Source organism: Pongo abelii, chromosome 10 (genome assembly GCF_028885655.2).
Source record: "Pongo abelii isolate AG06213 chromosome 10, NHGRI_mPonAbe1-v2.0_pri, whole genome shotgun sequence".
In the NCBI taxonomy this organism is placed as follows: domain Eukaryota; kingdom Metazoa; phylum Chordata; class Mammalia; order Primates; family Hominidae; genus Pongo; species Pongo abelii.
Window position 1 is genome coordinate 10,328,280 of NC_071995.2, and position 135,545 is coordinate 10,463,824.

The 135,545-nt window shown below is 37.2% G+C and overlaps 4 protein-coding genes and 1 non-coding gene across 8 annotated transcripts in view; 3 read left to right on the forward strand and 2 right to left on the reverse strand.

Moving 5' to 3' along the window:
- CLEC2B (C-type lectin domain family 2 member B) overlaps window positions 1-5,942 on the reverse strand; it is a 16,377-nt gene extending 10,435 nt beyond the window's left edge. The window contains exon 1 of the mRNA XM_002822891.6: window positions 5,585-5,942. The gene's annotated coding sequence lies outside the window, so the exon portion shown is untranslated. The remainder of the gene's footprint in view (window positions 1-5,584) is intronic.
- A 13,103-nt stretch (window positions 5,943-19,045) lies between these two features.
- Window positions 19,046-33,539, forward strand: KLRF2 (killer cell lectin like receptor F2). The gene is made up of 6 exons (XM_024257451.1): window positions 19,046-19,222; window positions 22,526-22,624; window positions 26,322-26,369; window positions 30,577-30,725; window positions 30,980-31,092; window positions 33,395-33,539. The coding sequence occupies exons 1-6, from the start codon at window positions 19,153-19,155 to the stop codon at window positions 33,537-33,539; spliced, it is 624 nt and encodes a 207-aa protein (XP_024113219.1). The 5' UTR covers window positions 19,046-19,152.
- Window positions 33,540-36,381: 2,842 nt separating this feature from the next.
- On the reverse strand, window positions 36,382-65,834 carry CLEC2A (C-type lectin domain family 2 member A). Of its 2 annotated transcripts, none has more exons than XM_002822892.4 (5): window positions 65,258-65,432; window positions 59,257-59,340; window positions 54,934-55,100; window positions 49,580-49,683; window positions 36,382-36,683 (listed from the first exon to the last, which is right to left on the reverse strand). In XM_002822892.4, the coding sequence occupies exons 1-5, from the start codon at window positions 65,310-65,312 to the stop codon at window positions 36,611-36,613; spliced, it is 483 nt and encodes a 160-aa protein (XP_002822938.1). In that variant the 5' UTR covers window positions 65,313-65,432; the 3' UTR covers window positions 36,382-36,610. The 2 variants fall into 2 exon arrangements, with proteins under 2 accessions (XP_002822938.1, XP_009245713.1); XM_009247438.4 differs by lacking the exon at window positions 36,382-36,683 and adding an exon at window positions 45,844-46,587 and having other exon boundaries at window positions 65,258-65,834.
- Window positions 63,202-116,009, forward strand: CLEC12A (C-type lectin domain family 12 member A). Of its 3 annotated transcripts, XM_063712013.1 has the most exons (8): window positions 63,202-65,170; window positions 68,008-68,097; window positions 102,018-102,128; window positions 109,384-109,482; window positions 109,756-109,944; window positions 111,001-111,152; window positions 112,442-112,551; window positions 115,289-116,009. In XM_063712013.1, exons 3-8 carry the CDS (start codon window positions 102,038-102,040, stop codon window positions 115,443-115,445), a joined length of 798 nt encoding a protein of 265 aa, XP_063568083.1. In that variant the 5' UTR covers window positions 63,202-65,170; window positions 68,008-68,097; window positions 102,018-102,037; the 3' UTR covers window positions 115,446-116,009. The 3 variants fall into 3 exon arrangements, with proteins under 3 accessions (XP_063568083.1, XP_003778015.1, XP_054382781.1); XM_003777967.5 differs by lacking the exons at window positions 63,202-65,170; window positions 68,008-68,097 and having other exon boundaries at window positions 101,848-102,128; XM_054526806.1 differs by lacking the exons at window positions 63,202-65,170; window positions 68,008-68,097; window positions 115,289-116,009 and adding an exon at window positions 113,953-114,678 and having other exon boundaries at window positions 101,848-102,128.
- Window positions 116,010-121,869: 5,860 nt separating this feature from the next.
- On the forward strand, window positions 121,870-121,974 carry LOC112136008 (small nucleolar RNA U13). The gene has a single exon (XR_002917220.1). It is a non-coding gene; the product is annotated as a small nucleolar RNA U13 (small nucleolar RNA).
- Window positions 121,975-135,545: the final 13,571 nt, after the last annotated feature.

A 135,545-nucleotide genomic window follows, 5' to 3' on the forward strand; every position in this document is an offset into this window, starting at 1 on the left:
GAACTGAAAAATACATTTGCTGAACTGAAAATTTTATTAGCGTCTCTCAAAACAGAATGGATCAAGAAGAAGAAATAATCGGTGAGCATGAAGATGGGCTTTTGAAAATACACAAAGAAAGGAGAAAAAAAGAATAAAAAGGAAGGAAGAATGCCAACATGTTATAGAAAATTACTGCAAAAGACCGTATCTAAGAATTATTGGTGTTTAAGAGAGAGTCAAACCAGAGCAAGAGGTAGAAAGCCTATTCAAAGAAATAATAACAGAAAGCATTACAAAGCTTGAGAAAGAGATAAAGTTTCAGGCAGATAAAGGTCAGAGAACACCAAACAGATTCCAACCCTAACAAGACTACCCCTAGGCATAGAATAATCAAACTCTCAAAGGTCAAGGAAAAAGAGAGGATCCTAAAATCAGCAAGAGAAGGGAAGCAAATAATATTTAAAGGAGCTCCAATTTATCTGATGATAGACGTCTCAGTGGAAACCATACAGGCCAGGAGGAAAAGTGATGACATTTTTTAAATGCTGAAAAAAGAAAAAAACCCTGCCATCTAAGAATACTGTATCCTGCAAAGCTAACCTTCAAATATGAAGAAGAGACAATGTTTCCCAGACAAACAAAAACTGAGAGAATTCACCACCACCAGACATATCTTATAAGAAATGCTAAAGGGAGTTCTTCAACCAAAAAGAAAAAAAACACACAAACAGAAAACAGCTGAATATATAAAATACACTGATAAAATTAAGTGTATGCACAAACCCAGAATACTCTAATATTGTAATTGTGGTGCACAATCTTCTCATATCTCTAGTAATGAAGACTGGAAGATAAATCTATCAAAAACAATGATAGCTACAGAAACCAGTTAAGAGGTAAGCAATAAAAATATGTGAATTGGGAAAACTAAATTAAAAATGTGTGAGGGTGGAGTAAAAGTGTTTTTTTCCTTTGTTGCTATTCTTTGTGATATAAGTTGTTTTCTCTTTAAAATAACTTTTTATATCTATAAGATTTTTTACAAGCCTCATAGTAATCACAATGCAAAACCTATAGTAGAGTCACTAAAAATAAAAAGCAACTAATTAATATATACCACCAGAGAAAATTATATAACCCCAAAGAATGACAGTAAGAAAAGAAAAAAGAGAGAAATTTAAAAACAACCATAAAACAAGCAACAAAACAGCCACAGAAAATCCTTACTTAACAATAATAACACGGAATTTAAATGAACTCAACTCTCCAATTAAAAGACATAAAGTGCAGGCCAGGTGCAGTGGCTCACTCCTCTAATCCCAGAATTTTGGGAGGCCAAGGCAGGCGGATCATTTGAGGTCAGGAGCTCAAGACTAGCCTGTCCAACATAACGAAACCACGTTTCTACTAAAAATACAAAACTTAGCTTGGTGTGGTGGTGTACACCTGTGATCCTGGCTACTCAGGAGGCTGAGGCAGGAGAGTCGCTTGAATCCAGGAGTCGGAGGCTGCAGTGATTCGAGATCACGCCACTCCACTCCAGCCTGGGCAATAAAGCAAGACTGTCTCAAAAAAAAAAAAAAAAAAAAGCATAAAGTTAAAGTGGCTGACTTGGTAAAGAAAAAACCCTAACTGTATGCAGCCTACAGGAAATCTGCTTCACCTATAAAGACACACAGAGAATGAAAGTGAAGGGGATGAACATGAACAAAGATATTCCATGCAACTAGAAACCAAAAAAGCCAGAGCAGCTATACTTATATCAGATAAAATAGATTACAAAACGAAGACTACTTTAAAAAGAGACAAACGTTACTATATAATGCTAAAAAGGTCAATTCAGCAAGAGGATATGACAGTTCTAAAAATCTATGGACCCAACACCAGATCTCCTAAGTATATAAAGCAAACATTCATTGATCTAAAGGGAGAGATAGACTGCAATGCAATAATATTAGGGGACTTTAACTCCTCACCCTGAGTAATGGACAGATAATCTAAACAGGAAATCAACATGGAATATTGGAGTTACACTGCACACTTTACCAAATATATCCAACTGACACGTACAGAAGCACTGCTGCAGAATACTCATTATTTTTATCAGTACATGGAGCATTCTCCAGAATAGGCCACACTGTAGGCCAAAAAACAAGTCTCAATAAATTCAAAAAAGTAGAAATCTAATCAAGTATCTTTTCTGACCACAATGGGATGAAACTAGAAGTCAATAACTTGAGAAACCTCAGAAACTGCACAAACATGAAAATTAAATAATGTGCAACGACCAAAGAGTCAATGATGAAATTAAGAAAATTTTAAAAATTTCTTGAAACAAATGAAAATGGAAGCACAATAAACTAAAATCTGTGGAATGCAGAAAAGTAGTACAAAGAAGGAAGTTTATAGTAATAAATGCCTTTTAAAAAAGGTAAAAAGACTTCAAATAAATAACCTAATCATGAACTTAAAGGATTTGTAAGAGCAAGAACAAACCAAACTCCAAATTAGTAGAAAAAAGAAGTGTTAAAAATCAAGCTCTTTCTGATGAGGTTTCTTATCTTTCATATATAACCTTATTAATATCATGAATTGTTTATTAATTTTCTTTAAACCTCCGATATCAAAAAGACAGGAAGTTTTTTCTCCTTTTTCAATGCCACGAATCAAGTAAATATGTCAGTATGTCATTCCGTTTTTCTCCCCATGAATTGGCATAATATAAAAAGATAGATGTTAGAGATATCATGATTTCAAAATCTTGATCAAACCTTTGTGGCATGTAATTGTATTTTCTTACCCCCATTTGGTCCTATACTCTTCATCCATTAACTAGTACCACTTCTATTTTTTTTTAAATTAAAGAGCACATGTGTGTTGTGTTTTTAGAAAGTATAGTTACAACAGGAAGTAAATAAAAGGTAACTTGCTATTTTTTTTCTTGTGTTATAGTTGTCCTGTTTTTAAATATTTTAATTATTTTGTGTGTGTTAAGAGTGTAAAGATTATTTACATTTGCAGCAAGTGGAAGTATTTTTTGAGTCAATTTCATATCCATTATTTGAAGGAGGTAGTCAGACCATTTTGATATTCTTTCTTCCAGAATGACTGTTGAAAAGAAAACCCTAAGCTGCTTAAATCAATGGCCTTTTCAATTAAAAAAAAATCTAGCTTATTGAAGTAATGTTTCTGAAAATTATGAAGGGATTTTAAAAAGAGGAAATAACTTCGAGCTAACAGGTAGAGAGAAGGACAATGCACATCCTGACAATATGAGAAATGACAATTTGCAGATACAGCGGAAAATAGGAGCCCTTTCCATTGCAAAGTTGGCAAGATATTAGAGTATAAGGACTTGGTGGTATATACAGAGATGGTAGATTTTATGTACAGATGACCCCAGCTTCGAAAATGATGATTGTACTTTAAATGTGGCAAAGAAACAGTGTGGCATTTGTTATGAGTGCAGCACAAAATAGCAGAGCTAGACCCGAAGAGGTCATTTATATTGGAACATGGTCTTCTCAGATGTAATCAGTGGAAACTGACGAATGGAGACCATTTTAACACTTTGGTGTCTTATAAAACCTGGGAAATTTCATATAACCTTGGAAGAAATCTCTCACTCTCAATACCACCAAATGACAGAAAGTAAGTAAACTGTCCTGTCCATTCAGTGGGATGGAGACTTGAAGTAACATTTAATTTTATTTAAATAACTAATGAATTCAATATTTATTGCACTTCTGAATATGTAGGTACAAATTTAAACCTATTATGTGTTCATTCTCTACTTAATCTACATCGTGAACCCTGAAATCTAGCTTTTTACACTCAGCATAAGTTGTTTTCAGTTGTTTTTTTTTTTTTTTTAATTTCCCAGAATCTTTTGATTGTTACTGAATTCTCAATACTTATTTAGGAGGCTGTAATTATTTACATGAGTTATCAGAAAAACTAGTGGCATTGGTACAATGTGGTTAGCATAGCTGCCTTTCAAAAAAATTAAAAAATTGTGATCTCCCACGATGAAGCTGATATCGAAACATGAATTTCAAAGTTGCTGAGCCTTCTTAACGTTTGATGAGGCTATGCTTAAAAGGACACTTCCCCAGACAGTTCGAGAACAATGGGTTTAATTAACAGTGTAACTAAAATAGTTCTATATTTAAATGTATAATCTAAACAGTTAAGGACTGCAATTGTTTTCCCCATAGAAAAGTTTCACTGACTCAACCGTTTTCTGTTTGATTCTGCTCTCTAAGGAAAGATAAGAAAGATGCAGGGGGACCAATGCATTTAAAATCAAACAGGATATTATTTTTCTTAGCTAATAGCTGTAGAAAAAAATCATAAAATACTGATAAGCAGAGCAAATAAAATATTTGTTAAAATGTATATAAAAACTGACTGAATTATATCACGCTGCCCTAAATTACTACTGTTAAAACGATGTTCATAATTTCAGATATATAGTATATACAATATATACAATATTATACTGAATATATTATTCAGTAACTTTTAAAATATATTCATGTGTAATATGATATATAATATTGTATTATATAATGTAGTTATATACAAATGTATAAATTTATACAATTGATTGAAAGTAGAAAATAACACTGGTTTTACTAGTGGCTGGAAGGCATTCTTAAAACTTTTGATTAAGATGATATTTTATGCTACCATCAAATATTGATCTCATTCCCCCCAAACCTCTTTTATCTAACTTTAGGCAGAATTATAAAACTGGTTAAAATAAGGGAGGAAGGATAAAGTATGCATTCTATTGTACCACAGCAATAATTTTTTTGACCGTAGCATACACTGGTAGGTTGACATTTAGTTAAATGGGAAATGTTTAAAGCTCATCACAGTCCCTAAATCCCTAAACCATAGATTGTTGTATTGAATGCATTTAGTTTCAGCCTTTTCTCTTTCAAATATTTTGACATAAATAAACCCTGTTGAAATCTCAAAGATGTTGCTTGGATCTTATATATTCTGAACTTGCTATTTAATAAATCCAATGTTACCAGGTTGTTTCATACTGTATTTTTTAGAAGATTTTCTTGCCTTATCCTTCTTAGGGTTGGTAAAGACATCTCCATGGATATCGGAGTACTAGCAATTCCTTAGTAAGAGTAGGAAAGGGATATATTCTTTCTGTTAAGTACTCCTAAAGCCCGGAGTATCTTTACACCATCCAATAAAACAGTCTTTAAAAATATTAGAAATGTTGGCTAAATTTTTCATATTATGTATGCATTCTGAGAACTGTATGAGTATCTGGATCATATCTAACATCTTCTCAAGTATTTGTTTTATAAAATACTTAGTAAAAATGAAACTAAATCTTGAGCAGTTTTAAGTCATGGTTAATCCTTCTCCATTGTAATTCAAATAATGTAAAGTAAGTCTGAATTTATTAGGATAAAACAGTCATATGCAAACCTCAATCTTGTTGTTATAAGAAGGAATTTTCTAGTTTCACAAAAGAAACCACAAAATTTAATTCTTTTCTCAAAGTCTTTAACATTCTGCATCACAATTTCAATAAATAACGGTCATTCTAAACAAACAAAAATGTTCTTACCTTGCTTCTTTTAATCAGTGTTTTGATTTTCTGCTAGCAGCTTTGTGTCATGTCTTGCAGAACCTCTCTTCAAAGTTGTAACTTTATTTAACTTTAATATAAAAATGTTACTCTTGTTTTTACAGCACAGCTCCAAACTAGAGGTATACCACTTTTGAAGAGTAACTCAAAGTATAAATAAAATTTTGCAAACTGGAAGTAACCATGTGACTATTAGTCATACTACTGTTTATTACAATTTTCTTCTCGTCAAAAAAAAAGCTTGCCAGGGAGGAAGGAAGTTTGTGATGTAACAATTTAAAGCTGAAGAATAAACACATATTTTCTTACTTTCTCAACGGGGATTCTCATCTGAACCACAGAACACAAAATTGCTCAAGTGGCTGTTTTTCTGATTCATCCAGGAGTGGTACTTAACATGTACCCTTCCAGAGCTGTAGGAGAGGCTGATACTGATTATTAAACAGCATTCTTTAGGACATTACCGCTTTCTTATCCTGTATTAAGAAAGATCACCTTAAAAGCGATAGAATCAAAGAAAAAGCAATGGTTTAAACTTTGGCTACTGAAAGAAAAACAAAAACTATTATCTGTCTCTCAGAGACAAATGTGTGCAAAGTCACACGTGTGGGTGTGAGCACACACACACACACAAACACACACAAAGACACACAGAGGGAAAAAAGAAAATGAAAGTAACAAAGTGCCCAGAATGTTATCATCAGCATACAAATGACACCATTATGCTTTTGCTAAGTTACCAGGCCACAATTTTATTTTCAAATCTGCTCTAATCAGTTTCCCAGTGATTTTGTATTACCCCTCAACAAATATATTAGGGAGGAAACTGAGGAGAAGAAGCCAGTGTCCCGCAAGTGGCTTCGGGATTAACTCTGCATTTGTTCTGAGAGAGAAACTTTAAGAGGAAAAGCAAATGAGAATAGAGAAGAAACTCTAGTACGAAGGAAATAAAACAAAGAAAATATGAAGAGAATAAGAAATACAGGTTTAATCATTTCTGGGCAGAAGGAAAGGACAGATAACAAAATTGCTCTTTTCATTTTTGGACAGAAAAAAAGAAAATTCATGAGGAAATGAATATATTCTACCTTCGTTGTTAACAAAAGATTGTATCCAAAGAACTATTAGAAAAGCATGTATAGAAAAATACAGAAATTACTCAAGTATGGTTGAGTGAAATTTAGTTTTGTTCCAAAAAGGAAAACAGTCAAGATATAACAGTTAAGATATAAAACATTTTCAACACAGCAAAATGTTCTCCGCTGTTGCTTTGCAGTTCATCCTCACCCCTGAAACCAGGCAGCAGCCAACTTACTATCAATAAACATGAGCTTTGCTGGTTTTAGAAATTCCTGTAAACAGAATGATACAGTTGGCAATTCTTGTAAGTCTGATGTCTTTCACTGAGCATGTTTTTGAGTTTTATCCATGTTGTTGCACAGATCAGCAGTTAATTTCTTTTTATTACTGAGTAGTATATCATTGTATAGACATAAAATATTTTTTATCTATTTTATAATAAAATGTATCCATTACTACATTGAGCTTTTTCCACTTCTTGGATATCATAAGTAAGGTCAAAATAAACATTTATGCAAAAGTTTTTCTATTGACACATGTTTTTTAATCTTTTGAAGAAATACCTGGATGTCAAACTGCTAGGTTAGATAGGAAATGTATGTTTTATTTTATAAATGTATATTTTTCCAAAAAGTTGTGCCATTCCCAACATGAATATTGGATGGTTCTATTTGCTCCACATCAATAGCAATATTAGATATGCCCAATCTTTTTCAATTTAACCATTCTAGTAGGTGTGTAGTAGAATCTAAATGTGATTTTAATTTGTACATCTCTGATGTTATATTGAGCATTTACTCACGTGCATATTGCTAACTCATATATCTTTTTTCAATGACCTATTTAAATATTTTTCCCATTGTTATGGATTTATTTGTTTCCTTATGGTGATTTTTAAGATTTTATATATATATGTAAATGTATATGTAGAGAAACATACACATAAAAATGTGTATATAAATAAGTAAAATGGGTTGCAAAATAATATAGAAAAATTACACTTTTAGATAAATGTATTAAAAATACTTTCCATCATTTGTATAGTGACTTTTCACAATTTTTTTCCTCAAAAATTTTAAAAATCTAGAAGCTTCTAAACATTGGACTCTCTAATCCTAACAAAGTTACATATTCTCCTCTGTTGAGGTCATGCCTTTTTCCTTAAAGAAAATATTGTGTCCTTCACACCCTCCTTACATCCCTCCCTTACTTGCCTTTCTTAGTTATTGGTCATAAGGCCAATAACTAAGGTTATGTGCTAAGCTTATAAGGGAGAGAAAGGGCTACACTCAGAATGAATTTGGACTTAACCAATATATAATAACAACAGCTTGGAGTGTACACAATGGGATTGGATTCTGAGGGTGCTAGATCATGAGAGAAACATAAAGCTGGATAAGGGAGATTTTATCAACATTGGGGCATTCAGTTGCAATATAGAATTTAATAACGTGGAAAAATACTGTGAACAGTGCTGACACACTGCTGAAATAACTTCAAGAAGATTGGAGAAAGCAATGGCTCATGCTAAGTAGAGTAACATTCCAGAATTCCCATGGCAGGTAGCTGAAGAAAAGATAAAAATGCTTAGAGAAGTGGGCATGCGATAGTGGATAAACTAGATAAGGACAGGAAACCTACCAACTGACTATGTTCTATGGGATGGTATAATGGGCACCTTATTTACCAAAGCAGTAAGGAAGGCGCTGGTGGAAGAACTTAAGTCCTACATAAACATCACTGAGAAGCTTAGCATAGCTCTTCTCCGCATGCCAAAGATTACAGTGGGAGATGTTCCCACAGAGCTGAATTCGGAGAGAGTATTGGGACAGGGTTTGAAGTAGGAAATGCCAAGTGTCAGAGCACCACTCTGAAACAAGGTGGGGCCAGTTATAGCAATGAGGGTCAAATTGCAATAGCAGCCAGGATTACTGACATATAGATCTATAGCAATGTCAGATAGAGCTCAATGTTCACAGACGTGATACAGAGAGCCAAAAAGGATGCTTCCACTTCTGTGTTGTCCTTTAACAACTGGTGGAACAGAGAAAAACACACACGTAACAAGCGCTGGTTTGTAACACCAGCTGATTTCCGTGATGTAATTATTCCCACCATTGCTGATTTCAAGGTACCCAGGTGACATCACTGAACACACAGAGTTGGAAATAAATATGCAGTAGTACAGCATTACGTATTATTTTCACTATACAGATGTAACAGATGTTAATAATTTCATGCATGGATAATAGCAAAATCTTCTAAAAATCATCACAAATTGATGAGTTCTAAGTATTTATTTTATTAGCTTGGCGTTAGGGCCACGACGACTCCAAATGTCATGACCCGGGTTATGTTCCAGCCCATGCTGAGGTCTGAGGGGAGTGGGTGGATGGGCGATAGCTGAAAGAACACTTGGGGGCCCTAAGCAGGTGAAATGTAGTTTTATTTACCATCAGCGACTCTCTCACACTGTCTGCCTTTATCTGCGCTGTCTGCTCTGGCTCTGGAACTCCTGCCGCCACCACGCCTGCAGCAGCACGCCCTGGCCTGCAAGGCCAGCTCTGTCAGGATCAGCAGCTTAACTCTTTCCCTCTGGGCACAAGCTCGTTCCTGGTTCCCCTCTGCCCGCCTTCAAGGCGACTGGCTCTCCCTTACGAGGGTCAGTAGTGCTACTCTCTTTCTGGGCACCAGTGCGAGCCATGTCATGCCATGCCACGCCATGCCGAGCCAAGGCAAGCCCAAGAGCGCCTGTACAGCATCAGCAGGGCAGTTATAACTTTTCCAACCAATAGTGGATTTGAGCCAAGTATAAGCTTACACAAACAGGTTATATAACAAGTGGAGTTATATGCCTGCACTCCAAACTCAGTAAGTTACTATGGCCTGGATGTCTGCCTCAGCCTACTTCTTGACCAAAGCACATTTATGCACCTTACAGTTGGTGCAAAAGTTACTTTAGTTTAGATAACAATTTTTAAAAATAATTATGTTTAACAATTGCCTTGAGAACCCTTGAAAATTTAACAGTCAGCTGTATACCACTGACTTTGCTGGACATGCACAACGGGAAAGAAATCAAGGGGGGGATTACTAGTAGGCTAAGGGCAACCACGTACTCAAAACGTATAAACTATTACCCTAATCTAGTTTGGCCCAAGCCGGTTTTCTCACAGAGGACCCAATAATGGGAGAACTCATCCTTAAAAGAAGCCTTCTTCAACACCAAGACTAGGGTAAATGGTAAGTATTTCTCCAGTCCATCCCCAGTGCGACTTATATTAGTCTTCTCAAGCTACCATAATGAAATAACATAGGCTGGGTGGCTTAAACAACAGAAATTTATTTTTCATCATTCTGGAGGCTCAAAGCCTAAGATCAATGTGCTAGCCAGGTTAATGTTCAATGAGGTCTCTCTTCCTGGAGCCGACTACTGCCTTCTCGCTGTGTCCTCACATGACATTTTCTCTGTGTATGTGCAGAGAGGGTATCTTTCCCTCTTTTTATATGTATACCAGTCTTATGAGATTAAGGCCTTACCCTTAAGACCTTATTTAACCTTAGGTTCCTCCTAAAGACACTCTCTTAAAATATAGTCACACTGGGGGTTAGGTCTTCAGCATATGCGTTTGGATAGGAGCACAAATCAGTTCACAACAGGATTCATGGCCATTTATTTGAATAACTGGGAAAAAATCCAGGACATACATTTCTAGGATTACAGAATGTAGGTGTAAGTTGACACTGATTCCCAAGAAAGGATCATGACCCTGTTAGAGTAGAAGCTTATGGAGTCCCAGTAATAGAGTATTTGCTTATGTCTGGCTCACAGTAGGCCCAAGGACTCACCCAGTAGACATTCTTTGGTCTTTGAATACATAATGGGACATCTCATACTTAAGAAGTGGTACGAAGCTCACATTGGGTCCTTGGCCAGCTTGGTATGTACTGTGGTGACAAAGACCACGGCTCCTGAAACTGCTCCCCTCCTCTCCACTGGATGTGATAATAAACCCAAAATAATTTTGCATTATAGAGTGAATCACAAAGGTTATTGCCACCCATAAATACCTCAAAGACGCAAGGATGCTGGTATCCATTTATTTCTATTTTATTCACCAGTGCAGCTCTGACAAAACTATATGGATTCTGGATGATGACAATTGATTATTGCAAGCTCAATCAAACAACAATTCCAAGTGTAGCTGCTGATTTAAATGTGGTATACTTGTTAAAGCAAATTACCCTACGCTCAGGTACAGAAAATATGGCCACTAATTGGGCAAAAGAATTATTTTTTATCTCTTTTAACAAATGAGTACCAAAAATATTTGGTATTTATTTAGGGCTGACATGAGTAGACACTTATATTCTTGCCTCAGGTCTGTTAACTCTCCCACTATCTATCATAATGTAGCGAAGAGACCTGGACTGCTTGGACAGCCTACAAAATTTAACTCTTGTTCACTATGCTAATAACATTATACAAATTGAACTAGATGAGAAAGAAGGAGCAAGTACATTGGAGACACTGGTAAGATGCATACACTTCAGTGAGTTGTGAATACAACAAAGATTGAATGGCCACTGCATCACATCAGTGAATTTTTTTTTTGGGGGGGGGGAGTCTCGCTCTGTCGCCCAGGCTGGACTGCAGTGGCGCACTCTTGGCTCACTGCAAGCTCCACCTCTCAGGTTCACGCCATTCTCCTGCCTCAGCCTCCCAAGTAGCTGGGGCTACCAAAGTAGCCCACCAAATTTTTTATATTTTTAGTAGAGACGGAGTTTCACCGTGTTAGCCAGTATGGTCTCGATCTCCTGACCTCGTGATCCACCCACCTCAGCCTCCCAAAGTGCATCAGTTGAATTTTTATGTTTACACGGGTTTGGTGCACACCAGGGCATCTCTTTACAAAAGTAGAGGACACAATGTCTGGTAGGCCTCATTGGATACTGAAGGGCCATTGTTCATACCTGGAAATAGAGTTCTAACATATATATTAGTGTGTCTGGAATTGGTGGGTTCTTGGTCTCACTGACTTCAAGAACGAAGCCGCGCACCCTCGCGGTGAGTGTTACAGTTCTTCAAGGTGGCATGTCCAGAGTTTATTCCTTCTGATACGTTCGGAATTTCTTCCTTCTGGTGGGTTCGTGGTCTCGCTGGCTCAGGAGAGAAGCTGCAGACCTTCCCGGTGAGTGTTACAACTCTTAAGGTGGCGCGTCTGGAGTTGTTGGTTCCTCCCGGTGGGCTCGTGGTCTCACTGGCTTCAGGAGTGAAGCTGCAGACCTTCTCAGTGAGTGTTACAGCTCATAAAGGCAGTGTGGACCCAAAGAGTGAGCAGTAACAAGATTTATTGCAAAGAGTGAAAGAACAAAGCTTCCACAGTGTGGAAGGAGACCGGAGCGGGTTGCCACTGCTGGTTCAGGCAGCCTGCTTTTATTCTCTTATCTGGCCCCACCCACATCCTGCTGATTGGTAGAGCTGAGTGGTCTGTTTTGACAGGGTGCTGATTGGTGCGTTTACAATCCCTGAGCTAGACACAAAGGTTCTCCACGTCCCCACCAGATTAGCTAGATACAGAGTGTCCACACAAAGGTTCTCCAAGGCCCAACCAGAGTAGCTAGATACAGAGTGTTGATTGGTGCATTCACAAACCCTGAGCTAGACACAGGGTGCTGATTAGTGTATTTACAATCCCTGAGCTAGACATAAAGGTTCTCCTCGTCCCTGCCAGATTAGCTAGATACAGTGTGGACAAAAGGTGCATTCACAAACACTGAGCTAGACACAGGGTGCTCACTGGTGTGTTCACAAACCTTGAGCTAGATACAGAGTGCCGATTGGTGTATTTACAATCCCTGAGCTAGACATAAAGGTTCTCCTCCTCCCCACCAGACTCAGGAGCCCAGCTGGCTTCACCCAGTGGATCCCCCAGCTGGGCTGCAGGTGGAGCTGCCTGCCAGTCCCGTGCCCTGCGCCCGCCCTCCTCAGCCCTGGGTGGTAGATGAGACTGGGCACCGTGGAGCAGTGGGTGGGCTGGCACTGCTGGGGGACCCAGCACACCCTCTGTAGCCGCTAGCCTGGGTGCTAAGCCCCTCATTGCCTGGAGCCGGTAGGGCCGGCCGGCTGCTCCGAGTGCGGGGCCTGCCAAGCCCACACCCACCCGGAACTCGTGCTGGCTCGCAAGCATCGCACGCAGCCCGGGTTCCCGCCAGCGCCACTCCCTCCACACCTCCTGGCAAGCTGAGGGAGCCGGCTCCGGCCTTGGCCAGCCCAGAAAGAGGCTCCCACAGTGCAGTGGTGGGCTGAAGGACTCCTCAAGTGCCGCCAAAGTGGGAGCCCAGGCAGAGGAGGTGCCCAGAACGAACGAGGGCTGTGAAGACTGCCAGCACACTGTCACCTCTCATTAGGGGACACAAAAGGCTGCAAGGCTGCCATCATGGCCCAGAGAGTAAATATGGACTCCTCCGCAAATCTGGCTGCAGCAGAAGCATCTCTATCACTGGAGCCATGTAACTTATCGGACACTGTAATACCAGAGATATCAATGATGAGAAAAAATTTTGTGGAATTTATGGCCAAGTACTAACGTGTAAAACATAATTTCCACTGATCCTTTGAGTCCTAGAGCAATACCAGGTCAATTATACCTAAGCATTTATAGAGCTTTTGTGAAATAGCTCCTGGCATGCTACTGGACCTTGCAGAAATAGATTACTTGGATGTGAGTCATCAGGCATCCGTATGTTCTGAACTGCCATTAATAAAATGAAACCCACCCAGGCGCAGTGGCTCATACCTGTAATTCCAGCACTTTGGGAGGCCAAGGCACACGGATCACTTGAGGTCAGGCGTTCAAGGCCAGCCTGGCCAACATGGTGAAACCCCGTCTCTACTAAAAATACAAAAAATAGCCTGGCGTGGTAGTGGGTGCACGTAATCCCAGCTACTCAGGAAGTAAGGCAGGAGAATCACTTGAACCTGGGAGGAACAGGTTGAGTGAGCCAGGATCCCACCATGGCACTCCAGCCTGGGTGACAGAGCGAGACTCCCTCTCAAGAAAAAAAAAAAAAAAAAGTAAAGTAAAGAAAAAGAAACCTGTAAGACTCACCAAATATAAGTTCAGGAACTCCCAGCAGCAATTCATTATATGATGAGATTAGTATATCCAGAATCAGCACAGGCAGATTCTCAGTGAAAAGGCAAGCTCAAGACCCCTATGCCAACCAGAGAGCACAGGCAAGCTTCAGAAATGATACTAATGATACTATCCAACTGTTTCACTGGCACCTCTCCCTCGGCTCATGTCTATGGCTGTTTAAGATATTTCCTATTACCTGCTGATAAACGAGGAATAAAGTTTAGTTGGTTCTTAGAAAGGTCTGTTTTGGATGTAGATGAAACTCTAATTGGATGATGGTTACACTACAGCACCACTAACTGAGCTTCATTAAGACAATAAAAGTAACTCACATTTAAAACATATATGAACTCCTGGGCAGTGGGTAACGTGTGTCTCTGTCTCTGCCACTGGAGTGAAAGCTCCATGAAGTCATGAAATCAGAGGCGCTTATCTGTTTTACTTGTTGATGTATTCTCAGTGGTTAGAACTGTGGCTGTAGCATAACATATATTCAAAAAGTCTTATTGAATGAATCAATATACGAATGAACATACACGGAGGAATAGTCACAAATACATTAGTAACAGAAAATGAACAAGGCACAAATAGTTAACCCATAACAATGCATATATAGTCAGTGTATCCAAAGTTGTCTAAACACAATGAAAATCCAAGAAATCTAAAGTGAAACAATTCAACAGCCTATCAGATTAAAAATGTGTCTATAATCACTTGAGCTCAGCAGTTTGAGGTTACAGTGAGTTATGATGACACCTCTACATCCAGCCTGGGTAACAGAACAAGACTGTCTGAAAAAAAAAAAGCCCATTTAAGATCAAAATGATAATCTGGTATGGGTGTGGGAAGTTCTAAATTTCAGAAGCATAAAGTTGTAACGTTTCTGGAGAAAATGGAGACTTCCTTTTATTAACTAATTCATACATGAGGATATGAATTTTGTAAAAGATGCACATTTTCTATGTCTATTTTGGATTTGTGGGGCATCAGATTTATTGAGTATCTCAACCCTTAAAGATACTCTTTTGTTTTATATGGGCCAAGGGGAGAGGGCAAAAGGAGACTAAATGTCATGAGGGAATAATGTCAGCCCACACGGAGGTTGAGCCAAGATGATGGCTTTTAAAATGGGAAGTAATGAATTTACTAGGGAAATATGCAGGGGGTGAAACTGACAGAACTTAATTACTAACTATATAGAAAACACTGAACAAATCTATAGTTTGGGAAAAACATTAAGATACAAATTTTAGACATCTTCAAGTTTTGATACTCTAAAATATTTCAGCATTCAATCCCACCAAATCTGTTAGACCCATACTGAGAGAATTAGCCCAGACATAGAAGGTAAAGGGAAGAGAAGTTTCTGAAGCTACTTGATGGCCCTTGGGTAGAACTGAGGGGTCTGGAGCCCAGGATGGAGGGTGGGGGAACAGTTTTAAAGTTGCCACCTTTTATACAGTGAGGAGGCTAGGCAGTCATTGACCACCTTCTCTCTCCTTTCTACAGCCTCTTCCAGGCTTTGATTTCCTCTCTTCAAGGTCAGTTTTGTGAACTGATTTTTTAGGAGGATGGGGGGATGGAGAATGCTTTTGTGAGGGAAACTGGTGACGACCTGATGTGGCAACTGCTCTCTGTTGACTATAGATGTATTGGGAGATGCTACAGCGGAATCAGGCTTTCTGATATCAATGGCAATAATTTGATTCTAGAGATCAAGTGGTTGCAGTTGCCACAATAAGCCAGAGGGAATGATTCGTAATCAGAGTTTTCATCCACAGAAATCTGTGACAATGATTAGCTGATTTTAAGTTTTGGTAAATAAAAAAGAAAAGAAAAGAAAAGAAAAACAAACAAACAAAAAAGGATATTTCACTAAGGAGCTGCTTGATATGCTAAGGAAAATTACGTGTATGTTGCCCAGAAACTTAGCCCATATTTTCAGAGAGGAGATTCATTGTGTCTTACCCAGTCCCCAGACTTCAATATAGTTAGTAGGCAAAGCTCTTCGCAGACCAGGAACCACTTAGCTGGGGAGGAGGTAGGTTTGGTCTCTTGGTGAAGGACATTGTAACATGGCCACAGGTGTAATTATGATATTTATTCCCCAACACATATACCGGAGGAAACTTCAGCCATTTTCTTGAATGGCTATACACTGGGAAAAAGCTGAGAACCTGTGATGGTTTCCGGCTTGTATTTACAAACAGAAATAACAAGTATTTCTTTGCTGCCTTGCCCAGGTTTATGTCAGCTCTCCTGATCTCTGTTATAAGATGGCCCAGAAGGAACTAAATCATCTTGATATAGCTCCCAACATGTTATACCTCAGAACTGGTTGCACACAATAGATTGATTACATTGATGCTATCATGCCAACTGTTCCTGGTGAAAAGTAGGCAGTAAACCTACTGCATATTTTTATAAGATATATGTTCACCACCGTTAACTTGATCCAAGTTGACCACTTTGACCCAATGAACCCTATATTTAGAAGTGCACAGAAGCATTTTATCACAAACATAATTGTGGCATTTTGGAGGTGAGGCCTGAACAGTTCCAAAGAAGCACAGTAAACTGCATGAGCAGTTGGCTCAGACTCCGATGGCACATGTTCGCATTCCTTTGCTATCTCCACCTCAACCATACCTATGGCCTGGGTTGGGGATGGAAAAGAGGATTCTGTACGATCTTACACTGAAGTCGTTGAAAAAAATAGGTTTATCAGTGGATATGTAAAATACGGCCACACTACAGTCCCATTCAGGAGAAGACTGTGAAAGACAGAAGTGAAGGTAAGTCTTCCCACGGAACAGAAGTTTGGATGATATGTCTGGTTGTGCACCTGACAGGAAGGATAAGCACTCAGAGAAATAAATCTAAATTGTCTCATCAGAAACTAATAGGTGAGATGGCTTGTCAGAAACTCAAAAAGAACAAAATAGAAAAATGAATGAGAAGCTAAGAGGTACATATAGAGATCATGCAGAATGGACACAGCGTGTGTAAATATTCATTCCCATGTAAATACTCACAAGTGACATCCAGTGTTGAGGAGGAGACTCCATAATCAGGTGAACACAACATGTGCTGTGGGAAACAGCCACTTTCCCCAGATACTCTGGTGTTAAATCAATGGATTGATATTGAGTGGCCATGTGGCAGAAACAGAACCATTAGCGTGTGTGTGTGTGTGTGTGTGTGTTAAGTAAAATATATATAAAATAAGGAATGTGATTATGGAGGCTGGTAGTCAAAATTCTGCAAGTGGGCATGGACAGACTGGGTGCCTAGGAAGGCTCCATTCAAGTGCGAAGTCCACTGTCTGTAGAATCAGGAGGAGCTAATGCTGCAGATAAAGTCTGAAGGCCATTGCTAGAGAATTCTCTCTCACTCAGGGAAGACAAGTCTTTTTGTTCTATTCAAGGCTCCAACTGACTCAATAAGGCCCAGTCACATTACAGAGGAGGCAAATCTGCCCTACTTGAAGGTCACCTATTTAAATATGAATCCCGTCCAGAAACACCCCTACAAAAAGAAGCAGAATGATATTGTGAATAATGCCGCAATAAACATATGTGTGCATGTGTCTTTATAGCAGCATAATTTATAGTCCTTTGGGTATATACCCAATAATGGGATGGCTGGGTCAAATGGAATTTCTAGTTCTAGATCCCTGAGGAATCGCCACACTGACTTCCACAAGGGTTGAACTAGTTTACAGTCCCACCAACAGTGTAAAAGTGTTCCTATTTCTCCACATCCTCTCCAGCACCTGTTGTTTCATGACTTTTTAATGATTGCCATTCTAACTGGTGTGAGATGGTATCTCATTGTGGTTTTGATTTGCATTTCTCTGATGGCCAGTGATGGTGAGCATTTTTTCATGTGTTTTTTGGCTGCATAAATGTCTTCTTTTGAGAAGTGTCTGTTCATGTCCTTTGCCCACTTTTTGATGGGGTTGTTTGTTTTTTTCTTGTAAATTTGTTGGAGTTCATTGTAGATTCTGGATATTAGCCCTTTGTCAGATGAGTAGGTTGCGAAAATTTTCTCCCATTTTGTAGGTTGCCTGTTCACTCTGATGGTAGTTTCTTTTGCTGTGCAGAAGCTCTTTAGTTTAATTAGATCCCATTTGTCAATTTTGGCTTTTGTTGCCATTGCTTTTGGCATTTTAGACATGAAGTCCTTGATGTCCAACAATGATAGACTGGATTAAGAAAATGTGGCACATATACACTATGGAATACTATGCAGCCATAAAAAATGATGAGTTCATGTCCTTTGTAGGGACATGGATGAAATTGGAAATCATCATTCTCAGTAAACTATCGCAAGAACAAAAAACCAAACACCGCATATTCTCACTCATAGGTGGTAATTGAACAATGAGAACACATGGACACAGGAAGGGGAACATCACACTTTGGGGACTGTTGTGGGGTGGAGGGACGGGGGAGGGATAGCATTGGGAGATATACCTAATGCTAGATGACAAGTTGGTGGATGCAGCGCACCAGCATGGCACATGTATACATATGTAACTAACCTGCACATTGAGCACATGTACCATAAAACCTAAAGTATAACAATAATAAATAAATAAATAAATAAAAGAAGCAGAATGATGTTTGATCAAGTATCTGGACTCTCTGTGACTCAGCCGAGTTGACACAAAATAAACTGCCACACCTACTGAAGGAAAATCTGTCTGGCATTTTCTGAAAAAACAAACAAACAAACAAACAAAAAAGTTTAAAAAGTTAAATTCTTTCCAAGCGATTCCTATTTTCAGTAACTCGAGACTTGCTGATCTTTTATTTTCCTATTTTGTCCCATCTAACCATTGTCATTTGGACCCTACTAGTCAAATATGTCCCAAATAGCAATATGGCTATTTTAACTTTTTTAATTTGAATTTTTATTTACCTAGACATTTGTTTTGTTTGTTTAGAGATTATTTGTTTTATTTTTTTCTCTTACTTTATTATAAAGACATGAAGGAAGGAATTACGTTTGTAATACACCGCACACAAGTGGCAGGAACACACAAGTCCATTTGTTGAAAACAGTAGAACACACTAGCTACCTTTACCTTGAAATTCACAGAATTGTAGCCAGATATTAACAAGCTTATATCCATTTTCATTTACCAACACATCCTGTGTGGTTTTAGACATCTGTGTCTCAGTAAATTTTGACTATTTTTGGACTTCCTTTTAGTTTTCTTTTGGTACCTTGTGCCAAAGAGACATATCCAAGGTTGAGATTAGTTTCCATTTTCTTTGTACTATTTTCTGGATAATAAGACATTAAACATTTGAAGAGATGGAGAATGAAGATGGGTATATGATGCTGAGTTTCAAGAATCGTTGTAAATCGAAGCAGAAATCTAAAGGTAGGAATATTGCTCCCCATTACCGCATTTAAAATTTCATTATTCTTCTAGGAAGAGAATTATCTTAGAATATTTTTAACATCTTAAAATTGATCATAATAAGGAATATAAAAATGGTCATAAATTGTCTGTTAGATTATTTAGGTTCATGAAAGCATCAACAATAAAAAGTCTGCATTTTCAGAGCCACGAGGTAAGAGAAATGCCAATATGACGATGTGTAATCCTGTGTGTTGTAGCATAAGAACATAACTTTAGAAGAAAAGGCTGAAAAATTGTGTTTTTACAGAAACTTCCTCCTACAAAACTTAAAGTTTATATAAACTTAAAGCATATATATATGCTTATATACATATTTATGCTTATACATATATAATATTTTTAATCTTCATAAAATCCCCATAAGATTGGTAGAACAATCCACTGGGAATGCGAGAAGAGAGAAAAACAAAAAACAAAAAAAATTAATCTTTGCTCCTTAGGGCTGCTCTGTGGTTGGCTTTGTTTGTTTTTTCAGGAATTTGTTGAAATAGCCAAGACCTAAGTTAAGATGACATAGGCCAGAAATTCAGGATTACCAGTCACAGTGGCAGTTCTGCCATATGTATTGAACGTTCTCGTGTACTATCTAATTTATATCTGGCAAATGCAAACTTCCCCTGCACCCCCCACAAAATGACACTTTTCTTATTATCTGAAGACTCAGGATCTTTTTTATGTTTGAATATCATGAAACAAATGTTTACTTTTTCAATAGTAACTTACTTCCACGCAGCAAAGACTAGTACCATTGGTATTAAATTGCCTGAGGCAGGCCAGGCACGGTGGCTCATGCCTGTAATCCCAGCACTTTGGGATGCAGAGGTGGGCAGGTCACCTGGGGTCAGGAATTCAAGACCAGCCTGGCCAACATTGTGAAACCCCATCTCTACTAAAAATACAAAAAAAAATTAGCTCGGTATGGTGGCGTGTGCCTGTAATCCCAACTACTTGGGAGGCTGAGGCAGGAGAATTGCTTGAACCCAGGAGACGGAGGTTGCAGTCAGCTGAGATCATGCCACTGCACTCCAGCCTGAGTGACAGAGCGAGACTCCATATATTAAAAAAAAAAAAAAAATTATTCAGACCCTAAAGCCCACAGACTAAATGTATTGCTCTGGGCAGAAGCTTTTAGCCTTCTTAAATCTCAATACTTTGATTTATAATAAGAAAAATCTACCTAATGATGCTTTTATGTGGATGTTAAACTAAATTTACTATTTTTTAATCTATAAACTACTTTTTAATATACAAATGTGTACAGAGACTTAAAATCTGAGTATTGATACATAAAATATAAGATAATATCCATTTAAATTATGAACAAAAGAAGGATAGGGCTGGGAAAATAAATTGGGCCAGAAAAATTACTGTAGGCATGTTTGTGCTTGCAATACATTTGCTTCCAAGCTTCCTTGTTATTATAGACCTAAGGGAAGTCTTACCAGTTGTTCAATTCACATTGTATATAAGATAAAGTTACACCTATTGCTTGAGATAGATATAATTAATCTTGGTCCTAAATCAGAAAAAATATTTTCCTGAGTTCTCACAAAGCACATAAAATAATACAGTTAGCGTTCTTGCAATAGTAGCTCTAGCAGATTTTGTAGGGCAATTTCTTCATATAGCCCCGTGTAAGCCAATGGCATCTAGCCAAGCATTGCTAGGATAGGCCAGCGTACTCCACTTCAGGTAATCAGTTCTCTGTTCACCCGGCTTGATATAGTATGTAAATCATGGCTTACGTGGAAATATTAATTTTCGATCTATTGTTAGGTTTTTTATAAATCTTATTTGGCAAGAAGTTTAAAGTCTCCCTCCCTGGCATGTATGGAAAGAGCACTTGTTCTTTATTACCAGTTAACTACATATCCATATACCCTTGATTGGTATTTTCTCATAAAATTGCAGAAATGTATTTTGACGATTTTCAATTAAGTAGAAGTCTTTCCATATTTGCTTGAACAGCAGAAATATCTACAGGGAAGAAAAAGAAAGAAAATTATTTTGGACTTACTCAGTAATACAGACAATTGAGTAGTAAATTTCAAAAGGTACACCACATATAGTAAATTCTCTAAATATATACTATAGATCTAATCAGATGCAGTAAATCCATAAAACCTATTGAAGTAAGGCATCCACACAGAAATTAGATTGGAGAAACAGCACTTTTATTATGACTTAGAAGACAAATTATTTGTGAAATGTACAACCAAGGTGATGAAATTAAATGCTTGTTTATAAATAAAATAATAAAAACTAGGGAATAGTTATCAGAGTATCTCAAATTACTTTGCTTTCTCTTTGGCCACTAGCCTGGCAAATTGGCTAGAATGATTCTAGATTTGAGATATTAATTATATGATGTCTGCATATAAAAGGAACCTGTCATAATTTTGTGAAAAAAGTGTATACATCCAATTTATTCAAAAGTGCTAATATGTGGAAAAAAGTAGATAAAATTGAAAGAGGATTATAATATACATGTCCCTGTTTAACCTCTCTAGAGAGTACTTGTTTATTCCTTTATAAGGAAACTATTCTTGCCAACTCTAATGCGATGAAATACTATAGCAGAGATGTCATATAAGCATCATTAGTTGGAGATCTAATACTACCGAGGCTGAAACTGATTCCTGTCTAAAGAGTCAAACCCAGAAAAATATAATATATTACAGGTGTAAGGTGAAATAAAATGTGGGTATTTCCAGTACAGTGACTGGTATATAATAGAATTTTAATAAATATTTCTTTCCCTCTTTTATTTCTTAACAGTGAGTCACTAAATTGAATAAAACACATAATCGTGCCTGACATAGATATATACATTTTATATATTATTCTTTCTATATAATTTACATGTATAGAATAATATATATGTTTACATTGTATATATTTATATTTTATATATGTTATAAAAAATATTTATATCATATATAATTTATATAATATATATCATATGTATTTGTATGTATAATATATATGGAATTAAAGACATCATTTTTAGGTCCTCAAAAACACCGCCAAATAATTAAGAAGTCTATGTCAGTACAATCCAAAACATTTAATAATAGTAGTATCTCCTTAGTTTGGGATTCTAGACTTTTTATTTTTAAATTTTCATTTAATCATAAATTCTAATGACATATCTAAAATGAACATGAGTTGTCTCTGTAATAAAAATGAAACAGAAAAATATTTATAAAGTGAATAATCACAAGAATTCTAAAATTCATGAAGTAAAATTCAACATTTCAGATTTCTCCCTATATCCACAATATTATTGTCTTCTGCTCATATTTGGATGCATTGGGATCCTTATTTTCATTATGACAGTGATTGGCCTGAAGTTCTGGCGTGAGTAGTAAATTTTTATTTATTTGAACATTTTCAGAAGATAAATGTTGATCCTTCATTCCTCTTAATGCCAAGATAAGCTCTACATTGTAGCCCAAAACTGGTATATGTCATATTATAAAATTATATTAAATTTAAAAAATTAAATGCTCAAATGCAAGCTTGGTATTTATTCTTCACCTTTTCTTATAAAGAACCCCCAATAGAGGTTGACTTTTTTATCTTATAATTAAAAAAGTAATGTATTTTTACTAAAAGAGTATGTGCTCATTGGTATCACTTTGTGAGATCATTATTTAAGTATATATATATATATTTTAAGACCCATCTGAAAACCATTTTAGGTAGACTTCCAGACTTTTTTCTTCCTGAAGTGGTACTTATATGTGTATACTGTAGCTATTCTATTTGAACAACCAAAGAAATTCATAGTTTGTTTGATTTTCTGTCTTGCTTTTAAGGCTGTGAGCTAAAATGAGTAGTGTTTTACATATAACATGACAGGAAATAGATTTTGGGGTCTTTTGAGATGAGATTTCTAAAAATAGGTGAGTCCTAAAGCAACTTCTGTAGTGTAGAAGATCCTTTACTTCTTAATAAAGGATCCATATTTGTATTGGGCAATTGGGCAATTTTGTGTTTTTCCCAATACAACAAGGGAAAATATCAGACTTTTCTCAGACCAAATATATATTCTACTTAATGTATTTTTTCTCTAAATATCAACCATATACCTCAAATGTGTTCAATGCTATATTGAAATCAATTACTAATTACCTGAAAATGTCCACTTATTTAACATTCAATGTTAAACGACTATTTTTAGTTATTATGAATCTATCTAAGTAGGTATTGCTTTCTGTTAACCAGTAATTCTAAGTTGAATCCACTGTAGTAATTACTATGGCTTTAAAAATGTTCCTAAAATTCAGGAGATAATTTCTTGTTAGACACTGAGTATGATCTTTACAGGCCACTCTGCTCTCTTGTAAATCAGTTTTCTCTTCAATAAAATATAAATGGTAAAATGACATACATGATACAATAATTATTCTTTTAAAGAAAAACGCTATTGAGAAGAAATCAATAAAATTTGCATGTTGATGAATTACTAGTAGGAAAATATTTTTTTCTAGCCATATTTTTTATTCTAATAAATTAGTAACAATTACAATATGTGTGTTTCTATAAAATTTGTCCTTGGATTTTGACCAGTTTAAAATATTCTTCATGGCTTCCAGTCAAAATGGAGTATTGACCATAAATATTTATATCTCCTCTCTCCCAGTAATCTATCCATAGAACAAGAAAAGATAACAAAATGGAGTAAATTAATCAAAGCATATAGAATGGAAAGGGGAGAAAATTTTAAAGAAAATGAAAAGTGGATAATATAATGCTGTTGGATAAATCAATGGAGAGAACCTTAGTTCAAATAAAGCATAAAAGACAGCTGCAGTGTAGATGAAAGCTGTTCATCATGGCTAAGCTAAGGTAGGGTTCCATTTCAGAGAGGAGAGTCAGAGGGTAAATGGAGGTCTAAAACAAGGTAATTCTTTAATACATACAATGGTTATTACCAATTAAATTTAAAAATAAAATAACTTTTGAAAGCCAAAAAAGTGAAGCAAACTAATTAAGTGAAAGACTTTCTAAGCCATGCTCTTTTTGATTGGTGTCTTGTCAATCTGTCGGTCTATTTACACAGTGGATTTTGCCCCTATATCATGCAAACAAAAAAAAGAAAAGAAAGGAACTCTCTAAAACAGTGAGATATATAGATAGAGCTAGGTAGAGCTCCTGATTTATGGACTGGTGGTCGGTGCAATAAGATGCATACCCTCTTGTTTTGGTTTTGGAGTGAGAGAGGGGAGTAGTATATAGGTCTGCTACATAGCTTGGCTATTTCTTGTGCCCTTTCTTCTGAAAAGTCATGGTAGCTAACCAAATATCCCAGAGCATAGAGCAAAATGTCAGAAAAAAAACATAAATAAATATAAGAGGATATCTGAGACAGAAAATCAAAAAATGCCTGTTTATCCAGGAAGGTCAATAGCTCTTTTAACAAGCTTCCAGAAGAAGAAAATAGGTGAAAAAAAGTAGATATAAAATAATGAAAAAAGTAATATAAACCATTTTTCAAGAGCAAAAGCAAAACCAAAAAACATGAGTTTTCAGCTTACAAGAACCCACTAAGTTTGGAACAGAATACAAAAACAGATAATACATAGAAAGAGATGATAGATTAGATAGATAGATACAGATAGTTAGATAATTTCAGAACACCATGAGTAAAAATATAATCCTAAATGGTTTACATAAATAATTAGGTTTCCCCGAAAGCAAATTAGCATCAGATTTTTAAACGCACCTGAAAAGATTCTACTGGAGTAATGCCTTCAAAGTTACGAGCAATCTTGATTTTAACTTAGATTTAAAACAAGAGTAATAAAGTAAATATTTTTTCCATTCATTCTTTTGGAATAACAGCAAAAAAGAATGTGGGAGGTGGGTGGCTAACTTTGGATAGAATGAAGCTAGCCCAAGAATATAACTAAAAGACTTTTCAAATTAACAACTGTTCTGTTTTCCTAGCTAGCAACTAAATTCTGTCTATATGAAAAGGAACTATAAATAATGCAACTAGGAAGCTGAAGGAACTTGATGATATGGTCAAAAGATTATTTTTTTGTTTGGTCTGCAACAAGGGAAAATAAGATCAAGACTAGGCGTTGGAGCTCATGCCTGTAATCCCAGCACTTTGGGAGGCCGAGGCAGGTGGAGCGCTTGAGCCCAGGAGTTCCAGACCAGTTTGGGCAACATAGCGAAACCCCGTCCCTAATAAAAAAAATATATTAAAAAATTAGCTGGGTGTGGAAGTGTGCACCTGTACTCCCTGCTACTTGGGAAGCTGAGGCAAGAGGATGGCTTGAGCTCAGGAGCCAGATGTTGCAGTGAGCCGTGATGGCCCACTACACTTCAGCTTAGGTGACAAAACCAGACCCTGTGTCAAAAAAAAAAAAAAAAGTTAAGAATAGTAATAAAAATGAAAAAAAAAAAAGAAAAGAAGAAAGAATGTCAATTAAAAATTCCAGTGAAAAAAATAAGATAATATTCAAAAATGTAACATCATATATGAAGTCTAAGATCTCACATAATATTTAGAATTGCAGGCTGGGCACGGTGGCTCACACCTGTAATCCCAGCACTTTGGGAAGCCAAGGCGGACAGATCACGAGGTCAGGAGATGGAGACCATCCTGGCTAATATCGTGAAACCCCATCTCTACTAAAAATACAAAAAATTAGCTGGGTGTGGTGGTGCGTGCCTGTAGTCCCAGCTACTTGGGAGGCTGAGGCAGGAGAATGGTGTGAACCTGGGAGGCAGAGCTTGCAGTGAGCGGAGATCACGCCACTGCACTCCAGCCTGGGCAACAGAGCGAGACTCCATCTCAAAAAAATAAATAAAAATAATAAAAATTAAAAAATAGAATTGTGATTTGCACTTAAAGGAGTAAAAACAGATATGGTGAAACATAGTTAAATCTGGGGAAGAAGAGGAGTGGATGCATAGGAGAAGAGAAACTCACAATTTTTATTAGTATGCCTTCATTTTCTGCTGGTACTTTATTCTCATGTACCTAGATTGCTACTAATTTTTAAATGTTTCTCGTATCTTTTATTTGCACTGAGTACAGATAAAAAAATGGATTTCTCCCAGAATGTAAACATCAGCAATCTATCAGGTAATACTCTTTTTGTTTGCTATGTGCTACTCTTAGGGGTAAATTTAGTTTTGACTTCCCTCTTCCTGCGTTCACCCATGTTACACAGTAAGCCAACAGCACTGGTGGAGAAAGGTATGGGACTGAAAAGGACATCCTCTTCCTCAGTGCCACTGCTGTGTATCAAATGGTTGAAAGGCAGGACGATTGTGGTGATTTCTAGGAGGAAAAAAAATAGGGTTTTAGTGAGTCAACAACAGGATAGTGGATTTCCTGCCATATCTAACTTGCCAAATATTTATCGAGCATCCACTGATAGGTGTGAAATGTAATGGCTGTAGGCTGTAGTGCGAAGAGTGTGGGCTTGAGATAGACCTATGTTTGCATCAAGAGATTTCAGCCAACTGTTCACATGAATTTAGGCAATTAAACATAGTTTTTTAAACTTTCAAATGAGGATATTATAATAATAACTGTATCATAGAATATTTCATGTAGATTAAACAAACTGTGATGATTAATTTTCTGTGTCAACTTGGCTAGGCCGCAATACCCAGGCAGTTTGTCAAATACCAGTCCAGATGTCACTGGGAAGATATTTTTTAGATGAAATTGGATTTTGCATTTGTAGATTTTGAGTGAAATGGATTATCCTCCATAATGTGGGTGGATCTTATCCAATCAATTGAAAGTCTTAGAAAAACTACTGAGGTCCCCATAGGAAGAGGGATTTTGACCTCCAGACTTCCTTCAGACTGAAGATATAATATTAATTTTTCCTGGGTTTTCATCCTGTTGGCCTATTCTGTGCATTTTGGATTTGCCTGCCCCCACAATTATATGAGACAATACCTTAAATCTCTCTCTATATGTGTATATATATATGTGTGTGTGTATGTATATATATATACACACATATATACATATATGTAAATGCCATTGGTTGTGGCTAGGGAGAACTCTGACTAATACAGTAATACAGTGTGGAGGCAGTATAGTGCAGTGGATAAGAACATAGGCTATAGAACTGAGCTAACAGAGTTACAGTTTCAGTCCTGATATTTATATGCTGTATCAATATATAAAGTTAAATAATCCCTATGTACCTCAATTTCTTCATCTGTAAATTGGGGGTAATAATGACACCTACTCAATAGGATTTTATTTTTTGTTATATACTTAAATTTTTATTATATAAATATACATGAAAGTAGAGAGAATTGTATAATAAATCTTCTTGTACCTTTAAAACAGCACCAATAATTATCAATACATAATCAATATTTTCCATCTATATCTCCACCATCATCATTCCCTCAAACTAGATTATATGAAAGTAGCGACTAGATATTATACCACTGAATATTTAAATACTTCAATATGTGAATCTTATAGCTAAAGGCTCCTTTTGCTTAACACAATCACAATCTCACTATAACTCCTGCATTTGTTTTTGATTGATATATAAAAAATTACCACACACTCAGCAGTTTAACAACATACACTTGTTACCTCACAGTTCCCACGAGTTGGGAGTCAGGGCACAGTTTAATTAAGTCCTCTGCTCAGGGTCTCACAGGCAATGCAGTGTAGATGTTGGCCAGACCACCCGTCTTTCTAGAGCTGAGGTTCCTCTTCCAAGCTGTCTCTTATGGTGTTGGCACAATTATTTGTGGTTGTAGGGTACAGGTTACTGCTTTCTTTCTGGCTTTCAGCTATGACTCCGCTAAGCTTCTGGAGGCCTCTGCATTTCTTTGCCACGTGTCACTCTTGTACACCCTCTCGAAACATGGAAGCTGAATTCTTTAAAGGCAACAGGAGTTATCTCTCTCTTCAGGAAAGGCCTCAGCCGTCTTTCATGGACTTACATCTGATTAAGCCAGACCTACTTGGGATAATCTTTCTTTAGATTAACTCAAAATCAACAGATGGGGACCCTTCTTTTGTTTTCAAAATCCCGTCATCTTGCTATCTAATATAACCTAATCATGTGAGTGATATTTCATCATATTCACAGGTCTTACCCATAGTTATGAAGAAATTACACAGGTCATGTGCACCAGAGGCTGGACCTATGGGGTCATTTTAGAATTCTGTCTACCACAATTCCTAACAAAACTAGCAATAACTTCTTAATATCCTCTAATAGTCAGCATTAAAATGTCTTTTTTTCTTTTCATTTGATTTCTTAGAATTATAATCAAAGACTTTAATTGCATTTGGTTAATATGCCTCTTGAGTCTTAATTTATAGACATTTGTCCCCTCCTTTTAGTTTTTTTTTTTGCCATTTATTTGTCAAAAGGTAGGCCATGGTTGGGCACAACTTCTCATATTCTGAATTTTCCTTTTCATATCTTCCTGGTGTCATTTAACTCTACAAAGTTATTTTAGAAACTAAGTATATATAAGGTGCTTAGAAACCTGCCTGGCCCACAACAATGGCCATATGTGTATGTTATTATTATTATGTAAAGCATCTAAGAGAACAATTGATATAAAGAGTTGCTCAATAAATGTTTTTCTCAATTTTCATCCTGTATTTCTTCTTCTTTTAGAAGATGGGACTTAAATCTGAGTTACCTACAGTAACTCTTTTGGACAGTTAGTGTCCATATCTTGCATCTTTTGGTGTTTTACAATGCTACACTCATCATTTGGAGTATTTTCATTGTGTTTTGCAGCACTCCAGTGGTACTTCATTCACCAATCTGTCAATATCTACATAATAAAATTATTTCATCCAAGTGGCACATTCTCACTAATAATAGTTAATAAATATCCCCTCTCAAATCATAACTTGGGAGGTATATTAGAGGTCATTTTATACCTTTTAGCAAACAACTATGTATTTGTACAACTGAAATTACAATTTAGTTATCCTGAATCTTTTCAATTTTTTTTAAATTATAATTTTTCAGCATTGGCCATACTTGCCCTGATACAGCATGTATTAATGAGTTAAGAATATATATGAAGTTTCATAAATCTAAATTTAGGTCATAATAACCTTCTTCAAATTATACCTGCTTAGATTACTTTTTTAGTCTTAGCTGGACATATAGTTTAATTTCTAAAAGTAATTTTTAAATAAAATTTTAGGGTCATAGTTGACAGACTAAAATATTAACAATGAAAATATGACGTGTTTTAACTTAGAAATATTTAATCCAACCATTCAACATTCAACAATAGGCATTTATTACATACAAAATACTAAATGATAAGAGAGTCAAAGATGAATATGACAGTCCCACCTCACAAACCTTCCAATTAGGTGGAAGATATGGAGATGTTTACAAGTGAATAGGACGTAAACCATTTGTCCTTTGCTTTAGCAAAGGTATCAATTATGATATCTATGTGTTGAGTCTTACAAATAGCAGAAATTGACTGGTTCAAGGCTTCCTTTTTGAGGTGGAAATATACTTCTACATTAAAGAAAAAGTTAGTGGGTAAAGAAGGAAGAAGAGGCTATTCAAGACTAAGGGAACAGTATGAACAAAAAGCACAGGAGAATAAGTACCCAATGCATCAGTAATAGTAAGTAATCTCACAGACATGAAGTGCAGATTGTAAAGACAATCTTGAAATGTCAAAGGAATTAGAACCAGATAGTGGAGGAAATTAAATAATAAGCTTTTACTTTTTCAGTTGGTAATTAACTGTCAAAAATATTGTAATTTGCTTCCTCTGATTATGGGGATCAGAATTCACAGGCTTTGTTCTCCCCTACTCCATCATCCAAAACCCTGCCCGACTCCTGGAAATACACAGGTTAGTAAATTATTCTCATTTTACAGAACTGTTTTTTTTTTACAGAGTTTCGCTCTTGTTGCCCAGGCTGGAGTGTAATGGCTCGATCGCGGCTCACTGCAACCTCCACCTCCCAGGTTCAAGCGATTGTCCTGCCTCAGCCTCCCAAGTAGCTGGGATTACAGGCATGGGCCACCATGCCTGCCTAATTTTGTATTTTTAGTAGAGACGGTTTCTCCATGTTGGTTAGGCTGGTCTTGAACTCCCGACCTCAGGTGATCCACCCACCTCAGCCTCCCAAAGTGCTGGGATTACAGGCGTGAGCCACCGTGCCCAGCCTGAACTGCTTTTTATTGACCAAAAAAAAAAATGAGTTGGAAAAATCTATTTTCCAAGTAGTCACATTTGATAATATTTATATCTTCCCTGTTGGCTGTAAAGTTTAATTAATTTTCCCCTCTATTTTCCTTTAGGACACAATTATTTGTGCCCAAATGACTGGCTGTTGAACAAAGGGAAATGTTACTGGTTTTCAACTTCTTTTAAAACGTGGAAAGAGAGTCAACATGATTGTACACAGCTACAGGCACATTTACTGGTGATTCAAAATTTGGATGAGCTGGTGAGAAATCAAAAACAGGATCTAACTGCACAAGGAAAAATGGCTAGGTGCAAGTTCACTGCCTAAGAAGCATAGGAGGTTTATTGTCGTTGCATCTAAACATGTGTTAGCCACAATGTAGTTACTATTGTTCATGAAAAAATGCTAATGTATATGAAAAAATATATTTTATTAATGCCGGCACAGAGACTTACACTATAGAAGGCATCAAAATTTTTTTAAACGAATGAATAAATACACTATTTCCTCTGCAGGAGTTCATACAGAACAGTTTAAAACCTGGACATTTTGGTTGGATTGGACTATATGTTACATTCCAAGGAAACCTATGGATGTGGATAGATGAACACTTTTTAGTTCCAGAATTGTGAGTAGTTATTTGTAAGGGAGGGGTGCTAATGTTTATTTATAGAATTATTTTTATATTAAACTTCCTCACTTTCCATTCTTTTTTTCCTTTTTTCTCTGTTTTCCCTTATCTTTAAATTTTTTTCTCCGTTTTCCTTTTTAGCTATCTCTTTTCTTTCTTTCCTTCCTCCCCCCCCCCCTTTTTTTTTCTTTGCTTCCTCTCTTCTTTAACGTTCACTAATTTTGAAAAATGGGATGAAAAGTATTCATTTTGTCACTTGGCATTTTAATTGTCCAAAATTCATAATAATTTTTAAATTTCTAAGCTGATTTAAATCCCATTTGAAATAATTTTATGCAAATACTTTTCCTGTGGTGAAAGCAAAGACAAAATTCACCTATAAATAAAAGCTGGAATATGTAGAGAGGTCTGGAGTTGAAATCAGAAAACATGAATTTAAAAATTTTGCCCTTCAGAAATTCAACTAAACTTGTTGATATCCATTTCTTTTTCTTTTCTTCTCTCATTCTTTCTTTCTCTTTCTTTCTTTTTCCTTCTTTCATTCTCTTCTTTCTTTCTCTCTTTTCTTTTCTTTTTTTCTCTCTCTTTCTTTTTCTTTCTTTCTCGTTCTTTTTCCTTCTTTCTTTCTCTTTCCTTCTTTCTTTCTTTCTCTTCTTTCTTTCTCTTTTTCTCTCTCTCTTTCTTTCTTTCTCTTCTTTCTTTCTCTTTTTTTCTCTCTCTCTCTTTCTTTCTTTTTCTTTCTTTCTCTCTCTCTCTCCCTTCCTTCCTTCCTTCCTTCTTTGTTTCTTTCTTTCTTTCTTTCTTTCTTTTTCAGCAGAGACTTGCTCTGTGGCTCAGGGTGGAGTGCAGTGGCATGATCGTGGCTTACTGCAGATTTGACCTTCTGGGCTCAAGCAGCTCTCCCACTTCAGCCTCAGAGTAGCTGGGACTACAGGTGTGGTGCCATCACACCTGGCTAATTTTTTGTATGCTTTGTAGAGACGGGGTTTTGCCATGTTGCCCAAGCTCGTCTCCAACTCCTGAGCTCAAACTATCCCCACCTCAGCCTCCCAAACTGCTGAGATTACAGGTGTGAGCCACCACTCCCAGCCTGATACCTGCTTCTTTATCTGTATAAAAAGATCCATGATACTTTCTTCACATTGTTCTTATGTGAACAACATGAGGTGTTGCATGTAAGAGTGCTTTAAAATTCTGAAGTGTCACGTTTAGACATTTTCTTCTGTGCTTTCAGTTACTAGTCATACTACCAAAACACTTGAGATGTGGTAAGTTTGGAGCAAAGGCCATGGAGTCATAGTTCATTTCAGTTTAGATATTTATCTGCTCCTGGATACATCTATTCTACATTTATTATCATCCTTCATGAGCATAAAACTAAAGGATGAAGTAGTATCCATTTCCTGGACCTGCTTTTAATGCAATATTTGAAAAAAAGTAAGACTTATTACTAATTTTTATTATAATTAACATTATTTTTTACTTTTTTGGAAATCAGCATTACTATAAAGGTAAAATATCACTTTTAAAAGCTTTTATCTTATCATTTAAGGAAAACAACACACATGCAGGTGGTTATAACAGTGTTCAGTCTGTATTTTCTTAAATACTCATTAGTAACTAGAAAGAATAGTTTACGAAATAGCTCTCTTCAAAGGCATTCCATTTATACGTTGTGCATCATCCTAACCTTATACTGTGGAAGTTACATGAGGAATTTAAGAGTCATCTAATAGTTTTTACTTTGACTTAAACAAAATCTTGGGCGACTGCCTCCCAACTCACATTGTTATAGCATACCTATCACTATGTAGTTTCTATTGAAAACTTTCATTTTGGCATCTACTTACCTTATAAAATATTATTTATGCTGCTATGTGGAAAATTAATAGATAGGAAACAAAATTGAAATTATGGAGGTCAGTTCGGAGGCTATGGCTACAGATAAGGGAGAAATAATGGTAGCTTGAGTCTAAATTGAGAAGCTGGGAGAAGTGAATGGATAGAAGAGATAATCTGGAAATAGAATCCTCAGGTCTTGCAGGTATATATAATGAGACGTTTGAGAGGTAAGGAAGAAACTGGGATGTCTTCTAGTCTAGACTGAGCTTGCATTGTGTTGTTACTAAGATAGGAAAGAGGAGAAGAGGCTGCATTAGCAATGAAAATTCCATTCTAAAACCTCTGCAAAACTTTAGCTGCTGAAAAATTACCTATAAAAGTTTGGCTGGAGAAAACTTTAAAAGATACTACTATCATTTTAAGATAAATGCTCAAAAATATGTCCTTTGTCTCTTAGGTTTTCAGTGATTGGACCAACTGATGACAGGAGCTGTGCCGTTATCACAGGAAAGCGGGTGTATTCTGAAGACTGTAGCTCCACATATAAGGGCATTTGCCAGAGAGATGCGATCTTGACGCACAATAGAACCAGTGGTGTGTAAATGTACAACAAAATGTAGAAATACTTTGCATGTTAAAGCAGAGCCAGATTTTAAAGACTTAAGATTCTTAGGTAAAGTTTCTGACAGAAAGTTTCTTCTAACAGACATCATCTAAATAGGAGAAAAGTATTTTATCCTGAATTGACTATAAAGACAACTTCTGAACAGAACTTTTACTCTATACTTGGATTTCTGGTTTGTCTTTTCCATGGCATTGACAATAAAAGCTAAATAAAAAATTAGTAATTATTTTAATAGTTATTTAATAGTTTGATTTTTTTGCATTTAAAATAGCTTAGAATAAAACAACTTTAAAGGAATGTTATTTAGCTATATGTGCTATGTGGTAGATTGGAAGGAAAGAAGCAGTATATGTACAAATATAATATTTGAACCATGGAATTCTGAATTTTTCATCTGTGCATTATAGCCTGAAGTGTTTGGTGGGGAGTGGGTAATGAGAAATTACCTACTGGGTATAATGTACAATATTTAGGTGATGGATAAACTAAAAGCTCAGATTTCTCCACTCTGTGATATATTCATGTAACAAAATTATGCTTGTACCCTTTAAATGTATTCAAATAAAAAAAAATAAAGTCATGTGGCCAAATATTCAAAACAAAACAAAAAAAGCAAATCTGTGCATGTAAATTAAGAATTGAAAGAAATATGTATGGATGTTAACAGTGCCTATTCTTTTTCTTTTGTGAAATACAAATTTATTACTTTTTCTATCCAAATATAAAATTTTAATGTAATGCTTCTAAATGAAAAAACTACAATAGCTTGTTTTTATTTTTAACATATGTCTTTATTCTTTAAAGCTTTATTGAGGTCAAATTGATATACAAAATATTGCACATACTTAATTTTTACTTTCTGGTGAGTTTGTATACACTTGAGATGCCATCACCACAGCTAAGGCACTAAACATATCCATCACCTCCAAATATGTCCTTATGTTCTTTTGTGTCTATCTGCTTTTATTTTTATAAGAACACAACACGAGATATAGTCTCTTAATTTTTTTTTTTTTTTGAGACAGAGTCTCACTCTGTTGCCCAGGCTGGAGTGCGGTGGCGCAATCTTGGCTCACTGCAACCTCCGCCTCCCAGGTTTAAGTGATTCTTGTGCCTCAGCCTCTTGAGTAGCTGGGATTATAGGCATGCACCACCATGCCCAGCTAATTTTTGTATTTTTAGTAGAGATGAGGTTTCACCATGTTGGCCAGGCTGGTCTCGAACTCCTGATCTCAAGTGATCCACCCGCCTCAGCCTCCCAAAGTGCTGGGATTGCAGGCATGAGCCACTGTGTCCAGCCTCTCAATTATTTTAAAGTGCACATTACTAAATTGTTAATAGTAGGTACTATGTTGTAGAAGAGATCTCTAGAACTTATTCATCTTGCGTAAATGAAACTTTCTGTGCTTTCAGAAGCAATTTCCCACTTCCCTTTCCCTCTACCCCCTGGAAACTAGCATGCTATTCTCCACTTCTGTGGGTTTTATTTTTAACAGAAAAACACAAAATCTTATTTTTTCAGTACATTAAAAAATTAAATTTAATCTAATTCTGCCTCTTTTTCTACGTATGTGATGCAGGATCTTTTGCTCCTTAGTTCAGCTAAAATCCAGGTTCTTGTCACACGACCAGGAAAAATTAGGCACGTGGACACATTGAAAAGTGAGGAGAGCAGAATTTATCAAAAGAAAACGCTCAGTATAAAAAAAAAAAAGCCAAGGGAGGCATACTGCCAACAGTGCCACCTCACAGATTGAATACCAGGCGATCACACACACAAGCTGAAGAGGCCAGGCTCCTCCTGCCTGCATAAGCTTTGAATTCTCAGTGGCTCTGCCCCATTGTCCCAATGTGCAAGCAGGCCCCCAGTCCATTGTGAGCATGACCAGACAAGGCCTTGGATAGGTTCCCTTATCTGCACAAAAGCATCTGATGTAAACCCTTTTGGGGTGGGTCAGAGATTGTCTGGGGATCTGCCCTTATCTGCCTACTGCATCTATCATATGTGTTTTCTATTCCTTGGATTTTAACTCCTTCTAAGCATTTGGTGGAAAATAGACCAGGCACATGGCTATAGTTATGCCATTTCTTTCACTGGCATTTCCTCCAAATTAAGTGTTCTCAATTTTCATTAAAAAGAAATCAAACTTACAGCTGGCAATAAAGTACTAAAATGCTGTAAGCATAAAATGACTATTTGAAGGAATTTGCCATGTGGCTTGTTTTTCATGTGATGCCATAGTTCAGTCCCCTTTTATCAAACTTATATTTAATCCAACTACTTTATTTTTCTAAATGAAATTCTATATAAGGTTTACTTTTCCTCTCATTTTGAAACCAGCCCAATTTCCTCATAGAACTGATATTTATGAATTTTTTGAATAAACATAGAAATTGACCCTCCTGGTCCTCAAAAGTGAAACTCACATTTGTCTTATCTGAGATCCTTCCTCAGGAAACTGACCCTCAAGTGAGGAACAGAAACTCATCAGATCACCACATCCAGTTATATGCCAGACCCCTCATCCATTGCTTTCTTACTTCTTCCTGGTATTTTTTTCCTGCTTTCCTTGGTATGTAAACCCCAATTTTAGTTTGTCAAGGAGACAGGTTTGAAACTTTACCTCCCACTCTCCTTGACTACAGGACCCAATTGCCTTCTTTCCTGGCAAAACTCATCCTAGTGATTGGCTTTCTGTGTGGTGAGCAGCAGGACCTAGACCAAACCCCTGGCATGTTGGTAAGAACTTATTTAAAACATTTCATAATAAATGGAACAGTTATGTCCACTATGTAAATGAGGCAATTAACTCCTTCAAGAAGTTTTCTGTAGTTTATTCTACATTATCAAAATTTACATCCTATTAACTGTGAATCAAAGATGGAAAGAGGAGGACGAATTGCTCTAAATTGATAAATTTACTCCCTCTAAAGAAGTACATCTAACTGCCGTTATATTAAGGATAAGGATGAAGACTGATTTAACTGCTTCCTGCTGACAGAGGGCACTGTTTTGGGGGAAACTGCAGTCAGAGCTCCCTCAGAGGCCTATCTAAGGGGTCCCAGCAAAAGAAGCCATTGTGGGAGCCTCCGGTTGCATGACCATTTGGAGTTTGATGGCCTGAAGGCAAGAACAGACAAACCGGATTATTAGAAAACATATATCAAAACGAAACAAAACAAGGGGAGGAGTAAGAATGGCTCAAAAATTCCAAGGCCTTTTATCAGTTTGCACAGGGAGAGGGAGGCGAAAAGCCCTACTGGTAAAAAAAAATATTTGCCCTTTTGCAGGCATGTTGGGCTCCTGGGTTCCCTTCCCCTGAGCCCAATCCTAAGCCTACTAGTTTAAGGTTTGGGAAATTAACCTTTTCCACTTCGGAGGATGTATCTGAGGGGAGTGTCCCATAGTACAGAGATACAATTACCTAACTGAGAGGAGTATCTCATAGTATGTAGACACAATTACCTAACTGTGAGGAGTATCCCGTAGTATGGAGACACAATTACCTAAATGTGAAGAAAGAACAGAGGAGAAGAAAGGAAAAAGAAGGCATTTTTTAAAGGAGTCCCAGGGGTCCAGGATGCATTTGAAAGGGGCACAGACTGAAGTTGAATGGCTTGCCATCCAGAAAGAGGGGAGTAGGTGTCCCTGACTCCCTTTTCTTCCTAGCAGATACCCAGGGTATGTGAGGGAGAGAGGGAAGAGCAACCTTTTTCCCTCTTCCATCTTTGCATCCCTGAGTCCCGGTGACACTGGCAGGTCCTGCCAAGATTGCCAAAGTGGCTTTCACCCCTGAAGCAGGGGAGGATAGAAAATAGGAAATGTCCACTCTAACCTATGTCTCTTTCCCACCTACTGTCAGTAGCCTTGGAGTTCCCTAGACCTCATTTATGCCATGGACATCAATGTGGCCTTTATCCATGAAACAGGAAGCTTGGGGTTGCCTTAATCAGCAGGAACCAGCCACACTCACCTGCACTGTGCCTTTTAACTTCCATTATCATCTGCCTCTGGATCCCTCAGATCCAGTTTTCTTTCCTAGGGCTTTGACCTGAAGCTTGGAATTGAGTCTGGGACAAAAACATGTCTCAGAGGAGTTGCATGGACTCCTTATCATAAGTTAAATGCTAAGGTGAAAGTGTGGAACTGAGTCCTCCTCCAACAAGGGAGAGGAAAGAATGTCTTGGGACATACCCAGCTAACTGGTGGCTATAGTTATGTTGCTAGGATTTGGGTGCATGCTGCTTGGCTTTGGTTAGCTCCCTTTGTCTTACTTTCCCACAAGGGAAACCTTCAGGTGGTGGGCACCCTATTTATTCCCATCACCTGGCAGGATTTGCAGGATAATTGCTCAGAACTAGAATATTGATCCAGATTTTTACATTACCCATCCCTCTTGTTCTTTCTGACCTGCAGCCAGAGATTGCTGGTTGCTTCACAAGAACATGCAGGATTAGTCTACAATATAGGCAAAACTTCAAAACAACTAGTGATTTTAGAATTTAATAACAAATGTATAAGCTTTGAAATATAGTTCTCTCTCTGCAGTCTTCATTTTTGTTTAAAAGAAAAAATCATCCTAGTACCGAGTTTTTTCCAAAATAGACTTTAGTTTTATGCTTGGCCTGATTATTTGCATAAAGTGCAGCAAGAATAACTATTTCTACATAGGCCTTTTGGATTGGCTTTGATGGAAATTTGTTCCACAAGGAATCTCAGATAAGACTTTTTAAAGCCCAGCCCAGTCATGGGTTTGCATCCTCCAAAACATATGAGTTGGGTGATCCTCCCTTCTTAAGGTCCCAGGATAAACTTGGAGCTTCTAGACCTGTTAGAAAGTGATATTCTTAATTGACCACAGGTCAGGAACCTTGTACAGGGACTGTGTAGGCAAGGGTATGAGGCCAGTTTCCCCACTGGGCTTTTATTGGCTCTGCAAGTCGAGATTGACTCCTTAAAGGCAAGCTTACCCTTCCAGTCAAAGTGTTGGTAAAATAAGCACTTTCTCCAATTGTGTCCTGTTGCAAAAGAAAAATGGATTCTTATTGCACTGATGCAAACAACCATATTGCTGTAAGTTAAGAACACTCACAGATAGTTTCCAAATTCTAGAGGAACCAGGCAGAGAGAAAAAAACATGCTCCAGGTCTTGATTACAGGAGTATACACCTTATTTAATTATTAAAGGCCATAAATAGTTCAAAATAATGTTGACTCTGCAAAACAAAACAAAGATCAGTAATATTCCAAGCAAAGGTTAAAAAGGTTGCTTCAGCTTTCTGAGTTCAGTTTATTTAGTTAACTCGTTTTGCTTGACATTTGTGAACATTTCAGCTCTTCATGACCCCTGTACACTTTTCTTTATTCCAATGTCACAATCTCTAAAGTTATCAGAGATTTGTATTTAAGAGCACCTGTCAAAGTTCAATAGCTTATTATAAACCATCTTTGAAAAGGATTAAAACAAGACAACAATTGACTGTGAATAGCAAAATGTCCAGGGTAGTTACACTTAGGAACACAATTGACAAAGAAGTTTGGTTATTTCCGTGGTTTACAATAACCTAACATAACAACCTTAATTATGATTGATAGCATACTCCCAGACATTAGAATTATAGAAATCCCATACAATTTTGGAGCATACATTAGTTTTATTCACCAAGATATAACCTAAAAAAGATTGAACAATATTGTGGCAATCCCATGTACCTAAACATGTCAAATAATACTGTTTACTTCACTTTGCTGGACACTCTAGGGACCCTCTGAAGTATTTGAAAAGCCAGGTGCCAGGGAAGACAACTTTGAAACTGAAGTTTGATTTTGGGAAGGCTGTCAAGTATGTTCAAGGTTTAAAACACTTGATATTATGAAACAGAATTCCAGATTACCATAAATTATTTATTTTGCCAAAATGATGACTCAGAAATTTTAAAGAAGCGAAAACCTTTTATAAACCTTTACAAATTTTGCCAAAGAGCAGATTAGCGCCATAGGAAAACCTTGTTATGATTTTATTTCAGTGCTCAATTTACAGAAAAATCATATAATATCCTTTTTAAATGTAGCCAATATGTTCACAAAGAGAACCTCTTTTGCAAAACCAATTTTCACAATTCTTCCACCACTTCTTTGAACCTTCAGCTTTTTCCTATTTCATCTCAAAACAATCCTTTATCTCTAGGCCAAAGTTTACATTTCCATGCCTTCTTATAATTTTTTGCAAACAAAAACACATTTTACTGTTCTTACATACCTTGCTTGTAAATCTATTTTCAGTAGTTTCAACTAATGCCTAGCAATTTTTAACTTTAAGGTAAAACCTGGTAAGTTACTTTAATTGAGTACTAAGTTTAGCCAAGGTTTGCGTTTGTTTTTTGTTGTTGTTGTTGCTGTTTTTTGAGATTTAATCTCACTCTATCACCCAGGCTGGAATGCGGTCACATGAACTCAGCTGACTGCAAACTCTGCCTTCTGGGTTCAAATGATTCTCCTGTCTCAGCCCCCCAAGTAGCTGGAATTACAGGCATGCACCACCGCACCTGGCTAATTTTTGAATTTTTAGTAGAGACGAGGTTTCATCATGTTGGCCAGGCTGGCCTTGAACTCCTAACCTCAAGTGATCCACCCACCTTGACCTCCCAAAGTGCTGGGATTACAGATGTGAGCCACTGCGCCCAGCTGGTTTGCCTTCTTAATGTTAGAAACAAGTGCTCAGTGCCACAAAGAAGAACCAGCATTGAGACAAAAGATTTCTCAGCAAGGCAATTTACTTCTGCAGAAAGGTGCTGCCTGCATCAGCCACCATCACAAGAGCGCACTGAACAAAGGAGAGTAAGGGTTTTTATTCCTAATGCAGTCCCTGCTTCTGTATCATTCCCCATTGGCTGGAGTTAGACCGCACAACCTAAACTAGTCCCAGTTGGCTAAACACTTAAACCTTCTATATAAGGTAGGCATGTGATGGGGGAGAAGGAGGGAAGGGAAGAGGTCTGCCTGTGGAGCACGAGAAGGCTAAACTTTTTCTGAATAAGGAAAGGAATGTAGAGTGAGGCTGAGACATGTCTGGGTGTGTCAGGGCACAGCAAGAACAGGAGGGCTGTTTGCAGAATAGAAACAAGAGAGTACAAGAAGGTTGGGCCTCTGAACAAAGAACAAGGACATTACACAATTAAACCCTTTGAAGAGGAATTTATAATCTCTGGCAATTTCCCTCTTTGTTTTTTTTTTTTTTTTTATAATTCCTCCTCTTCAAATTTTTCTAACATAATTTGGCTTTGCTGTTCTTCTTGATCACCTAGGAGTAAGAATATGGAGAAGGAGAGGTAGGGGAGGTTTTTGTGAGAGCTGTTTCTATAAGCCTTTGTACTAGGCCTCGGGCACAGAATATGATACAATATCCTACAAGAATAAGCACACCTATTACAATGGCAAAAGAAGTAAGGATTAAGGACATAAGTCCTTCCCATTTGCTGAACCATTTTTCCATTAAATTAGTGAAGGGATCATTTATTCCTGAATTCTTAGCTAGTTCATTGGATAAAACAGGAAGACACTGTAATGCTTTTGTTATGGTTCCATTGGAAGCAGTATTATTAGGTATAAAAGTAGAATATTGAGTTCCAATCATGAAACAGACCTCATCCTTATCTGCTAGTATCATATCTAATGTTATTCTATTTTCCCAAGCCATTTGGCTGGTGGGTCCTAACTGTTTAGCTGTTCATTTAATAGCATCTTTAGTATAGTTAACAAATTGTTGCTGGTTATAATAGATGTAATTTATCCAATTTACATTTTTATTTATAGTTAACCACCAGAATAGCAGGGACTCAAACCCAGCAATTATTTGATTTTGGGCCTTAAATTCATCTGGGACTCCTCTCGGGACTCCAGTGGCATCTATATAAACATGAGGGTCAAAGGACCCATGAGGGACATCTCTTGTTTTATGACCCTTTGTTTTTATCCTTTTTGGTTAATGAAATGCCAGGGTGAAAGAAGGGATGGCCAATTGGATCAGAGCACAAGTGCTGCCCCAGCTACTTGGCAAAGTGTTCAGCAATGGTCCGCCACAATACTACCATACATCCACTTGGCGATGGATCAGGGCAGACTGATTGGTTAGCTCTTGGAATGACTTAAGCTCACTGCATCCCTTTAGGTCTCCGAGAAATGCTAAGTTTTCTCTCTGTCATGAGAGACACAAGGTAAAACTGGCATCAGGAGATGGAAGCTGGATGGACCTCGGGGGCTGACCCACAGGGTGCTGGACTTTGGGGAATAGCAGAGAGAGAGCTCCGCATGATTCATGACCCCAGGCTGTGGGGTGTTGGGAGAGAGCTACCTTACAATTTGTGCCTGGTTGGCTGGAGGACCATACGAGTGGAAAGGGGATGATTTAGGCCTCTGGCCTGCAGTGCACGCAAGTGTAACAATCGTTTTTGTTTAGAGTGCAGATGGAATATTTAATCCTTTCCAGCCAGGCATTTGCATCTTTGTACCCCATCTCTAGAGCTATGATCTGCCTTAAGTCTTTTACCCCTACAACCATTACCTTAATTGGGTGGTTCTAGAGATGGGAGGAGAGCGCTGAGCCTGGTATGTTTGGGGAGAGTGTTGGATCCCATATGTTCTCCAGACTCTGGGTCTGGATTTCTTTATTGTTCTTAGCCAATGCTCTAGCTAACTTCAGAGAGAAGATTCCTATGGGGTCCCATCCTGTAACATTTGCTCCTAACCAATACCATTCAAATATGGAGGGTTCCTGGGCCATTGTTTGGAAATTATCTATAATTAGCAATAAGGGGTTACACTGCAATGACTTACAATTTGGTGGGGTGGGACCATGAATAAGTCAGAGTTTCTGTTTTAGTCCTCGCAACTTCTTTGAAAAAGGGGGCCTGGCTGTCCACCATCCATATTGGGTGGTCCACCAAAACATCCATCCAGTCACCACAGGGACTTTTTAAGGCTCCATACTTATACTTGGTTGACTCAATATGGTATGGACATAAATACTTATCTACATTTGATAGCTGCCTTTGAGCTTGTTCATCTCCACATGAGATAACAAGCATCAAACTCGAGGGTTAAGAGAAGATTAGTTTGAGTCACATTGATGACGAGGTGACTTTCTATTGGAAAGAAAAGGGAAAATAAACAAGTGATTATTAAGCCCTTTTTAGAGTTAGTTTGGTGGGGGTAGGCCCTAGAGTGATGGCCCATTTTTCTCTGATTGTGGAAGTCTCTCCTTTCACTCACATGTGGTGTGTCCATCCCCTTTCAGCTGTGCAGTGGTTTCCATAGTCAGGAGCGCTAGATAGTGTCCTTCCTAAGCTGGTTCAAGTTTTCCTTCTTTCCAGCTTTTGATGAGAACGTGATCCCTAGGCTGGTGCTGATGTGCAGGGAACACCAAGGGTGGCATCTGTGCTAATAGGCCTTTAGTTCAGAGACAAGAGAAAGTGGAAGACAGTCCAAGTATATAGTTTTTGAGGAACTGATCTTTAGTTTCAAATGTAGGAATACCAGCAGTGGAGTGTAAATAAGGCAACCCATATAGCATTTCATAAGGAGATAAGCCAATATATTTTTGATGGGCAGTTCAGTTTCATAACAAGGCAATGGGGAGGCATTTAGTTCATGGGAATAAAGTCTCTAGGACTAATTTGGTTAGATGGTTCTTCGGAGTCTGGTTCATTCTTTCTACTCTTCCTGATAAAGATGGGTGCCAGGGGGTATGGTATTCCCATTTTATTTCTAATACTTGGGCTAACTTTTTAAAAACATGTGCAGTGAAATGAGTCCCATTATCTGACTCAACATTTTCTATTAATCCAAGCTTAGGTATAATATTTTCAATTAATGCCTTAACTCATTATTAGCAGTCACATTTGAAAAGGGAATAGCTTCTACCCGGTAAATGAGATGATCCACTATTACTAATAGGTATTTCAGGCAACCGATTGGAGGCATTTCTGTGTGATCAACTTGAACACTTTGAAATGGTGTTAGTCCTGGATTTCTTCCCCCAAGTGGTGATTTTCTTGGAGCCCACTTATTAGTTTTTTTTTTTTTTTTTTTTTTTTACACGTTAGACAGCTATCTGTAACTTGTTTGGCTAGGGTATAAATTCCTATACACCCATAAACTCTGCTGTGTCACACATAGTTTGGGGTCCCCAGTGGGCCCCTTGATGCAGCTGAGACAAGACTTCCCTCATGAGGGGTTTCGATAACATTTCCCTTTGATCTGGTAATACCCATTTTCCTTCTTGGTTTTCTGTAGCTCATATTTTGATTAATTTTTCCTTTTCATTGGGAGAGATAATGGGGACCGCAATAGGGGGAGGAAGACAAGGGGTTAAGTGAAAAACAAGCACTTCAGAGGAAATAGCAGCCTGTTTGGCTACCTGATCTGCAAGGTTATTTTTCTGACTTTCAAAGGAAAAGCCTTTTTGGTGTCCTGGAACACGGACAATAGCTGTCTCTTTGGGTAACTGGAGAGTATTTAATACTTGGGTAATTAACTCTTTGTGGATGAGATCTTGGCCTTTGCTGTTAATAAGACCTTGTTCAGTCCAAATCTTCCCGAAGGTATGAGCTACCTCAAAGGAGTAGTTAGAATCAGTATAAATGGTCCCTTCCTGGTTTTGCAAGCATTTTAAAGCCTGCCTTAATGCAAGCAGTTCACAAGTTTGGGCAGACAAATCATTAGCCAATCTTCCTGATCCTATTTCTACTAAAGCTTCTCCATCTATTATTGAATACCCATTATGTCTTTTTCCCTCAATTACCTGGGAGGAGCCATCTATAAATAAATGCCACCCAGTTTTGAAAGGGGTGTCTTCTAAATCTGATCTGACTTTTGTGTGGTAGTTAATTAAATCTAAACATATGTGTTATGTTTTTAGGTTTGGATACCCTGTTAAGAAACCTGCTGGGTTGAGTGAGTTATCAGTGGTTAGTGTTAAATCATTTCTTTCTATTAGAATAGCTTCGTATTTTAAGATGCCTGAGTCAGTGAGCCACCTCCCTGCCTTTTGGTTTAAGATAGTTCTAACTTGATGGGGTAAGCTTACCACTAATTTTCCCCCAAAGGTTAACTTCCTGCTTTCTTCAGTCAGTAATGTGGTTGCTGTGATAGACTGAATGCATTTGGGCCACCCACATGTACTAAGTTTAAAACCTTTCACAGGAAGGCTACAGGCTGCCTGTGGCTTCTGTGTTCCTGGGTAAGTACCCCTAAAGCCACCCCATTATTCATGTTAACAAAAAGATGGAGTGGTTTTTCTAGAGAGGGTAAGGCTAGAACAGGGGCAGTTATAAGCATATGTTTTAATTCTTCAATTTGATGAATTTCTTCAGAAGTCCACAGAAGATGGTCAGGTTTCCACTGGGTAAATTTTTGGTATAAAAGTTTAGTTTTTAGAGCATATGAGTGAATCCATAAGCAGCAATATCCAACTAATCCTAAAAATTTTTGGAGCTTCTGCTTAGTTTGAGGCAAAGGTAAGGATCTGATTCCTTCTACGGGTCTAGGACAATAAAGTCAATCTTCTTTTTGAGGGGTATTTCCTTGTCTTAAAGATATTGTTGAAGTAAATGTTCAGTTGTATGTGATTCTCTTGCAACATTTCTTTAAGCCAAAGTCACTGTAGTTAGTATTTTTAAATATTTACATGTATAGAACACATACTTTTTTTAACTTCTAAGCTGTACTTCTTGGCTGGCCTATCAATATACATCCATTTAAATTGACTCATTACAATCATCATTGTAGTCACAGGTCACCTAATGGTTTATTGTTACTTTATTTGCTCTGAATTCTTAGTAGAATTAGGATTTTTCTAATTTTTGCCCATATTGGAGCAGATACGTATCTTGCATTTATAAAGTTCTGTCTATAATCCTTCATGTATTCAGCAACATTCGGTTCTTGTACAGAATACAAGTTCTGTATTCTGTAACAGAATAAGTGAGGAAACCACTTTTGCATAATTAGCTCTTCTTTCAATCTTGAAGTGTGATAGTTATTTTCTTTTTTTTTTTAATCCTCAAAGTCTTTTTATTTTATTTTATTATTATTATACTTTAAGTTTTAGGGTACATGTGCACAATGTGCAGGTTAGTTACATATGTATACATGTGCCATGCTGGAGTGCTGCACCCATTAACTCGCCATTTAGCATTAGGTATATCTCCTAATGCTATCCCTCCCCCCTCCCCCCACCCCACAACAGTCCCCAGAGTGTGATGTTCCCCTTCCTGTGTCCATGTGTTCTCATTGTTCAATTCCCACCTATGAGTGAGAATATGCGATGTTTGGTTTTTTGTTCTTGCGATAGTTTACTGAGAATGATGATTTGCAATTTCATCCGTGTCCCCACAAAGGACATGAACTCATCATTTTTTATGGCTGCATAGTATTCCATGGTGTATATGTGCCACATTTTCTTAATCCAGTCTATCATTGTTGGACATTTGGGTTGGTTCCAAGTCTTTGCTATTGTGAATAGAGCCACAATAAACATACGTGTGCATGTGTCTTTATAGCAGTATGATTTATAGTCCTTTGGGTATATACCCAAAGGAATGGGATACCCAGTATCCCAGTAATAGGATGGCTGGGTCAAATGGTATTTCTAGTTCTGGATCCCTGAGGAATCACCACACTGACTTCCACAATGGTTGAACTAGTTTACAGTCCCACCAACAGTGTCAAAGTGTTCCTATTTCTCCACATCCTCTCCAGCACCTGTTGTTTCCTGACTTTTTAATGATTGCCATTCTAACTGGTGTGAAATGGTATCTCATTGTGGTTTTGATTTGCATTTCTCTGATGGCCAGTGATGGTGAGCATGCTTTCATGTGTTTTTTGGATAGTCATTTTCAAGTTTTTTCTGCTCTATAAAAAATATTTAGGTTTGCTGCAAATCCACTTGATATCAATAAATCCTCTGGAACTATGGACTCCATCAGCATTCAAGAAAGCAAAGGATCCATTCCCTATAATTTCAAACCTGAAAAAGAACATTCTAAATCAGTCTGGGAACAACTTACAGCTGTAATCGAAAAGACAATTAAGAATAGAGTGATTTTACATATATTATACCAAACACTGAGCTCCCAGAAAATATACCCACCCATCACCATATGCTGCACTAAAATATCTGGCATATTAAGGGAAAATAAGACTGAACATAAGTGTTGGAGTTAAAATCTGCAACCCTATTTAGAACAACTTGTAGATAGGCAGATAGACACATATAGATATACAAAGACAGGGGTAAGACCCTTCTTTCTTTCCATTCTTCCTTCCTTCCTTGCTTCCTTCCTTCCTTTCTTCTTTCTTTCCTTTCTATCTATATGCAAGGAGAGAGTGTTTGCCAAATTCAAAGATTCCTGAAATTAAAAAAAATCCGTTTCCTGGCGTAATTTTAGGCAATGTACTTTTTCAAAAAGTAAAAATAAAATTTATATTTACTTGGTACTTTTGAAACATACTGCAATAGAAACCTAAGAGACTGCTTACAATATTGTTTTTTACATTTCATTCTCATGGATAGGAAGAATCAATATTGTGAAAATGGCCATACTGCCCAAAGTAATTTATGGATCTAATGCAATACCCATCAAACTACCTTTGACATTCTCCACAGAATTAGAAAAAAACTACTTTAAATTTCATATGAAACCAAAAAAGAGCCCATATAGCCAAGACAATCCTAAACAAAAAGAACAAAGCTGGAGGCATCATGCTACCTGACTTCAAACCATGCTACAAGACTACAGTAACCAAAACAGCATGGTACTGGTACCAAAACAGACATACAGACCAATGGAACAGAATAGAGACCTGAGAAATAACGCCACACATCTACAACCATCTGAACTTTGACAAACCTGACAAAAAGAAGCAATGTGGAAAGGATTCCCTATTTAATAAATGGCGCTGGGAAAACCGGCTATCCATACACAGAAAACTAAAACTGTACTCCTTCCTTACACCTTACACAAAAATTAACTCAAGATGGATTAAAGACTTGAATGTAAAACCCAAAACCATAAAACCCCTAGAAAAAAAACCTAGGCAATATCATTCAGGACATAGGCATGGACAAAGACTTCATGATGAAAACGTCAAGAGCAACAAAAGCCAAAATTGACAAATGGGATCTAATTAAACTAAAGAGCTTCTGCACAGCAAAAGAAACTATCATCAGAGGAAACAAGCAACTAACAGAACGGGATAAAATTTTTGCAAGCTACCCATTTGACAAAGGTCTAATATCCAGGATCTACAAGGAACTTAAATAAATTTATAAGAAAAAAAAAACATCAAAACATAGGGAAAGGAAACGAACAGACAATTCTCAAAAGAAGACATTTATGCAGCCAACAAACATATGAAAAAAAAAGCTCAACATCACTGATCATTAGAGAAATGCAAATCAAAACCATAATGAGATACCATCTCATGCCAGTCAGAATGGCAATTATTAAAAAGTCAAAAAACTGAAGATGCTGGTGAGGCTGTGGAGAGATAGGAATGCTATACACTGCTGGTGGGAATGAAATTAGTTCAACCATTGTAGAAGACAGTGTGGTGATTCCTCAAGGAGCTAGAACCAGAAATACCATTTAACCCAGCAATCCCATTACTGGATATATACCCAAAGGAATATAAATAATTCTATTATAAAGACATATGCACACATATGTTTATTGCAGCACTATTTATAATAGCAAAAACAAGGAATCAACCCAAATGGCTATCAAAGACAGACTGGTTAAAAAAAAATGTGATACATATACACCATGGAATACTGTTCAACCATAAAAAAGAATGAGTTCATGTTCTTTGCAGGGACATGGATGAATCTGGAAACCATCATCCTTAGCAAACTAACACAGGAACAGAAAACCAAACACTGCATGTTCTCACTCATAAGTGGGAGTTGAACAGCAAGAACACATGGATACAGAAAGGGGAACAACACACACTGGGGGCAGTAGGGGGTGGGAGAAAGGAGAGGAAGAGCATTAGGACAAATAGCTAATGCATGTGGGGCTTCAAACCTAGGTGATGGATTGGTAGGTGCAACAATCCACCATGGCACACACATACCTATGTAACAAACCTACACATTCTGTACTTGTATCCCAGAACTTACAGTAAAATAAAAATATATTTTTAATTAATTTTCTTCGTTGATAACCAAATCTTTTCTTATTTATAAGTATAATTAGTCCTGTCTTGCATATTTCAATATTTGTTTTATTGGTTGCTTTTTTTAATCTAGCACGTTACTAAAATAATAAGGCAGAGATACATATGTATCCAAGAAACAGTTATATAAATAAAAAAGTAAACTAAATAAAAAATAAACAAAAATTAAAAAAATAAATATAATATTGCTTATGATGAACATCTGGAAAGCTAAAGACAACTACACAATCCTCAACCATTTTAACCCAAGAAACACTTTTAAAAATTTTAACCCACCCAGGAAATGCTTACAGAAATAAAAATAAATAAAATAAGCAACAAATAAATAAAAATAAATAGTATTCATTGTGGTGGGCATTTGGAATGTTAAAGACATCTATAAAGTCTTTAACCCTTTAAAGACAAAGAAATCTTATATACACTTTAGTTGGAAAGAAGTACAAGTAATACATGAGTTTTGGCTTAAAATTTGCAGAATGATTAAATTTGAATTAGCAAAATAGCACTAATTGTCAAGCAAGAGTTTGACAATAAAGATAAAATAACAAATAAAAATAAAAATGGAAGATTTCACCATGTGTTATTTAACAAGTTGAGAAGAAAATGGGTTGCTCTAGGGTATGCTCCAATGTGAAAGGGCATATGTCATAGATTGTAGACTGAAAAGATAATTACATATAGAAAATAGAAAGATTTGTTTATAATAATACAACTCAAAATGATTTAAAATTTTTCATATGACACACCAGAATAAGAACATTCCTAATATATTGGAAACTCACCAATCATTGAATGTGGTTCCATTTGTCCATTTCCAAGAATCTCCTTGTTTCCTGCTTAGTCCAATCCAGTGCATATCAGTTCCTGCGTACCTCTTCAAAAATTCCTTTCACAAAGCAAAGGGAATCAGCGATTACTTAATAGGTTACAGCACATTGCTGAACATGCTTCCCACCGCAATTATTCTATCTTTTAGGATTCACATTCTAATTTGTCTTCCCTGATGCTTCTGTAACAACAAACAGCACAGATGTTGATATTTGGGTTAGTTTTATCAGAAAGATTTTCATTTTGCTTTTTTGCATCTTAAGTATCTCCAAATAATTGGGCTACAATCAAGTCATTGATACCCTTTAGTATGAATGTCATTGATATTGTATGTTTTTTCATATAATCAGAGATAAAACTAACTTCTATATGAATATAATTTACTGCAATGAAATCTATTAAGTGATAGCTTTAGTCACTCCTCTATTGGCTTTTTGCTATTAAGCCACAAACATTTTAATTAGCTTTTTGTTCTTTTAACTTTTAGTTTAGGTTCTGTGATATATGTGAATGTTTGTTACATAGGTAGACTTGTGTCATGAAGGTTTGTTTTACAGATTATTTCATCACCGAAGTATTAAGCCCATTAACCAATAGTTATATCTGTCATATCTGCCATCACATAATTCTGGGTTAATTATGGCAATGTGCTAATTGAGATCAATAGGAGAGGACTGGAAAGTTTTTTATGTACATCATTTACATAGGCACTGAACAAACTTCTGTGTTAAACAGAACAATTAACTAATTAAAAGTGAGTCTTACCCAATCCAAATATAAACTGTCAGTACTAGATCAAAGATAAAAGTAGACAGACTCATTAGTTCACAAAAGTCATTTAAAAATTAACTCATCCATAACAAAAGAATCATAAATCAATCATGTAAACACCACTGCAACCATTGTAGTTCTGGTTTTAGCTCTTTGAGGAATTGCCACACTGCTTTCTACAATGGTGGAACTATTTTCACTCCAACCAACAGTGTATAAGTGTTCTTTTCTCTGCAACCTTGCTAGCATTTGTAGTTTCTTGGCTTTTTAATAATATCCATTCTGACTGGTGTGAGATGATATCTCATTGTGGTTTTAATGTGCATTTCACTAATGATCAGTGATGTTGAGCTTTTTTTCATGTTTTTTGGTGAAATGTATGTCTTCTTTTAAAAAGGGTCTGTTTATGTCCTTTGCCCAATTTTAATAGGGTTATTTTTCTCTTGTAAATTTGTTTTAAGTTCCTTAGAGATGCTGATGTTAGACTTTGACAGATGCATAGCTTGCAAAAGTTTTCTCCCATTCTGTAGTTTGTCTGTTTACTGTGTTAATAGTTTCTTTTGCTGTGCAGACACTCTTAAGTTTAATTAGATAACATTTGTCCATTTCTGCATTTTTTTTTACCATTGCTTTTGTTGTCTTTGTCATGAAATTTGCCTGTTTCAATGTCCAGGATGGTATTGCCTAGGTTTTCTTCCAGGCTTTTTATAGTTTGGGGTTTTACATTTAGGTTTTTAATCCATCCTGAGTTGATTTTTGTATATGGTATAAGGAAGGAGTCTTGCTTCAATCCTTTGCATATGGCTAGCCAGTTATTCCAGCACAATTGATTAAATACGGAGTTCTTTTCCTATTGCTTGTTTTTGTCAGCTTTGTCAAAGATCAGATGGTCGTAGGTGTGTGTCCTTATTTCTGGGCTCTCTGTTTTGTTCCACTGGTCTATGTGCCTGTTTTTGTACCAGTACCATGCTGTTTTGGTTACTGAGGCCCTGTAGTATAGTTTGTAGTCAGGTAACATGATGCTCCTAGCTTTATTCTTTTTGCTTAGGATTGCCTTGGCAATTTGGGCTCTTTTATGATTCCATATGAATTTTAAAATAGTTTTTTCTTTCTAATTTCTTGAAATTAGTAAATCATTGGTAGTTTGACAGGAATAGCATTGAATTTCTGTCATTCCAGCCAGTTCAGCCTGGTTAAGAACTCTTGTTGGAGAACTGGTGCAGTTGTTTGGAGAACATATGACACTGACTATTTGAGTTACTGGAGTTCTTGCATTAATTCTCTCTCATCTCTGCAGTGGGTGTTAATTTAACTGCAGTGTATATTTAGTACAGTCAATAGACCTCTTTTCTGTTTGTTTTCATAGGGCTGAAGCTTTGTGCAGGGTCTTTATTTGAAGGTGACTTCTTTAGTTTTAGAGGGGGTTATGTTAGTGAGATATTTTTGGTGTTGAAGCTTTGAGGTGTGATCCAGTAAGTTGCGCTTGGACATATTTGTCAGTTGAGAGACTTTTGATCCATTGTGTGGCTCCCTTACGTTTCCTCACAATTGCAGCCGTGTTCTCTCTCAATGTTCTGAAAATGTGGGTTTCTCTCCCCCTTGAGTGCTGGCTGTAGATTGTGGCTTGGCAATCCTAGGCTGCCCACTGCAGCTCTTGGGTGATCTCAGTGTTTATGTTTCTTCCCCAACTTGGAGGCAGCAATGGAAGAGACCTTAGTAGTGGTTAAAGCCAATGGTGTTTTGCTTTTCTCCTGGGAGCTTCACTCCAGAGAGATGCAAGTAAGCAATCATTCAGTGCAATCAGCCCAGGATGGAGGGTCTCTGCTGTGGGCCCAAGCTGGGGGTTCCATGTCTGGTGATGAGCAAGGTGGGTGGGCAGAGCCTGTGGAGATGAACTGGACTCCTCTCCTGCAACTTGTTGGAGGTGTGGATGAGAGACTTAGGGTCTTTGCTCCTTCGTTAGTATGAGGGCAGCAAGGGCAGTTCAAGTGCAGAGGCAGCGGCAGAGAGGATTCCTGTTGCCCCTGGAGGCTCTAAGACATTCCAGAGCTGCTACTGGCTCAATAGCTCTTGTGAGGGGGGCTGGAGGCCCAGGCCTGGAGGACCCCCCTGGTGAGGAGGCAAGGAGATGGGCACCCATGTAACAGTCTGGCCACTTTATCACAGGGCTGCTGTGGTATGCTGGTGGCCATCTCCAGTCCCTATTTACCTCGGATTTTCTGATACCTGTAGGTACCAACAGTGAAGCCTGCAAAACAGCAAAGAAGGTGGCTTGCCCCTCCCTCTGTGAGCTCTGTGCCAGGGAGGTACATACCTATTACCAGCCCAAGCACACCTGTAGGAGGCAGCTAAAGATCCTGGTTGGAGATCCTGCCCAGTGAGGAGGAATGGGATTGGGTACCCACTTAGAAGGGCAGTCTGGCCACTTTTTTGTAGAGCAGCTATGCCGTGCTGGGGGACCACTTCCACCCCTGGTCAACTTGGACTCTCCAAAGCCTGAAGGCTGGATGGCTAAGTCACCCAAAGAGCAACGATGGTTGCCCCCATCTCCCTCTGGGAGCTGTTTCAGGGAGGTGCAATGCTGTTATTGATGGCTGGCTAGAACTCCAAGCCAGCGGGTCCTATCCTGTGAGATGCCATGGAAGTGGGTCCTGCAGAATGTCGCTGCTAAGCCTCCTGGATTCAGCCCCTTTACTAGGGACTCATAAGGGGGGGGTCTAACCTCCCTCTTTGCTGGAGTTTCAACTACTTTTGCTGGGAAGCCTGGAACTCCTGGCTATCTGAGGCTCCCAGGTCTCTGCATGTGCCTGAGCGGCTGCTCTTTTGAAGCTCCACTTAGCTGTGTGTGTCAGACTGAAGGCCCCGGTGGAGGTGGTTCACAAGGGGATCTCCTGACCCAAGGGTTGCAAAGATCCATGGGAGCAGCATGGGTTCCAGGGGTTGCACATTCACTCACCACTTCACTGGGTGAGGGGAGTTCCCCTGGCTCCATGTCGTTCCCAGGTTGGCCATCAACCTGCCTTGCTTTTCTCCATTGTCCATGGGTTGAGCTGTTTCCTTGATTAGTTCCATTGTGTGTACCCTGGATGTTTCAGTTCAAAGTGCTGTATTTACTTACCCCTTCAGTTCCTCTCTGTGAGAGCTGCGCACACCAGTTACTTGTAGTCAGCCATCTTGGCCACTCCCCAACCCACAGCTTTTCTTTAAAAACTAATCTGTTTTCTTACTCTGTGTCCCTATAGTTCACGTGTCTCCTTCTTTGCCCTCTTTACTTCCATTAATTCACTCGCTTCTTCGAAGTGCACATATTTCCTTCATATCCTGGTCTCTAAATTCTAAGAGCTGTGTTTTTTTAAAATTTTTTCTGTCTATGCTTGGTAGAATGCAAATTGAAAAGGGTTAAAAAAATCTACTTAATAATCTAAGAACATTTAATGAAGACATTTAGATACATAAACAGTATGCATTGTGGTAAAGGACATGGCATCACTAGTCATCTTGCCTGGGTTCAAATCCCAGCCCAACAACTGATGGCTGTATCACTGGCTGGGTTACATAACATTTCTGTGGCTGACTTTCCTCATCTTCAAAGTAGGGAGAGTTATATAACTCCTTCATGGGTGTTAGTAGATTACATGAGATTTTATAGTTTCAGTGATTAGAACACGGTTTAGCACACATTGTCATATACAGTTGACTCAAAACAGTGTGGTAGTTAGGGGCACTGACCCCCTGTGCAGTCAAAAGTCTGTATGTAACTTTTGACTCCTCAAAAAAGTTAACCATGCTGGGCATGGTATCTCATGCTAATTCTAGCACTTTGGGAGGCTGAGGCAGTAGAATTGCTTGATCTCAGTTTGAGACCAGCCTGGACAACATAGTGAGACCTCATCTCTACAAAAAATAAACAAAATTAGCCAGGCGTGGTGGTCTGTAGCTGTAGTCCCAGCTACTCAGGAGGCTAAGGTGGGAGGATTGCTTGATCCCAGGAATTCAAGGCTGCAGTGAGCTGAGATTGCACCACTGCACTCCAGTCTAGGTGCCAGAGTGAGACTTTGTCTTAAAAACAAACAAACAAACAAAAAACAAAAACAGAAAACTTAGCCACTAGTAGCCTGCTGTTGACCGGAAGTCTTACTGATAACATAAAAGTAAATTAACACATATTTTCATGTTATTTGAATTATATGCTCTATTATTACCATAAAGGAAGCTAGAGAAAAGAAGATGTTATTAAGAAAATCATAAGAAAGAGAAAATCTATTTACTATTTATTAAGTGGAAGTGAAGACACCGTAAACATCTTCATCCTTGTTGTTTTCATATTGAGTAGGCTGAGGAGGGGGAAGAAGAGGAGGGTTTGCTCTTGCTGTCTCAAGGATGGCAGAGGAAAAATAATCCAGGTATAAGTGAGCCCACACAGTTCAAACCCATGTTGTTCAAGGATCAATTGTATTATAGTATTAGCTATTATTGTTTTATTATGTTTTTATACAAACAATCTCTGAAATTACTGAAGACTTTTGTGTTTTCTTACCATGTCTTCTTGTGTATCAATCTGAGCAAGTTCTGCTTTCTGCAAACTACAAAATATTTTACTGGCTGTCCAATTTCTGGTATCATCAGAAAAATAGAAACACTTATCTCTCACTCCAAGCCAGTCCCCTGAACATGCCACAGGTTTAGCATGCTTGGAGCATGTGGCTGAAAAAAAAGAAAGAAATGATCAGATAAAGCATAAGTCAAAAAGTGTTTCTACTCATTCAGGTGTATTAATTTTACTTTTTGCTCCCACAGTTTGAGGCCTGTAAGTTAGCTTCCCCCCCGCCCCAGAATGAGGATGAATTAACTTCCTTTGTCTGTAAGGAAGATCATTTAGTGATCAAGCAATATATACTTTTTTCTATTTCCCTGGCTTCTATTTTGAGAAATGGAACCACTAGCTTCTCATAATCTATATTAATATCCTGCCAAAAACAATGCATAAAATGTAGCTATAAATTCTGCAATCAAGGTAGAGTGCTGGAGATCTGCATGTAATTTAGGCTTCAGAGGTTAGGGTAAGAAACGGAGGCTTTCCTCTACCTAAGAAAACACCCAAGCTAGGAAAGTGAAACTCGCCATATAGGACAACACATAAGTGAAACATAAGAATTAGTGAAACATTTGTTTCATTTCATTAACATCCAGTGCTGAAGAATATGGAATAATAATGAAAGCACATTGTTTGGAGATCTACTGTCTCAAGGTTTTATTTAGGTGCTAAGTATTCAGAATAAGACAAGTCCATGCATTCCACATGTTTGAATAAATTAATGCAAGTAATAAAGAGCCAACTATAGGCTCAAATGTAGGGCAAACTCCAAAGGCTGCACCCCCTACTCCACCATGATTTATTATTATTATTATTATTATTTTTTGTAGTGCTCAGAAGTGGATACAGGCTACTACACAGGGTGTAAGATATAATGTGTTTCAACTCTCTCTCTCTGCTCTTTTTGTTTTGTTGTTTTAAACTTTAAGTTCTGGGATAAATCTGCAGAGTGTGCAGGTTTGTGACATTGGTATACATGTGCTATGGTGGCTTGCTGCACCTATCAACCCATCTTCTAGGTTTGAAGCCCCGCATGCATTAGGTATTTTGCAATCTACCCATTTGACAAAGGACTAATATCCAGAATCTACAAAGAACTTAAACAAATTTACAAGAAAAAAACAAACAACCCCATCAAAAAGTGGGTGAAGGATATGAACAGACACTTCTCAAAGAAGACATTTATGCAGCCAACAGACACAGGAAAAAATGCTCATCATCACTGGCCATCAAAGAAATGCAAATCAAAACCACAATGAGATATCATCTCACACCAGTTAGAATGGTGATCATTAAAAAGTCAGGAAACAACAGATGCTGGAGAGGATGTGGAGAAATAGGAACACTTTGACACTGTTGGTGGGACTGTAAACTAGTTCAACCATTGTGGAGGACAGTGTGGCGATTCCTCAGGGATCTAGAACTAGAAATACCATTTGACCCAGCCATCCCATTACTGGGTATATACCCAAAGGATTATAAATCATGCTGTTATAAAGACACATGCACATGTATGTTTATTGTGGCACTATTCACAATAGCAAAGACTTGGAACCAAACCAAATGCCCATCAATGATAGACTGGATTAAGAAAATGTGGCACATATACACCATGGAATACTACGCAGCCATAAAAAAGGCTGAGTTCATGTCCTTTGTAGGGACATGGATGAAGCTGGAAACCATCATTCTCAGCAAACTATTGCAAGGACAGAAAACCAAACACCACATGTTCTCACTCATAGGTGGGAATTGAACAACGAGAACACGTGGACACAGGGAGGGGAACATCACACACCAGGGCCTGTCGTGGAGTTGGGGGAGTGGGGAGGGATAGCATTAGGAGATATACCTAATGTAAATGACGAGTTAATGGGTGCAGCACACCAACATGGCACATGTATACATATGTAACAAACCTGCATGTTGTGCACATGTACCCTAGAACTTAAAGTATAATAATAAAAAAAAGAAAGAAAAAATAATAATCGCCATACTGACTGGCCTGAGATGGTATCTCATGTGGTTTTGATTTGCATTTCTCTACTGACCAGTGACGATGAGCTTTTCTTCATATGTTTACTGGCCACATAAATGTCTTCTTTTGTCTTTCTGCTCTTTTTAATCAATGAATAAATGAACATAAAAACTTATTGTAGAAACTCTTGTCTATGTTTAACTTCCAGGTGTTTAGACAGCAATAACATTAAGCTCTAAGACCACACTGACAGTAGAGACTATAAACAAGAAGACTATCAGTATTCTTGAGAATGACCGAAACCCAACCCAACCCAACCCAACCCAATCAAACCAAAACAAAACAAAGAGCAGTGCTACTTAGCCAAATTTAAGTGCTAAATTCAGCAAAGCATGCATATGGAAAATCAAGTACTGGGGACTATTTGGCCATGGCTCAGGAATTAAATTCTACTTTTGGATCTTTTTCACAAAATAAACCCGTAGAACCCAGAGGAAATTTAACAACTTCATTTTTACAAATATTGCAACTCCAATGAGACAATCTTGCAACAGGTCACATATGCCTTTATTTCTTTGTTTTTTTCATTTAACTTAATATGATAGTGAAGGAGTTCAGAACATGATGCCCCGAAATATGTCACTCAGGCATATAGACTCTTTTGAGTTAAAGGAACTTTGAAAACAGCAGATGCAAGAGAAAACACTCTGAGCTTCCTTCTTTTTCTTATAAGCAGGAGATAAAATACCTATGTGAAAGATATCTTCTCTATACCAGAAGGAAAGCAACATTCTTATAGTCAAGGATAGGTAGTTGAGGCCAACGGAAATGTGTGCAAACAACATTTGTTAATTTAACATTTATCTTTCCGGTCACTTTTCTACCTAATTAATTACCCTAGATCAAACCCCTTTGTCTTGCACATTTTCATAATTTATTACCCTTTGTTGAATTCAATATATAAGTGTTCAACTCTACCTGCATCTTTAGGCTTTCATAAGGAAGACATGCATGTCATGTCAAACTTATATTAACTAAACGTATGTGCTTTGCTCAAGTTGATGTGTCTTGTGGCAATTTCATTCTCAGGCCCAGCAGAAAACCCCTGAGAGAGTAGAAGTAAGATTTTGCATCCCAACTAATAGAAATAAATAAAGTTTTATAGAACAAACTATTAGTGATATAACTTACTCTTGATTAAAAAGAAATTAAAGGAATGCTACAATTATGAAGGTCAAGCTGCATGGTTTTTAAAATTTATCAAGCATTAGAGTTATACAGCCAAGGTTTTTGATCCTAGGTCTGGAATGTATTATTTGTGAGAAGCAACTTACTTGTTCTGTCCTGTATATTTTTTGACTGTAAATAGATTTTCTTATACCTGTATCCTTGTCTAATGAGGATTAAATACAAATAACAGAGTATAGTGTATTTAACATTGGCTCACTAATTCACAAACTCTAAAAAAGAAAATTATCTGTAACAAGCCCATAGAACTGATGTTTATGTGGGATTTTTAAAATAAATATAGAAATTGATCCCCCTAGTTTTAAAACTTGAAACTTACATTTGTCTTATTTGAGTTCCTTCTTTAGGAATCTGACCTTTAGGCCTCTCAGATAGTAACAGGAAACTGAAAGTCACCAGATCACCACTTCCAGACAAGGGACTCCTCACCGTCATGATTGTCTAACCGACCACCGGCTCCCTGTTGACCAACTCTTCTTCCCTACCCCTCCCTAATTCTGTTGGCCAGGCCTAACATCCTCCTTATCTCTCCCTAATTCTTGTTTTCTCACACATAGTTACCTTTCTTTCCTGCTATATGAACGCCTAATTTTAGTCAATTGGGTAGATGAATTTGATACTGATCTCCCATTCTCCCTGTTGACACCACCCAAATAAAAATCCCGTTTCCCTGGGAATAGTCATTGTCTCCGGGATTGGCTTTCTGTACCCTGAGCAATGGGACCTAGACTGAACCCCTGGCATTTCAGTAGCATAGCTATTGCTGTTGCCATCTGGTGGTCATCTAAGAATTTAAGATTATTTTTCTTAAGCATCAAGGACTATCAAGTCAAGAACATAATTCTATTGTAAAACTGAGAGTGTTTTGGGGAGAGGCAAGGATTATGGTAAAAACTGTTGAACTGGTAAAAATTTGAGGACAAGTGTCTATAAAACCCTTTAATCACTCTAGATCTGTGAGATTTGGAGTTAAACTTGAGATATACATGGACCCGTCAGGAGTGAAGAACCATAGAAAGTGTATGAATTAAACCACTCACCTATCATAATAATGCAAACTGTAGTAATAATAATAATCAGGAAGCACATAAGGCCAATCTTCCAGTTTTGTATCAACTTGCGAACTGCAAATTAAATCAACACATATTATACAATTTCTGAATAAACACTGACTCGATATTATTACTGGTATATTCCTCTCCTATAATTGTTAATCAGGAAACCCTCAATCAAGTATGTACATCTCAAAATAATAAAGGATAGCAAACCATCACAAAGTGCAAGGAAGATAAGTACCAAAAAATGATTGCTATAGCTGTTCAGCTGGAGAGAGTGGTGAGTGGAGAAATCACTGAGTCTTGGGGGAATGAGGAAGGAGAGGAAAGTTGACTTAAAAGGTAGAAATAGTTTGAATGGGGGATTGTAAGCAAAAAAGCATAAAGATCCTCAAAAGGTCCATGATTAGAACAAATGTTTATAACAGATACATAAGGCAATAGAATTAAAGACAGGAAAGAAAGGAGTCACAAGGTCATGGCAGAAGACCTTAAATGAGAGATATATTTTTTTTTATTCTTTAAGCCATGGAGGAAAGAAACAATGTGTTTCAGCAAGAGAATATTCAAGATAAAACCACTAATTTATTTATCTGTGGTAAGCAAACAAAATTAGAGAAGACTCAGGATTTGACACTCGTGGAAATGCTATGAGGTTAAGAACAAATAATAATTCTATTAATGATAAAGTAATTGTAGCTGATATATCATTAGTAGATGTAGAAACAATCTAGGAAGAACGTGTGTGTGTGTGTGTGTGTGTGTGTGTGTGTGTGTACAGTCATGCATAGCTTAGCAATGGGGAGATATTTTGAGAAATGTGCCTTTAGGTGATTGTGTCATTGTGGGAACATCATAGAGTGTACTTACACAAACTTAGTATAGCCTACTAACACCTAGGCTATATATTACAGACTGTTGCTCCTAGACTACAAACCTGGATAGCATGTTATTGTACTAATTACGTCAGGCAATTATAACATAGTGCTAAATGCTTGCATCTAAACATAGAAAAGGTACAGTGAAAATACTATACAAAAGATCAAAAATGGTACACCTTTACAGGGCAGCTTCATTGTAATCTTATGGGACCATTGTCATTATGCAATCTGTCATTGACCAAAACATTGTTCTGTGGTGCATGACTATATGTGTATATAGTGCATATATGCATAAACACAGATTATATATATATGTACGCATGCCTATATGCATATATATGCTTTATATGTATGTATATCTACATGTACATACACATACATATGTTTAAATATTAGAAAAGAGGACTTGAAGAAAGAAAAATTTAAAAAGAAGTCAAAACTTTCTCTCTTTCTTCAGAGCTTAAAGCAGCCTTAGTGAATGAAAACTAAAAAAAGTTACAAGTTTTCATGATCACCAGACTACAGATAATATGCAATAAAGTAATTTCAAGATTGGATTAAGAGAAGCCAGATTCTGAGATGTTTACAAAGAGAATGTTTGATAGGAAGAAGAGTTTGGTAATTTATCTTACATCAAGAGAAACAATAGCTAAAGATAGAAAACATAAAATGTGGGATTTTTTTTCAATATTAGGGAGAAATGAAGAACAAGGAAGAGGAAAAGATAAAAACCACTGCACAAATTTCAGACACCCAAAAGAGTAATTTATGGGCAAAGCCACATCTTACACAAATGGTATTGAAACAATTGAGAAAAAAAGGCTTTACCATACTACAACATCATTTTACAAAATTTATTTAAGACATATCATTGACCTGAACATAAAACCTGAAACCATAAAATTTCTAGAAAACATAAAATAGTTTGTGACCATAAGAATTAGTAAAGCTGTCTTAGAGCGAGAAGAGAAAGTACAGTGTAAAATTAAAAGAAACTGATAAATTGAATTTAATTGAAATTTAAGGGCCGGGCACAGTGGGTCATGCCTGTAATCCCAGCATTTTGGGAGGCCAAGGTGGGTGAATCACCTGAGGTCAGGAATTTGAGACGAGCCTGGCCAACATGGTGAGACCCCTTCTCTCCTAAAAATACAAAAAATTAGCTGGGCATGATGGCAGGAACCTGTAATCCCAGCTACTCGGGAGGCTGAGGCAGGAGAATACTTGAACCCAGGAGGCGGAGGCTGCAGTCATCAGAATTATGCCACTGCACTCCAGCCTGGGTGACAGAGTGAGGCTCTGTCTTAAAAAAAAAAAAAAAAGAAAGAAAGAAAGAAATTTAAACCTCTGCCCATTTCAAGATACAAGACACTGTTGTGAATATAAATATGCAAGTTACAGCCTGGGAGAAAATAGTTACAATACATGTATGCAAAAAAGACTAGTATCGAAAATATTAAAAGGTCTGTAATTTAGAGATATGGTACAAACAACTTGATAAAAAAAAGAACCAAAGTCTTGAACAAATACTTACAAAAGAATACACACAAGTGAGCAATAAGCACATAAAAGATGTTCCATATTATTAGTCACAAGCAAAATGCAGAATAAAACCACAATGGAATATGACTACATGCCACTTGCACTGTTAAAATGAAAAAGACTGACAGTACCAAGTGTTAGCAGGATATAGGGGAACCAAAACACATACATAACTGGTTGAAGTACAAAAAGGTATAAGTGTTTTGGAAAATTCTTTAGCAGTTTTTATTTTTAATTAAAATACATGTCCTTCATTCCTGTTCTGGCATGCGATATTTGCAATAGATTGGAAGTCATCTCTACCGTTCTCACACAGTGACAAAAAAAAAAAAAAAGCTGAAAAAACTAGATAAAAACAACACTTCTAGCATACAGAAATAGTATTGACTTGTTAAATGTGCTCTTTTAAGTAACCCTCTTGAACTCTGGTATTATTTCTAATAGTTTTCTAGTGGATTCTGTTGGTATTTATTTTTATATAATCCAATAATCTGAAAATATTGCAGACACAACTCTTCCATTGCAATCCTTTTCCTTTATAATTCCTTTTGTGTTCTTATATCAGTGGTTGCCTTGAGCATTGTACTACGCTATTGCTAAACAGTAGTAGTTACAGTGAACATTTTTTTCTTGTTTTTAATCTTAAATGGAATGTTTAAATTTTCATTATTAAGCACTGTAAAAATGCTGTATAAATTTAACATACAACATTAGCAATTTAAAAAAGAATTTTTCTATTCCTAGTTTCTTAAGAGGGACTTATCTCAGACAGACATTGAATGTTATCATGTTTCCTTGTTGTTATCAAATGCACTTACTGAATAATTGTGTGGACTTTCAAAAATGTTTAATAGGGTAGCTTGCACTGATATTCTGATATCAAAGCATTCCTAAGATAAATCCACTTGAATATGAATTTTTAACTGCTTTGTTGTATATAGTAAATAAAAATTTTCTTGGAATTTCTACTTCTAATTTCATAAGAAGATGAGTCTGTTTCTTTTTGTCTTGTTCTGACTTTGTTTGGAAATCAAAAAGTCTATTAAATCGGGGTAAATATCTCATTTTGCTATTTTTTGAAGCAAGATGTCCAATACAAAAATTAGCTATTTCTTGAAAGATCAGTAGATTACTCAATTTTAGTTGCCTTTTCAATTTATTTATTTTTAATTTCTATAATTCTATAATTATTTATTTATTCTCATTACATTTTGGCATTTTATATTTTTTAGACCTCTACATTCTTTTTTTAATATTTATAAATGCATTAGTGTTTTAGTTTGCTAGGCCTGCCATAACAAGTTTTCACAAACTGGGCGGCTAAAATTAACAGGAATGTATTGTCATACAGTTCTGGAGACAAGAAGTCTGAAATTAAGATGTTGGTCGGATGGGTTCCTTGTGAGGCCTGTAAGGAAAGAATCTGTTCCAGGCCATTCTCCTTGGCTTGAAGATGGCATTCTCCCTGTATATGGGTCTGTCTCTAAATTTTCCTTTTTTGTGAGAACACCAGTAATATTAAATTAGGTCCCAACCTACCGACCTAATTTTAACGTGGTAAAGACACTATCTCCAAACCAGATCACATTCTGAGGTAGAGGGGGTTAGAGCTTCAATATATAAAATTTTAAGGGAACAGAGATTGCCCCATAATAATTGATTAATTATTTCCATAATGTTTTATTAAATTTTAATATTTGTGGTTTTTGTGATTATTTGTACTTTTTTGATATTTTCTTTATTGTATCTTCTTCTGTAAACTTTTAGACATCTAGTTCTCTAGTCTTTTCTAGTAGCCACCATTTGATTTGTTATCCCTCTCATTTCTTCTCTTTTTCACTAACGTTTCCTATTACCTCATTTTTTAGTTTCGTATATTTTTATTTCACGCTATTGTGCCAAGATGCATATTTTTTCTTATCTATTTTGTTTGCACACTTTTGAAGTTTCAATTTGAGGTATTTGGCTTTTATTAATTTTAGAAGTTGGAATATTATTTCTTCAAATATTTCCTATCCACTATTCTTTTTCTCTCTCTGTGTCAGATGCTTGTTATCTAGAAGCTGGCATTTCTACTTCTATTTTTCATATCTCTCAGCTTTTATTTTGTATTTTCTAATTGTTTTCTTTTCTGTCATGTTTTTAATAGCGTCTCCTAGGTCTTATTCATTCTTAATCAGCGTCCATTCTACTAATTAACTCCTCAAAATGTTCTTTATTTCAAACATTATATTTCTATAATAATTATTTTCACTTGGTTTTTATTGTGTTCTTGGCGCTTCTTCATTTTATTAATATCTTTTCTTTTGGAGCATTTTTATTATGCTTTAATTAAATTCTCAGAATAGATGTTCTAATGATTCCTGCAGCCCGGCTTTCTCATAATCTTCCAGTAAATGCTTCACAGTACTTCATATTTTGTCTCTTTTCGTTATGCAATGAGATAAATTTTTTTCCACTTTTTACTCTCTAAACTCTTAAATCTGTTACCCAGACAAGCCTGACTAATTTATTTGGCTAAAGGAATGGAATCTTATTTCTTTTTGTAATACTAATGTCCAATTGTGTAAAATGTAGAATAATTTTAAAAATTTTTCTTATGCAGTTTTCATAGATCAAGAGTTCGTAACTATGACCAATAGTTAGAATATACAAGGAAGTAAATTTAACCTTACCCTAAAGAAACTTCTAACTAGAACGTCGTTAAATTAAAATAGAAAGTCTTCTAAGACAGAGAGATATTATCACAGAAAACATTCTAGTATAGGCTGCTAGAAATGCTGTAGCTAGAAATCGCACGGTAGATGAAAAGTTTTACTAGGTAGCTACTGAGGTCTCTTCAACTTTTAAGAGTATCAGGCTTACTTATTATTAAAAGAATTATACCAATTGCCCTGGGAATTCACATCAGTAAACTCTAACAGTGGTTTCAGCTGGAGTCCGTAACTCCTTTCAAGATTTTACTTTTTATCTCTTCACTGTCTTTATCTTAAAGTTTTGGCAGGCTTCCTATTCCAGTCATTTGGCATACAATTCATTCATTTTCTTTAACATAAACCCTCAGAACTATTGCGAATGGAGGGTGTTTGTATGTGTAACTTGTTTTTATTTATTGGTTTGTTGATGTTTCAATCCACTGAAAACAAACTTCATTGTTAGCCTTAGCTGAATCTTACAATTTTTGAAAAGTTCTTTTCAGTCTCATTAAGTCACAATGATCGAGCCTCCTTCCAGAGCGAAGCATTTGCTTTTTATCCTGTATAAAAGTGTTAAGCAATTTTTTTCCTGTGAAAGTACATTTTAAAAACATTCTTATTGAGATATAATACACGTACCGTAAAATTCTCCCCCAAAACCTTCTTACACACAAGCTTATGCCCTCTCTTGCAGACATAAAACTCTACATGCTTTAGCAGGCTTCCACAATTCTCCAGAAGTGCTTCCCCATCCCTCACTTACTTTAGAAGACTTTCACGGTAAGTAAAGAGTCCACATTTTTAAGCTGTCCTGTATTTTGTTTTATCTTTCCTTTACTTCCTTCTCATTCACTCTATAAAACTTACCTATCCGACGTATGAAGCCATCAGCTCTGCCATCCCGTAGCTCTGGATTAATCATGGCAATGTGCTAACTGATGGAGATCAGTAGGAGAGGACTAGAAAGCTTTTTATGTACATCACTTACTTAGGCACTGAGCAAGCTTCAGTCAAAAGAGACTTACCCAATCCAAATGGAAAACATCAGTACTAATTTTAGATCAAAGATAAAAGTAGGCAGACTTGTTAGTTTAGGGAAGGAATTGAAAAATTAACTCATCCAAAAGGATCGTAAAGTCAATCATGTAAACACCACAACAACCGTGCTATGGAATATTTCCATCATCTTTCTTTTTTTCCTTTTGTGATCACTATCTTTTCTGACCCTGGACCCTGGCAAGCATTAATGTGCTTTATATCAATATAGTTTTTCCTTTCATGGAATTTTTTTTTTTTTTTTGAGACGGGGTCTCACTGTGTTGCCCAAGCTGGAGTGCAGTGGGGAAAACTTGGCCCATTGCAACCTGGACCTCCTTGGCTGAAGCAATCCTCCTGCCCTACCCACCCAAGTAGCTGGGACTACAGTCGCGCACCATCATGCCCTGCTAAGTTTATTTTTTGTAGAGACTAGGTCTCATTATATTGCCCAGACTGGTCTTGAACTCCTGGGCTTAAGTGATCCTCTGGCTTCAGTCACCCAAAGTGCTGGTATTACAGGCATGAGCCACCACGGCCAGCCCCTTTCATAGAATTTTATATAAATGGTATCATGTAATATGTAGTGTCTTGTCTCTTGCTTATTTCATTTATAATGCTTTTGAGATTCACTCAAGTCGTTGTGCATGTAAGTAGTTCATTCCCTTTTATTTCTTAGTAGTATTCCTATTGTATGTTATACCAGAAATTATCTCTTCTATCACTGGTTGATGGACTTTTGTTTCTAGGGTGTGTCTGTTATGTATGAAACTGCTGTACACAAGCATTTTTGTGTGAGCAAGTTTTCTCTTGGATAAATTCCCAGAAATTGAATTGCTGCATCATATGTTTATCTTTATAAAAAGCTGTAAAACTGGCTGGGCGCAGTGGCTCACGCCTGTAATCCCAGCACTTGGGGAGGCCGAGGCGGGTGGATCATGAGGTCAGGAGATCAAGACTATCCTGGCTAACACGGTGAAACCCCGTCTCTACTAAAAATACAAAAAAATTAGCCGGGTGTAGTGGCGGGTGCCTGTAGTCCCAGCTACTCGGGAGGCTGAGGCAGGAGAATGGTGTGAACCCGGGAGGCGGAGCTTGCAGTGAGCCGAGATCGTGCCACTGCACTCCAGCCTGGGCAACAGAGGAAGACTCCATCTCAAAAGAAAAAAAAAAAAGCTGTCAAACTGTTTTCCAAAGTAGGTGTATGAGATTCAGTTTCCATCAACAATACATGAGACAGTTCCAGTTACTTCACATCCTCAACACCACTTATTATTGTCTATCTGTTTTAATTTTAGCTCTTCTAGTATACATATATTGATCTCGCATATGGTTTCAGTTTACAGTCTTCTGGCGACTAATGATGCTGAGCATCTTTTTATGTGCATATTGATCATATGTCTTCCTTGGTGACATGTTTGTGCAATACTTTGCCAGTTTTTCATTGGGTTGCCTATTATTAAGTTATGAGTTCTTTTTGAATATTGGATATGAGTCACTCATTGTATACATGTTTTGCAAATGTTCTTTCCCAGTGTATGACTTTATTCTTTACTTCTTCACAGTTCTTTTGAAATGTCAAAATTATTTCTTTTAAATAAAGTCAAATTTATCGTTTTTTCCATGGTGTATGAGTTTTGTGTCTTCACTGTGAAACCTTTGCCTATCTCAAGGTCACAAAGATTACCCCATTTTTTTCTGGCCTTTTAAAATTTAGCTCTTATATTTAAGTTTTTGGCTCATTTTGATAAAAGCTTTGCATATGGGATAGTTTGCATAAAAATCAATATAAAATTTTCAAAATATGAATATCCCATTGTTCCAGGACCATGTGCTGAAAAGATTACCTTTCTTTTTTGAATTACTTTGTCACTTAGCTGAAAATTCAGTCTCCTTTAATTAGTACTCAGCAATGTTTTGGAGTTTTTAGTGTACAACTTTTGCACATACATCATTTTTATCCCCACGCATTTTATATTTTTGATATCAGTGCAAATGGTATTATAGATTGAACTTAAATTTCCAATTGTCTGGCCGTGGTGGCTCACGCCTGTAATCCCAGCACTTTGGGAGGCCAAGGCGGGTGGATCACGAGGTCAGAAGATCGAGACCATCCTGGCTAACATGGTGAAACCTCGTCTCTACTAAAAAACAAAAAATACAAAAAAAAATACAAAAAATTAGCCAGGCATGGTGGCAGGCGCCTGTAGTCCCAGCTACTTGGGAGGCTGAGGCAGGAGAATGGCGTGAACCCAGGAGTTGCAGTGAGCTGAGATTGCGCCACAACACTCCAGCACTCCAGCCTGGTCGACAAAGTGAGACTCCGTCTCAAAAAAAAAAAAAAAAAAAAAAAAATTTCCAGTTGTCTGTTGTTAGGATGTAGGAATGTAATTTATTTTTGTTTATTTACTTTGCATCTTCAGACTTTGCTGAACTATGCACTTATTCTTTCTATAACCTGTTTTTTAGATTCCTTAGGATTTCCTGCAGAAGTGTTTATGCCATTGTGAATAAAGGCCATTTTACTTCTTTTCTAATAAGCATTCCTTTTGTTTCTTTTTCTTGCCTTATTTTACTGCTAGCACCAGCATAATTGTCGAATAAAAGGGGAAGATTTCCTATTCCTGCGATGTCTCCAGTCTTAGGAGGAAACCATTATCTTCTATCATAAGGTATGCTAGGTGTAGGGTTTTGAAGACGCTGTTTATCAGCTTGAGAAAGTTTCCTTCTATTCTTATTCTTAGTTTACTGTTTATCCATCTTTGAACTGGATAAAAGTTGATCTTTCCAAAACACCAGGTATTGTTTCCATTAATTTTCTCTTTTAGTTTTCTCGTTTTTATTTCATTGTTTTCACTTCATTCTTTTATACATTAGGTTTAGTTTTCTCTTGTTTTTCTCTTTTAACATAGAAGGCTAGATTAACTTAAGGCTTTTCTTCATTTCTAATATTAGCACTGCATTGCTCTCCATTTCCTCCTATGCACTCTTTTAGCTGCATCCCACAAAACAATGTTGTGTTCACATTTACATTCAGTTCAAAATATTTCATAATTTTCTTTGTAATTTCTTCTTTTTCCTATGCATTAATTTGGGGTATGCTTTTACATTCTAAATATGTGGGGATTTTCCAGATACAATGTGGGTTACTGGTTCCTAGTTTGATTCTGTTGTGATTAAAGGAATACTTTAATTTTTTTAAATTCTTTGGAATTTATTTAATGTTTTTTGTGACCCAGATATGGTCTGTCTTGATTTTTTTGCATGAATTTGATAAAAGAAGTTAATTCTGCTATTGTTGGGTGGGTATTTCATAAGTATTAATGAAAGTTTGCTTAATGGTGTTGTTCAGCCTTCTTCTATAAATTACTTTCTAATTATTCTATCAATAACTGGCAGAAGGTAGTTGAAATTCCCAGTTATAATTGTGTTTGTCTACTCCTTTCAATTCAGTTTTTGTTTCTTGTATTTTAAATCTCTCTTATTAGATGCACACACAATTATGATTATGTTCTCTTGATGAATTGACCTATTTATCATTATGAAATGTGCTCCTTTATCCATAGTAATGTGCCTTCTATGGAAGTCTACTTTATCTTCTAGTAGATATAGCCAATTCAGTTTTTTACTATATATATTTTATATAGTAAATATACTATATATATTTACTATATAAATACACTGTGTATTTTATATGCACATTTATATTTGTGCATATACATGTAAACATATTAATGTAAGTCTATATATATCTAAATATGTGGCATATGCATATATGTGTATATATGCATTTTGAGTGTATAAATAGATATTTATGTGTTCTAGAATACATGAATACAGGCATCTATATTTCAGTAAATGTATCTGTGTGAGTGCTTATATGTGTAGATGTGAAAATTGAAGTTTTCACACCAAATTACAGAAGATAGGAAGTACTAAAGTGAGATTCCAAAAAGCCTACTAGGATTTTCAAAAGAAATGAGTAAGACACTCCTCCAGCAACTTCCTTTGTTCAGTGTTTGACATTAGCTTTTTGTCCAAAGAGTTTAAGCCTGCTGGAGGTCTTTGCTCAAATAATAAATACCCCATGTTTCCAAATGTGTTCAGGTGTAGGCACTAGGTACTGTTTACTCCATGTTAGGCACATTACATCCATTGACTAATCAAATCCTCGTCAATTACCTATGTAATAATCTCAACTAATTTGCCTCCTTGTATTATAAATGGAAATAATCCTGTTTATTAACACCTTTCCTTAGTTTGAGCTGCCTGCTCTCATTAACAGATAAAACAACATACTTGCGGCTGGGCGCAGTGGCTCACGCCTGTAATCCCACCACTTTGGGAGGCCGAGGCGGGCGGATCACGAGGTCAGGAGAACGAGACCATCCTGGCTAACACGGTGAAACCTTGCCTGTACTAAAAATACAAAAAATTAGTCGGGCGTGGAAACTGGTGCCTGTAGTCCCAGCTACTCGGGGAGGCTGAGGCAGGAGAATGGCGTTAACCCGGGAGGCGGAGCTTGCAGTGAGCGGAGATCTCGCCACTGCACTCCAGCCTGGGCGACAGAGCGAGACTGCTTCTCAAAAAAAAAAAAAAAAAAAAATTTGCTTCAGCCTGGAATCTTTGCTTTTGGTGCTTCGGTGCAGAGACAGAAAACGGGCACTCAGAGTCACACTGGTAGTTGCACACTGTATCTGCAGAGGGCGTGTCTCATCTGTACCCTGCTGGGTTACAGGATTTCAGGAGGTATTTTTGTCCACCTGCGAATTCCATTTATTACCTTTCATTTAACAGACAGTGTCTTTCCTTTCTGCAGTTGATTTTGCTAGAGAGGCAATTCATAAGGTGAGGTCCTATTCATAGTATGACTTGCTTTCTCACGACCTCCTTCCATTTTTAGTAACTCCCTGGTCTATTTGGTGTCTTTAAAAAAAGAACCTGGTAATGGAGACTTCTTTTAATATGGAAATGTGGTCTGGCAATAACTTATTCCTTTCCACATGTAACTGACCCAATCTGGTTTCCAGATGACAAGTGTGCAAGCCCCAGATGTTGAGAAGCCATATTTCAACTGCTTCCTGCATCTGTTGAAATATAATTGTTCATACTTGCTATCCCTTATGTTTCTTGTAACAATTTGCACACTTCTTGCCAGAATAAATGCCATTCTCTGTATGCTTCAGAGAGTTCCGCAATTTGATCTGTGTGTGTGTGTGTGTGTGTGTGTGTGACCTTCAGTAAAACACTTCTAAAGGGTGAAAGCTCTTGTCTGGCATAGACATGAATTCCTTCCTCTGGTAATAATTAGGTTATTTCCAGAAGCACAGTGTCATTTTTTTTTTTTTTTTTTGAGATGGAGTTTCTCTCCTGTGGACCAGGCTGGAATGCAATGGTGCAATCTCGGCTCACGCAACCTCCACCTCCTGGATTCAAGTGATTCTCCTGCCTCAGTCTCCTGAGTAGCTGGGATTATGGGCATGCGCCACCATGCCTGGCTAATTTTGTATTTTTAGTAGAGACGGGGCTTCTCCATGTTGGTCCAGCTGGTCTCGAACTCCTGACCTCAGGTGATCCACCCGCCTCAGCCTCCCAAAATGCTGGGATTACAGGTGTGAGCCACCACGCCCAGCCCATTCTTTAAATAAAGGCTTTCCTGTTTAAAGCTTTTCAAAGGAGCAGACCACCTTGAAGATTCTCCCTAGGGTTGATATGTGTCTAATTCATTTTATAAAATTATTCTTATCTTCATTTTAAAGCTTTGGCTATATAGTCAGAAATGTCCTGGATAACAAACTATTTTGTATTTAATTTAATTTGCCTCTTCATTGTCTTATTCAACAAATATTTACAGAATGCCTAATTAGTACTTGGCATTTTTCAGGGTGCTTGAGATACATCTATGAACAAAATAGACACAGATTCCTTTACTCATGGGGTTTCCATTCCAGGAAGTTTAAACATAAAGACTAAAGATAGTAAACGAATGGTATGGTATTTCAGTATGGAATAAGTTCCGCTAAAAACAAAAGACAGGCCAGGTTAAAATTGATTAGTAATGTCAAGGTTGAGGAGTGTGAGCTGCAATTTTAATAGGGTAGTCACTGTGAAAGTGAAATGTAAATGAACTTTGAGGAGGGAAAGTGCCATGTGGATACCATCATCCTGGTGAAACTGTGTGAAGATCCTAGGGCAAGTGTACGCCTGGCACATTCCAGAAAGAGTGAGGAAGCCAGCTGTGTCTGGAGGAGGAGAACAGTGAGAGAAGAGTTCGGCTAAGTACCAACAGGGTAATTCCGTTTTTGCCATTCTGAGGCCTGTGGCTAATATTCTAAGTGAAATGGGAAGATGGAAAACTACTTTGAGCAGAATAGCAGTGTGATCTGACATACATTTAATATGTTCACTCTGGGTACTGTCCTCAGAATAAGTTGGAAGGGGATGAAATCCACTCACCTAGCCTGAATAAATATACTTAAAAATGTTCAAAGTTCTGCTCATGTTCATAAAATTCAACCCGTAGCCCATTATTTGTTCCTTTCTCTTTTCTTCTTTACATGTCTAATTTTCTCCACTGGGCGCTCTGACTCCTTTTAACATTATTTCTATTTCAGTACAGCTGGATAGAAATGTCATCATTAGGAGATGCAAAGCGGTCCCCTTTTAATGTGATAGTCACCACTCCAGAGATGGCTAATGGAGATGTTTAATGACCTCAAAAATGCATAAGTCTCATTCCCCATCCTCATTTTGCTAACAATGGTCATTTTTTTGTAGCACAATAATCTGAAAATTTTAGAATTATTTTTGTTCTTGTACAGCATGTAAATTATAATTTAACAACAGCTGCATTTAACCTGCTAACACAATTTACACACTATTAAATTCCGGCCCCATAGAGAATGAGAAGATGAGAAGATGCTGACAAAACGTGCTTCTGATGATGCTAAACATAACCATCTATTTTTTCTCTCTTTTTTTTTTTTTTTTTTGAGATGGAGTCTCACTCTGTTGCCCAGGCTGGAGTGCAGTGGTGCAATCTCGGCTCACTGCAAGCTCTGCCTCCCGGGTTCACACCATTCTCCTGCCTCAGCCTCCCGAGTAGCTGAGACTGCAGGCACCCGCCACCACGCCCGGCTAATTTTTTCTATTTTTTAGTAGAGACGGGGTTTCACCGTGTTAGCCAGGATGGTCTCGATCTCCTGATCTCGTGATCTGCCCGCCTCGGCCTCCCAAAGTGCAGGGATTACAGGCGTGAGCCACCGCGCCTGGCCAACCATCTATTTTTTCAATATTATTTTCCATATTGTTTGAATGTCTATAATATAACGTGTGTGAGACCCAGCTGAATTTAAAATGTGGTTCTACCTTTTACTATAATCCCAGGTAAACAATCTTTCATTTGCTCATTTATTTAAGCAAAAAATGATAAAAATTATTCATCATTTAGGGGTAAAAATATTTAGCATAGTTCATGGTACAAGTTAATACTCAAAAGAGAATTACTCATTATATCAGGAAATGTAAAAGTGAAGAAAAGAAAACTAGGCCAAAGTAAAATATTAAGAAGCGCAGAGATTTTAATAACAGCCAGATGTTAACCCTTGCCCTCTGTCCTTCTGAGACCCGTGTAAGTATTAGCTGGAATCTAAACCCCATAGGTTTGTGGGAATCCAGAGAACTCTCCATGATTTCTTCAAGTCACCAGGGCTTCCTTCTTCGTTGTCCTCTCCATCTCTAAATACTCACTTTTTGCTCCCATGACTCATAGCACAAAAGTCGATTCTTTCACTAGTTTCAGCGACAACAGCAACAACAAATCCACTTAATGTAAATAACTCGCTAGTTTCATAACTTGACTAAAGACCTAGGGAATCATGGGAAGTTGTACGCAGCTCAGTATTTCCAGGAAATTTGGTCTGTGATGGTGATGCAAGGTCAGAGACCCTAGTCAACCTCTTAGTATTTCTCCCATGGACCTTCTTTCCAAGTTTTATTTTTTAACTTTTATTTTAGTTTCAGGACTATATGTGCAGGTTTGTTATATAGGTAAATGGTCATGTTCTGTAGGTCATGGAGGTTTGGAGTACAAATTATTTCATCACTCAAGTAATAAACATAGTACCTGATAGATAGTTTTTCATTACTCACCTTCTTCTCACCCTCTACCCTCAAGTAGGCCCTGATGACTTTTGTTCCCTTGTGTCCACATGTACTCAATGTTTAGCTCCTACTTATATGTGAGAACACATGGTATTTGGTTTTCTGTTCCTGCGTTAGTTCATTTCGTAGAACGACCTCCAGCTCCATCCATGTTTCTGCAAAGCACATGATCTCATTCTTTTTTATGGCTGGGTAGTATTTCATGGTGCAGATGTACCATATTTTCTTTATCCAGTCTACCATTGATGGGCATCTAAGTTGATTCTATGTCTTTGCTATTTTGAATAATGCTGCAATGAACATACTCAACACATATGTTTTTATGGTGGAGCGACTTATATTCCTTTGGGTATAAGCCCAGTGATGGGATTGCTGGGTTGAATGGTAGCTCTGTTTAAATGAGTGACATACCACTAAGATGAGTGAAGCACTGGATGCTCACCAAATTTTGCGTATCTTTTTATTTCTTTTAGTCAGATTTAATAGAATTTCGGTCAAGTGGAGGTATCTTTCGCTCCCTTCCCTTTACCTTTCAATTTGTTCCACTGAGAAATTGCTGATAAATCCGTTCTGACCGAGATCACCATTATGCCCATGGGTTTAGATGCAACAATTTATGTAATCTAGCAACACCATGTAAAAACTCATTTTAATTTCTAGGTTTCTTGATAATTATTTAAATGAAGATGAATATTATTTAAATTCTCATCAATCAACTTAAAACATGTTTCACAGGAAGAGAAATGCATCTATATTCATTTATGATACATAAAAAGGATGGGTTTTTGTTAATTATTTTATTTCCTGTATGGGAGAACTCTTTATCTAAGGACAGTAGCTTTTTCTGCTGCAAACATATTTTTTTTTTTGTATCATTACAATTGGCACTACTTATGCCTGTCTTATGTATGAAGGCACAATCACCACCTTCTTCAATACTAAACCTGGAACAAAACAAATAGATTAATTCTTTATTTACTGGACCTCCTGAGAAATAACTGAGCACAGCCTGGAAAACAGAATGTAAATTTCATTAGCCCTGTTTCTAAAACACGTGCAGTGTGGAAGGAGTAGAGGAAGTGAAATAAGCTGTTGCTCTCCTCCTATCTTTCTCCAAACTTTACCTCAGGACCCTGATGGTAGGAAGAAAAGGACACTATGTGACTTCAGTGCCTAACAACACAGTCCTGGAAATTTATGCTGTTGATACTATAGCAAACATTGTAAATCATTTTGTGAAGGATTGGATTCTTCCCTTTATACTGTAGAACAAACATTGATATATCAATGTGTTTAGCCATTTAGAAATTATAAAGAGGGGGAGTGTAACTGACATTTCATTGAACATACCTTTCATATATTACAAAATTGATCTATTAATGCTGAAATAAATGTTCATTTGGCCACTCTTTATCACCATCACTGTAGTGAAACAGGCATTCTTTACTCAATAGATTATGATACACATAAGTAAACATAAATAAAATCTAAAGAAAAGATTTCCTACACTTATATTTTATGCCATACATATAAACATGTGAAATTCAAAATGAGGGAAAATAGGATGGTTAATCATGATACATTTCTGGTTATACTGTAATTATTTGGGGGAACTTCACAGTACTGGTGTATACTTTCCTAATTTCTAGGGTAACTTCAAATTTTTATCCTGCCCATTCCCAAAATATATGTGTATTTTTATGCTTATCCAATCCATAGTGCCAACTAATAACAACTGTTATGGGCTGAATTACAGGCCCCCAAATTTCATACATTAAATACCTAACTCCCAGTACCTGAGAATGTAACAGATTTGGAGATAAGGTATTTGTTTTTTTTAAAAGAAGTGATTGAGGTAAGAAAAGGTCTTTAGGGTGCACTCTAATCAAATATGACTGATGTCCCTACAAGAAGAAATAAGTTAGACGTAGACTTGAGTGTGTACTGAAGGGACGCCACATGAAGACAAAGTGAGAAGACAGCCATCTGCAAGCCAAGAAGAAGGGCCTCAAAAGAAACCAACCCTACTAACACCTTGATCCTGGACTTAATGGCCTCCAGAGCTGTCTTTAAGCCACCCATTTAGTGGCATTTATTACAGCAGTCCTAGCAAATTAACACACCAATGTTAACTCCTGTCTCATTTTTTGAAGGGCCTATATATAATATGTAATGACACATTAAGCTGTTAATATTTTCTTTCAAGAAAATATCATATTACGTTTTATAGTCAGAAAGTTTAATCTGTGTCATTTTTTTTTACATTTTTCAAAGATAAAAATATAATATTGGGTATATTATCACTCTCAAATCATTGTGCATTTTCACCCCAAATGGAATATAAATGCAATCATCATAAGAGAATTTTCTCAAATTTAGAAACTTCTGCTAATTTTATTATATTATATACAATGTAATGTGTGGCACGGAGTGCTACAGAACAAGTATCTATTACAAAGTGGGCAGTCAATAAATGGTAGCTAGTGGTCACCTTTAGTTCACCAAAGAATATTAAGAACTTAATATCCTTTATATGGCTTTCTCCACCCTGATGTTGGAGAAATTTTTAAGTGTTTTAAGAACAAAACAGATTCTAAGTGTATGATGAGTTTTTTCAAGCTATGGAATATAAAGAAGTTCGTGAATTTTAAACAAAGGTAAACTGAGGCGAACATGTTCTCTTCTTAACTTACTCTCGTCCATGTCAGGCCACTGGTGGGTGCAGAAAGTGTAGGCTTCAGTACACTCTCTAATGCTCTCCCATCAATGAAAGGCCAAAGGAACAACAAAAAAACAAAAGGCAAGGTCCCAGGTTGAAAGAGGAAAGGATCAAACTGCTTAGACTTGCATCCAGTTCAGGATAAAGGGAACACTTGTGACTCACATGTGGTATATACCAATTCAACATACATACGTAAATATTGGTATGTGATGCCAAACCCTCACTGAAAACCATAACTTTGTCTAAATATTCTCTTCGGCATCTATTTTTCAAGGGTCTTTTGGGGGGACGATGTGGAGGAATCTATGGAGGAAGCCAATTATAGACTCAGAATCTTTACCACGCTTTACACATTTACTAGTAAATACATGTTAGTAAGGCTTACCGATTGCTGAATGTAGCTCCATCTGCCCACATCCACATTTTGTTTGCATTGTGCTTGCTCAGTTCAAACCAATATAAAGAGGGCCCCAGATAATGCATCAAAGATTCCTTTTACAAAATACAGAGTGCTGTCATAGATCTTTCCTAGTTTTCTCATTCTCACTCCCTCCAGTGCCGTTGACCCTGTTTAAGTCCATTATTATCTTGCACGGTTAATGCAAAGGCCTTATAATATGATTCCCTCCATTTACATTTGCCACTCAGTAGCCAATCACATCACAGCAAAGATTATGATTCTTTTAAAACTTAAGTCAGATCCTATTACATTTTCCCTCATAATTTGGCAGTATCTCCCTATTTTATTTGGAGCAAAAACTAGACTCTTTACAATAGCCTGCAAGACCCTGATGATCCACATTCTTCACTTGCTCCCTCATTTTAGATACATTGACTGGCTGCTTCTTTTCTGTTCCTTGAATATTCCAGACATTCACTGGCCTTAAGACACACGCTCCAGCCATTTTCCTTTCCTGGAAAGTTCACTTCCAGATAGTCCCTTACCTGCTTCACATCCTTGCTAAAACGTCACCATCTTATTGGGATATAACCTTACCTGCAGTAAACCCACTTGGAGAACTCATTACATCCCTTAATTTGTATTTTTTTGCATAAAACTTTCCAACTTCTAACACAATATAGAGCTTACATATTTAATAAGATAATTTTTCATTGCTTATCTCTTCCCCTAGGATGTAAACTCCACAAGGGCAAAGATCTTTGATTCTTTGGTGTGCTAATGTGTTACACCCTAGGAGGGTGCCTGTCTTTTAGTAGCTATTAAATGAGATTAATATTGCAAAGGAGAAATCTAACCATTTCATTCTGAGATTGAGCCTGGACAGAGATCCATAATAACTTTTGCAGTTTTCTCAGCCATTGATCTAAGTTGTTTCATGTTCAGATTGAAAGAAGCAATTATTATTGATTCAGTTCCAGCCTTGTGGACATATAGTTAAATTTTCTTGGCATGTCTTGTTTCTAAGGTGCCTTGGAATTCCAACTGAAATTAACAGGTAATAGAGAAAAAGAATAAAAGTATCAAAGAAAGAAAGAGCGAGCTTCAGAGTAAAATATTATTATATAGCTCAGACTAATAAAATGTGTTTTACTTACGTATTCAATTTGAATGACTTAACTTTAAACATCAATTCAAAAAAATTGAATATCGAGAACAGAACATGAAAGGAATAAGCACTGGAGAATGAGATCTATGAAAAATTTAAAAACTCAGTAACAAACTTCCAGAAATTCAGTATCTTCCAGCCATTTTCCCTCCTAATTTTTAGACTACATGAATTTTCTTTATTCATCTATTCCTTTCCTAAAATTTACTATGCTCTCTAGAACAAGTTGCAGTGTAAATAAACAAATTTTTCTGTATTCATAACTTCAGTGAGCTGGTTCCTATCATCAACTTAACTGAGACTATATTGTCTTTCAAAGACAGCATTTCTTTAGAAGGTGGTGCTGTTTCCTTGTCCTTTATGAAGCAAGAAACTTTGAGAGAAAAGAATGCTAAAATTTCCCTTTTTACTCTCCACTTTTACTCCTTAAGTTACTGCACTAGATAAAGGAAGTTACTTGTTAAGGTATAATCCTGAAAGAAAGAAGCTCTGAGAGCACCTCCTACCCACAGCTAAAATAAATAACTGATTCATCTTCAAATCTGTGAGTGGTAAAATCCTCAATGGGAAGGATCAACTAGCAATATGGTTCTATATAGTTGAGACCTGAGAGTGAAGTGAAAAAATCAAGTTATCAAAGTTATTTGAAAGTGTCATGTTCAAAACTATTTTAAAATGTCAAATTCAAATCAATAACCAATATAAAACCCAAATACTTAATTCAAAACTTGGGTCACCAGAAAGCCAGTTTTCTCATTTATTTACTAACCAATTCATTCTTTCATTTATGCAGTCAACAACTACCGATTGAGCACCTACTATATGCCAGGCATTTTTGTCTTTATGAATAGCCTACATAACATACAGAAATACCTACTCTTAATGAGACTTATGGGTCTGAAATGATATAGTTTGTCATAAAATAGATCGGAGTGAAGGAGAATCAGGGAATCAGGGTTGCTGGTAAAAAGAGTAGAAAGCAAACTACAAGAATATGGCGTCATGTAAGTCAAATGATTTTTTTTTTTTTTTTTTAGTAAAAGGGAGTGCCAAAAGCTGCAGACAGGTTATATAATAAGGTGAGAATGGAGAATGGACCAGTCGATTTAGCAATATGGAAGTTACTGGTGAACTTGAAAGACAAGTTTGGTGGAAAAAGCAGAGTGGAAGCTTGATCCAAGTGGATTTAACAGAAAATGGAAAGACAAAAAATTATTTTGAAAAGCCATTTTAAGGAGGTTGCTGTACCAAGGAGAAAAACAATAAATTGGTTGCTAAAATATAAGTGGGGTCTAATAAATTTTGTTGTTTTTGTTGTTTATTTTTTCAAGGTTGATATAGATACCAGTATGTCATATTTGCTGATGGAGATCTTTCAGCTGAGGATGAAAAAAGGATGATGTAGGAGAGTGGAGAATTACTAGGGTGATGTTACTGATCCACTGAAAGAATATAGGATCTGTTGTAGAACATGAATACTGCATCTACAGTTCCAGGAGTCTAGGCAGAGTGTAGGGGCAGAGATGGAGTAAGTAAGTTGGTGTGGTGATGGGAGCATTTGGAAGTTTCCTACAAATTGTTAAAATTAGAAAAAGTTGGAAGCAAGAGTATAGACATGAGAATGAGCATGAGGAGAATGGAGATGAAGGAGAAGGTATAAATTACTAATGAATGGCAGTGAAAGAGTTAATGCACTAGGGAACTATAATACAATTGCCAGTTCCTCACCCTACTTCTTTGTAACTCCATCATAATTATACCTGGTGTGATTCTCTGACATGTATGTTCTTTCTAAGATGATCTTTGATGAACGCCTACTTGACTTTAAGATTCAGCACAAATATTTCTCCCTTCATTAAAGCCTTGACTACAAGCAGCTAATTTATAATATCCTCTCCTGCTTCAAATTCAACAGAGTTCTATTTAGTAATTATATCTTTTGTGTTACAGTTGTTTGCTTACATGCTTCCATATTCAGTTAAAGATAAATTACTTTCAGGCAAGAAATACCATTTTTTTTCATTGTTGTATCATCAGCACGTAGCACTGTGCCTGAAGCTTGACACGTATTTATTGAAAGACTGATTATTCTAAAAGGTGAAGCAGGTGACTAAGTTTGAAGAGCAATTAGATACACTGTCTTGGAAAATGCTTTTACCTCTAAATTGTTCTATATTAAGGAAGGAAAGACTAGTTATTGGTATCCAATTGAATCAATAATACAATAATTTTAACAATTTAATTTAATATTTTAGCAGAAATTGTTTACTTACATTTTCTGGGAAATCTTGAAATGCCCCAAAGAAGAAAAGCAATACCTCCACATATAAAAATTGAGATGATCATTATTTTCCTTTCTATTATACCAAAGAGAAACAGATGTCATTGTTTATGTTCCAGAGAGAAAAAAAGCAAGCAAACCAACAAAAAACCCATCATGTTTATCTCTTTTCTCTATCTTCCGTGTGTCCTACTGTTCACAATTCAGCAATTAATATATTAGAAAAATAAGAAAGGGAACTAAGACCTAAAGTTTGAACATCAGGAGCCTCGAAGGTGCTTTGGCTCCACTTTCCTGTGCTATTTGGCAGAACTGTGTTGCTAATTCTTCTGCCCTGCTTCCAGAACAGAAAACCAAGTTTCCTCGTAGCGTCTTTTAATGAAATACTGCCTTTTCCAAGGGAAAATTCCAAGTATTTTTAATGAAATACTGTCTTTTCCAATATGATGGAGAAGGCTGGAATCGCCAATTATTATTATTATTGAAGTCTTTGTTTTATTAATGAAAACTGCTTTTACTTAAGACCTATATTATGGTCGCTATCCGCTACCCTGTCCTTCCCTCCCAATTCTAAAAGGGTACAAGCTGGGATCAAGAAAAGATGCTAGAATAATCACACAACCTCACCCACCTGGCGTGTTGGTCTTCTGCTCCACAACCTCCGTCCCATCCTTACTCTCGATCCCTTCTCCCTCCATCTCCAACCCTCACGAGGAAGGCTCATCCTTCTGTGTGTGATTACAGAGGCTGGAATAATCCTACGGGTGAATTGCAAATTGCTAATTATATTTGGTGAGTGCAAACCGCAGGCAACTGAGGACCCGGTTTTTCTGAGGGGTGATGCGGCAGCAACACAGTAGGAGAAACAGCACAGCAACCTAGCATCCTCCACTCAGCCCCGCAGGTGAACTTCGGCCAGATGGCCCCCAGGGGCGTGTCATGTGCCTTCTCTGACGTTTGTACGAGGCAGGGGCAGCAACGGCAGCCGGGCATGCACCAACGGTGCCTCTGCCCCGGCAGCGGTGACTCCACAGCCCATGATTTCCGCAGCCCACGATTGGCTGGGGCACAGCGATAACTGAGAATTCAACCTAATGGGCACCTCACCTCCCACCTGCTTGCTACGCAGAGCAGAGAATGGGGAGTCCCATACCCTCCCTTTCGGGCTTGTTTATATTGTCTCCCTAAAAATCTCAGATAGGACACAGGTCCATAACATAAATTGCCTGCACTGGAAAGCGTACACATTCTCTGACGCCACAAGGTGGATCTGCCCCCATTTTCTTGTTTTTAATAACTTTTTCTGTTCTATATTTTTAACTGCTGTGTTCTAAGTGTACCTGTGGAGTGTTCAGTAAAATGTGGGAAAACAAAGCCATTGTTTTTACATGTTTTCATAGGAACTAATGAAAGCTTGTTTCATATACAGGCAGTTTTTATTTTGCACTGTAGTGTGTGATAATAAAAATTACTGCACAAGCTGATATCACACCAAGCTATTTTAATAATAGGGAAAAGTATGATTTTTCCTTTATCCTCTTTTCCTGATTGAAAATTATCTTACTCTCAGTCATAAACGTATAGGGAAACGTAAACAACAATAAAATCAATATTTTTAAAGTGTGCTATAATTAAAACATTAAAAACACTGAGTTTCAAGTGTTTTGCTTAAAAAAAAAACGAGTAGTGTGAACTGAGCACGTGCTCTTGTTGTCGTATCGCTTACAATATGGAGCCAGCAACTTTTAGATGCCTTCTCAAGCTTTTTTATTCCTAAATTTGGATAGACTTCCAATATACTATTCTTTGCACTTGAAATGTTAGGAAACATATTGAGAGTTCATTTGATGTGAACACTTTAGCTCGTATAACTTCCTCTGGGACCTCTTCATTCTTTTCATCACAACCACTTACCTTATTTTTGTCAATGAGTGTGCCTTTACTAAATTCCTCTGGTTGCATTATCTAGAGAATCTCCAAAGGTGAAGTATTAATAACCCTATCAACAGCTATTGCTTCTCTAACTTCATTTCTCTTCTATTTTATTTTCCCTTTCAGCGCCATCATTTTTTGCTGCACTTTGTGTCACTAACCAATTTCCTGTTTCAATTATCTTCCTCTTCTTGTCTTCCTGTTTCAAATTTCCTTTGAAATTTGTCATGCAGTGACAAACCCGTGTGACATTTACAAAATAATACAGAATAACTCTCCATGTTATTCTGTATTAACTGATGAAAGATGTAAGGTGACCAATCAATCATTGGCAGACTTGGAAAAAAGTGACATGATTGGTCGTTAATCACAATACAAACATGTATATAGTGATTAGTGAACTGAAAAACTAGCATGGAAGTTTCTACTTTATACAATTACTTACAGTAAATATAATACAAATACAGATAAGTACACTTAAAGAATTAAACTGTGCTGTTGGGGGGTTATTTAATTAAACTGTGAGAAGTGAAGTTTATGCATATTAGAACCATGCAAAGTAAAGTTTATACACACACCCTACTCCCCACAGACATTCTCTTTAAAATATACATATACGGCCGGGCAGTGTGGCTCACGCCTGTAATCCTAGCACACTGGGAGGCTGAGGCAGACGGAGCACCTGAGGTCAAGGAGTTTGAAACCAGCTTGGCCAACTTGGTGAAACCCCGTCTCTACTAAAAATACAAAAATTAGCCTGGCGTGGTGGCAGGCACCTGTAATCCCAGCTACTCAGGAGGCTGAGGCAGGAGAATCGCTTGAACCCAGGAGGCAGAGGTTGTAGTGAGCTGAGATCCCACCATTGCACTCCAGCTTGGAGATATATATATTGTATATATAATATATATATAATTTATATATATTATATATATTATATATAATATATAATATATAATAATTTATAGAAATTATATATAATTATATATAATTATATATAATATATATTTATATATAAAATATATAATTATATGTAGATATATATAGATATATATATAGATAGATATAGATAGATATAGATAGATATAGATATATATAGATATATAGATATATAATTATATATATAATTATATACAAATATATATAATATATAAATATATAATATATATTTATATATTATATATTATATAAATATATAATATATATTTATATATTATATATTATATAAATATATATTATATATAATTATATGAATATATAAATTTTATATAAATATATATAATTATATATAATATATATTTATATTATATATTATATATAGTATATATTTATATATTATATATAGTATATATAATATATATAATTATATATATTTATATAATTATATATATATTTAATTATATATATAATTATATAAATATATATAATTAATATATATATAATTATATATATTTATAAATATAATTATATATATTTATGTATATAATATATTATATATTATATAATATATAATATATTATATATTATATAATATATAATATATTATATAATATATTATATAATATATTATATATATTATATTATATTATATATTATATATTATATATATAATTTTATATATACACACACAAATACATATACAAACACATATACATGTATAAGCATATATTGTATGTGTATAGACCTTACTCTATACATAAGAATTATTTATACTTATTTATGTAATGTATTCTTGTGACTTGGTACCACTTCCTTTTTTTATGTCTTGCAATGAGTAAACAACCTATGCGCGTGCATAGAATACATGCACGTACATAAGAATACATTATGTAATGTATTCTTGTGACTTCAGTAATTAATTAGCACAGATTTCAAAACTATAAATGGTAGAAATGTGGTCTCTTGCAGTTCTGGAGGCCAGAAATCTGGAATAAAGAGGCTCTGAGGAAGAACCTGCTTCACACCTCTCTTCCAGCTTCTGGTGGCTGCTGGCAATCCTTAGTGATCCTTACGATGAAGTTGCACCATGCCAGTCTCTGCTTCTATCTTCTTAATGAGTGGAAAATAGTTCCTAGAATTCAACCAGAAGAGTTCTCTCATTTTTCATTTACCTTGACAGACCATATATTCCTTCTTAAGATGATAACTTTCAAGAGGAATAGAAACAGTATGATTGGCTTAGATTAAATTCAACCAAATCATTAGAGATAAGATCAACCTCTCCCTCATAGAAGCAAGTATATATATGGGGGCGGGGGGATTGTTTTCTTCTTACAATACTCTTAGTATTTCACTTCCTACACCAGATATGTGGGGAGGGGGTTTCTCCTCAAATCAATAAATTATCTAGAGCAGGGGGCCCCAACCCCCAGGCCATGGGCCAGTACCGGTCCATGGCCTTTTAGGAACGGTCCATGGCCTGTTAGGAAGGGGGTTGCACAGCCCGAGGTGAGCAGCAGGCAAGAGAGAGCAGCTTCATCTGTATTTACAGCCGCTTCCCATCACCTGCATTACTGCCTGAGCTCCACCTCCTGTCAGATCAGCTGCTCATTAGATTCTTATAGTAGTGCAAACCCTACTGTGAACTGTGAATGCAAGGGATCTAAGTTGCATGCTCCTTCGGAGAATCTAATGCCTGATGATCTGTCACTGTCTCCCATCACCCCCAGATGAGACCATCTAGTTGCAGGAAAACAAGCTCAGGGTTCCCACTGATTCTACATTATGGTGAGTTGTATAAGTATTTTATTATATATTACAATGTAATAATACTAGAAATAAAGTGAACAATAAATGTAATGCACTTGAATCATCTTGAAACCATCTTCCCCCACCCCAGGGTCTGTAGAAAAATTATCTTCCCTGAAATCCGTCCCTGGTGCCGAAAAGGTTGGGGACTGCTGCTCTAGGGAACACCAACTGTACGTCCTATAATTCAGTTCAATTCTGACAGTATCCATCTGGAGTTAGCATCAAATTCCACAGATCAAGGGCTCAGTCCATCAAGGCTGCCCTCCACTTCAGATGCCAGTGTCAAATCTGGGCCTCTGGAACTGCTGACCAACCAGCTACAGATTGAGGGTTCCCTCGACCCCTCATCACACTTGATTAATTTGATAGAGGGGTTCAGAGAACTTGGAGAAACACTCAATGTTTACCAGTTTATGATATTAATAAAGGGTACACATGAACATCCAGATAAAAAGATAGTTGGGGGAGGTCTGAGAGGTTCCAGAGTGCAGGAGCTTCTGTCCCTATAAAGTTGGGGTGCATCATCCTCGTGGCATATAAGTGTGTTTGTCCACCTGGGAGTTCTTGTAATCCTGTATTTTTGGGATTTTTATGGAGGTTTCATCATGTAGGCATGATTGATTACTCTTTTTCCAGCCCCTTTCCCATCTATGGCGAATGGGGGTTAGGACTGAAATGTCTAAGCCTCTAACCGTGTCTTGGTCTTTCTGGCAACCAGCCTTCATTTAAGAGCCTACCAAGAGTCACCTCATTAGAACCAGAGATATTCCTATTGCCCAGAACATTCCAAGGGATTTAGGAGTTCTGTGTCAGATGCTCCTATCACTCAGGCAATTACAAAGGTGTTAGGCACTCTGTGTTAGGAACCAAGGTTAAAAACCAAATAATAAAAGATGTCCCTAAGCACCCCTACTGTTCAGGAAATTACAATTTCAGAAGCTCTGCACAGGAACTAGGGACAGATATATAGATATAGATTATATAGATATAGACAATTTCATATACACTCACTCTCCACTAACAAAATTAAGATTCTACCTGAAATATAGAAGAAGAGAATGGATTTGGATACATAACCAAAAACAGTCTTATTGCCAAAATATATATATTTTTTGAGATGGATTCTCACTCTGTTGCCTGGGCTGGAGTACAGTGGTGTGATCTCGGCTCACTGCAACCTCAGCCTCATGGGTTCAAGCGATTCTCCTGCCTCGGCCTCCTGAGTAGCTGGGATAACAGGCGCCCACCACTACGCCCAGCTAATTTCTTGTGTTTTTAGTAAAGATGTGGTTTCACCATGTTGTCCAGGCTGGTCTCGAACTCCTGACCTCATGATCCACCAGCCTCAGCATCTCAAAGTGCTGAGATTACAGGTGTGAGCCACCGTGCCTGGCCACCAAAATATTTGTTTAAGAGAGTGAGTGAGTGTGTGTGTGTGTGTGTGTGCACGTGCATAGGTTGTTTACTCATTGCAAGACATAAAAAAAGGAAGTGGTACCAATGCCACTCATATAGGCAAATTGGACTACGTTAAAATTTAAAACTTCTGTGCATCAAAAAGCATAATCCACAGAGTGGAATGGCAACCTACAAATTTGGAGAAAATGTTTGGAAATCACATATCTCATAAGGAACTAAAATCCAGAATATATCACAAATTCCTATACGGCAGCAGAAAACAAACAAATGAAAGAACAAATAACTTGATTTAAAACTGGGCAAAGGATTTGAATAGATACCTCTTCATAAGACATAAACAAATGTCCAGCAAACATATGAAAAGACATTCAATATCACTAATAATTTGGGAAATTCAAATCAAAACTATATTAAGAGATCACCTCACATCCATTAAGATGGCTCCTGTGGAAAAGAAAACCCAGAAAATAACAAATACTATAGGGATATGGATAAATTGCAACCCTAGTGAAATTTTCATGGCAATGTAAAATAATGCAACCACTACAGAAAACAATATGGTGGTTCCCCACCAAATTAAACATTAAATTATAATCCAGCACTTTTGCTTCTGGATATATAGCCAAAATAATTAAAACAGGTTATCTCCAGGAGATTTGTACAGCCATATTCATAGCAGCATTATTCACAAGTCAACAGGTTAAAGCAACCCTGGTGTCCATCGATGGGTGGACTAAAAAAATGTGGTATATACATATAATGGAATATTATTCAGCTTTAAAAAGGAAGGACATTCTGAGACAAGCTACAACATAAATAAACATTGAAGGCATTATGCTATGTGGAATAAGCCAGTCGCAAAAGCACAAGTACTGTATGATTTCACTTACATGAGTTACTTAGAAGAGTTAAGCTGATAGAAACAGAAAATAGAATGGTGGTTGCTAAGGGATGGGGGAAAGAGGAAATGGGGAGTCATTGACAGATACAGAGTTTTAGCTTTGCAAGATGAAAATAGTTCTGGAGATTGATTGCAAAACAATGTAATGTACTTAACACTACTGAAATTTACACTTAAAAATGGTTAGGATGACAAATTTTTTTATGTGTATTTTACCATAATTTTAAAAAAGTAGTTTCCCAGAGGACTGCCAGACACTGAAATTCTAATGGTGAGAATCTGTAGAATCCCAAAAGTTGAGAAGAAATCAGACAGGAGATAAGTTTCAGTCATATGATATGACTTCTGAAAAACCCCCAACAGCACCTGGTAAGAGAAAGAGCCATTTACAGCAGATCTCTGTGCTTCTATTTCTCTTTCCCATGAAATGTTTAAGAAACAGCAGCCAATGAATAGAGGATTTGATGATGCTAGGGAAAAAAAGAGGCAGCAAAACAGCCTGCCTCCTCTTCTGCAGGCTTCCAAGTAGAGTTTAAATTGAAGTTTGGAGTTTCAATATTGTGCTAGACTGGACCTATTAATTTCTGACATGAGACTGCTCTTTTTACTTCAAGGAACCATAAAAGCCTTGGGATTGACTCCAGCCTACCCAGATGTAGGGATTTCTAAATCTCAGAGTGAGCTTAGTGGAAAAGTAAAGTTAATTCTGTGTGTACATACCAAAGTGCGTTTCTTTCCAACCACAAGATTCACCTGTTTCTCTGTTCTCTGATCCCTGTGTATGCATTCTTCCCATTTTCATAAGTGCGTCTGAGGGCTGTGGGTTAGTGATTTTTCCTTGACCATAAATCCAGTAATTTCATTTCCTGCCGGGTGGAAGGAAACAAAGGCCGAACCTTAAGAAATATTTCATTCATACAAAATTACTTTTTAAATAAATATACAATGTTTTCTGGAACCTCATGATTGTGTTGGAGTTTTTTTTCCTATTTATTTCATTAACCATTTCATAAGGAAAGTTTTCCTCTGACTCCTTAGAATGGAAAGCTTCTTTTAAACATTTAAATCATTGCATCTGCCTGTAATTATTTCCATTTTTCTAGCATTGGATTTTGAGATGAGTTACTTCGGAATGAGTATTTAAATGTTTTAGACAAAAGTAGATAAAAAAATCTGTATCATTGTCACATTTTTTGAGATTTAGAAGCCAACTTGAGTTGCAGTAACCAAAAATGTGGTCTGGCAAGCCCGCGGTCCCTGGTGGGTTACAATCTGAAGATGGTCTGAAGCTGAGTTAGTTGTCTGGCAGCATTCCCTTGACTGGCCTCACTTCCAGGCACTCCTGCATAGAGCTGTGGGGTGTTCATTCCCCATCAAATCTCCTGTTGCCCTGAAAAATTTAAAGAGGCAGAGAAAGTGACAACTAGACCTAGAATTTTGGTGTATAAGTGCATATATTTCAGATTTTTTGTTATTGTTGTTGCAGCAGTCTGAATTTAGAACTTCTTGCTAACAACAGGTTACAGCAACCCTAGTGTCCATCAATGCGTGGAATAAAAAAATGTCGTATATACATACAATGGAATATTATTCAGCCTTAAAAAGGAAGGACATTCTGACACAAGCTACAATATAAATAACCATTGAAGGCATTATGAAACTTCTTTTAATAGCAAAGTTACTTTCCAGAAACCTCAGTAGCTGGGCTCTTGCTTCAGTCCATAAGCTTTCTGTGACTTGACCTAGAGTAGCAGGCAGTTAGTCCATAAAAGAAACATAATGAATGTCCTGATGCCTCTCAATCATCTGGAAAATATTAACTGGGCACCTAAATACTTGATAAATGCTGTGAAAAACATGGGATTGCGTGGTGAATAGGTTGACTGACAATGTATGTAGAAGGGTGGGGAGAGTGTACTTTAAGGTGGGTGGTGAGACTAAGTCACTCTTCTCATTAAAAGAATGTATGCTGCCTATACAAATTTGTCTTCATTTTTTTCAGCCAATCCACTCCAATGGGCTTATGGATATGGTGGCCATATTTAGCAAATTAAGACACAAGATTTCCAGTTAAATTTGAATTTCAATTGACCACAAATAATTGCAGAGACAACAAATACAAACATTGATGAGCAGTACTTACATTAAAAATAAGTCATTTTTTTCTGAAATTCAAATTGTCTTCCCACACATAGTTACATTATTTCCTGCATGTAGCTACATTCCTCCTCTGCTATGTAAACCCCCAATTTCAGTCACTTGGGGAGAAGAATTTGAGACTGATCTGCAGTTCTGCTCAGCTGCAGCACTTGAATACAGTCATCTCCCCTGGAAATACTTGCCTCAGTGATTGGCATTCTGTGCAATGAGTAACGGGACCTAGACTGAACCTCTGGCATTTCAGTAACAGATTTTGGTTCCCTCATCAGGAAGACATTGCTCTTGGCTTGGCTGTCACCAGCTGGGAGAATTTCCACAACCCTAAGCAGCAGCCCATCTGTTTTAGGCAGGATGTGGGTTTTAGTCTCTCTATTTAGCATTGCTGCTGCCAGCCCCAACCACACTTCTGATTGCCTAGGAAGAACAGCCTTTGAAATTTGACATCTGCATATGGATAGGTGAGTGTCTTTTGTGGATACCAACAGTGGGAATGGCTCCTCTCAATTTGAGAAATTCTGAAGGAATTTCCATTGGCAAGTTCAACAAGGCCAACTGACGGAGAGAGGAAACACCCTGACTGTTCCAGTCCAGACACTCTTGGGGCCTGTTAGTAATTGAGTATGTGTCTGGATAAGTGAGTGTCATTTGTGGGTCAGGACAGCCCGATCTGCTTTTCTCAATTTGAGAAATTCCGAAGGAATCTCCATTTGCAGATTGAACAAGCCCAACAAACGGAGAAAGAAACTCAGCTGTTTCAGTTTGGACTCTCTTGGTACTTGCTTATTGTTGTAGCAGTTAGATTGTATTCTGGTGGTTGTTTGTGTATTGATGTAGTTGTGGGAGATCAGGGTTTGATCTGAGTGCAGACCGCTTGGGTGTATTCTTCAAGGTTGGTCTGCATGTGGCTGAGGGCCAGTGGAGTGAGGGAACATCTCTACCCGTATCACACTGAACACGCCCAATCTCTTCTGATCTCAGACAGTCTTTGAATTGTAGCACTGCCTTATATTTGGATTTATTTTGCTGTTGAATGCGAATATGGGATGGAAGTCCATGTCTCCAGGCTTCTGTGCTGCTGCTCTAAGGAGAGGCAGGCCTGATTAGTATGTGCTGCTGTTTGGCTACAGAGTTCTTCGGAGTCTGGAGAGATTTGGCCTTTAAAAATCAAACTGTCAGCTGGACGCAAGAAACTGAGGTGGGCAGATACTTGAGCCCAGAAGTTCGAGACCAGCCTGGGCAACATGGTGAAACCCTGTCTCTACAAAAAATACAAAGATTAGCTGGGTGTAATGGTGCATACCTGTAGTCCCAGCTACTCAGGAGGCTGAGATGGGAGGATTACCTGAGTCTGGGAGGTGGAGGCTGCAGTGAGCCTTGATCACACCACTGCACTTCCAGCCTGGGTGACAGAGATCCTTTCTCAAAAAAAAATAATAGTCAAACTATCATGGAAACTGCTTTATTCAAAATTTTGTTTCACAACCTTTATTGAATTACCTATCAGAACAAATAAAATTTAACCATGTGAACATGTTCATAAACCAGTGAGTTTGTATTGCTATCTCATGGCTGGAATTTAAAGTTAAAAGCTATTGGATCTTTGTGTGTATGTAGGTATATGTGTCTAGATGTTACGTGTTGTTTTCAGAGGGTAGCAAATTGGCTTACAAATTAAAAAGTGTTCATAAATTAAGTAAATGAGTCTAAGCATTTTTCAAGTTTACATGACTTAAGTAAATCTTTAATAAACAAGAGAGCTTTTAGATCATTTGTAAAATAAAAATAGAAATGTTTTTGGAATTGTCAGCATACTTTTCTGTTTGGGTTTTACATTTGTCTCTGCTAGATATTTAAAGGTGTCAGGGTTTGACAAAAAGATTATAAGACTATAAACCCAGCCAAGAACAAAATTATCTTTGTGTGATTTTTTGATAAATAAGACTAATTTAACTTTGTTAGTTTAATACAAATAGCTGAAACTTTTGCATTATTGGTGCAAGTATCCATGTATTTAACTTTATGTTTCTTTTTTTTTTGAGACAGAGTCTCACTCTGTCGCCCAGGCTGAAGTGCAGTGGCGCGATCTCGGCTCACTGCAAGCACTGCCTCCTGGGTTCATGCCATTCTTCTGCCTCAGCCTCACAAGTAGCTGGGACCACAGGCACCTGCCACCATGCCTGGCTAATTTTTTGTATTTTTTAGTAGAGAAGAGGTTTCACCATGTTAGCTAGGATGGTCTTGATCTCCTGACCTCGTGATCCTCCTGCCTCAGCCTCCCAAAGTGCTGGGATTACAGGTGTAAGCAATCACGACCAGCCAACTTTATGTTTCTTACTTAGGTGAACATCTAATATATACAAGTTATAAAAATGGTTAACAAGGAAATGATGAATAGCTTTGATATCTCTTTTCTCATAAGTAATATGGATAATTGCTAAAAAAGTGAATGAAATATAAATGGCATAAATTCTCTAAGTGAACTTTTTGTGTAATTTAATATCTTGAAGTTATTTTGGATGCTCATGAGATGTCTGGGTCATTTCCAATTATGAAAGCGTTTCAATACAGAAAGTTAAATGATGTAAAAACCTTAATTCCTTTAAATCTCAGTTTTCCTAAGCAATCAAAAACCTAATAACAATGACATAGAAATTATTTTGATAAAATGTAAAATCTGTTTCTTAGGTCAGTTACCAAAAGGCAAAGATAAACCTCCTGCATTGTGATTGCTTCCCCTATCGGAATCCCATCTTGAAAACCTGAAAGTCAAACCTGATAAATGATGTAGACATATCAAGAAAAGCCAAGAGGACAGAATCAAGTTATACTGGAGGAAAACGTTGCTTCTCTAGACTTTTAGAATAAATATTTCAGCATCAGACCATGACAGCAGTTAAGACAAGAGGGAAAAAAATAAAATAAAATACAGGAACTGACAAAGTTGAAGGAGATAGTTTCATTTCAGGCTCCTTCAAGGGCAGACAAGCGGAAAGCAACAAAACACAAGAAAGTTGCACTTTGGAGATATAGATCTGAGAAGTATTCAAAAAGTAACAGATTATAGAGTCAAAATCAAAACCTCTCGTCCAATCAATATTTTAAGAAAACCTTGTTCTAACACAGGGGACTAATCTATATCTCTCTCCCCTAGTTACTGGTTCGTTTCTACCCTGTTTCATAAACAACCTAAGTCCATAATTTGAATTAACCTTTAGATAACTTCTGAGTTAAACAAAATTATTTCTTTAATCAACAATAACACATCTTCTTTGGCACATTGTACATGGAATCATACAATTTGCTAGAATTCTTATTCTTTATAACCCTAAATTTTAATGGAAACCTAGGAAGCAAGAAATCCTGAGCTGTCTATCAGATATTAACACTTTATAGATGAGAAACGTAAATGTTCTCAGGCCCAGAAAGCTCAAGTTATTTTGGGACCTCAAGAAAAGAGGAATTCACCCAATTCATACAGGTATCTGCAAGCACAGATCAATTCTTCGTTGTGCTCAAGAGGCCTTTAAAAATCAAATCTGAGATTCCTTATGAAAAGTTCCAGCAAAGCCAATTTAAACAAGCCTGTATGAACAATAATTCTTGCTTCAGTTTATGCAAATAATCAGGCAAACTATAATAAGATTAAAACAGATTTGCCAATAAATTGGTCCTACTGTGATTTGCCTTTCATGGAAATGGGGAGCTGGAGAGAGAAACATTATGTTTTGGAAGAAAACTATAGTACACTTGTTATTAGATTAATCTTTGACCTATGGCAACCTGGTCACCCATGGTATGGAGATACATCTGTGCTGTGCTGTATTCAGTTATTAAAAGTATAAGTTACCAGTGGAATTTAGATATGGATTCAACACCTCAGAAGTTGGTTCACTGGATGCATAAGGAAATAAAAACTAATTTTAAAAAAAAGCAAAATTTTCAATCACTTGGTTTTTGTTATCGATATAAACCAAAATGTATCTGAGGCAGGTCTCAATTAATTTCAAAGTTTATTTTGCCAAGGGTAGGGATATGTGCCTGAAACACGTCTGTGCCTTTCTCCAAAGATGCTTTTGAGGGCTTCAATATTTAAAGGGGAAAGGGCAGATATTGAGGAAAGAGGAAGAAATTTTAAAAAGGTGTGGGTAGGGCAGTGGCTCACGCCTATAATCCCAGTACTTTGGGAGGCCAAGGTGGGCAGATCACCTGAGGTCAGGAGTTTGAGACCAGCCTGACCAACGTGGACAAACCCCATCTCTACTAAAAATACAAAAATTAGCTGGGTGTGGTGGTGCATGCCTGTAACCCCAGCTACTCTGGAGGCTGAGGCAGGAGAATCACCTGAACTTGGGAGACGGACATTGCAGTGAGCCAAAATCGTGCCACTGCACTCCAGCCTGGGTGACAGAGTGAGACTTCATCTCAAAAAAAAAAAAAAAAAAAAGATGTGGGTAGATAAGAGACAAATGGTTGTATTCTTTTGAGACTTTGATCAGCCTTTCACTAAATACACAATTACGTGTGAGAGTGGGGTAAAGAAATAGTCACTTATGCCTCAGTCTAGATCAGTGAATCTGCATTTTTATACAAATGAAAGGGCAGAGGAAGCAATCAGATATGCATTTGTTTCAGATGAGTAGAGGGTTGACTTCAAGTTCTATCCTTTGTCCCATACCTGTGAAGATAAGCTATCAATTTACATTGCCAGGGTGAAATTCAATGGAATAAAATGGGAGCCAGGTTTGCCTGACACAGTTCCCAGCTTGACTTCTCTCTTTGGCTTAGTGATTTGGGGACCCCAAGATTTATTTTCCTTTCACATCTATAATAGCTAAAATTAAAGTAGGAGAATATTGGGTCAGGCCTTGAAGCCAAACCAAGCCAAGATGTGGGTCTGTCTGAACTCAGATCACTAGCCTCAAGGCTGCTCACGAAGGAGAAAATTATGCCAGGAAACCAGAAAGTACCTCTGAGACCTGTGGTTTCCTGGAAGGTAGTCAACGTGGGGAAGGAGTGAATTAAGTAACTTCTGAAACTAGAGGGTATAATGTGAAGGAATTGTTCCATTTTGCAAATCAGTATCATTAGCTTCCTGAACCTTTACTAAAATAAATTGTGAGAGTAATTAATTTAGGCACAATGTCTTTGGTTTTAAATGCTGCAGAGTGGAAGAGCTGGTTGATACGGAACCCACAGCTCACAATTGAACAATTGCAGATGGGTATATATAATCCAGGCACACAGGAGGTTATTCCCAAAAGAACAGCCTACTTGGTGGACTGGATAAAACACTGTGAGAACTATTTACTCTGAGAAGGAGAATTGTCCCACTCCACCTATAAATGCCAAGTGGAGCACTCCAGATGAAGCAACAGATATGCTTCAAATGTAAGCCACGGGGGACTGGCTTTACAATGATGTGGCAGGCCAGGTCTCACTAATGCAGGCCTCCATAACAACTGTTTCAGTACTGACTGAGTGGTTAAGTTATATGTTAAAAGCCAAAAAAGCCAGTGCCCTTATACAAAGGCTGGATTGTAACAAAAGCCTAGGCAAAACGAGTTTTGCCTAGGACTTTCCTGGGCCTTGGACCATGACAAGATAATGAAGGAATTCTTAACAGGACCAGATTAGGATTAAACAAGTTTTACTGGGAGTCTGAAGAAACTTATCAGGCTTCCACAAACAAGTTTATTGGAGATCTCCAGGAAGTTCCCAAACCTCCATGATTTAGCAGGAGACAAGATAGGGTAATCACCCCAGCACCTGGACCCATTTAGATTAAGTAAATTTACTGAGCCTCCAGAGGAAGGTCTTCAGAACTCAGATCTCAGCTATAGATTAAAAGAAGTTAATCACTCATGTTTTTAGATGAATGCACTTACACACAGACATATATGAGAAGGTATATATACATAGAAGGTATATAAGCTCTGGAAGACTTTGTAATTTTGAGTTGGTCTGGCAATATTTTCCAGGCCTTCTCCCTGTAACTTGTTAAAGAAATAAAAACTCTCTTCCTCACCAGTTCATCTGCATCTTGTTATTGGGCTGGAAGAAATAGCAGTCTGACCCTCAGTTTGGTCCAGGAACAATGATAGAAATATTAACTTGGCCGGGCGTGGTGCCTTACGCCCGTGATCTCTGCACTTTGGGAGGCCGAGGCAGGTGGATCACCTGAGGTCAGGAGTTAGAGACCAGCCTGGCCAACATGATGAAACCCCATCTCTACTAAAACTACAAAAAATTAGCCGGGTGTGGTGGCGGGCTCCTGTAACCCCAGCTACTCTGGAGGCTGAGGCAGGAGAATCTCTTGAACCAGGGAGGTGGAGGTTGCAGTGAGTAGAGATTGTGCCACTCACTGCACTCCAGCCTGGGAGAGAAGAGCAAAACTCTGTCTCAGAAAAAAAAAGAAGAAGAAAGAAATATTAACCTTACTTTTTGGTTTTTGGCTCTTTCGTTGCTTTGAGTTTTAATGGTAATGAGTCCCTGGCACCTCTATTCTTGTCTGGCCTAGAATGTTTAATTGACTGTAAGTCTTTTTTAACTCTGTCTCTTGGTTACAGGGGTCCCACTGAGGAACACGATGGACTTGGGGCAGGTAGTCATACCACCCTGGAAATGATATGGAACAAAATAAAGTTTGGCAATCAATGCTCCCTCTGGCATATTCCAAGGGGACCTCAGTTTCCAAGAGATAAATTTTACCTGGGAAAAGGTCTTGCCCCTTGCCCTGCTGAGGGTACTGGTAGCTCCCAGAAATGGGTTAGCTCTTAGCCCCTTTCAAAATGTTTACTTGGAGACCATTTGCCTGGACTCTCTGATGCTTGATTTTTTTCCTCCCCTGAAACAGAAGCTAGGTCATACATGAAACAATTAGGGAACATATTAACTAGTCTTTCCAACAGACTTCATTTCTGTATGGACTTGCCTCTTCCCTGTTTGAAACCAGGGAATCAAATCATACCAAAGACCTGGAAATCCCATCAGGCTGAAGACTAGCTGCAACCACAATAGGTCAGTCTTTTTGAGGTGCTGCTGACCACCCACTCGTCTATCAAGTTAGCCAGTGTTAAACCATGAATTCAACATACTCAGTAAAATTAGTCACTGTGGGATCCCTCCAGGGGAAACAGTTGTGCTCTTGTGAACCTACACATGGCCTTAAGTTAATATTCAAAGCCCAGCCAAAGATCCTAGATAAGAAACTGTAAAAGGAATATGCACTTTTCAGTGGTTATTATTCTCTTTAAAACCACAGCTTTTCACATATAAGATATAATGAATCAGGAATACTTTTTGGTAGGCTTAGGATTGTTCTCTCGGATTCCCCAAGGGATCCACTCCAAATTCTCTGGTATTTTAAAACTGGTTTATCTATATTATTTATCATCCTAGTTCAATGTGGTCTAAAATGTTGTTCTAAAACTAAAATAAAAGTACCCAGATCATAGTGCTCCAACAAGCCAGATGCTGACCCGGTACTCATGAGTACTTCTGATTATAGTGCCACATTTCCATTCCTTATCATTATTCCACCTCACCCCTCCTCAGCATGAAGCAGCCAGAAGGATCAATGACCAGATTCTCCATGACTGAGGAAGTGATAAACAGAAAAGAGAGACTGAAACCGGCCCCGTTATCTTATAGAACTAATATTTACAGTTGTTTTTGTTTGTTTTGTTTTGGAACATAGAAATGGACCCTGTCTGGTCTTAAAACTTGAAACTTGTTTGTTTTCCTGAGTTTCTTGCTCAGGAAACCGACTTTCAGGCAAGGAATTGAAACTCATCATAGCACCACACCCAGGCAATGAGACTACAGAGCCTTCACCCAGCATGATTTTTTCCTTATCTCTGCCTAATTTCTATTTTCCCCCTGTCCATGTAGCATCAAACTCTGTAAAATATTTGAAGAGTTTTATTCTGAGCCAAATATGAGTGACCATGCCGGTGACACAGCCCTCAGGAGGCCCTGTGAACATGAAGCCGAGGTGGTTCAGGTATACATTGGTTTTGTACATTATAGGGAGACATGAGACTTCAATCAACTGTAAACATTTACTGATTGGCAATTGGTCGAGTTTATCTAAAGATCTGGAATCAATAGAAAGGAAATGTCTGGGTTATAGAGGCCAAGGTTTTATCATGCAAATGAAGCCTCCAGATAGCTGACTTGAGAGAGACTTAAGTATTAATGCCTGAGAGATATAATGAAGCGTGCTCGACATGCACTTCCTGTCATGGCCTGAACCCGTCTCTCAGGTTAAATTTTCAAAGAGCCCTGGTGGAAGAGGAAGTCCATTCAAATGGTTGAGGGGCCTTAGAATTTCATTTTTGGTTGGCGCTCCCCACACAGCTACATTTCTGCCTGCACATAGCTACATTCCTTCTTCACTATATAACCTCCCAATTTTAGTTTGTTGGAGAACAAAGCCAGAATAAAGCCAATTCTAGTCATAGCATTGCAGCTTGTATCAGAAGAAAGAAACCTACAAAAAGATAATTATAAAATTTGGATAAAATGTATAAAACAACTGAGAAGGCAAAATTTGAGGGGCTCCAATTAATCAAGGTTTACTGCTTATATTCTATGTGACTGCCAGAAAAAAAGAAACAAAACTTCTTGGTAGGAAGATCATTTAAAATCTCTGCTTGTAATACATAAGGCCTGTTATTTAATAAAAAATTATGAGACAACCTAAAAAAAAGAATTAAATATCAAAACACCAATTGACAAGCCAAATGATAAAAACTGGCCTACATATGGTTCAGATAATGATTTCAGTAGATATACTCTTCACCATTCTGATCCCTTTGCCGTGCCCTAGGATGCTGACTCTTATGTATAATATCCCTGGACACTATTGTCCTGAAGCTCTTGGTACGTTTGTGCTAATAGGAAGAATAGGCAAAGATTTAAAGGTGGGAGAATCCTTCCCTACAGCACTAGGAAATAGATATGGAGTTGTTCTCACTGAGTGTACCTCCAGGGAGGCAACCCTCATCAGCTATAGTTTCTGCTGCTTCAGTTAATTGCTACCAGCATTGTTCTCTCAGGTCTAATGTAGTAATGGCTTCCTGCAGTAGCTAGCCCTGGGGTATTTCACTATCCCTCATGGTTTCCTTTGGTCTTATCTATATCTTGTAAATTGTCCTGTTATTTTATCTTCTTAAATTTTCCTTTTAATGTATAGCCTGGTTTTTGTTTGTTTGTTTGTTTGTTTTTGGATCCCAAGTGTGTGTTTTTTGTACTTGAGTATATCACTGTCACTGTGGTCTCTCAACTTTTAAATTATGTGACTCTGAAGGTGTGTGTCTCCAAATTTTTATCCCCGTGCACTTTTCTTCACCTATCTTCATTTCTTTCCCTTTTTTCCATGATAACTTCCACTCGCATCTGTGTGGAGAGACCACCAAACAGGCTTTGTGTGAGCAACAAGGCTGTTTATTTCACCTGGGTGCAGGTGGGCTGAGTCTGCAAAGAGAGTCAGCGAAGGGAGATAGGGGTGGGGCCGTTTTATAAGATTTGGGTAGGTAAAGGAAAATTACATCAAAGGGGGGTTGTTCTCTGGCGGGCAGGAGTGGGGGTCACAAGGTGCTCAGTAGGGGAGCTTTTGAGCCAGGATGAGCCAGGAGAAGGAATTTCACAAGACAATGTCATCAGTTAAGGCAGGAACAGGCCATTTTCATTTCTTTTGTGGTGGAATGTCATCAGTTAAGGCAGGAACCGGCCATCTGGATGTGTACATGCAGGTCACAGGCATATACACAGGCATATGATGGCTTAGCTTGGGCTCAGAGGCCTGAAAATAACAACCCACAAAAAATACATAATTTAGGTAATGGATAATGTATCACTTATGTTTAATATTGGAAGACATTTGCAATTATATTTGCAGATTGTCTCAGTATTCAACTGGAATGAAAATTGATATAGATTGATTTCATATCTTGTCTATTGCAAATAGTGCTGCAATAAACATGGGAGTGCAGGTATCTGTAGTATACATACACAATGGAATATTATTTGGCCATAAAAGGAAATGCAATCCTGTCATTTGCAGAAACAGGAGTGGAACTGAAGGTCATTATGTTAACTGAAATAAGCCAGGCACAGAAAGACGAATATCACATGTTCCCACTCATATATGAGAGCTAAAAGAATGAATCTCATGGAAGCAGAGAGTAGAATCGTGGTTACCAGAGGCTTAGAAAGGGGTGGGGGGGGATAAAGGTAAGTTGGTTGGGTACAAAAATAAAATTAGATAGAAGGAACAAATTCTAGTATTTGATAGTACAGTGGGAAAACTATAGTTAACAATAATTTATTGTATATTTCAAACTAGCTAAAAGAGAAGAAATGTACTATTCCCGACAGAAGGAAAAGATAAGTGTTTGAGGGAATGAATATACTTATTACCCTGATTTGGTCATTACACATTGTATACAGGTTTCAAAATATCACATGTACCTCCAAAATACGTACAACTATTATGTATCAATAACAAAATTTTTAAAAAACTGATATTGGCTGTGAAGGGCAAACCATTTAGTCATCTCAGATCTCAGCTTATTCTTGTGGATATACATGTTTTAGCTGGCTCTAAACCAAGGATTTTGTATGAAGTAATAGTTATTCAAATATTTTCAACAAAATAGAGTACCTTGCAAACAGGACTTTGAGATTTTTCATTTGTTTCCCTTTACAATTCATCATATACGCTTCATCTTCTAGTGTTGATTGATGAAACAATGTTCCACATGAAACAGCAGAGCAATAGAACACAGAACAGACTGCCTGTGTGGTGGCCGGTTTCCATCCTTTCACAAACAAAGAGATATTTATAAACAAATATTTATATGCAAATATTTGATCCACCTAGGAAAAATAGAGGGCTAGTCTTTCCCACCAGGAGAGGCCTTATAGCCTGTGCACGTATTTGAACAAGGCAACCAGAGACTTTGGTGGTCTCAACTCTACCACTCACCAACTGTGTGATGTTGGATACAAACTTAACCGCTTGGCAACTCACTTCCCCATCTGTAAATAAGGGTGATAATAATAGTACCTGGTTTAGAGAGTTGTAAAGATAAAATCAACATTAGTAAAGTACTTAGGATGAAGTAATCATGTTTTGAATATATTTTCCTTTAAATTTGGCTGCCAATATTTTCATGGTAATATTTTCAAATGTGTTTCAATAGCTTTTTCTTTAAGTATCAGGAGAAAATCTATTGTTTTAATTAAATCGACATTGAATTTTTGATACACTTAGGAGAATTTAGTTTCTTTTTATACAGTATTGATGCTTCTAATCCCACAGCATGTTTTTCTATTTTTTTCTTTTCTTCAATAGTTTTAAAATTTTTTGTTCGTTTTGGTTGTGCAAATATCTAGTTAATTTCTATCTGTAATATTTTCCTATTTATTTTTAGTAGCTCTTATAAAGGGAGCCTTTTATTTTTCCTGTCTATCCTGACATAATAAAGCAATTAGTTTTTAATTGATTTTAAAAAATATTTATTCATTCTCTTTCATATGTATAATAATAATACCTAACCATTTTATGATTTACATGTGGCAATGTCAAGAAGCATTTTAAAGTAAGATTTACTAATGAATATTAGAGAACATGCTCAAAAACAGTCCTCTCCACCCCCTCACTTTCGCTTGCATTCTTGATCAAGAAATGAAATAAAAAATCCTAAGACTATTGAGTCAAACTAATGAGACACAAATCTGGACTTTGGAGACTCATTTCCATCCTACTTTTGATAGCTTAGCTGAGGAGGAGATCAAATGGATTGAGTCAGTCTGTAGAGGGATAGCAAGGCTGATTATAGTTTTCCTGGCCTGCAAAGCTGTTTCCAGAGCCCTCAGTATACAGACCTTGGCCATCAGTATACATACTCCCTGGTGTGGTTTCTGGGCCTCAGATCCCTTAATACATAGGTTGGCGCTAAAGTAATTTTGTAAACTTTTAATGGCAAAAACCACAATTACTTTTGCTTTTAATGGCAAAAACCAGAATTACTTTAGCACCAACCTATATATTGTTATTTAGAGAAATTAGGCGTTCCCTACCTCTCTTAGGCAAACCTATAGCTATGTAACATGGCAACGGAATGACACTAACTGTCTCATTCTCCTTGGGAGTGCTCTCTGTATGTTCAGTCTCCCAGTGAAGAGAACCCTTCTATCAGGACCTTCATCATCATACAAAAGGAATATCTATGCCAGGCCACAGCTGCAGATTAGCAAGTGTCTGAGAACTGCATCTTTTCTGTTATTTTTCTGCTTGAAAGTTTTTCACCAATAAATCCTACACTATGTCTGCACCATGTGGTGCTAGTTATTTGTGTTCTCTTGCATGACACTAGTAATGTTATCCAAATGCAATTTCAAAAACTACTTTCTGTAGTTGGTAAATATATAGAAATTGAGAAAAAGGAAGAAATATGAGGAAGAAAGATGTTATCTGTTGCAATAGTTCAATGTTCTTAACTGAAGCCACAGATGAGATTTGGCTCATTTGCAGACCTATGGGTGATTGGTACAGTAGGTTTATAAACAGAATTTTAAACTTGTAAGCTTAAGTTTCCTTTTATAAACAGAAGTTTAAAATTATAGGTCCTGTTTAACATTCAGCTCTGTTAACTCACTCTTATCTTTTTGTGTTTTTACACTTTGTCAAGATTTCTTTACATATTCATCAATGTCTGAAGAAATTACTTATGCAGATCTTAAGTTCCAGAACTCCAATGAGATGGAAAAAATCGAAGAAATTGGCAAATTTGGGGAAAAAGGTAAGATTTTGAGTTATGGATGTGTTGTAAGTTTGTATAATAGAAGTGGTTACAGCCTTGCATCTTTAATATTAGTAATATAGTTATTATTCAACTTAAATTTTCAATTAAGTCTCATGTTTAAGCAAAGGAACCAAACGTATACAAACAAAACAATTAGAAAAAAGGGTTTTGTAAAAACACTTGTCTGCATTGAATACTCAATCTTTTACATTTTTGAAATTTTTTATTATCACACTCAATATACTTGGAACAGAATTTTTGAAATGATTGGGTTGTATGAAGATTTTATTTCTTTATGAGATGAAGCCATGGAAAAAGAAACGTGTTCAGGAAAGTCATGATTTCATACGTGTGGTTTTCTTTTTAATAAGAAAATGCTTTGTGTCAGACAGAGAGACCTTTATAGGATTTCATTTGACTATCTACCAAACTAGGCATAAATCACCCTAAAATTTCTCCTACTTCTTTTGGAGATTTTTTACTAACTTACTAAAAAATAAAATATGTTAAGTTAAATGAAATGAATCATTAAGGAATAAAGGCAGAAAAGAGGTAAAGAAATATCAGAAGACATAATATATTCATAATATTTAAAACCACATTATATCAGGTAGCTTTGTATTTTTCAATTCAAATTAAAATCATGAAATAAGTGGGCCATCTGTGTTGACTTTCACTTAAACAAAACTACTCTTCATCTTACTCAGAATCCTATAGCTTTCCTATTATGTATGGTTCTTACCTTCTGGCTCCTAGCCTTTTGGAGTGAAATCTGCCCTAGCGAATCCATAGTTTAAATCAGTGCATTTGAGTTAAAAATAACTTAAACAGTGATAATGGAGAACCCAAAGAAGGGTGATAGAAACAGAAAAATAAGGAGAGAAGAGTGCCAAAATTCTCATATATTATTTAAGTTGTTGTCCTCTCCCCTCTCCCCACACAGAATATAACATCTTTAATATTCTAGCATTGCAATAAACAGAAATTTCATTGTTACATCTTGGATCCATTTTTGATGAGCATTGTAAATCTAGAGAAAGGATAGCAGATTAATTCTGTTGGCTTCTTTTTTAATACTGAAATTTTTTTAGAAAGAAGGGTCTAAGAATTTTACAATATTTTCTGTCTTTATTTCCTTGTTTATATTTCTTCTTTTATACGCTGAAAGAGAATGGGCATATCATGAGCCTAATATTACCAACAATTGCCCTTTACTTGTCCTCTGACACCCTTTCCCACCTCTTTTCCTGCCAATCCACCTTAAGTTCCCACCGCAAGAATTCCTTGAATTCATGGAAATATTGAATCCATGTCTTCTTCATGTTCTTAATCTTATCTAATTTTCTCATTATCCAGCTTAGAATCTACATTATGTAATAAAACATTGTATTATGTAATATCTACTCTTAGTCTCTTACACTTCTCCTCTTCAATGTATGTTAATTTTTCCTTAAAAACTCCAGTTCTGGCTAGGTGCAGTGGCTCATACCCATAGTCCTAGCACTTCAAGAGGCCAAGATGGGAGGATTATTTGAGGCCAGGAGTTTGAGACCAGCCTGGGGAAAGTAGAGAGATGCCATGTCTATAAAAAAATATTTTTTTAAATTAACTGAGCACCCATAGTCTCAGCTGCTTGGGAGGCTGAGGAAAGAGGATTACTTGAGCCCTGGAGTTGGAGGCTGCAGTAAGCTAAGATCAGGTGACTGTACTCCAGTCTGGGTGACACAGCAAGATCCTGCCTCAAACAAATCAAAACAAAACAAAACAAAAACCCCAAAAACAAACAAATAAAAACAACTCCAGTTCTGGTTAAACCCAAATATCCACGCAGTCTGCCCCAGAGTTGAATATTGCTGGTGAAAAATACACAAATTTTCCACCCCAGTTACTCTCACCTTTCCTCTGGTGAGAAAAAAGCATCCGTCTACACTTTTTATTTTTGTTATTTAAATTTCTATCCTACCATGTCCTTGCTGATACTCTGCTTTCCTTCCAGATAGTATTTATGATAAGTATGTACTTAGGAAGGGACAGCTCCTTGTTTTGCTCTGAATTTCAGTCCCTGTGTCCTTTTCAAAGACAGACTTCTGTAATTTTTTCCTTTCTCTCCTGTGTCATTATTCTCTCTTCCTTCTCTGCTTTTCCTTTTTAGTGCACCAACATACTCTACTACTCACCAATATACTCTGCTACTCCTATTATAACAAAACACAATCCTTGCTTGACCACTTAAGCCTTTCCATTATTATTTAACTTCTTTGTTTCCTTTCACAACTCAACTTTTGAAAGCATTTTCTTTGGCCACTGACTCTCAGTTCTTCACCTCTCATTCTGTTCTCAACCAATTCTATTAGGATTCTGCCCCCTTGGTGCCATAGAGACTGAGCTTTAGGTCACTGATGTCCTGCCTGTTTCATCCCAATAGTCACATGTCTCTTCCATTACTTCACTTCCCTGCAGCATTGAAAAAGTTGAACAGTCCCCTAAACACCTTCTTTGCACATCCCTCCTGACACATCCTCATGGCTTCTCCTGTCACCATGCCTGACTCTCCTCAGTCTTTGTTGACTCCTCCTCCTAGATGAAACTCTACAAGATGGAATACTCTGAAGCCCTGTCCTGGATCCCATTTTATTGCGTCACTCAGTACACTCTTCTAATCTACCTCATTCAGTTGTTTGACTTTAAATAGAGTGACTCCCAAATATCTCTGTATGACCTTTCCCTGGCTCTCAAGACTAGAAAATACACGTGCCACTTTCACATTTCCATAAGGAGTTCTAATCTCATTTTAAACTTAAAATGTCAAAAATAGTAATATTTATTTTTCTTCTAAAATTGTCTCATTTAATGAGACAGCCTCATCTCATTAAATACACATATAAATATACATTTAAATACAATTTTCAAGTGTTTTCTCTGTGCCAGTTCTGTTCTAATTGCATTATAAATATTAAATCATTTAGTGTCTGATACTTTGCAGTCTTTCTCTCTCCCATTCTTTAACAATATTGAAACTCAGACACAGAGATGTTAAAAGGTGTTAAATAACTTTCCCAAGGTTTCACAAGCAATAAGCAGCAGAACCAAAATTCAAACCAAAACATACTGATATAGTTTGACTGTGTCCCCACCCAAATCTCATCTTGAATTGTAGCTCCCATAAGTCCCACATGTTGTAGGAGGGATATGGTGGGAGGTAATTGAATCATGGGAGCGGGTTTTTCCCATGCTGTTCTTGTGATAGTGAATAAGTCTCATGAGATCTGATGGTTTTATAAAGAGGAGTTTCCCTGCACAAGTTCTCTCTTGTCTGCGGCCATGTGAGATGTGCCTTTCACCTTCCACCATGAGTGTGAGGCCTCTCCAGCCACATGGAACCAGGAGTCCATTAAACCTCTTTTTACTTATAAATTACCCAGTTGTGGGTATGTCTTTATCAGCAGTGTGAAAATGAACTAATGCAGTAAATTGGTACCAATAGAGTAGGGTGCTGCTGTAAAAATACTCAAAAATCTGAAAGAGACTTTGGGACTGGGCAACAGGGAGAGGCTGGAATACTTTGGAGGGCTCAGAAGAAGACAGAAAAATGTGGGACAGTTTGGCACTTCCTAGAGACTTCTTGAATGGCTTTGACAAAAACGGTGATAAGGCTGAGGTGGTCTCAGATGGAGATGAGGGATTTGTTGGGAACTGGAGCAAAGATGACTCTTGTTATGTTTTAGCAAAGTGACTGGTAGCATTTTGCTCCTGCCCTAGAAATTTGTTGAACTTTGAACTTGAGAGAGATGATTTAGGATATCTGGCAGAAGAAATTTCTAAGCAGCAAAGCATTAAAGATGTGACTTGGGTGCTGTTAAAAGCATTCAGTTTTATAAGGGAAGCAGGGCATAAAAGTTCAGAAAATTTGTGGCTTGACAATGATAAAAAAAAGAAAATCCCATTTTCTGAGGAGAAATTCAAGCCAGCTGAAGAAATTTCTAAAGTAATGGGGAGCCAAATAATAATTACCAAGGCAATGGGGAAAATGACTCCAGGGCATATCAGAGGTCTTCACAGCAGCCCCTCCCATCACACACCCAGAGGCCTAGGAGGAATAAATGGTTTTATGGACTGAGCCCAGGGTCCCTCTGCTGTGTGCAGTCTAGGAACTTGGTGCCCTGCATCCCAGTTGCTCCAGCCATGACTAAAAAAGGCTAAGGTACAGCTCAGGCCATGGCTTCAGAGGGTGCAAACCCCAAGCCTTGGTAGCTTCCATGTGGTATTGAGCCTTTGAGTGCACAGAAGTCAAGAGTTGGGTTTTGGGAACCTCTGTCTAGATTTCAGAGGATGTATGGAAATGCCTGGATGTCCAGGCAGAAGTTTGCTGCAGGCATGGGTTGCTCATGGATAACCTCTGCTAGGACAGTGCAGAAGGGAAATGTGAGGTCAGAAGCTCCACACAGAATCCCCACTGGGGTACTGTCCAGTGGAGCAGTGAGAAGTGGACCACTGTCCTCCAGCCCTCAGAATGGTAGATCCACTGACAGCATGCACTGTCCACTTGGAAAAGCTGCAGACACTCAATATCAGCCCATGAAAGCAGCCAGGAGGGAGACTGTACCTTGCAAAGCCACAGGAGCAGAGCTGCCCAAAGACATGGGAGCCTACCTCTTGCATCAGCATGACCCAGATGTGAGATATGGAGCCAAAGGAGATGATTTTGGAGCTAAGATTTGGTGCCCTTTGGACTTGCATGAGGCCTATAGCCCCTTTGTTTTGGCCAATTTCTCCCATTTGGAATGACTGTATTTATCCAGTGCCTGTACTCTCATTGTATCTAGGAAGTAACTAACTTTCTTTTGAATTTACTGGCTCATAGGTGGAAGGGACTTTGCCTTGTCTCAGATGGACTGTAGACTTTGGAGTTAATGATGAAATGAGTTAAGTCTTTTGGGGACTGTTGGGAAGGCATGATTGGTTTTGAAATGTGAGGACATGAGATTTGGGAGAGGTCCGGGTGGAATGGTATGGTTTGGCTGTGTCCCCACCCAAATCTCATCTTGAATTATAGCTCCCACAATTTCCATGTGTTGTTGGAGGGACCTCGTGGGAGGTAATTGAATCATGTGGTGGGGGTTTTGCTTGTGCTGTTCTTGTGATAGTGAATAAGTATCATGAGATCTGATGGTTTTATAAAGCGGAGTTTCCCTGCACAAGTTCTTTCTTCTCTTGTCTGCCACCATATGAGACGTGCCTTTCACCTTCCACCATGATTTGAGGCCTCCCCAGCCATGTGAAACTGTAAGTCCATTAAACCTCTTTTTCCTTATAAATTTCCCAGTCTTGGGTATGTCTTATTAGCAATGTGAAAATGGACTAATACACATGCTAACCCTAAAGATGGCATTGTGCTTTTTGTCACTATGAGATACTGCCTACAAATGTGCATATCTACCAACTTTCTCTAAAGAAAAATTTCAGAAATTTGTGCCATAGATTTTAGCTTAAAAATGTATACTTAATTTATCCATGAGTCATCAAATTCTCTAGTGCTAGCTAATCAAACTTCTGTTCTCTTTCACATGTCATATTGTAACAGATTTCTTACTGTTAAAACAACTCTGTTATTTTGCCCTCCTAGATTAAATTCTTCCAATGGTTTCCCCAAAAATCTAACTTATTCTGGCTAGAAAAGGCTGTAAATAATGTCTCCTCCTTGTTATTTTAAAAACAAAACAAAAGAAAACAAATAAAACCTTCTTTAACATCATTTTTCACATTGGCCACAATTCTTCTGCCTCCTGAATACATTCTGTTTTTCAAATAGAAATCTTTTCCTTAAATTATTGTCTTTGAACTTCATGTAATTGCTACCTGTAATGTTCTTCCTACTTGTTTTGCATGCTGGTTCCTATTGTTCATAAGATTTGAACTGCCTGCTCTCTATAACAGCTTAGTTTCAAATCTCAGCCCAACATAGCCAAATTTGAAATCTTTTCTCCCTTTCTTTCCCTTTCTTCCTGTCTCACTTACATATCTATTTATTTATTTCCTCCTACAATTAAAATTTATACCTGTGAAAACAGGAACTTGTACATCTTGCTCACTTTGATATTGTTAGCACCCAGGATAATGTCTAATAAATACAAGGCACTCAAAAGATAACTTTTGAATAGTTGAACTTTTTAATAATTGAATAAGTTCATTGAATAAATAAACTTTTGGATTATTGAATACGTATATAAATAAGAAAATAATTTTAAGAAAGATAGCACTTGCATTTATAATTCTAATCTTACATAAAATCTTGAACATGTAGTTCCTTCAGTAGTAACTACTTTCTAAAGTCTACAGAAGTTAAGTTTTACTATTATTAGTAATTCTCTCTGGATTTCACAATATTATTGCACCATCAACTATGAGATGTAAGACATAGCTCAGAAGTATAGTAAGATTGTTACGGTATCCCTGAATTGGATTTTCTTGAAATATCTAGCTGGTCTTTACCTAATGTGTAATAGCTTTATACATAATGATGATTTAAATAACATAGTCACAATAATAATCCACTCATAAAGTTTATAATTCCTTTTTTTAAAATAGAGAAATGATCTATTCTAGGCTTCACTATTCACTAAAAAGGAAGTATTCAATAAAAGTTTCTTGCAAAAAAACATGAAAAATATTTTGAAAAATTGCAATAAAAATAGTGTAGATCTGGACTGATTAAGATCAAAAACTAATGGGAAGACACCCAAAGACATTACAAAGAGACAGCCTATCTTGTTTGTTCTGCAGCTAAATTCTCATAATTACCTGGGGGTATACGTAAACAACTGATAGTGTTTTTCTTGACATGCTGCAATTGTCTACTCAAGCAAAGACTACTCCTATTGACTTCTCTGTTAATTTCCAGCTACTCACTTTTCCCAAATTTGTACAAACAAAATACACTATATCTAGGTTGATTGGTTTTCTCCATTCTCTATTATAAATTCTGTTTTTGCTTATCTGTTTTTTAAAATGAGTCTACCAGTTAACAGCTTCTCCTGCCAGAATCAATTTACATACAAAACAATTAAGTGATTTTGATTTATTCTTGACATATTCTTCAAAAATATTTTTTGAATATTCTTGAATGGCTAGCAAATCCATTTCTTTCCAATAGGCATATTAGGAAATAAAGGTAAAATGAATGAATGAATGAGTAAATAATTCAAATGAAAGTTATACCATTTTTAGGCCTCTCTGTTAATTTTGCTTTCCACAGCACCTCCATCTCGCTCTCGTGTATGGCGTCCAGCAGCCTTGTTTCTGACTCTTCTGTGCCTTCTGATGCTCATTGGATTGGGAGTCTTGGCAAGCATGTGTATGTACTGCTCCTGTTTTGGTCAAAAGAGAAAGTGTCTGGAATTTCAAATATTTAACAACAAAAGTTTACTCCTTGAGTGGAAGATTTATAATAATGACAGGTGACAGGCCCACAAGGAGGACTTACAATGTGGAACTTAGTCTCTTTCCCTCACTCCTGTAGAGTAATTGCTTTTCCTACCCCTTTAATCTTTATACTACTTCTGCAAATGATAAAGGATGATGGCTCTATTGAGAATTTACAATTTTTTGTCATTTTTTTAATGTGGAGTTCACATAACTTTGAAGATAGAAATGAAAAAAATGAACAAACTACAAAACATCAATGAAGAGCTCCAGAGAAACTTTTCTCTACAACTGATGAGTAACATGAATAGCTCCAACAAGATCAGGAACCTCTCCACCACACTGCAAACAATAGCCACCAAATTATGTCGTGAGCTATATAGCAAAGAACAAGGTAATCCTGTATTCTCTTGGAGTTATTTATTGGACAATAAACTAAACCACTGAGTCTCTTAAGAATCATTTTATAATTAGCTAGCAGCCTTTCCCTAGGGAGTCATAATTTGGGGGAAAGAATTACATGTGGTTGATGGAGAATTCATTGATATTTCCATGCAGTTAGAAGAAAAACAGAAAAAGCAATAATAACAATAGGCCCCCAAATTATCAGGCGATAATGGTTACATAATAAAATGTTAGACAAGACAGTTTCTCTAATCTGTCACTTACTATAATTATTCTGGGCACTGAGGTTAATAGAAGATAGGGAGGAAGTGACACCTCTTTACAGGTGACTTCATTCTTAAATTTCAGTCAGTGATTGATAACAAAGTCCATAGAAAAAAATATATTGAGACTTCACCTTTGGGATCAGGGGGAGTTGGTCTTCTAGTGTCTCCATAAGTTTCTATAGTCATGGTTGCTAAAACATATTCCTTTTGCTCCTGAGAAACCTCAAAGTTTCAACATTTCAGAGAACAAAAATTAAAGAAGGTAAGATTGATATAGATAGGTGGGGTTAATTCTTACTATACAGAATGTTTCCTGTAATTAATTTTTATTGTCATTAAAGAATACAAAAAATAGCAAAGAGGAATTGTTATAGGAAGATACACTTGAATCCAAGTGCTTAATTTGAAATTTTTTTGTTCAAGTTATGTGTCTGACACATTATGGTGGTATATAAGGAACTAGAATACAGGATTCACTTACTTCCCCTTCGATGTAAAAAAAAGAAACAGCATGTAATCCCAGCTACTTGGGTGGCTGAGGCATGAGAATCGCTTGAATCCAGGAGGTGAAGGCTGCAGTGAGCTGAGATCATGCTACTGCACTCCAGTTTGGGCAACAGAGCAAGACTCTGTCAAAAAAAAAAAAAAGGGAAAGAGAGAAAGAAAAACAAAGAAGAATAAACAGCAAATGTGTTCAATGTCACACAGAGAGGAAAGGAAATAATAAGAATTATTATGACTATCAACAAAACCCAAATAAAACTATGTTCTTCTTCCAGAGCACAAATGTAAGCCTTGTCCAGGGAGATGGATTTGGCATAAGGACAGCTGTTATTTCCTAAGTGATGATGTCCAAACATGGCAGGAGAGTAAAATGGCCTGTGCTGCTCAGAATGCCAGCCTGTTGAAGATAAACAATAAAAATGCATTGGTAAAGCCCAGGTGTTTCTACCATCATGGGATAGAGAGGGGTGTGGCATGTTAGAGAAGACTTCAATCAACCCACTCATGATTCTGGTTTATTTTAGTTGGGGTGCGAAGTGACTGAAACTTTGTATGCTTATCTCAAGATATCATAGGCAAGGTAAAACATATACAAGTTTAGGACCTTAGCATAAGAGGAATATTACTTGCTGACAGGTAGATGAGTATTACAGGACACCCAGAATCTACAGGTCTGTAAGCATTTCCAAATTAGAATCTAGAATCAAAACTCAGAACATAATTTATAAACATGTACCTAAAAACAGAGCATACAGAGATTATTCCTCAGGGTTAGTAATTCCATAAGAACTACATAGGAGAATATGTTTTGTTTCTACCATTTTGTATTTTTTAATTCACTAAGAGAAATAGGCAAGTTATAGTAAGTTAGCCCAAAATATGTACAAACAAGAAGAACTGAAGTAAGATGGCACAGGCAAGTGTCAAACAGATATATTGGACTGAGTCCTTGAATCCCAGGAAAAATGTGTTTTCTAGTAGCTTTATTGATTTATTCATTTTCTTAGTTTTCCATGTCTAAATAATGTTTCCATGTTACACTTATTACATAGCATTTTTGGTCTCTCAAATAGTAATATATTTTTAAGCAAAATTACATTTTCTAAAAGTCTCTGCTTCCCTACAATAAGAAACTTTCACCATCCTTTATAGAAGAGAGAGAAATCAACCCATAATCTCTTCCTCATCAGATCATTTTCAAGTGACCCATTCACAGTTACTTACTCTAGAAAAAATTTTTAAAGGCTGGAATAAGAAAAAAACCTGTTATTTGGCTACAAAATTCTGGACTGGTTCTGAATTCTGTTCTGTAACCACTCACATCTGAGTGCGTGGCATTTTTTTCCTACTCTTTCTGTTTCTATTAACTCTCATTTATAGCCATTACCCACCTCCTTTGGCCCTGGATGCAATATTTACTGCTCAAATTTTTTAATCCTGAACTTGTCATTGTGAACTTTTCATTGACTGTAAATTAAGGTTATACATGTATTAGTACGGCCTCTCTTCTTGTGAGACCAGCAATGATATTGTTAAAAATATTGAAATTTTGTAGTAAGGGGTACTTTCTTTCAATTTCTTATAATGAAATTTAATAGTAGTAGTGCAATGTCTGGTATGTTACCTTAAAACAGCAATTTGTAAGAAATTACATTATAATGTAAAATACAAAAGTAGGAGACTGTTTCTTAAACAGGCCATCTGTATTTCCTGTAGGAATTTATAAAATCCCAGAGTAGATCACGTGACTATTGGCTGGGATTATCTCCTGAAAATGGTTACACTCCTGATATGAGAGTGGATAATATAATCAACTCCTCTGCCTGGTAAGTGTCTATTCTTGTTAGAATTTTATAGTTGGGTTTGAATAGAGGTATTTTCCTTAGAAGCACTGTAGATTCAAATTAAAACCAGCTTCAATTGAAATTGCATCCTAAAAGAATCCTTTTCTATCATGCTTCTTTGATGTATTTTCTAATATATGAAGTTACCATGAATGTCTTCTCATAGTTTTGACAAGTAACTAACAAAATTACAGCAGCCAAATTATGGAGAACTCTATAAATAATTTTATCTAAGAAAAATTGTGGAAGCCCAGAAAAGTCACTGGACTAACAAATACTTAATATTGTGATAAGTTCTAGGGTTCAAAGATGAATGAAATATTGATTCATCATTAAAGTTACTTAACCATCAATTGTATGTGCAGACTGATTGAATTATGCTAGAGATAAAGAGAATATAGTATGATAAATGCTTCAGTAAGAATACACAGACTAACAAAACATAAATTTTAGCAATGATACTTTTGTTATAAATTACACTTGAAATGGGCATTTTAAAAAGTTTATGGATTTAGGGGTACGATTGCAATTTTGTTATATAAATACACTGCATAATGATGAAGTCTGTGTTTTCAGTGTAAGCATTACCTGGACAGTGTACACTGTACCCAATAGGTAATTTCTCATTCTTTATTTTCTTCCCATCCTCCTACTTTTTGGAGTCTCCAATGTCTATTATTCCACTTTTTATATGTATGTGTGCATATTATTTAGCTCCCACTTAACTGAGAATATGCAGTACTTAAGTTTATGTTCCTGAGTTATTTCATTTAAGAGAATGGTCTCCAGCTCTATCCATTTTGCTGCAAGTCATGATTTCCTTCTTTTTTATACTTGAGTAGTATTTCATGATGTATATACCCTAAAAGAAAGCATGGTTTCATGTTTTCTTATCCAATGATCCATTGATGGACACTTAGAACAATTCCATGACTTTGCTATTGTAAATAGTTCTACAACAAACATTTGAGTGTAGGTGTCTTTTTTTAATATAATAATTCCTTTCCCTTTGGTTAGATACCCAGTAGTGGAATTGCCAGATCAAATGGTAATTATATTTTTAGTTCTTTGAAAAATTGCCATAGAGTTTACACTAACTTCCATTCTGAAATGGGCATTTTTGAATGAAAAATTTAAAGACTGGTTTAGAAGAGCACTTCAGGTCAAAGAATATAAACTTTGGCTTAATATATCACATATATAGTATAGATAAAATAATTTGTTGTGTAGTATAATGAGGAATGTGGTTATAAATATACTATTTTAAGTGGATTTATATGCTGTATTTGTTCTGCTTATAATGGGAAAAAAATAAAGTCTTTACAAATAAAAATAGTGGCAAATTCCATTTGTATTTTTTAATCTCTGAAATTTGGGAAGCAGAAAATATCAGACGAAGAAAGAAACCAGAGTCTCAACCTGCTGGACACTATTGGAAGTCCATCATTTAACACATGTTTTTAGTGTATATATTTTTAGCAGGAGACAGCTCTGAGTCAACTGTGTTGAGGTGCCACCACAGTGAGTTTAGGCACTCAGATCCCTGCATACTCATCACATTGGGCCATAATGGCAAATAGAACTTTTTGTTTTGTTTTGTTTGTTTGCTTTTTCCTTCACATAGAAATGGTAAGTGTAGGAGTGTGGGTCAGAAAGACAAGGTGGCCCTACCTCTGGTGGTTGGCAATAATAGGATACAATGGGAGATAAGCTATCTACAAATGGAGTGGAGAAGGATATATATTTTAAAGGCCTAATTTGTAGTGAAAGACTAGAGACAAAGGTAATGTATGTGTCAGGAGAGAGTACAGATGGACTCTTGTTTTGCAAACTTAGAATATGTATGTGTTTGTAATTATTGCAAATGGAATGGTAATCTATAATGGAATGGAAAACATTGTAGATATTTTCAATTATCAAAGAGAAAACTGAAAAAGTATACAATAATTGTATGTATGATATATATATGTGTGTGTGTATATATATATATCTTCACTTTATAACTGTGTTGTTTTGGGGTTTGTTTCTGAAAGGAGGTTGTAATAAATGACATCTGTACTATGTCACCACAAATAAATCTCATTCTTAAACATTTAATTGATGAACTTATTTACTGGTTGATATCATTATTTTTTTACCCAAGTATTGATGCTAAATTAATCTAAAAGATAATATTTTTAATTTATAAATTTGTTTTTAATGCATAGTTCCTGATCACTAATCTAGTATTTATGGGCTGGTCATTAGAACTTCAGAGTAAAATCTTTTGCAAGTGTCACTTGGAGATGATGTTGAACTTAAGGTGTCATGTATCTCAGGTGAATTCCTGACTTTGATGATTATAAAAAGCACTTGAGGGAGAAAGGGTCCAAGAGTTACTACTGGGCCAGTTAGACTAGAGAATCTTATGGAGTGGTGTTATTCCAAATTATATTATATATGAAGGGGCTGGGGTGCTAACTCTGTAAGCCAAGGACAGCAAATATCAGATGTTAGAAAGTGGAAAAAGCAGGGAGAAATGAAGCAGTATTTGACATTGCATATGTGTCAACATAAACAATTAACTCGGACATTCTTGATACGCTGAATATTAAATTAGATTTAGTTTAAACAACGCAGAGTCTAAGGCAATAATGTCATGTTGGAAGTGTAATTTTTTTCTGTGAATATGTTTCAAATATCTGACTTGCCAAGTGTAATTCTTTACTTTCTCTTTCAGGGTTATAAGAAACGCACCCAACTTAAATAACCTCCATTGTGGATATATAAATAGACTATATGTTTACTATTCTTACTGCACTTACGAAAAAAGAATGATATGTGAGAAGATGGCCAATCCAGTGCAGCTTGGTTTTATACATTTTATGGAGGCATGAGGCATCAATCAAATACATTTAAGAGGTGTAGGGGGTGGGGGTTCCAGGCTATAGGTAAATTTAAATATTTTCTGGTTGACAACTGGTTGAGTTTGCCTAAAGACCTGGGATTTTATCATTCAGATGAAACATCCAGGTAGCAAGCTTCAGAGAGAATAGATTGTGAATGTTAATGCCGGAGAGGTATAATGAAGCATGTCCCACCTCCCACTTCCCATCATGGCCTGAACCCTGGAGGAAGAGGAAGTCCATTCAGATGGTTGTGGGGGGCCTTCGAATTTTAATTTTCACTTACATTCTTCCCCTTCTGGCCAAGATTTGCCAGAGGCAACATCAGAAACCAGCAAATTTTAATTTTGTCCCATAGCGTTGCCAGGGTGGCATGGTTCCCCATCTCAGGTCCGTCCTATACTTCCGTGGGACTCCCTATGGTTGAAGGCCTTATGAGTCAAAAGACTTATAGCCAATTGGCTGTTGTAGCTCAGATAAGAATGGATGTGGACATGAATTTATTACCTCTTAAAATTATTAAGTAAAAGCCAATAAACAAAAATGTAAAGGCAAGTTACAAGACTGACTTATTTTTAACCTCTGTGTGTTGAGCTACTGTAAGCTTGGCTTTTGTTAAAGACATACAGCAATTAGCTATGCAAATATAAGCATTGTTCTGAAAAAAATATATATATATAGATATGTTTATCTTCATAACTCATAACCAGGAGCATTATACCCACGAGTCTTTGTTACGAGGTATTTTTTATCCTGTTAGTAAATATTTTCCTGTAATTCTATAATAAGCAAAAAATTTTCATGGTTGGGGTAGATGCAAAAGTGACACATAATCGTTTAGAAAGCAACTAAACTTGTTTTACCAGCTGTTTAGGCATTTTTGTACAGCTCCTTGATTTGGAGGTTTGACCTTGACCTAATTTTGTTCTTTAAAACCAGCCCTTACAATCTTATGCCCCTTCCTGTTCTGTGACAGTAGCTGGGCCTAGAGGGAAGGGTGCTTGTGTGGTTTTTGCAGCAGAACATTCGCAGTGAAATACAGATCCCGGCTCAGTGGGATGCCAAAATGAGGGAGAGCCACATCTCTGATCTTCAAAATATCATGATTTGGGTTTTATTGGAAGTAAAACAAGAAGAGATAAATAACATTTATAGTTTGATAATTAAAAGAGTAATTTGCGTGTCAGAACAGAAAAAGGAACCTATTCCATTAGGGTACCAAATAAAAATAGGAAGAAAAATTATAATCTGGTACTCGCTAGTGGATTACCGTAGCCAAAAAATGATGTTTCAGTCTCCACTCAAAAAAAAAAAAGGTTAGGGCTGAAATTGAGTATTAAATGTTTTCCTTTGAAGCAATTCCTTTAGCTCCCCACCTTTTTTTCTATTAAAGAGAAATTATAGCAAGACCAATTTGTGTGCAAAATAAGTTGTAGGCTTATTATACTTGGCCTGGTAATTTTGCATAAAATGCAGCAAGGGTTGGGTGTGGTGGCTTATGCCTGTAATCCCAGCACGTTGGGAGGCCAAGGCAGGTGGATTGCCTGAGGTCAGGAGTTCAAGACCAGCCTGGCTAACATGGTGAAATCCCGTTTCTACTAAAAATACAAAAATCAGCCGGGCGTGGTGACACACGCCTACAGTCCCATCTAGTCGGTAGGCTGAGGCAGGAGAATCGCTTGAACCCAGGAGGCAAAGGTGCCAGTGAGGTGAGATCGCACCACTGCACTCCAGCCTGGGTGACAGAGCAAGACTCCATCTCCAAAAAAAAATTAATTAATTAATTAAAAATGCAGCAAGAATTGATTGGCCATATAGGCTTCTTTAAGTTGACCTTGACTGAACTTTACCTAAAAATAGGCTATTTTAGTTAAAGTCTTAGTAAAATAACCAGTGTCTCAAATTCTTTTGTTTTAAAAGATGCTTTTTGAATTTATGCAAATGACTGTACTGTCATAAAATCACAATCCAAATTTTAAACTCAAAGAGAAATATAAATTTGCTTACAAAAACATACTTCACTCAAATAACTCAAAAGAAAAAGATTTTATTGACCCTGCTTTAACCAGAGCCGGAGCTTTCAAACAATGTTTGTTTATTTGGGAAATGCCATTTACAAGCCAACAGCTCATGAAAGCTGTCTATCAGGCATGGTAGAATCTAGGAAAGAGGCCCCCTACTTATCAGTATTTTCTCCTAATATCCCCAGGTAGCAAGATTCTATGTAAATCATTTTTATTTTTTTATGGAACTCTTTTGGGCACCATCATTTTTATTAGCATAGGAGTAGCTTCAGTTAAAATTCCATAGCAAGGCAGTACATGGCTCTCAGGTGGAAATTCTCAGTTCAATACTGTCATTGGGAAGTATTTACAGTTTTTTGCCATCAACCCCAATAAATGTGCCACAGATGGCTATGAAATGGAGGATTTGTCCTGAGTAGCATGCTAGCTTCTACCCAATACTTTGTGGGCTCAGGCAATTTTACTAGTTCCCATTCAGCATGTTCAATTAACATTTACTAAAAGAGCAGATTTATATGCCTTCAGCTTTATAATACTAGAAAGGGGAAACATCTCCCAGTCAGATATAGTACCCATTTTCACATGACATTTACGTAAAGGGCTTACAACTACCTTCCATAAAGTTTGTTTAAACATCTTAAATTTTATAATTCTGTTAGCCTGTATGTTTTTGTTTTTTTTGTTTTGTTTTGTTTTGTTTTGTTTTTAGCCCCCAGATCATTTTACCTTTTCTTTCTTTCTTTCTTTTTTTTTTTTTTTGAGACAGAGTCTCGCTCTTGTCACCCAGGTTGGAGTGCAGTGGCGTGATCTCAGCTCACCGCAACCTCCGCCTCCTTGGTTCAAGTGATTCTCCTACCTCAGCCTCCCAAGTAGCTGGAATTACAAGTGCCCACCATCACACCTGGCTAATTTTTGTATTTTTAGTAGAGATGAGGTTTCACCATGTTGCCCAGGCTGTTCTTGAACTCCTGACCTGAGGTGATCCACCCACCTTGGCCTCCTAAAGTGCTGGGATTACAGGCATGAGCCACTGTGCCAGGCCTATTTTATCTCTTCTGGTGAAAAAGGGTTTGGGTTCCCAGCAGGGAGTTGCATCTGTAAGACCTATAAGGAAGAGCAAATTTGATAAGGCTTCTTAAACAGTCCTATGATTCTGTGGGAGGGGCACCAATGTAAAAGGGGCTCCCTGAACCCCAAAATTTACCTTGACCTGGGTAATAGGCATATTTGCTGAGAGGATAAGCCAGTTATCATAAAACCAGCCCAACATGGTTTTCTTGTGAAGCATATTAACTGCTTCATCTGGGGTGCTTAACTTGACATTTTATAGGGAGAGTTGGGCAGTCCCTGCTGATATGGTTTGGCTGTGTCCCCAGCCAAATCTCATTTTGAATTGTAGCTCCCATAATTACCACGTGTTGTGGAAGGGACCTGGTGGGAGATAATTGAATCAGGAGGGGTTTTCTCCATACTGTTCTCATGCTAGTGAATAAGTCTCATGAAATCTGATGGTTTTATAAAGGGGAACCACTTTCACTTCGTTCTCATTCTCTCTCTTTCCTGCTGCAATGTAAAACGTGCCTTTTGCCTTTCCCCATGATTGTGACACCTCCCTAGCCACATGGAATGGTGAGTCCATTAAACCTCTTTTTCTTTATAAATTACCCAGTCTTGGGTATGTCTTTATTAGTAGCATGAAAATGAACTAATACAATAAATTGGTACAAGTAGAGTGAGGCAATGCTTGTAAAGATACCCAAAAATGTGGAACCATCTTTGGAACTGGGTAGCAGGCAGAGGTTGGAACAGTTTGGAGGGTCCAGAAGAAGACAGGAAAATGTGGGACAGTTTGGAACTTCATAGAGATTTGTTGAATGGCTTTGACCAAAATGCTGATGATGATAAGGACAATGAAGTCCAGGCTGAGATGGTCTCAGATGAAGATGAGGAACTTGTTGGGAAGTGCAGTAAAGGTGACTCTTGCTGTGTTTTAGGAAAGAGACTAGCAATATTTTGCCCCTGCCCTAGAGATTTGTGGAAATTTGATCTTGAAGGAGATGATTTAGGGTATCTGGCAGAAGAAATTTCTTTTTTTTTTTTTTTTTTTTTTTTGAGATGGAGTCTCACTCTGTCACCCAGGCTGGAGTAGAGTGGCACGATCTCGGCTCACTGCAAGCTCCACTTCCCAGGTTCACGCCGTTCTCCGGCCTCAGCCTCCCGAGTAGCTGGGACTATAGGCGCGTGCCACCGCTCCTGGCTAATTCTTTGTATTTTTAGTAGAGAAGGGGTTCCATCATGTTAGTCAGGATGGTCTCGATCTGCTGACTTCGTGATCTGCCCGCCTCGGCCTCCCAAAGTGCTGGGATTACAGGCATGAGCCACCGTGCCCAGCCAATAGAAGAAATTTCTAAGCAGCAAAGTATTCAGGAGGTTACTTGGGTACTGTTAAAAGCATTCAGTTTTAAAAGGGAAACAGGGCATAAAAGTTTGGAAAATTTGTAGCCTGAAGATGTGATGGAAAGAAAAACCCATTTTCTGAGGAGAAATTCAATGCAACCCGGCTGCAGAAATTTCCATAAATAAAAAGCAGCCAAATGTTAATCACCAAAACAATGGGGAAAATGTCTCCAGGGCATGTCAGAGGTCTTCACAGCAGCCCCTCCTATCACAGGCCCTGAGGCCTAGGTGGAAAAAACTGGTTTTGTGGGCCAGGTCCAGGATCACCCTGCCCTGTGCAACCTAGGGACTTGGTGCCCTGCATCCCAGCCACTCTAGCCATGGCTAAAAGGGGTCAAGGTACAGCTTGGGCTGTTGTTTCAGAAGGTGTAAGCCTCAAGTCTTGGCAGCTTCTATGTGGTGTTGAGCCTGTGGTCTTCTGTGTTGTGCACAGAAGACAAGAATTGAGTTTGGGAACCTCCACCTAGATTTCAGAGGATGTATGGAAATGCATGGATGCCCAGGAAGAAGTTTGCTGTAGAGGTGGGGCCCTCATGGAGAACCTCTGCTAGGTCAGTATGAGAGAGAAATGTGGGGTTGGAATCCCCACACAGAGTCCCTACTGGGGCACTGCCTAGTGGGGCTGTGAGAAGGGGCCTGTGGCCCCTTGCAAGTCTGAAATACCATAGGGCAAAGGTATGGCTTTCCACCACTACTATCATCACCAAGGTCACACATACTACCCAGAGACCCAGGGAAATGCCCACATGCCTGACTCATCACTGCCACTGCCAGCACCAGAGAAGACCACCTGCAGGCCCAAGGATCAGCCCACACAGGCACACTACCATAGGGTGCCTGCATATGCCACATATAAGGCCAAGAACCATATGTCCAGGCTACCACTGGGGCCCAGGTATTGGCCTGCCTGGCATTCCCATCCCCAGCAAAGTCTCACCGCAGCCTCCACTAACAACCACAGCCTAAGCCACTGAGGAAATCAGACACCAATGATGCTAATTACAGCTGAAGAAACCATATGGAGACTATATATAGACTATAATTTCATCACCCAAGGAAGAATGGATACTTAATACTTTATTTTAGAAATAGAGCATGATTAAATTTACTTTTTCTTTCTTTTTAAAGGTTTGGTATTATATTAGATGACACCACTCCAAGAAGCAGAGACTGTGTGGCCATCCTCCAAGGAATGGCTTTCTCAAAGAGCGCCTAGATTTGAGGCAGTGTGTGCGTGAGAGGAGGGTGGCAATGGTGAAGCCAGAAAGCCTCTATTAGCCTCCCTGAACCATTAGATAAAAGTGATTGACTCTCCAGCTGCAACTACAACAACAGAATTGAGCCAAGTGAGGCCAATGCAAGGGCTACTTGAGACATTGGGGAACGGAACATAATCAGGAAAGACTATCTCCCTGACTAGTACAAGATGGAGTCTCATGTTTCCTGTTCACAATCACCAGCATTTTCAAGCTTGGGTCCGTGCACATATTTACCAGTCACAAGAAGTCCTATTTATATGTCACCAACCAGCCTCAGAGATTCATAGTGTCATCTACCTTTCTGGCTTAGACATAACTTTTAGCTTTCTTTCTTCTCAACACCTAATATCACCTCCCTGTTACCATGTCTTCCTTTTACCTGGAGGAGTGAGAAACTTTTTGAAGTAGAGGAAATATCTGGAAGTAACATCTTTTGCCCTGACAGCCAAGTAGTCCATCCAAAATTAGCAGTCACTCCCCAGATTGTACCACTGAATGCACAAGGAATCTTTTTGTTTGTTTGTTTCAGTTCATACTATTCACTTCTCAATCTCTCAGTAAAGACCACATCTACTATGTCTCTGTCCCGCTTCCCAACAGGGATGTCTCTTGTTATGAGAATCTCAATGTCTTATAAACATATGTCCTGATGTCCATTAAGATTCTGATAATTCAGTCCTTTTGTAGTTCACGGTCATAATGATTGGGTGTTCATGGGCACATGTGAGCTATGCCACCCGCTGAACCTTGTTATGACATCAGCACATTACCTATCTGACCTGAGGGGGGAAAAAATTCTGATAATTGTCTACCTTCCATAGGAATTTCTGCCAGCCAAGAAATATATGCCAACTCAGCTCCATATCAGAATTACTCTCCCTGATATTCCCTTCAAAGGGATTGAAGACCAGAAAAAAAGTCACTCTCTTCATGTGCACCTATAATAGTTTGATTTCAGTTCCTATTTTCTTTGATTTGACCCATATTTACACCATTCAGATACTGAAGATTTAATGATAATAAATGTAAATACTGTGAAGTGTGTGTGATTTTACAAGGGACTTATGATTTGGGGGGAAAATTCAGCATGGGAATGCTTTTCAAAATATGACAGCAATCATTTGTATTCTGCCTTACTGGGAGTTTTGGAGGAATCTACAAGAGTACTGATTATGTGATTATCTGGGAAAAATAAGAAGTCTTTGAAATACATGTTGTCTTCAAGAGAACAGTTTTACACTTTTCTAAAATGAAATCTTTTGAGGCAAACTCATGGCATCAACATGTGGCTGCTGAGTAAGCTGAGTTGCATTAGTGCACATGATTTCCAATCAGATCATGAGAAATGAACAGAGACAGTGACATCTGCATAGCTGCGCCTTTGGTAGGCACTTCTTTCTTGAGATGACTCCACGCACAAACATAACAGGGATCATTGTGAGTGACACCATCATAGCCACCAAGTTTATTGGTTTATTGATAAATCAATTCTGGGGATTTGATGCTAGAAAGAATAACATATTAGAAATCTTTATTTTTCAATAGCAGAAACTGAGGTGCTTCAGTTTTGTTTTCAGTAAACATCTATCTCATGGTGACTCAACATAGAGTAGCAATTACTTGGTAGAAAACACAATACTCATTTTCATAAGACTTCATTTCATACGATTATCACTTAGCAAAGACTATTACCAATTCTTCCTTGAGAACTTTCCATTTTCTGTTGATTTCCTTAAAAATTTCTTCAGGGTTGAACAAGTGCTGTTGATATATTGTGTCATGCAAAAAAAACTGTATTTGTGGTCAGAAAATGAGGATTTTAGACCTCTTATTCTGATTTGCTTATTTGGCAAATCATTTTACTTCATGAAGTGTATTTCATTATATATGAAGTAGAAATAGTTATAATCCTCATAATATTACTGTTAGCTGAAATGAGTTAAATGTAAAATCAGCTTCATAATCTGAATTGCAATACAAAATTCAGAGAAATCAAGAAAATATTTTAAAAAGGATGTAGTGATTTACTTTTTAATATAGGGGAACACAAACATGCATAAATAACATTAAAAGAAGAACTTGAGATGAATTAAATTTAAAAGGGTTTAACTGAGCAATGAACATTTCGTGAATCGGGCAGCTACACGAGTCAGAGTAGACTCAGAGGCTTCAGTGCAGCCATGTGGTGGAAGAAGATTTATGGACAGAAATAGGAAAGTGTGGTATAGAAAAAGGAAGTGAGGTACAGAAAAAGCTGGACTGGTTATAGCTCAGTGTTTGCCTTCTTTGAACATGGTTCGAACAGTTGACTACATATGATTGGCCAAAACACGGTGATTGGCACAAGTGTAGGCTACGATCTGTTTACACCTCAACTTGCTATTGTCCACACTGACATACATAGAAACCTTTAGGCAGAACTTAAAATATGTAAGGAGACAAGAGGAGAAGTTTTGTTGTTAAACTTGCTTTAACAACAAACTTCTTTGGAGATTTGCATTTAAGAAAACATTGTAGAAGGCCACCTACATTAGGGAGCTAAGGAAATTATTAGCAAATACTTTCTATGATGACAGCAGATGTTCAATGAAAGTAGTTCATATTATAGATACGTAACAAGAAGTGAGGATTATGTCTGCAGTTAAGCAATTGTTACGTAAGCCTTGCTGCTACAAAAAGAAAATATGGCTCATAGGAGAAAGTCAAATGATTTGGGGGATTAAGTTGTAAAACAGAGACATGCACTCATTTAAGTTTTGACTCCTAGCATCCTATATAGCTGCAGCCTAGCTCAGGGATGGATGACAAACCTCTCTTTAAGTGCCATTGATGTGAAGAGTCTAGTTGACTGCAGAGTGAGTATTGAATAGTATGTCATTCCAAGTCTGGGACTAAGGGATAGTATCACTTTAGAGAGTGAGGAGGAAAAAAAGTAGCATATTTTGGCATACTCCACCTCTTTCCCTGAGCTTTTCATCTTTGCCCTCAATCCCCTTGTCTTTATGGCAAACATTTCAAAACAACAGAAAAATAGTATAGCATAACCTTCTCTCCACACATATTTTAACATCAATTTTATGAACAGGAAATAATCATAAAATGAATTTTTAACTGATTTGCTAAGAACAATATCCAGCTGAGAACCAGAGAGTGGCACTGTATGAATTGGTTTTTCAGCATGAGACTTTTTTTTTTCTTCTAGGTTCTTGTTTATGTAATTCTGAAGAAATTGAAGGAACAGTCAAATGAGGAGCCCAGCTTTTCCTAGCAGAGCTGAGATCCCCAGGGTATACACCGAGCTCCTTCTTTTCCTAAGGATATTGAACCCGCTCTCAAGATTTATCAACAGGAAACAGGCCATGAGCCCTGTTACAGCAGGAAGTGTGAAAAACATAATGGGAACCTTTCATTTTGGGGGTGCGAACAGATTATAAACATAGTAGAAAAGTCTAGTAGGTTGTCTCAGGGCCACCTTTAATATTTGGGAGTCAACTCCCCTGTAGAGAGATTCTTACAGTTTTTGAAGACTACAAGCAGCAGGATCCTCTGATATAAAGTGTGCATGACGTTTGCATAAGCTTCATGTATGAATAGTTTTTTAGGCTCTAATAATATCTACTATAATTCTACCAACATTATTATCCTATTGTTTTTCTTTTTACACATTTAATGTTCTTTAACAAAACCATGTAACAAAACCTCTACGTTTGCAGGACAGTTTTATTTTCAGTTTTCTTTTCCTTTGTTTAAAGCTAACTTACAACTCGACGAGAAAGATCTAAGACATCCAATTCATTGTTGGTGGGACTAGGATACAAAACTGGTATTCCCAGTGCTGTCTCTAAAATGCCTTGACATCCTGGACCAAAAGCAACCTGCAGAGAAGAACCTCCCACCTACAGTATCTATGAGGAAAGCAGCATCGCTGCTGAGGAGATTTGTAGGAGCTGAAGTCAGCTGCACCGTAGATAAATTCTAATTTGAAAATACTGCATCTTACACTGTGGGATGACATCAGCTGAAGGATGTTTGCCTTTTGTGTCATTGTACTTTTTCTAAAAATAATTATAAATGCTTCCCATCCATGACAATACTTTGAAGAATGTTGAAGACAGTCTTTACTAGTAAATTCTGCTATTATTTCTCTTTTATGCAAGGTTATTATATTCAGCTGCCAGCTGTCAGCTTTGAAAACCAAACATAGTAGACAATATATGTTGTTTCTTCTTTGCTATCCTTTTATCTGGCAGAAAACTAGAGAAAAGTCTCTTTTATTTAAACTTCCACACTTAAACTCCAGGTCAAGGATAAATAAACAAAAACTCTTCTCTTCCTCACATGACTTTGCCCATTGTAAAATGACCTTTAGGTAACAGGATATTTAGTTTTATTTGAATGATTTCCACTGACTCAGTGAATTAGGTTGTATTTTTATTTTAGATATTTAAGTGATGCCCTTATTTTTATTTTTATATTTTGAGACAGAGTGTTGCTCTGTCACCCAGGCTGGAGTGCAGTGGCACAATCTTGGCTCACTGCAACCTCCACCTCCCAGGTTCAAGCAATTCTCCTGCCTCAGTCTCCGGAGAAGCTGGAATCACAGGTGCCCACCACAGTGCCTGGCTAATTTTTGCATTTTTAGTAAAGGCAGGGTTTCACCATGTTGGCCAGGCTGGTCTCGAACTCCTAGCTTCAAGTGATCTGCCTGCCTTGGCCTCCCAAAATGCTGAAACCATAGTCATGAGCCATCATGCCCAGCCTAAGTGATCCCTTTATGCTTAAGAAGAATAGATGAGAATCTAATGTACTTCAGCTTCTCTTTGTGAGAAATGAAGAATTAAATAAAATCACATTGAATTAAGCAAATACTTATTGAGAACCTACAGTGTGGTAAGGTGTAAGGATGGTAAATGGTAAAAAGTAATATAATAATAATTAGGGAATTTGTTCTTTCTGTAAATCACAAGGTACTTAGCTATTAACTCTCTCTTGGGAACAAGATAATTCATGCTTCAAGGGTCCTACAGACTTAGGGCACAGACTGTCTGTAGATTTATTTGAGGGGAATCCGTAACTTTAACTTCTCAATATCCCTGCAACAGGAGGAAAAAAAAAAAGTGATCATTTTGCGCTGAAATGCACAAACAAAGGTTGAAACCTAGAGATGACTTGTGATGTACTCCAGAGAACAACAGCAAGAACTGACAGAGTGTTCATTCTGTGCAAGGCTATTCTCACCATTGATATATATCTGTGGCCTAGTCCCCAAACAATATTCCAAAGTAAGTTATATTGTTATTTTACAACGAGGCAATTGAGGCACAGTAAGATGTAGTTGAAAGTCTTAGAGTATTAACCCTGAGAGGCCAGACCATGAGCCCTTTGACTTGTGAGTTGTAGGGATGGTCATTGAGAGGAAACAAGGGAGCTCACAGTTGTCCTTTCCTGGAGAACACACTGATCCTGGCATCCTGGCTATTCGTTCTGCTTATGTCCGATTCTAGTCGTTCATCTTTCCAGTAAATCAAGTCTTTAAAAGTTCATTGTCTGACAGGGTGCAGATAGAAGCCAGCCTTTCTTCCAATTTGAAAATCCATAACTCTGTCCTTCTATCCTATCAGTCTGATAACATAATGCCTAGAAGCTTAGAAAATGCATAGAAAGGTCTGGCAGACAGTGAGTTTAAAAGATCAAATTTATTTATTTACTTAAAAATATCAGTCAGTTGTAACTGCATCACCTCCCCCAACAACTTATTGATTTGTACCTTGTGTGGAATTTACAGTCACTCTGGACTTTAAACAGTAAAAATGATTTCCTTCTTTTTGTTCTTAACTCTTCAGGGCTTTGTCCTCTGTAGCTCTAAATAAATTTTATTCTTGGCAATTTGAACGATGTCAAATGAAGTCAGTAAAGTGTGGAAGAATATTACCAAGTATAAATACAAAAACAAGTTTTGAGTCCCAGTTTGCTAATTTCATTGTCCACACGTTGGTTTACTTCTCTACTTGCTTTAGGTTTCTCTGTCAGGTTTTCCAATGGCTGTTTCTGAATACTAGTGTAATAGAACACTTTAAGCACAATTTCTTTCAGATAGAAAATCTTAGTACATACTTCTCACAGATGAAATAGTTCCAAGTGCTGCAGTTAACCAAAAGAAAGCAATCATTTCTGACGTATCTGCAGACTTGGTTAGTTGACTGGCATCTCTCTACTGGCAACCTAGAAAGGCAAGTCAGCATTTCTGGGGTTAGATTTATGGGTTTCAGAGATGTTCTTGAGGGTAACCAATGAGAGGTGTGTAGATGCTTGTTTTGTTTTGTATTAACCTAGCACCTTCCTGTGGTGGTTTTGTCCTCTTCCTTCAAGTAACTGCTGCTCTCTCTAGATAAAGAATGTTAATATAATTTGAACAAACAGCATGTAAATTTAAAAAAAAACATAAATACCTAAAGATAGGCTCTAAATTGGAATCTCCCTGCCAACTCTTAATTTTATCACTGGAGTGCCAAACACTAAAGACTGGAGTGCTAAATACTAAATACCAAGGCACTTGATTCTGCTTCCCCATCTCCCCACTTCCATCTGAAAAGCGTAATGTGGAAATTGATAGTTATTCCAATCATTTCCCCTTAGCCCTCTCTAAACATTAAGCAATACAAAGGAAACACACTCGATAACTATATTGTTTATCAGACACTCAAATTGTGAGGTGAATTTTCTAGAGGATAATAGAAGTGGGGCTTGGAAGTAACAAGACTCAGAAGGCATGAAGCCAACACTTAATTTCATTAGCTTTAATCCAAAATATCAGCCTGTAACATTATCATGCTGCTTATATCTCCTGGAGAAAATCAAAGATACAAAATGAAATACACTTCTGAATTCCCTCATGGTTTGAATTTTTTCTTGTAGCATTTCACTTAGACACTTACAGGCCAGGAGAAAGAGAGGAGCCACCTTGCCGAAGCCATACTCGGCTGTGTCCATCCTAAGACAACCCCACCCAGTAATCATAGCTTCCTTTGATCTTCTTCAAGCTGCCAGCGATAAAATCCTGTAAGAGACAAGACCTGAACTGTGAACTGAGAAAAACAAACAAGCAAAACTACAGTGAAACATAAAGTGTGACATTTTGCCTAGCTAGAAATTAACAGGAAATTGAAAGCTGAAAAAGAGAGAAGGGGTAATATAAAAAAGTATGTATACATTTTCTAGACTTTTTTCTATTGCTTATAATCAATGTGGTGTTAAGGACTATGAAAAAAAATCGACAATTGGGATTTTAAAAGTTTCAACATATTCAGAGCCTGGCAGGTAGTATACATCAAAAAAAGATAAGTGTTATACTGAGCCTTCATTATCAAAAGTAAAAATATTCTTGACATCATAGACCACATAGATCAGTCTTTCTCAGTATACTTCGATGTGGAAAATGGTTCATGAGATGTCAGAAGCAACTTAGCTATGAGGACATTTGGTTACAAGAAGCATTTCTAATTTGTGTCATGAAATTTGCACAGAAAATAACTTTTTGAACCTATATTTGTAATAATTTCTTTCAAGTCCTCTTGGTTTACTGCATGTCCTTAACAAATTATTTTCTCATGATTCTTGAAGAAATGAACTTCAACTAATTACTAAATACAACAGGTATATATTTTTCATAGGGCCAAAAATGTGTCATTTTGCATTCAATTTCATACATATTTATGGGTAGAATGAGTCCGGGGAAACATTTTATTGTTTACTTGTTAAGATGTTGGTAAACTAGGTTTAATGCCAATTAAACATTTCATTTAGCAGATACTTATTTTTAAAGAACTATCTGTTTTATGGCATTACTTCAGTTTTTATACTTCTGTTTTTCCTTGATGATTACAAGATTATTATGTCATTATATTTGCCTTTGGCACTGAAAATAATAAATTTAAAACATATATTCAACTATAATCTCTATATATCCTGAAGGAAATTAGCATTCCACAGAATGGTATTCCTCTATTCCCTCCTCTTTTTAATTAACCAAGGACATAGGACAAACATGCTTTTCTCGATTTCTGGATAACAATCCTGTTTTTATGTTGTTGTTGTTTTTTTTCCATTAAAAGGAAAACAAAACATACTAATTTTTACTTTGTCTCTTTTAAACCTTTATTTTTACAATTATGCTACTGTTGTAGAATATTAAGGAATTTGATCTTATGAGGATCAGGGATTTCTTTTAATAAGTACCATGGTATTTTCAGAATAAGATATGACCAGAAAACAGTGTTTATCATTTTTTCTTTGCTCTCTATTTGTAGCAGCGTGGAGCCTTCCTTAAACAATTCTCTTGACTGGAGCGCCAATTTCTCCAAATTTTCAGAGACATAGTAACAACTTTCTCCCTTCTGAATCCAATTGTCTGGACAAGGGCTGCAGTTATGGGCTTTGAATGAAAACTTTTTACTTTATTATCATTATTGTAAAATATCAGCAACATACCTCCCCAAAATAACCCCTGCATCACCCCCAATGAGGCTGAACCCTGTAACAGAATGGTTCACATTTTGTAGGACTTATCAATTTCAGCATATCTGAGGCAGAATATAGTAAGATTCATATAATAATTTCCACCTGCAATGGATCTTTAACTTAGAGGTAAAATTAATTTGAGGATATCTTTACCAAAATATTTCCTCTTGCATAAAAATTTATCAGATTTTTCCATTTCTATCAATCTTTTCTTTCTTTGAATTCTCAGCATTTATAGTTTTCACTTGTTTGCTTATTGTTTCATGTCAGTTAATCTTACTGTCCCAATTTAGCTGGAAATGTACTGGACCATTGGATGGATTGAAAAATAAGCCTTGAATTTATGTTTAAATTCTGAGAATTAAATAAGAAAATATTTCATCTATAATGGAGAGAACAAATAATGCACCTTTAGGAGTGATTTGAAAACGTGCTGATGAGGAAAATTGGAGAAGAACGTAAATGAACAATATGCTTAGTTTAGGACTCTGATACAATTAAGAAGTAAGCCTTAATGTTTAATCAGTTTTATGGAACCTGTTTTAAGATTGAATATAGCCACAAAAAAAGGATGGTCAAATGTGTAAAAGGGGAATCAAAGACCAAGAATTCGACCAAGTGTTTCTGGAACAGGTTTATAGAAGGAAAGACACTGAAACTTCCACAACTCTGGTTTCTAGACAGTCCCTGTATTTAGGCTAAGAAATTATTCATTAGTAGCTTCCATGGGCCAGATGTTGAGTTGTGTAATGCTCTTCAATATTTTTTGTTTGGAATCCCTGCTAACCAATATCCCGAACGTTGTTAAAGTTATACTATAAATAGTATAGACAATGGTATTTTTGGGGTTGGAGAATATGTTGGATTTGTAGGTCTCCAAATTGGATATTGTCACTGTATTCAAGGTTGATGGCTCAGAGGTGGGCCTCACTCAAGCTTGCAATGGCCTGCTGCATAGAGAAACGTTGTTGGGCACACAGTGATCCTTCAAACATTTACTTGATTAAATTTTAATCAGAAGAAACTATGTTTGATTTTTTACCTCTCTCATTGGCAATTATGTAGATGGCATCCACTACAAGAAAGTTAATTCTCTAAATTATATGTACAAGCATTATGAAATGCCAAGTAAGTAACCGTAGAATATTTGACAAACTATGCAACAGGCAGAAATATACTTTTGGAGATTTTAAAATGCTTGTGAAGGACATAAAGATTAAACTGGACTAACTTTATAGAATTTTTTAAAAGAGATTTGTCCTGCATTGTTGTAAGAATTTTGTGGTAAATAACTCTTATTTTCCAAATAAATTTTTATGCTCAAAGCTATCTAAACTTGAATCTAAAGTAATAGCTATGTTAAATATATTAGAAAATTTGGAGATAGAATTAAATATACACTTACAAATTTGAATGCCTGGATAGAACTGTGTGTGTGTGTGTGTGTGCGCGCGCGTGTGTGTGTATCTGACCTACTTATTGCACACATACTGTTACCGGTGGAACAAAATGTCTCTTTGCACCCATTTTTATTCACCCTATTTCACTTTCCTAAAACAGCAAGATTTACCAATTTATTTTTATTCTTTAGGAGATATTTTGAATTTTATAAATGAAATGAAACAAAATTAAATTTTACAAATGAAAGCTAATAAAAATAAAATTTCCTCTCTCCCCTTTACACAAATGGTAACAATATGTTTACATGCCTTTGCACCTTTTATTTTATCATTGAAATATACATATGGACACAATTTCATATCAGTATATAGACAGTTTTCTCATTCTTTCCTTTTAAGTGTATTGGATTTCATAGTATGGATGCATCATGATTTATTTTAGTAGTTTGCTATTGCCTTTTGGACTGTTATCTTTTTGTGTTACAGAAAGAAATACAGTACAGGGAATTTTAGTTATACATAATTTCACACGTGCAAGAATATCAAGGTAAGTCTAGATCAAAATTTGTGTGCATTTAAATTATATTGGCTATTTTAAAATACCTAATATCTACTATCCATAAATGCTATTGCAAATGATATCTCATATCATTTGAAGCTGCAATTATCTTTTTATGTTTGTAGTTGAAACTCGCATTTATATATATATAAAGAAATGTCAGATGTATTTCCTTTTCTATGGAGTCTGTGATTATATACTTTGTAACTTTTTTCCCTGTTGGGTTTCTTGTCTTTTCCTTGTTGTTTTATTGTACCATGGACATTAATTCCAGCAGACCCAGAATCAGCCTGAGCAGTACTTCTAAAGCTCCCACATGGAACTGACCTCTAGACAAGCCTGAAACATACTGATTCATAGTGTAGCTTTGTAATCACAAGTCTGGGGATTTGGGGGCCACATTATACTAGCTTGTTAGCATGGTTTATTGATGACAATGTGATTGATGCTTTGTCCTGGTTACAATGAGATGCTGAGAGAACTCTGCTGCTAAGGCTGGTTCCCTAGCAGGAATATAAAAATTTTCAACAGAGACTCCATTTTGGCTCCTTGGTACCGAGGTGCCCTATATACATGTCAGTGGCTCCTGATCCAAAACAGAAATGGAGTACTGATAGGATGCTTAGTGAGGAACAGGCGTCTGCACCTGACCTCTCCAGACCTCTTGTAAAATACACTTTGGGTGATTTCATCACTTACTTTAATGCTATTGCTAAATTGTATCTTTACATTGTAATATACTATAGATTTTTTAAATACTGTCATTTTTTGTTCTATGAGTCTTTAGCAACCACCCCTATTATCTGATTCCATTGGTGTACTTTTCCATTGATATTGGTGAAGTTAAAGTTTTGGATGATATGAGCCACAGTTACATTTTCCCAGTTTGTTTTTTGACTTTGAATATGGTAATTTATCCCACACAGGTCCACCATGCATTGAATAATTTTTAGCCAAAGAATTTTGTAGGCTGGGGTTCCAAGATGGCCAAATAGGAACAGCTCCAGTCTATACAGCTCCCAGCATGAGCGACACAGAAGACGGGTGATTTCTGCATTTCCAACTGAGGTACCGGCTTCATCTCACTGGGGTTTGTTAGACAGTGGGTGTAGGACAGTGGGTGCAGTGCACCGGGCATGAGCCGAAGCAGGGCAAGGTATTGCCTCACCTGGGAAGCACAAGGGGTCAGGGAATTCCCTTTCATAGCTAAGCAAAGCTGTGACAGACAGCACCAGGAAAATAAGGTCACTAACACCTTATTACTGCGCTTTTCCAATGGTCTTAGCAAACGGCACACCAGGAGATTATATCCTGTGCCTGGCTTGGAGGGTCTCACACCCAAGGAGCCTCACTCATTGCTAGCACAGCAGTCTGAGGTCAAACTGCAAGGTGGCAGCGAGGCTGAGGGAGGGGCACCTGCCATTGTTGAGGCTTGCATAGGTAAACAAAGTGGCCGGGAAGCTCAAACTGAGTGGAGCCCACTGCAGCTCATGGAGGCCTGCCTGCCTCTGTAGACTCCACCTCTGGAGGCAGGGCATAGCTGAACAAAAGGCAGCAGAAACCTCTGCAGACTTAAATGTCCCTGTCTGGCAGCTTTGAAGAGATTAGTGGTTCTCCCAGCACAGAGTTTGAGATCTGAGAAGGGACAGACTGCCTCCTCAAGTGAGTCCCTGACCCCCGAGTAGCCTAACTGTGAGACACCCCCCAGTAGGGGCAGACTGACACCTCACACAGCTGGGTACCCCTCTGAGACAAACCCTCCAGAGGAACGATCAGACAGCAACATTTGCGATTCAGCAATATTCGCTGTTCTGCAGCCTCTGCTGCTGATACCCAGGCAAACAGGGTCTGGAATGGACCTCCAGCAAACTCCAACAGACCTGCAGCTGAGGGTCCTGACTGTCAGAAGGAAATCTAACAGGCAGAAAGGACATCCATGCCAAAACCCCATCTGAACGTCACCATCATCAAAGACCAAAGGTAGATAAAACCACAAAGATGAGGAAAAAACAGAACAGAAAAACTGAAAATTATAAAAATCAGAGTGCGTCTCCTCCTCCAAAGGAATGCAGCTCCTCACCAGCAATGGAACAAAGCTGTATGGAGAATGACTTTGATGAGTTGAGAGAAGAAGGCTTCAGATGATCAAACTTCTCCGAGGTAAAGGAGGAAGTTCGAACCCATCACAAAGAAGTTAAAAACCTTGAAAAAAGATTAGATGAATGGATAACTAGAATAACCAATGCAGAGAAGTCCTTAAAGGACCTGATGGAGCTGAAAACCATGGTATGAGAACTACGTGACGAATGCACAAGCCTCAGTAACCTATGCGATCAACTGGAAGGAAGGGTATCAGTGATTGAAGGTAAAATTAGTGAAATGAAGCGAGAAGAGAAGTTTAGAGAAAAAAGAATAAAAACAAATGAACAAAGCCTCCAAGAAATATGGGACTATGAGAAAAGACCAAATCTATGTCTGATTGGTGTACCTGAAAGTGATGGGGAGAATGGAACCAAGTTGGAAAACACTCTGCAGGATATTAACCAGGAGAACTTCCCCGATCTAGCAAGGCAGGCCAACATTCAAATTCAGGAAATACAGGGAACGCCACAAAGATACTCCTCAAGAAGAGCAACGCCAAGACACATAATTGTCAGATTCACCAAAGTTGAAATGAAGGAAAAAATGTTAAGGGCAGCCAGAGAGACAGGCCGGGTTACCCACAAGGGGAAGCCCATCAGACTAACAGCCGATCTCTCGGCAGAAACTCTACAAGCCAGAAGAGAGTGGGGGCCAATATTCAACATTCTTAAAGAAAAGAATTTCCAACCCAGAATTTCATATCCAGCCAAACTAAGCTTCATAAGTGAAGGAGAAATAAAATCCTTTACAGACAAGCAAATGCTGAGAGATTTTGTCACCACCAGGCCTGCCTTACAAGAGCTCCCCCGAAGGAAGCACTAAACATGGAAAGGAACAACCAGTACCAGCCACTGCAAAAACATGCCAAATTGTAAAGACCGTCGAGGCTAGGAAGAAACTGCATCAACTAACGAGCAAAATAACCAGCTAACATCATAATGACAGGATCAAATTCACACATAACAATATTAACCTTAAATGTAAATGGGCTAAATGCTCCAATTAAAAGACACAGACTGGCAAATTGGATAAAGAGTGAAGACCCATCAGTGTGCTGTATTCAGGAAACCCATCTCACATGCACAGACACACATAGGCTCAAAATAAAGGGATGGAGGAAGATCTACCAAGCAAATGGAAAACAAAAAAAGGCAGGGTTTGCAATCCTAGTCTCTGATAAAACAGACTTTAAACCAACAAAGATCAAAAGAGACAAAGAAAGCCATTACATAATAGTAAAGGGATCAACTCAACAAGAAGAGCTAACTATCCTAAATATATATGCACCCAATACAGGAGCACCAAGATTCATAAAGCAAGTCCTTAGAGACCTACAAAGAGACTTAGACTCCCACACAATAATAATGGGAGACTTTAACACCCCACTGTCAACATTAGACAGATCAATGAGACAGAAAGTTAACAAGGATATCCAGGAATTGAACTCAGCTCTGCACCAAGCAGACCTAATAGACATCTACAGAACTCTCCACCCCAAATCAACAGAATATACATTCTTTTCAGCACCACACCACACTTATTCCAAAATTGACCACATAGTTGGAAGTAAAGCACTCCTCAGCAAATGTAAAAGAACAGAAATCACAATAAACCATCTGTCAGACCACAGTGCAATCAAATTAGAACTCAGGATTAAGAAATTCACTCAAAACCTCACAACTACATGGAAACTGAACAACCTGCTCTGGAATGACTACTGGGTACATAATGAA

Excerpts from the sequence above, each read along its gene's own strand:
- CLEC2A (XM_009247438.4), bottom strand. The coding sequence starts at position 65,312 with ATGATTAATCCAGAGCTACGGGATGGCAGAGCTGATGGCTTCATACGT. Across the intron at positions 59,341-65,257 it reads TGGCTTCATACGTCGGATAG|TTCGCAAGTTGATACAAAAC; the intron begins GTAAGTTTTATA and ends TTTAATTTGCAG. Across the intron at positions 46,588-49,579 it reads GGAACCACATTCAATGATTG|GTTTGAAATTATAGGGAATG; the intron begins GTGAGTTTCCAA and ends GTTCTTTTTCAG.
- KLRF2 (XM_024257451.1), top strand. The coding sequence starts at position 19,153 with ATGGAGAATGAAGATGGGTATATGATGCTGAGTTTCAAGAATCGTTGT. Across the intron at positions 26,370-30,576 it reads AAACATCAGCAATCTATCAG|GACACAATTATTTGTGCCCA; the intron begins GTAATACTCTTT and ends ATTTTCCTTTAG. Across the intron at positions 31,093-33,394 it reads CACTTTTTAGTTCCAGAATT|GTTTTCAGTGATTGGACCAA; the intron begins GTGAGTAGTTAT and ends TTTGTCTCTTAG.
- CLEC12A (XM_063712013.1), top strand. The coding sequence starts at position 102,038 with ATGTCTGAAGAAATTACTTATGCAGATCTTAAGTTCCAGAACTCCAAT. Across the intron at positions 109,483-109,755 it reads GGGAGTCTTGGCAAGCATGT|TTCACATAACTTTGAAGATA; the intron begins GTATGTACTGCT and ends TTTAATGTGGAG. Across the intron at positions 111,153-112,441 it reads TAAACAATAAAAATGCATTG|GAATTTATAAAATCCCAGAG; the intron begins GTAAAGCCCAGG and ends TATTTCCTGTAG.